Here is a 144,179-nt window from a genome sequence, read left to right on the forward strand (position 1 = left end):
TTAATTCTCCGACGGAGATAGCGTTTGGCGCGTACATCTGCGTATACCATGAAGTTCGTACACCTTCATACACCATCACCTTCATACACCGTCGTGACTATCATGACGTGTCGTGATTGTGTTTTGTTGGTATCCAGTGTTTCGAACTGCCTGCGTTTGCGACGAGAGTTAGAACTGTGGATCGAGGGTTTGGAGAATGACGTGTGGTGGGTGTGTTGTAAAGTTTGTGCCGGGTGTGGACAAACCATTGGGGCTAGCCCCACGAACCATTGGCGCGTGGATAGGTTAGTAGGGCCACGCAAAGGTTTCAATAGTGAAAAAGATAGCGCCACGAACCATTGGCGCGTGGATAGGTTAGTAGGGCCACGCAAAGGTTTCAATAGTGAAAAAGATAGCCCCACTAACCATTGGCACGTGGATAGGTTAGTAGGGCCACGCAAAGGTTTCAATAGTTAAAAAGATAGCCCCATGAACCATTGGCGCTAGCCCCACAAACCATTGGCGCTAGCCCCACGAACCATTGGCGCGTGGATAGGTTAGTAGGGCCACGCAAAGGTTTCAATAGTGAAAAAGATAGCCCCACGAACCATTGGCGCTAGCCCCACAAACCATTGGCGCGTGGATAGGTTAGTAGGGCCATGCAAGGGTTTCAATAGTGAAAAAGATAGCCCCACGAACCATTGGCACTAGCCCCACGAACCATTGGCGCGTGGATAGGTTAGTAGGGCCACGCAAAGGTTTCAATAGTTAAAAATTGGTTTCGAAAAACATATTCGTAACCCCACACACCATTCTCGGATAGTCCAACGAACCATTGGCGCTAGCCCCACGAACCATTGGTGCGTGGATAGGTTAGTTCAGTTAGGTTGGGATACATAGTTAAAATTTGGTGTCAGAACGCGAAAAATAAAGTTAAAAAGAAATAGATCTGATTAAGTTTGTCTACGGGCATTTCTTGGGTTCCGAAGGTTGAAACACTGCATAACAATTGAAAATCAAGAAAAAACAAGGCCGATGCGTCATTCCTACGCGTTATTATTTACGAAGGTGTCCGCGCCATGTTGTGTGTGAGGCAAATGGAAATGTAGGAGGAAGAAGTAGTCGTAAGGTGAAAAATTGCTCTTACTTTCATCAAAACAACGTCAATACACGTTCAGGAATGTTCCGCGAAGCAGATACGTAAGTTCGAATGTCAAAAATTTGGCAAAAGAGAAGCCGGACGCGCAATTATGTAGGAAGGTGTACTCGCGATATTGTGTCTCAGGCAAGGAAAAACACCTACCAGAAAGACGTTCTGGTAATGTGAAAAATTGCAATTAATTTCATCAAAACAACGTTAATACACCTTCAGGAATGTTCCGCGAAGCAGATACGTAAGTATCAATGTCAAAAATTGACGAAACCAAAAAAATAGAGGTGTCCGAAGGATAGTAAATTTTTACCAAGTCAGCATTATTTTCCTATAGCAAAAGACTACATCTGGGTACTGAACGAAAGACGTGTTGAAAAAGCTGGGGTACTCGTAAGCCTACTCTAAACAACGTCAATTTTTACCCTTATAAGTTAGTATGTATTAATTATTAAGTTAATACGCAATACGCTTTATGAGTTTAATAATTTAGACCACTAAAATGTTAACAGATAAAAGAAATAAAAACAAACTTACTATTTTACAGTACTTTAACTTTAACTAGCTGAACTGGCTGTTGCTGCTTGCTTGCTTGGTTTCTTTAATGGCCTTCACCTGTGAACTGGCTGTTTCAGTCTTATGGGAGATTGGTTGACCGTAGTTAGTATTCTGTGTTGCTTGCTTGCTTGCTTGGTTTCATTAATGGCCCTCACCTGTTTTGGTGACTTTTGGCCAAGTTCAGACTCTCACTTTTCTTATTATGTTTTTTTTTTTCTTTCTTTCTTTTTTTTTAGATCTAAATTGTGTGTTGGGTAGTTCTGTTAGTTTATTCTAGACGATCACACAGTTTGGGAATGTTAGTATAGTTAAACATTTACTATTCTTCACTCCTTCGAGGCACACCGAGGAGTCTTCTTACTGGGTATCTTGTGCCCTGTTAGGGATAAAAAAAAAATGTAGACAAATTATATACACAGGGTTACATTTTATTACCTAGATGTCCATGTTGTTTTTTTTTTTTGTTGTTTTTTTTTCCTTATTATATAGTGATTTGGGATTTCTTTATAAACTTACTAATGTTGTTTAGTATGTGTGGGTTTTGTGTAAAAATAAGTGTATTTAGTTCCGTGGGTGTTGGAATTTTCAGTTGAGTTAATCTTGCAATGAGTATGTCTCTTTCGTGTTGATGAAAGATGCATTCAAACATCATGTGTTCTATGGATCCAATTGCCTCTCCAGTATTCTGTGTTTCTACTGTTCCTCGCGAACCGGCTGAAGTCAAATTCGTGTCCATATTCACGAACCTTTTTTTCTACTAAATTTTATTTCGAGAATGTGAGTAGAATACGTGTAATATTTACAAATAGTACCAGCAATGTACGTATTCTACAACTCTTTCATTTACACAATATTTAGTTTCTAATTTGGATAAGTAGCTTCATCCGGCCGACCAATCTGCTTAATTCTTGTCATTAGAATATTATTTTGGGGATGCGGTAAGTGTTGCCTATTGTAGTTAATGAAATCGTAATTTAACATTGTATGAAATCACTGCGTAATACGTATCAAAGCTTTTTTTCAAATAGTGATAAAGAAGTATCGCCAAACGCGAACCAAATTCCGTTCATTTCATACATCAGTACAGGCTTGCATTCAGTATCAAAATCGAACTTCCTGATTGTAATTGCGTATCATTTGTTGTTTAAAATAAAATAAAAAAATCAGGAATTTTAATGAAATGGTAATAATATTATATACTGTTCTGTAAGGGCCAAGTTCCGTGTGTATAACTTAATCTGTGATGTTATGCTTCTACAATAACTTATTTTTTAATTCCTCTCGTATTTACTTGCTTGAGTGGTTTAGGTGGACCAGGTTTGGTTCTCTTACTTTTATAATTATACACACGCGCGGAAATAATCAGATAATTAAACCTAATGATCCTAACCTACTTATGTTATGATTCCGGTAATTATTTTGTTAGTGAAAATAGCTCTACATGCTATTCTCACCACCTGGTGAAAATAGTCACAGCCTCTTTTTATTTGTATGTAGCTAATGCTTAAGGATCATTTGAGGTAAATGCAACTTTGTATTGAAAGCAGCATATTTTCAGTTACTATTACCCTATTTTCACCAAGTGGTCAACCTCGTTGCCTATTTGTGCTAAACCTAAACTCATGATTCCTCACAATGTGGGAATTATTTTATTTTATAAAACATTTATGTTCTCTTGTAAGATTTTGTTTTGCATTGCTTGTTAGGTTCTATGTCTCAAAAAATAATCATCTATACCATGTGATATCACTGCTCTCTCTAAAAAGTGGTAATAATAATCAATAATCAGCATTTTTAATTTGTGTTAAGCTCTGTGGTTAGTTGAGTGATTTAACTTGCAAAAATTGACAATGTGTGAAATATAATAGCATCTGTACTTAATAATAAAGGTACCAGTGGTACCAGTTTCATAGATCGGAGACACATTAAAATCAGATATTTTGTGTTTTGCATGGTTCGTACTTACCAATTGTGTATTGCGGAACATAGTTCAAGGTGCCATTATGCTTTTTACATGAAAACAAACACTTTTCTACTGAAAAAACGCATTTGTCTAAGTGCTACTGAATGCACGTAACGGTGCGATATCGCTTCCTTTCTGAACGATATCGCTTCTTTTGTTTTCGAATATCCATGTTTTCCAACCTTCTTTACCGAAAAATACCTACTATCGTTTCGTCACGTGTGCAAATTGTGCATTATGCACGGGAAGCTGACGGACAGCCCCACGAACCATTCCGATAAGATTAGGTTTGGTTAGGTTAGGCAAGCATAGTTAAAAAAAGGGGGTTTGGAAACACTGACATGATTTCCTGGTCAAATAGATACCACGATGAAAGAAAATACCTCGACTAACGTTGGAAACCTTAGACAAACTCATTTCCGTAAGTAGTTTCTTCTGTAAAAATGAAGAAATGTGTCTCCGATGTATGAAACTGGTACCATAATAAAAAATAAAAAAACTGGTAAAAATAACTTGTTCTGCTAGTCTCAACACCTCATGAATGTAGTTGCACATTTTTTTTTATTTTGAGAATAATTACTGAAAATCATGGTTCCCATTGTGTGATTTTTTTTAGAAGCTATACAAGAGAATGAAATGGTGCTTTCAGTACTGCAAACAACTGTGGGAATAACTTTGCAGTTCGGAGAAACCTTTGTGTGGAAAAAAAAAACACTTCATTTCCACAATTTATCTATTTTAAGATGAACATTTTTGTGTTCAGTAACATGCATGTATCATGGTACACACAGTACAGTAGTTACTGATATAACAGATTAATCAAGTCCAGTGAAATGTATGAAAGTAAGTAGTCTCTGCTGCACACTGTTTATGCTGTACTTCATTAAATACTAGTTGCTCATGTTTTTAAAACTATGCGTAATAACTACAGAAAGGAGGCATGGAGTAGCAAGGTCCAATATGAATTTTTAATTTTTGTAATGGTGCTCGTATGTCCTTAGGATAAATCAGCCAAAGTTGATAATGAAGTCACTCATTTCTGAGTACATTAAGTACATTATTTTTGTTTGCCATAGCTTCGATCAACTTTATTTTTTCAAAGTGTACTCTCATTTACGTATGTGGTGATCACTCTAGCATGTTTCCTACTGAATAGTTAGTGTCACCAGGGAAACTATGTTACCCATTGGGCAGTTCCCACTACATTTTTTTTAATAGTATTTGAACATGAAAATGCAAGAAAATTAATCCCACTGTACATCACTGTAGAGCATTTATTTAATTTCTAGGAATTATCCACCTGTGTGCATGTTTTATGCACACATCAAGATAGAAGAGATACAGATGCAAAGTCCGGTATGGGACTTGGACGTGGGAAGTGTAATAAAAATAGCACTTCTCTGTTTAAGTCTCGTATCAGCTGGCACAAAGTTCATCGTGGAGGGAAATAAATCACCATTTATTTCTTCATTCATGTTCAGCTATTTAGTAAATGATGAGTATTTGGTTTTTAAATAAGCTGTTTTATGTAAGAGATATTGTAGATATTATTTTTGTTAATATTTTCTGTTTGTTTTTTTTAAATAGTATAGTAGGTGCTGCTGCACTTGCTACAATAAGGTATGAAATTTCACTTCAACTTAATGGTCAGTGTCATGACAGTAAATTTGTGTTAAAGGCTGAACCTTTTCATAGCATTCAACCTAGTACTTTTTATTTATTTGATTTTTGAGAAAACTTCCTAGCATTCTCTTGGTAATTATTATATTTTTTTCTGTGCAGACTAACCTATTTCTAATCAGTGCCATAAGCATGGGCGTCCGCAGGATTTTTTCCAGGGAGGGGCAAGTAAGGCAATTTTTTTCCAGGGGGCAAAGGAGGCATATTTTCCCCCATAATAGTGATGTCCCTTCAAAAAACACTGCTTCAGTCTGATATTATTATGTTCCTTCAACGCCCTTATAATAATTAACATAAATTACTGACTGAAATGAATTTATGTGCGACATATATATACCTTTTGTCGGACATTCATTTTCCCGGGGGGGGGGGGCGAGGCCCCCCCTTCCGAACGTCCATGGCCATAAGGTATGTGAACTGATCCCTGACAGTATTGAAATTTTTATTATCGAATGGAGCATAGTTGCTGTATGCAGTCATACAGCTGTTTCCGTTTTAATATGTGGCAAACAAAATATTTTTCATTGATTGGTGTAAAATCTTGCAATACAATATTGTATAGCCGAAGGATCAACCAGGATTTTTTTTTTTTTTTTTGCAAATATGGATTAGCATGACATAAATCGTTCTGAATTCTTGTATACTTATTTCATTCCATTTCTCCACCAAGAAAAAAAGTCACCTATTTTAAGACGGTCATTTTCGTATGATGAAGAATGTTTTTAAAAATTCCTTTAGAGGAAATTATATATTTCCGCTCAAAGTAATAGTGCAATTTCAGGAAGTTTTGGTAATAGAACGTTTTCCATATAATCTTCATATACTTTTATTTTTGTGATAGAAATCAATTTTAATGCGAAAAGTTTGCAATGAAACGAAAGCATTGCATATAATTAATTTCCGCCCCTTTCTAACTACGTTCAGTCAATTTGCACGTATAATTTATTATACACGCAAATCGCCTGAACGCAGTTAGAAACCATTCGGATAGCGAATAGTACGGCACACGATAATGTTTTGTCGTTTGGAGCAATCTGCGCGTGCTTGCGCATAGCGTTCGTCATCTGTTTTCCCCCGATGGTGCTGCCGTCGGTGGTCGCGAGGAAACGACCTTCCAGTGCTGCCATACTGTCAACCATTTTTAACCCGCAGCTGTAATATCTTGTAGTAGTATGTCTATGCTGAAAACAGCTGATCTGTGATGCCAACACACAAAAATATTAAATCCTAATCCTACCACTCTGTCACAAAATCTAAATTTTCACCTTTTGTATATTGTATTATGGTGTTAATAAGAACTTCCCTTATTTTTAAAAAACAGACGAATGTTACGGAAATAATTAAAAAATTTAAAAAGTAATAGCAACTAACATCAAAATTAACGAAACGGCAACATTGGATTTTAGCGTTGATGCAAGCGGCAAGCGCCATAATGAAATTATTCTTTATTGAAACAACGTTCTGAAGAAATATCGCTTTTTTCGATTTTCGTAATTTAAGTTTTATGTTATAATCGTTGTTATCGTTTTTACGTTATTTTCGTTTTACTCGATTTTCGTTATTTTTAGTTTTTTATCGTTTTGACAGTTGGCAACTATGCTTGGAGAAGATGGCTGCCTTTTTGTTTACGCTGTCAGAAATGATCGTGGTTGTTTTTAAGGTTACAAATAAATATTTAAGTAATGTACAGAATAGAATTTTATTTCACACGGTAAGGGAAGGTATAAATTATACAGTTTTATTCACGGGTTAGTTACATTTTCCTTGTTTATAAAAACATTTGCTCACAGAGGTGAGAGAGATTGAAGTTGTGTCGGCCTTATCTGCGTTTTGCCGTTTGCAAACACTTGAGCTGGGATAAAAATTTTCCTTGTGATTCATAACACAGTTACAAATCATATCACCATCAAGCCCAAAGTTCATGTGGCATATGTGTGCCACTTTTAACGAAAGTTCTGTTTTTGTTCTGGGAAAAGAACGAATGCATTAAATATAGATGGTAGTTTCGCATGTAAATCACTAAATGATAAGCCACACTGTAACAATTTTGGATAATATTGTACATCGTGAAAAAACTTTCTCAATTTTCTTACTTGTCTCAAACTTATTCCAATGTTTCTTAATTCAAACCACTGCTTCCAGCTGTGTTTCACTTTTCGTTCGCTCTTTAGAATTTTAAAGCGATTAAAAATATTATCGAGAATATATCCTAAATTAAACGCTTGATGGGCTGAGTTGCTGTTGGCCTTAATAAATGCATTTGAGGCTCTGCGACAATTTTCTATGGCTTCATTTAACAGTAGATTATCGGGTACTATATAGGTGTTTGAAACATCACTATGGTACTGCATCAATGCTTTGGTTAAATTTTCCAATAATTCCCGTAGGCTGTTGCTTAGGTCTCGTTCCTTCTGGTCTTCCGTTTTAAGTTTTTTGTAAATACTTTTCACTTTTTGTTTTGATAATTTCCACGAACTTTCTTCTACAGGTATCACTTGCCCCACTCTTACACATTCAGTAATATATGCCTCAATAGTTGCATTAAATGTAACAATCTCAGCAGCCATAATGTAAAATTGAGTGAAGTGCTGTATGGTATTGTCACAAATTGATCTAATCAGGCTTGTGATTCATGAGGAAAAGGCGTTGGGTGTTGATAAACTGGTGAATAATATACAGAGTGATCACAAAGTCCCATTACCCCCTATCGCGTGTTCACATCATCATAGATGGTTGCATTGTATTAATGTGAGATCATGGCAGAGGACAACTCGGAGGTAGTGTGACTATTCGTTATGATTTAGTCATTAGTGTCTGTGTGTACACCATCATTTTCATAACAGAGTATGATTCTCCGCCATGTACGATGGCAAATTCTCCTCTACTTGGACTCATCAGCCATGATTTAGATGTAGATCGTGCAACAATAAGAAACAACAATTCATTAACATCTATGTAATACATAGGGGGTAATGGGACTTTGTGCTCACTAACATGTATGTAATACATAGGGGGTAATGGGACTTTGTGATCACTCTGTAGATTTACAAGTATATTAAAGTTAGGTGTATTAAGTAAGAAAGATTCATGGAAATAGATTAAGATGCTCATTTGGGGAAGTAGCCCCAAATAATTAAATAAATCAATCTAAAGGGATGATTTTTTTATATTTTGACTAGTAAAAAGGGTAAAATTTATTAATTGTATAGGTACCTGTTTTTTTTTTGTTTGTTTTTTTAATTTAGCCCTAAATCAGAAAGTACCAATATATTTTAAGGAATTCACAAGGGTCTCTGTTTTATTATATTATTTCCTAACTTTTTGTATGGCTTGAAAATAGGTAGTTTTGGAAAGTTTACCCTAAAAATCATATCTTTTTTGTTATAAATGTGCCCTTAATTGAATTGCCCTAATGTTTTTTAGAAATTTAAAGCGATGCGGTAGGATTTGAAAGCATGTGTTAAATTTTGGGGGCGTGGTACTGTTTTTTGTTAGCTCTTAATTGGGGGTGCGCCAGGAATAAATTGACAGTTTAAGGGGATGTATTCTTTAGTAAAATGTGTTAAAATTTGGTGGATGGGTGGTTGTTTTTGATGGTTTTTGGGTGAGAAGGTGCTATTTAAATTTAGGTGAGCTCGTGTTTTTTTTATAAGGTTAAGGGTATTATTTTTAGTTAAATGTGCAAAAATTTGGTGGGTGGGTTATTGTTTTTGATGGTTTTTGGGATTAAATTGTCCCTTAATTTTAGGTGAGCTCGTAGTAACATTTACTATACTACTCCCAAATTAATACATCCGTATTTATGACTGTTTAGCTTACCCGTTTTTTTTATTGGACGTTAAATTATTAGTATATTTAAATGAAATACTACTAAAACGAGAGCGAGCGTGAGCAAATATTTGTTATTTAATCATTATATATTCCATATTTGAAAAAAAGATAAAAGAAACCATAACATTTTTGTCTGCACTTAATAGGAGCTATCCACCGGAAGGAAGTGCCTTCGCGCGGACGCCATATTTGTAGCACAACAACTTCCGGTTCGTAGGCTCACAACATGCCGCTAAAGGGAGCTGAGATTGTGTCATGTATGAAAGGAACGAATGAGTGTGTACAAGGAGGATGTAAACTACGATCAGGGCTAAATAATCTTTCATGGATCTCTCTTCATCCATTTCCTCGAGATCTAGGCGCCAAATTATTGCATTCAAGCTGTCAAGCGTGAAAATTGGAAGACCATCAGCAGGAGTAGACTGCGCAGCAGTGTTGCCACAATCTGTAAGCACAATTTCCCTTTCCAAGGGGTAAAATTTCCCTTTTTCGCCCATTTTTTCCCTTCATCTAAAGAAGTATTATTATTATTATTAATTATTATTATTATTATTATTAATAATAATAATAAAATATTATCGTTGACCCATGTTCATATGTATGTATAAAATGTTAATCAATTTAACTTGTAAATGCTTCGACGCCAGGAGTACCGGGTTCGAATCCCGGTCTGGGCATGGCTGTTTGTGAGTGTCCATTCATAAATTTCATCATATCAATACTCATCCCCATATTTGCAATCAGCCAAAAGTGGCAGAAAAGCGAAGTAAAATAAACCAAATCAATAAACAATAACTTGTAAATGTTTTTTGGAAGATTTAGATTTTATTTCTAAACCAAGCTAATTTTTTTGTTTTAAGATGAAACCTAAAACTATGTTATAGTTGGCAACTGAAGATTTTCATCAGTAAAAAGCAAGACAAACAAACAGAGATTGGATTTAGGGAAGAAGAAAATTAAAAATGTTCTACACAAAATGCTGTTCTAGTAAGGCGCACATATGAAGAGTTTGTGTGGAAAATCACTTTTTTGCCTCCCCATAAAAATGTTAAGTTCGGCGCATAGATATACGCGTTTTATCAAAAAAGATATATAGTATATACCTGATCAAATGTTCTATTCTGGTAAATTTCACATTTTAGGTGGAAACTTCTAAAAGACAGCAAGTTTTTTATTAAAATTTAATCCATTGTTGGTCACTTCTTGCCACTCTGCACGGAATTTTTAAACTTGTTTCCGTGGTGTTTTTTCATCTTCCGTTCTCCACAACGTTTTCTAATATATTCTGGAGTTGCAGATAGTTTGCTTTGCTTCCCTTGTTCTCCCGTCGTCCAAGACGGGCACAGTCTTCCACCAAACACTCGCACACGACGAATAACCCACACAGTGTCCATTTGAAGTAAAGATAGGTTTGCGACAAAGATTACTTTATGGTTTGCACGTGTAGTGTTTGAGGCAAAATTCAGAGAACCGGGGAAAGCTTAAATAAACAATACCCTCGGACTCCCACTCCCATAAGGGTGAATGGCCAAAGACCTCCGGCCCCAAACGGTAGCCAGATGTGTGTCAACCCAAATTCCACCCTTCCTCTCAGAACAAAGTATACGACAAAATAAAAAAAATAATAAGTTCTCATTTTCAAAACTGGAATCTTTTATAATGTTTAATATAATTAACGTTTAGTCTGTCTTAAAATTTCCCTGAAAATTCGCTATTTTTCATCGAATTTCCCTTTTCCCTTTTCACTTAAAATTAGCTCCAAATTTCCCTTCATGTGGCAACACTGCTGCGCAGTAATGACAACGGATGTGCAAAAACCCAACAAGTCGGGACCTAAAAAAAAAAAAAAAAAAAAAAAACATGACATTCCGATCCAGACTTCGGAAAAAATGATAGTTTAAAAGTAGTTTATTCCCTACATTTTTTTTGTACTAAATGTCCGAAATTTATTAGCAGTTTTTATTCCAGAAATGCAAAGTAATTCATCACCCGAGGGTAAAATTGTGTGTATAATTAACATTTTTTTTAGTATCGGGTAATGTTGAATATTTTCCGCTCCTATGATCTCCCAATTTAGTCGGGAAATAACATTATTTTTCCAGTTTTGAACGTCAGGACTTTAAAAATACCCCGCCCTGTTTCCTTCCCAACCAAAAATTTTTCGTCCCGCACCCCTTGCACTTCATTAAAGGTAGAAGAGAAATCATTCAAATCTCGATTTTCTCTCTGTTTTAGTGATATGAGCAAAAATATTACTTTTCATTTCAAAAGATGCTCGGTCATAGTCAGCTAGGTTACACGTTACGTTCTTGAAGTATACACGAACTGTATTAAATTTTTGTGTAACCAGATTTTTTTTGTGTGTTTGTAACCAGAGGAAATAAATTTTTGTGCAACCAGAGGAAATATTTTTTTGTGTAGCCAGAAAATTAAGTGCGGGTACTATTATTAATTTTCGTCTTTTGCAATGGGAATCTTTTCAACATTGATAGATAGAGTGTCTCCCCGATGGCGCAGTGGTAGCCTCGTCGCCTTGTAATCAAAGGGTTCCGGGTTCGATTCCCGGTGGAGGCATATAGTGGTTCGGATCCCAATTTAAACTGTAGGTCCAGTCCCGATTAGCCTTACTGTGCACAAAGTGGACTTAAAACACCAACTCAATCAATGAAATCAACATTGATGGAGAAGAGGTCCTAGGTTTGAACACCATGGTGAGGCAATGGTGTGTCATTGTGTTTGTCCCATCATTAATTTTTCCAGTTTATTATTCATCTTCATCGTCATGTTTAACACAAATAGCAGAAAATTGACTTAAAATAACAATGAGCGTTTTGTATTTCTGCGTTCAAACGAGAACGAAACCAGCAAGTGTGCATTATCGCATCCCTCTGACTAGTCCTGACTGAAGAAAGAAGAAAAGAAGCGCCTTTTTCCGCTAAATATAATAATTTAATTTAAGGAATAATTTAAGAGAATACTCACGATTCGGTATGTTAAAATTGGAATCGGAGAAACATGAGAGGTTGGAAACTGAACTCGCTCGTGGTCCACCTGGAGGAAATCTGTGGCCAGTTTGAACACAAAAGGGTATAATTACGAGAGTTTATACACTTAAAATATAACACCACCTTGCAAAGTACTGTCCAACGAATGAAAATAAATGTTTGTTGCATAGAAAAGTGGTAGCTTGTGCAATCAACACGTTTCAATGTAAGTTTAACAGCGACGTTGTCGAGTATAGGTAAAATACTCACGTCAGATTTAAATGACAAAAAACTTAGCATATTTGGCATCTCGTGTTTAATTATATTTCCCCTTGGAATGGTTTTTTTTTTGTACGACATTCAGATATGTTGAGTACGGAGTTTAGTAATTAAGTTGAAACATTTTATTTCAGAATTATTCTTGCGATTTTTTTTCTGGCAGTAAGGTATACAATTTAGAGATGAGATTTACTTCAAACATGTGATAAGTCTGCAATTATTTTGTAACTAATTCACACAACATATCCTTGATTATTATTACCATTTACTCCTAATTATTTTTATTATTTAAAAAGCAATAGGAACATTCATCAATTTGGATCGAAAAGTGTCAATTGTTGTCATATTCCAACAGAGTATTTGGTCAAACCATGAACATGCCGACTAGGGCTTGGAAGTTGAAGAAGAATAATCATCCTTTCTGAGCCTTCAAAACAATGCTAAACCTGATATCTGCCAGTTTTCCTTCAGATAGAACCAGAAACATTTTTTTGTGTTTGCCAACCCCTTTTTGGCTTTTAGATCATTTTCAGTATTTTTTGCCTTTGTTAATTTTCTTGAAAAGGTTTTTGCTGAAATGAAGGAGGCCTGAGCTGAACATGAAGGAACACTTTCTTGACCTTAACGCTAGGCTGGACCTTTGGCCCATACCAGGGCATCCTCCCTTCTTTTCGCAAAAACCTGTATGATATTCGAAAATCTGAAAAATTTTATCTGTGTAGAATTCCTTCTAGAGCATTCATGATAATTTTCGTATGGTTTGCTTTCTCTGTTGTCTAGATATTATCAATGCTTTAATAGACTTACATAATCACGACACTACTGATAATATCTAGGCAACAGCGAAAGAAAACCACCTGAAAATTCTCGTGAATGCTCTAGAAGGAATTCTAAACATGTATTTTTCTTTTATCCTAGCAGTTTTTCGAAAAGAGGAAGAAGCTGGCCTGGCACAGGCCAAAAATACAGCTAAGCCTTAATGTTGAAACAGCTGTTCCCAACATGCTCCCTGCTTCTGCTACACTACACTACAATCCAATGCTCTCTACTTCTATCATGGCTAGGATATATATTGTTTGATCTGAAAAAAAAAATACACAAAATATTTAATATTTTTTTTTATTATGTGACAAGATACTACACAAAATGTTTACAGTAAAATATGTCCTTACATTGTCTGTGTGAATAGTCACGTTTCAGCCCATTCCCTACCCCCCCACCCTTGTCTCCTTTGCCTGATTAGTGTCACTTTTCACCATCCTGGTAGGGTTTTTGGAATGTAGTGATTACTGCACAACACTAGTTTTTTCTTTCTTTTTTCTGTATTACGGATGCACTCAACTCAGGCCACTGAGGTGGTGGGCGCTGAGATTAGATACATGAACATCTGTGGACGACACGTCAAAGAGACCGTCTCCTCAAAGTATCCTTACATGACCCAATTCTCCGCTGCTGCCACCTTCCTGGTGTTCCACTTCTTGCATTCTGGGCCCACGTCCCTCCCCTATTTTGTAACTTTTCGCCCTGGAATGACATTCAGCAGCACAAACACATCCAATATTCAAACGTAACAGCCCTTGACATATGCAATAAGGTATGACATAGCAAGAATACAAGTAGGACAAAAAAAGAAGGCTAATTTTTAGGCAAAAAACTAAACAACTCACCTGTTAAGAAAAATTACTAACGTAACAGAACAATGAAAAATTTGTAAGAGCCAAAGAGGTATCCAATCTTCACTGTATCGAGTGAGAAACGAACCATGACTGGCAATCCATTTTAAATGCAGTTTCTGCTGAAACAAACATGTTGCAATAGAAATTTAAATCATTCTATGACAATTTAAATAAAACAAAACAAGTCACTGAAGTAGTAATGGGGTTGTATTAATTCTCTGCATCAAAACATTTGCAAATGCGAAAATCGATATATGCACACAAGGATATTTTTATATTAAAAAAGAACATTGCAAATATAAAAAAGAACATGAAATTTTGCCGTGTACCAGTCGCCTCCACAACTAGTCGCTCTCCCCCTTCGATAGATGCCTGAAAAAATAAAACTAGGAGAAACTGTTTTTTGGCATACGGATTGATTTAACGCGTAGCACATGGCATGCAATGGAAACATTGCTAGAGCATTAAGTTAGTCTAGTGAAGATTCATTATACATATATTTAAAGAAACAGTTGCATATCAGTATTTAATAACACGGACATGATGCAAACAGGATAATAAACATGTATCAGTCAAATCACTACAAAACATTTAAAAATTGGAGAGAGAAAGAGAGACAGAACAAAGCAGAAAAAAATTTTATTCATCAAATATTGAATCAGAAAATGGGTTGTTCCTCTCTAGTTTGGAGCTGGCTGTTTTTTATGAACTGGAAATATGAGGATCAGAACAGTAAAACAACCAACTTTGAAATAAATATAAATAATCACTTTATGAAAAACTTCAATGCACAGAATTATGCTAAATGGTATATCAAAGGAATGTTTATGTCGAAAACACATTATAAAACATCTCAAAACTACTGTCAGCACAAGTAATATTAAACATACAACAAAACAGAAATCTCTAACCAAAACACACAGATGAAAAATTAAAGAGGCATTCTATTTTATCTAGGTAAATAGTTTATGCTAAGGCTATAAAAATTGGTGCCAGTCATGGATTTTCTCTGTAAGATAACAGCGAAATGACCTTCCAAAAAAACAAGAATATATACACACACATATATATCCCAGTGCCTTTCAAGGGCTATCAAGATAAGATTCCCCAACCCGACCACCCCAATCATAGTTTCTTCCCCTTGGGTTGCATTCTTTTGATTTGTACTAAGGTTATATTTCTATACAATTGTTCAATAGAAGGAAAAAAAAATTATATGCACAGAGCCAAGACATCACCTGCCTTCGAATGCTCTAAAAGTGTAGTACAGACCTCCCTATGAAGTGCAAGAACAGACAATTCGTGAACAAAAAAATAACCACTGCTGGCAAAAATGCATCGTCACAGTTCAATGACAAAATTCTTAATTTACACAAGCACAATATAGATTAGGTATGCCTTCATATCTGCCGATACACTAGTACTAGTATCACTGTTCCCTTGAAATGATCAGTGGCATTCCATCTTAATCTAACAAATGGGAACATCAACTTGCAAACAATACATTCTGTTTGGGGGCACACGCCATAATGCAGAATCACATATGATGGAGGATCTGGGATCAACCGTGGGGAAATATCTGAAAAGAACATAAAAACACAGCATTTATGCATATTCAATTGCAAGTAAAAAGTGGGATATCCTGAAATAAGAAGAATGAGCATTTTATATACAGGGAGATACATTTGAGCATAACATTTCAAACAAGGTACTCACACTTACCTCATTCTATACTCACCAAGAGGCCATCCTAATACAGATTAGGTAGCCATCTTGTTTGTTGCCCTGTGAACAACAGGATCAGTTGATATTTTGGCAACAGGAAGTTGTATTGCTTTCCATTTCCAAGATACCCACCTAGCTAGTAAATAAGGGCACAGCAAGAACCACAACAGAACACAAGCAATTGCAAAACTCCAAATATAAGACAGACCTCATGTTACACTTGGAATACAGGCACCATAAACATCCCATCAGAAACTTACACATGTACATATATACACACATCTTTCTAATGAAACATGTAAGCTTACAAATATCAGTCTTTAAAGATGAAGTACTGTAGAAAAAAGGGTGTTATAAAACAAGCGCAATTATTATTTCTTAAAGTTGGATACGTAGATATTGATATATTAGACTACTTGTTACTAATTCAAGTATAAAATCTAGTACATGTGCATTAATTAATGTACTGCAAATAATCTTCCACTAAACAATCATTCAAATTACTCTGTAAAAGGTGACATGTAGTCCAGGAAATGGCAATGAATTTCATATTTTGTTCAATGTATTCTTTGTCACGCTGCAGATGTAAGTTTGGGCTTACGAAAAACTATGTTGTTGACATATTGGTACCACAGAAGCATCAAACATTTCTTTTCCATGTTTCCAATTTACTTTCACAAATTCCACATACATAATGGATGATCTCATGTTTACAAGAGAAGTTTAATCCATTAAAAGCATGTTTTACAAAAGGTTTATCCACTTTCATTTCTGTGCTGATATTTGGGACACACACGGATGCAAAATATTACATCTTTCTAAGCTGAGAGTGTGGTTGGGGTAACTGAGTTATGGATGAATAATGATTCACTTGGCATTCAAAGCTAGGATTCTTAGTTTTGCAACTTTCAACACTAGCACTAGAGAAAAAGTTGCAACAACTGAATACAAGAAATGCAAACAATTTACATCATTTTTCCTTAATATCTAAAATTTAAGTGGTAGAATGCCATACATGAACTATAATAGGGAACTTGATTGTGGATTAGTACTAATTAATGTAGTCCTTCAGTAATAATGGAATATGTTCTCAGGTTGCATATGTATAATATATAAATTATTCATGCTCCCATGCAAGTCAGTAAATATGTGACTTACCAGAATGGCTTCAAAACACTTTGTATTTACATACAACAGCTGGTGAAATTTAAATTTGACATTAAACAGCGGCAATTACAAATTTAAAAAGGAACCACGTCTTAATTCAATTTCGCACGATGTACAAATTTAACATATGCAGAAAATTGAACCAAAACAACGACAAAAAAACAAAATGAAATTATATACAGATGCTGGGTATTGAGCGCAAACTTCCAAGTTTCAGATTTCCCCCCTTCATTGCATACATATTTATTTGATGGCTTTATCCTTAATATATTACTTCTTTCTTCATGACAGAAAAATAAGAACTTATTTACTAATGTTTTCCTGTAATTTATTTCGTACAAGGAGTGCCCCTTTTTCCAGCCACACTGCTTCATATCTGAATATGCATGTGACGTTATCTCATTATTATAAATACGTGAATGTAAGAACGCATTAGTTAAAAGAACTAGAACTTTAAACATTCGAAAAATAACAGGTTACTTCCCCTAAGCTTCCAAAATAAACAAATCCATGAATGTATATAGAATTCATGCCAAATTAGTGGTCAGACTCAAAAGTGTATTACTGCATTACTATTCATTAAATTTACATTACTGTAAATCAGCTTGAAATTCCTTCTTACATGATCACTATACATCCTCTATTGGGTGAGCAAGATAAAAGTATAAATATATACACATATGTATATACAAACAAATATGGAAAAGCCTACATATTTCTGGTGCTCCTCATATCACATTAGCACAGAAAAATTCACACTGGATAGGACTCACCCGCATGATGCTTATTTTTTGCGATACCAACGGAAGATTCCACTAAGATGGGAACTATCGATGCAGTTTGATCTCCGCTTAAATAGATTCCTACAAATGCCAGCCATCAATGACCCCTGGTCGTTTAGGGCTAATAACAGTTGCTCTCGCTACCAACGTGAAGTCATCGTTTAGCAGCTGTTACGTGAGTTGCCCTGGATGGAGTGTCTGGTTGCTGAGAAAAAAGGCCCAGGCATCTACAGTCAATTGCACTAGTGTTATCTATATACACAAGGCACACATCGACATGTAGGTTCGGTGAATTATGTATAGTGAGACATAAGCAGAAGCCAGCATGGATTATGAAAAAATGTCACAGGAAAGAAATCACACCATGAAACCCATATACAAGTTCCATTTAGAAATGCACAGAACAATATAGAAAATGGCAAAGTATACCAGCATGCAGAATCTCCCAATTTCTTTGAACAGACCCCAGGAGATTCAGTTTCTACGTCTAATGAGAAGGCAAAAGAAATTAATGAAAATAACCTAGGACATGAGGAAAACACCATATTAAAAAAAAAATAAGACAGAACAGGGTATATGCTACATGAATAGTCATTAAAATCTCAAGCATAAATATATATATATTTAATAAAATATGAACCTAATGTACAAAAGAAATGAATATACTCTACAATTAAGGCATACAACAGTGTCAGCAAGCACAAAGTAACATAGAAGCATTAACTTGAGTTATGGGGGGCAAGAAGAATAAAAAGACCAACCTCTTGACAGGGCATTTCTTGGTGTGGAAACCAGCTACCAAACTTTTCAGGATGACCCCAATAATGGTACACAATTGAAGAAACCCAGGAATAACGTCATAAAATATATCTTCAATCTCCAAAATGTTATATAAATTCCATGCTTAACCCGGTGGCTTAACCTTTTGCTGCCCAAGTGTCTCAAACGAGATACCCAAAAGTAACCCTCACGGAACCAAGCATCTCGATTGAGATCCTGTGTCAAGGTCGTAGCTTTTACGTTATAACTTTTCTACTTTTGGCTAGAATTTCGATTTTATTTTTTTATATTGTTCCTAACACATGTATTTAACAGAAATGGTTTTTTGCATTTTTTTTTGTCTTCATGAAAATGGAGTTGAAAAGGTACTTCTCTTTTGCAGCTCTTTTCAACCTCAAATTTTTCCGACAAAAGGAAGACCAGCTTTGTTGTTCTAAAGCAATGCTTTTCACGTCCTCCTGCTAAGTGCATTCGAAGGAAGCTTGTTTATAAGTATCCGATGTCAAAATGAAAGTTTTCCGTGAGGGCGGAAGCAGGGGGAAAACTGGTTGTTGAATCTGCGTTGTGAGAATGGGAAATCGAAACGCGCTGAAGGAAACCTTTGTTTTTTTGAGCACAAGTGTTCCACAATGTTGAACAAAGGTCACCAAGCATGGTCTAAAAATAGAATGTCAAGCAGCTGCAAGAATTGGCGTTCATTTTTCACTACGTTCTAGCTTTTTGTCCGTGAATGTTGTGCGTAGGTGTCGTTTTGTGCCCAAGTGAGAGGACATTTTTTTAGGTGAAGTCAATTTTTTAAAATAATTTTTTGGGGTTTCCTCCCTTCCCCCTCCATATATACACACCAAATTTGCATAAATTTTGCATTTTGTGCATTGACATTTTTTTTCGGGGCAAGGGGGGCGGGGGAAACATTTTTTTTATTAAGAAAAGTATTTTTGAGGGGATTTCCTCCCTTTCCCCCTCCATATGTACGCCGAATGTGCATAAATTATATATCGTCTGAATCTGCGATTCATTCTGCGTACAACGGTATATCTTTCATATCTCTAGGGCATTTAGTTTCTGAGCTATAGTCATTTCAATGTACCGCTGCATTTTGAAGCTTGAATCAGTGGCGTGCCGACCATTCCTTTTGGGGATACAACAAGTTACATTGGTCATACGACAAGGATGCAAATATTTTGTGTTTCTTACATGCCAGCGATAATTTCTATGTTAATTTTGAACTTTTCATATCCCTTTTTTCGGGGGGGGGGACCCCATTTTTTTAAAAAAAAAACAGTATTTTCAGGGGATTTCCCCCCTTTCCCCCTCCATATATACGCCGAATGTGCATAAATTATACATCGTCTAAATCTGTGATTCATTCTGCGTACAACGGTATATCTTTCATATCTCTAGGGCATTTAGTTTCTGAGCTATGGTCATTTCAAGGTACCGCTACATTTTGAAGCTTGAATCAGTGGCATGCCGACCATTCCTTTTGGGGTACAACTCAAGTTACATTGGTCATATGATGATAATGCAAATATTTTTGTGTTCCTTACATGTCAGCGATCATTTCCATATGCATGTCGACACTGTCATGTACTTTTTTTCTTGGGGGGGTGGGTGGGGGAACCAATTTTTTTCCCCCGAAATTTTGGAATTTTGAGAGTTAGCCCCCTCCCCCACCACATATATGCCGAATTTGCAAAAAATTCATATAGTATGAATCTCTGGTTCATTCCGCATACAACGGTATATCACTCATCTCTCTAGGGCAATTAGCCTCCGATCTACACTCATTTAATTGAAACTCTGCATTTTACTCAAAATCGACTCTGGCAATATAGAGGCTTACATGTGAAAAACGCTTTGGGCTGCAAAAGGTTAAAACCACTACAATGTGTAAGTGTCAGCAATAACTGTGTGGTCCTTACGTTTTTGATATGAGTAGATGCTAATCTCTCTCTCCTTAAGTTTTTGATGTGTAGATGATAATCTCTCCTCTAAGTGTGCAAATTCATTTTATACTCATTAGAACAACCTACAGTTTCACTGTGCAATGTGTTTCCAGAGAGACCCATGATTACCAAAGGGAATCTCTGTAAGCAATATTTTTCTTTTAAAGTAAAAATACATAATTTTTATCAGCTTTTATATAACGTAAATCTAATGAACACCCATATAAGGAATCTCCAGGTACATAAATTAATTTCTTTCAATTGGCAAACCTGCAATAAAAAAAAGTTGCTTGAAACTGAATGAGCTTTACATCCCAAAAGAAAGTTTTAATTAAATTTAATTATTTAAAGGTATATGCATACATGCCATGAAGACATGGGGAAATGTGGAGGTACAGCTCCACATATTCTTGATCTTAGCCATAATTCGGATGATGTGATCAACATAATGCCCAGCCACCTTTAACCCCCAAGGAACACATTTCTACAAAGCTGGGTGGGCCTCAGAGCTGTGCAGAAACAGAGAAATTACTTGGAAATTTCCTGGTCCAGATCACCTGTCACGGGATTCACACCCAGGTCTTCCACTGGTAGTCAAGAAGCTCTACCAATTGAGCTACCGTGGCTCATACTAGCTGACAAAAAAATTCTGAATAAAAAAATTCCAGTTCCCTTTCACTTGTGACCAATTGTTACGTTTATCTATGACAGCTATTTAAGACATGATAATTTCAGGCAGTCCCAAGCTTGATCCCCAGTGGAAGCTTGATGCACTGACCAGGCTTTGAATTTCAGAGTGATGTCACGTCAAAGTTTAAGCTGTGCATTCCAAACAGTTTCTTTTGTTTTTTCAAGGAGCAAGTAATATCAAAATTATTAAGTTTTAAATAGAAGTAAACAGTTTCAAAAGGTTCATACCAACATTATCATGGACTCATTTGTCAATTAGCATGTTTTTTGTCAGCTCATGTGAACTTTTCTGCAAAAGCTTGTGCATTTTACAGAAAAAAACAAACTATTAACCTTTTTTCTTTCTTTAAATTCAGGTTATTCATTCCTTGAAAATTACAGAAATATTTCCAACATATAAGTGTAATTCTAAACCCTTTTTGTTTGTTTCCATCTGAGAATATTTAATCTTGTTTCAGCATCATGATCAGATTACATGATGTACCCCCATGTGTAAGAACGAATAATTATGAATTAATATATAGTTCACATAATCCCTACCCCCGCAACCTTTACTGTACTTATTAGAACATAATGGAAAAACCTATGTACATATCTGCAAATAGTTCACCCCTCGCACCACTACCACAGAAACAGTGCAGAAAACAGTTCACAAATATTGTATAATAAAATTCCTGGTTAAAGGGCTAAGTAACTATTCCAACAGAAACATACCTTCAATATTCATATTTCAAACAAAATAGTAATCAGTTTACATCATTTCGCCACTACCTCAATTGTTCTGTAAGCATCGTGATGTGAAAAGAACTTGTCTATGAGCAGGTATGAATTTCTTCCCTGTCCACAAAATGACATACAATTTTGTATAACAAAAAATTCACAGAATATATCTATTTTCAAGAATAAATGAAAGAATAAAGTCAAATGTCACAATGCCACACAGACATATAAATATCACCATGTTCCATATTGCAGTGTAATATTTCCAGGACATCAATATTTAAGATCCTACGGATAAACTGATACTGGACTTTGCAAAGCATTTTATTTTACCTGTGGGAGCCTTTATATCATCTTGTTTTAGTGTACATAGGTTGCACTCGGGAACTTAAACAATGAGATCTGTTATACACATTTTATATTATTTATTTACTACACTTGCTAATACCCTTAACTAACATGTATATTAATTTATTCAAATAATTTATGAAACTGTTCTGCTTGCTATTTGAGTAGAGTAAAGGGTTTGTCAGATTCAATAGGGAGTATGCACATACAAATTTGGTTTCATGTCTCTTGCTGAAGTATGTTGAGTTAGTAAAACTGAGCAATACATATAACTAATGCTGAAATTTTATGAGGAACAACAATCAATTCAAAATTTGACAGAAGAACCTTTTGTCTTAGTAAATTTATGGGACATTTGATCATCAAGTATGCACTAATATTACATAACCAAGAGTCCATTGCACACCTGTTTACAAAATTAAGTAGAAAAGGAAATTTATAGAATCATTTTTTGAGGTAGCTACTATTTTGTTCTGAAAATTGTTGCTAGATCACACAGAGAACCAGGGATCAAAGTCATACATGTGCTCTTATCAACAGAGCCACAAATCATGGGAGTTAGCTTAGTAGAGCACTCCAAGTCAAGGCACAATTTTCAATACTTATTCAGTTATTTCACAACTGTGTGCTCATATTAACTTAATGTGTTTGAAGTGGAGGCAATGAAAGTACACAGTTCCAGCCTGTGCAAAGTTCACTATTAGAACTACGGTAAGATAAACTAGTCACAAAAAATGAAAGAAAATAACCAATTTAGAGCATCAATATTACACTACACATTACAATTGTTTAGATGAATGCAGTTTTTCTTGAGCAGGAGTGACAACTTTTATTTGTGCAGGGTGAATAGCTACTTGAGGAATTGGTCTCTGGACACATTAAATTAATTTACACTACATATATTACTTAAAAAAAATAGATTACAAAGTACTGTTAATGTATTAAACTTGATACAAGAGTTAAATGTGAAAACTTTAGGTGCCAAGTAACAACTTCATGTTCTAATCTTTCATGATTGTTACTTTGTTCCAATTCTCTTTTGCAAAATTCAGTGTATCTTCACTATCATCTTAATGCAGTTTTCAAAACATTCAGAACTTGACAACAGAATCTGGCACCTTTTGGTTTCGCAGTGTGAACTTTTCCTCTGATTTTCGAGTCATATTGTTACTAGACATCAAATTCTACAATTGCCTCTAACGTAAGTTTTCGTTAAGTACTAAGAAAGAAGAAGAAAAGGTTGGCCTGAGGGAGTATGCCAGCAATAGCCACTAAATTTTACAAAACAATGTGGTAAGTCTCTTCATGCTCAAAGAATCTCTTTGGACAAATAAACTATGAAAAACGGGTGACTTCCTTACTTATAAATAGTGCTAGGATTTTTATGACCTAAAATTTTACAAAATATGCACTAGAATTTGAAAAATATGACTGTTTCAAACATCAACATCTAATAGGCTATATGCTGAAATATTTTCACATACGAAAAAATTTTAGTTCAATTTAAAATATGCTGAATATGACCGAAAATCCATCAAAATATGCTCCATCACATATAAATAGCCAAATATGCCAAATTTTGGCCTTAAAAAGCACCTTAATTGAATTAGTTTCTTCACAATATGAAGTTCTATATATTTAGGGAACACATCACCCTTACCAAAAAGAAAAAAAATATGCTGTCATGAAAATCCTAGCCTTACTCATAAACTCAGCATGAATGCAGACACCTACTGCAACCTAACGCAAGAGCTCACCACAAGCACTACATTATATATATATATATATTGATAGAACATAATGGACATTATGGATGAATATTTCATCTCTAACTCACAATATTCACGTTTACAGTGTGTTACAATGTAGCCTCTCTGCGACAATCTACTTTGGTTGAATTAGTTCTCTCAATTGCAGGGAGATGGCACTTTTATTCACATGGGTCAAGGATTTTTAAAAATGCAATGAAAACCCATGGATTACAGTCACAGACACTTCTGGGTTCTAACCACCCCATTATTACTACCCAGACATGATAGTGATAGCACATATGAACAATAATTATCAACCTAGTAAAAACGGACCCAGGATTTGTGTTGACAAGCTATAGAGAAAAATTGGGAAACCCTAGTTTCCAATGTCAGAAAAACAGCAGCAATGAAACTATTCAGTGTCCACGTATCACCAAATGAAAAAGAACTCTGAAGCCTTGGCTCTTTAAGGACAGTAGTGCAATGGAGTATAGTTTATATCAATGTTTCAAATCACAAAAATGACAAAGATCTACAAATCTGAAATGTTGCACAATGTATTCCATTAGCTTCTTCTCCTCCTTACCATGTGCAATTACTGAACATACCATTTCCAATGTCATATTAAAAAAACGAGATCCCGACAGCAAATGAGGACCCACGATCCATGAAATTTCAAACCTACCGTCAAGAGAGTATGCATCAATACGAATAAACCAGGTTCCAAATTTACCTAAGATGTGAGTAACATGAATGACACTAGATCTCCGCAACTGCCAAGTTGCCCACAAAATCTTTACCAATTCTCACCTGCTGCACAACTGTTTAGAAGCAACCACTTTAAGCATTATGCAAGATGTGAAAAAAAATTCCATAGCAGCATTTCAGAGTTGTTTTTATCCATGTCTACACAAATGCTGTGGCTGTAGCATTAAATTAACGAAACACCAACTAACAATCCCACAATGCAAAGACTTGCAACCAGACTAGCATTATCACAGTAAGAAAACCTTCTTCTAATTGATCCATGCCAAAATTATCTACACAAACTCATTTTGGACATTTGGCAATATACACCAAGTTAAGAAAACTCTATTAGAAAGCTAAGGCAAATGCATTCTTTTGTTGATAATGCAAATATGAAAATTTAAATTGTAAACAGTTCATTCTCTCGAGTTATACTTAATGCCAGCTGAACAACTTTTCCTGCAATAATCATAGTTACCAACTCTGAAGCATCCATTATTTTAATCTTCTGGTAATTACGTTCATTTGCACATTCCAAATGGAACAGCTGTGAGCACAATGTGAATTATCTAAACTCACTCACACCCTCCTACATCTATACACAATGGCAATATTTGTACAAATACACTTAATTTCAGTTTCAAGAGCGTAAGAATGTGGAAAGCAATAATACATAAGCACGAGCATACACGCATGAACAAAATACAGTATAGTTGTTACACAATCTCACATTTTACGTAGCCCCATGTTAACCTACTGCCAATAATTTTACGTAGCCCCATGTTAACCTCCTACTGCCAATAAAGCTACAAGTTCAGACAATCCTCCTGAAATTTTCATTTCCCACAAAATTTTTAGCCACAGACCCATGAAAAATGTATAATAAAGGTGTTCCTGCTTGTAAGACATGTGTATATATACACACCACAAGCTGGCACACCTGTATTTTCATATACATTCTGATAATATATGAATACTGAAGTAAAAATATGCTATCAAAATGCATGCTTAGCATGGGGTCAAATTTGATACATTGAAAAGTAAATAGGAAAAAAAATTCCTTAGACTGGCGAGTGTTTCCTTACTTCAAAATATCACCAAACATATTACCACATCTGCAGATCAATGGCTTTCGAGTTACGAAGTGAAAAAGATCCATCCGGGGGTCAAGAATGTCAGAGCATTATCGTGCAAATGTTAACAGTTCTAATGAACGAAACACACTTTTTACCTCTGATAGTGCTTATATGTTTCTCATTTCCTTATATATAGATGCAGTAATGCAGTGAACTATTAAATTGATTGATTGGTTTGCTTTCTTTTACTACGCTTTTGTGCCACTTTTGGCTAATTTGCAAAGATGGGAATGAGTGTTGATATGATGGACACTCACAAACATCCAGGCCCTGGCCAAGATTCGAACCTGGGACCCCTGGCATCATAGCAGGATGTGCTAACCACAGGGGCCGGCAAACTATTAATTGTCTTTGTAACTGGCATTTCCTATTACGACAAAAGCATTTCTCTGTTCTAAATGGTTATGTTATATTTGCAGGGATTTTTCAACAAGCTGCACTTTGATAGTTGGGAAAAATCTTCAGGAACTTTCCAATAAAATTAATGTCTTTCAAATGCATGGTTTACACAAAACAAGGTTTTCGGAAGAATATCAAGCATTTTTACAGGGCAATTTTTAGGGCTGATTCTATGCCACTTTGAAGCAATGCAGTTTTAAAATTTCCTACAGATAACTGTATCAGTGCTTGAATAACGTAATTAAAAGTTTTGTTGACAGTATTTAAAAAAAACAACTTATTTTTAAGTATTCCATTGTAACCACATCACATCAAACCACCTGATTTTTGCGTTAATATGTTCAAAGAAATTAGAGATGGAACCGATTAATTGGCACTCTATCGGTATCAACAGATATAGGTATATCGGTGTATTGGTATAAATATCTGATATATTAGTGCAAAATTCTGCCATTTTGTTGTAATTATGGATAATCTCCATGCTCTACTTTCTAAAAAAGTAAATGTCTAAATATGCAACTTCTTTTGCACTGCAGTCACCTTGAAACAATTTATTAAGGAGGTCAATGAACCTTTCAGGTTCTTCAAGGACCATTTATAATTTTATATCGGATCGGTAGAATATCGGTATCGGCCAAAATTTCATACTGGACCATCCCTCAAAGAAATACATTAAAAGAATAATTGAAACAATTTTTTAATTGTGAAATTCACCATTGTGATAATGTTGGCTGAGGGCGGAGGGTGCATTTTGCATAACAGACAGGTTACACTCCGCGAAAAGTGTCATGTGGCATTCTTTGAGGGTTCTACGATGACTGGATTCCATGTCTGTATCTGCTCAGCACACTTGATATTTTGTAAATGACATTTCCTTTCACTGCAAGGAACCAAGTTTTGTGGCTTTCTGAAAATCTGTGATGGAGAAATTTTTCTAGATCCCATTGACAGAATTACCTACTTGCTTCAGAACAAATGATGAATAATTTCCCCAGGGGATTCTTGAAAAGTCTTGCAGAGTTTCAGTTTCATAGCATGGTCGAAAGGGGCAAACCAATAGTGTTTTGACAGAACACATTGCAAAGCACCATAAGCTAAACACCCAATCTCAACATATATATTCTTGAAGCCCATCATGCATGTTGCCCAGAGTTTTTCCTGTGTGTAGTGAAAATAGATTTATTGAACAGTAAACATATTCTATTTAAGCAAGTGGCTTTAAAATTGCCAAGGGATAGTCACAAATTTTCCAAAAGCCATAAAACAGGTATTGAGTGTCGAGAACAAATGGTCCTGAATAAGAAAATTACAAGCTTCACTATATTGAGAGACTTTTGCCCCACGGTTCTTTCCCTTGTGGTCCCTCTATAAAAAAGTTGTGAAAACAATGCTATTTTGTCATCTATGAGGGATAATCATTTGTATTACCTAAATGAGCCAACAGACAGACCTCTTCTTCCATCAACTAACGAACTAAGTTTTATTTTATATATGAAAATAAACCACAAACTGATTTTTAAGGGGGAGGGGGTTGATTCGTAGCTGCTATGCATGTGATGACATTTCAAAAAATGTCTGCTTTGTTGATTCCAAAATTCTTACTATTAATGGTGCCTATTTTCCAAAGTAATACATAACACCTCCATTCCAGCAATCTAGTGTTATACTAGCAAAACTCAATAAGATATTTTATATTTACTTACAATACAAATGTCGATCTTTGAGCGACGAGTTCATTGATTCTCCGGACCCTGTGGAGGCTGAGCATAGCCACCGTAACCAGGATAATTGTATGGTTGATTCTGAGGTGGTTGTCCACCATAGTAACCACCATAACCATATGGCTGGTAGGGTTGAGCAGGCATCTGACCTTGATGTTGTCCAGCGGCTGGAGCAACAGGTTGCTGTGGAGCTTGACCAGCCGCAGGCTGCTGACCGCTCTACAGAAAATAATTATTTCAAATTAAGTATGGCGCGTACATTTGGAATATCAGTGAATGAATGGTTCTATCGGCTGATCCGATACTACTCTCAACTAATGTCAATACTCTTAGAGATTCCTGCTGATACAGTTGAACCTTAATTTACATTTTCCCGCATTATACATTGAATCTTGATGGTCCCAACATAACAAAATGTTACAAAATTGTCATCGATTTTACATTTTCCCACCTTTTTTTCAGTAAATGTAAAAAAATATATAAAATGTAAAAATCGAGGTTTTACTGTACTTAGAAATTGTAAAACTTAAAAAGTTGTTTAAATATTGATTGATATTAGTGTGCAAGTATTCCAATCCAATTATGTGTCTCAATTTACAGGGAGGTTTGTTTTAAAATATTCAAGAATTACATCAGAATAGGAAAATACATGCTATGTAATCACAAAATTCAGTGTTTACACACACAAAAAAAGCAACGATTTCCAGAATAATTAGGCACCATGGAAGTGTTACAGAGCTCATTTGCGATCGTGAAAGCTCAGAATGCCTGAAAGTTCTTCTGTAATAAGATCAGTTCAATCCTATTCTATATTATTGTTAAAACTGTCATTGCATTAGACTTCACTATGGAAGTATAAACTGTGTAAAGTATTTGACATGTACCTTAGGATGTGACAAATTGATTTCCAATGCATGAATGAATATTGGCTGAATATCAAATATTTAAAGAGACTTCAATGCCTTTCAAAATTTCGATGACAAGAGGATCCTATTGATAGTTCTCGTAAAAGAAAACCTAACAATGGTGTTGTTTTGAAATTAACTGATAAAAGGACACAAACACACGGCCAACCTAGGATCCCTGGCATAATATTATGACAACACTGGCAATATTCTACTGTTGTTAAGACATGGAAAACTTGCTCAAAAGAAAATATCACCCCCTTCTGACGAGCGTGGATGCACTTTAAAAAAAAGAGGCAACGAATTTCTATTTCAATACTGTTCATACCTTGACAGAGACTAAACTTAAACCACACTTAAAAAACCACAGCACTCTCCCCCCCTTTAATTAAAATTAATTAAAACTAACAATTCACCACTTCCATGTGCTGTGGTTTTTAAAGTGTGGTGAAACTTCAGTCTCTGTCGTGGTAAGAGTTAGCACATGCTTCTTTTTGTAAACACACAATATATCATTGCGGTTTCACAAGATGGGATTCCACCTGAGACATGTACTTACCTTTCCAGCCTTCATCTGCGCTTCGATTGCTTCTGCCTCTTTTATTTTGCCAATTGACCTGTAATACTCGGCCCACTGAGCACTGTAATCTGGTTGGCCGTTCTGGGTGGCAGCTGGCTGAGGGCCTGGTTGTGGCATTTGTTGCTGAGGCTGCTGTGGTTGCATACTCTGAAGGAGAACAATGCAACAGAACTCAACTATGAATAATGTACTTTTCAATTCAAGTGAATTACTTTAAAAGCACATTATTTCCAAATGCAAATGTACTTCAAAGCACAATTTTCTACCATATAGACTACAAATGTAGTCATACATTGCTTCAAATATGAGAATATACTCACAGTGGTTCGGATCACACTTTAAACAAAACCCCAAAAGTGAGAAGATTCCTCATGTAGAATATTATGAGTTAAACAAGAAAAAGGGTGAAAAATAAAAAGCCACAATGCTATCAACATTTGGAAAGATTCCCTCCCCATCATCAGGGTAACAAAATAAAGAGAGGTTAAAACACATGCACATCTGGACTGATGATCACAGAAATGTTCTTTTTTTTATTTTAAAAAGCAGGAAGTACATGCTTCTACCATACTCGTGAAACTACCATCGGATTAAAAATTAAACTCTAGTTTGAGCTCAAATTAAAAACTAACCAGTAGGCCTATGTAAGAACAAGTTACATCAAAATTTAGCTTATTCAATTCTGCATCCACAGTTTAAAGGACATCATCACATCATATTTGTAGGACTACCCCAGGAAAAAGTTGTTTCACAAAATTGTTAAGAAGAACCTTTTGATAATCTGAAAATTAAGAATTGTATTTAAAAAGACCACAAGTATTTTATTTGTAGAATTTCAAAGAGAGTGGCCATTTGGAAAATAAAAATACCTGCACTTTCTTTTCTTATAATAAAAAATTGAAATCTCACATGAAAAAAATTGAATAAACTAAATTTTGATTAATTTTTGTGCTGTTTACTGGTTTATTTTTAAATTGGAAGTCCAAGTTCTAGAATCCAGAATTGTTAATCCGATAGGTGTTTCTGTTTAACATGAAATATGAATGTGACCCTATCAGATCAGAATCTAATTTTATCACCCATGTAAATCATGATTAAATACTGGAAAACATTCTTAAAAAGGAATTCTTGTGCATGCTACAAATCACACTTGTTAAAACTGAAAAGTTTCAACAAGGCTCGGCTAGACCTTTGGCCACCACCAGGGCAGATGTTTTAAAATTTTCATCTTATGAAAAACCACCATCACATTCCAAAATCTGAAAAGTTACATCAGCTTACAATTTCTTCCGAACCATTGATATGAATTTTTGGATGTTTTGCTTTCGCTATTATCAAAATATTCTCATAGATTAATAGACTTATGTAATCACAAAACTATTGATAATATCTAGATAACAGCAAAAGCAAACCACACGGAACTTCATGTTAATGCTCTAGAAGAAATTCTAAGCTTACGTAATTTTTCAAATTTTGGAATGTGATAAGTGGTTTTTCGAAAGGAGAAAAATTTTGAAAAATTGCCCTGGCGGTGATCAAAGGTCCCGCAGAGCCTTAACCTACAGACTTTACTGAACTGGTGTCTTACCTTGTTAGCTTTTGCTTGCTGTTCTATCATTTCAGCCTCTTTATGCATTCCTAATGACCGGTAATACTCAGCCCACTGCGAACTGTAATCAGGCTGTCCTGTTTGTGGGTTGATCTGAACCTGTCCACCAGCATCTATTAAGAAAAAAGTTCCTTACATATTACATTTACAGGACACATTAAACTGTAAATCTTTACAACTACCAAGAAACAATGTGATATATAGGCATTATATATCATTACAAAAATATTTGGTTTTATCCACATACAATGAAAGTCTATATCTCCCTACTTTGTCCCCCCCCCCAAGAAAAAAACAGCAGATTCCCACATTTTGCCCCTCTTCTAAGGTAGCTTTCAGACCCAAGTGACAAGTGGCAAACAACAAGCAATACTTGCCACTTTCAAAACGAATATTCATAAATAAATGCAACCCTTCATACCAGAGTAATAAGCTCCTGCTGTCTCTTCCTGCTTGCCTGTCACTAAAACTGGACCATTCTCAGTGAATGCTTTATACATACTGCAGGGGAAAATACATATTCCATTTGTAAGCGGTTTGTGGTAGGTAGTGTCGTTTGTCATTTTAGTGTGAACCTCCCCATGCCATATGAAACTTCAGTCTGATAGCTACTTAAGAAAGTTATATGGAAAAAAAAACCTTGGATTCTTTCCGCCAGTTGTAACTGAAGGAAGAAGCTTGGCTGCTTCAAATTAGCCCTTCTTTAATCGCAGTACTCTACCACCAGCAAGAGGCAGGAAACTGCGAAGGATGATGATAATGACCTTTAATCCAAAGTGTTTCCCATTCCCCACCCCATAAGATAGGATTTTTAATGTATTTGGGTATAGATAAATCAAAATACGGATAATTTTTAATAAGTTGTTTACAAGAAGACACTTTGGAAAAACTGGTTTCGCTTAATTCGAAGTAGACACCTGCATAAGTCAACAAGAGAAGATTGAATGTGGAGAGAGCTTGGATGTTTTTTAACTTGACCTTGACATGTTTCCTTGTCCTAAGAGCTTCTGACTACTTGGGGGAAGCAGCCTAAAATGTCCGCTGGATGTGTATGGCAGGTTGCCACCTTGGAAATATTCACCAGTGCCAGATGAGAAATGAGCGATAAGATCGCAGAATTGTTCCAAAAGAAAGACTCGTGGCACCTGAAAGTCTTGCCCACCTATCTAGCTCCGAGCTTGAGATTCAGCAGTTTCCCATGAGCGAGAAACTCTTGACCTGTTCGCAGACAACTTCCAGTAACCACTTTCATTCGAAACTTGTTTCTTGTGACCTGTAGGACTTCATAAAAAAGGGAAACTGTACAGATAATCAATGTCACATAGGCCAACTAAAGATCGTCAACCTGCTTAATGCTTTGTCATATAGGTTTATGCAAAAATTTAATCTCGTTCTTACAAATGTCGTAACTCCCATTTCCCGCTTCATATGTTTCCCACCCGTGCAGATGCAATAAAATTTGCCAAAAAAGTGTTTTGTTGGCCGAGTGCCTTCTCTACCTGTTTCGGCCAAGAAATGAAAGGTTCCCGAAGTAAAATTTCAGACACTTTTCTAAAATATCCATGCTTAGTTGCACACAATAACTGAACTTGGTGAAGCATTAACTTCAAGTTCAACATTTTCAATACGGCAGTGATACGCTTCTTTGTTTGCATATATTTTTACTTGTTCACTTATTTACCTGTTCATCAAAAATAAATCTTAAGGGTAAAAAGATTCTTACTTGGATCATTAGGATGTCCTTGATTCTGCCAATGCTGGTATGCATTTCCCCAACCTTGAGGTGCATAATGCTGTGGAGGTGGCTGCTGGCTACAAAACAAAATAAATACATATTTTTAATGATGAAAACTGATTGTATAGTACAGGAAATCCAGAATATTATCTATACAAATTGAGTTTCACATGACAAGTTTCTTTTATTACGGATGCAATGTAGTTGAAAATTTGTTTCATTTAACCCATTAATGCATGGTGTCCGATTAATCGGACACTGACATATTTGCATTTTCTGTAACACTGTTTCACTTTAATTGGTTATATTTATCAAATCTAGTTCTTTGGTACCTCTGTGATGCATATGTCACCCCACGGGTTTGGCAACATTGAAAATTTCCCGCCAAATTGTAGGGGATTGAAGCATGGAGAGTGAGCTGTAATACGTTTCTGCGTAACGGGAAAGCTAATTTCAATTCATATGTAGTAGTTGACATTTATCCGAGATGTGTTTTGACAAATATGCGTAAGAGACATTAGTAATAAAAAATGTTAACACTAATTTGTGCATTAGTTTTATCCCTGAGCTGCTATTGCGAGAGAAAATATAGTGTCCGATATATCGGACTCTGTGCTCATTGAGCACTTTATGCAGATTTTCCATTTCCTGTAAAATTTTCGATACCTTTGATGTTTAGACATTGTCAATGTTTATATGTGTGTATGTGTGTGTGTGTGTGTGTGTTTGTGCATTAGTGTGTGTATGTTTATGTGTGTGTGTGTGTGCATTAGTGTGTGTATGTATATATGCATGTATGTGTGCATGTTTATGCATTAGTGTGTGAATGTGTGCGTGTTTATGCATTAGTTTGTGAATGTGTGTGTGTTTGTGCATTAGTGTGCGTGTTTGTGCTTTAGTGGTGTGTGTTATCAAATTTTGACTACTATGGAGAATGAAGATATGGAGGAGGAGGAGGAACAACTCATTTATGTTACACCACCAGTGGATGGCAAGGATACAGACGAAGACAGTGATAAATCTGATGATGAGCATGCGGCCAAACTAAACAATTTTTGGCGAAATATGCTAATGAGTGTTTGTGAGGTGCAAACTAAGATATGAAGTTGTGTTTATTGTGAAGGTTCATCCAGTAATGTAGCATCTACATCTACCACTACACATAACACTGGTGCTTCAAAAAAAAGTAGAATACGTCTTCAGACAAAATCAAGACCCTTGTGGAAGAAAAGTCTACCTTCAATCTAATTACAAACTGAGTGCTGCTCTATTGAACCATCTGAAGAAGCACGAAACTGTGAATCACCATTTGACTTTTATAATTTATTTTTTGATGAGGACATGCTAAATCTTATAACAAATCAATCCAAATTGTATGCTTCGCAGAAAAATATTGTCTTGATTTGACGAAAGAAGAACTTCTTGTTGTTCTTGGTGGTCTCTTGTTGTCAGGTTTTACAACATATTCAAACAGACGTATGTTTTGGTCAAAAGAAAAATATACTCCTTCGATACTTTCTGAAATCATTCCTTGTGGTCGGCTTGAGACTATTCTGCATAATATTAATTTGAATGACAATTCACAAATAGATGAGTCCGATCGTCTGTACAAGATACGGCCATATTTCGAGAAACTTTTCTTCCTCATCTTTCGAACAGCATTGGGGTGTGGACGAAATACTTTCCATCGACGAGAGTATGATTCCTTACTACGGGAGGCACTACGCAAAACAGTTCATTAGAGGAAAGTTGATCCAGTTTGGGTTCAAGAACTGGGCAGAAAAGCTCTAGTAGTGGTTACATGATAGATTTCCAGTTGTGCACAGATACAATCTGATATCGGACCACTGTGTTCTATACTGTAATAATAACAATTCTGTGTATATTTGTTGATTTCTATTGCAAATGTTTCCATTTGTATTGTTTCTTCGAAATATGTGTATGTATTTATGCAAACATACACATGACCAGTGGTGACGAATAGGGGGGTAGTTGCCCCCCATTTTTCGTCACTTTTGCACCTGCACTATTATAAACCTAATCTGCAAAGGGAAATATACTGTCTTTGCCCCCCTACATTTGGCACCTTGCCCCCTCTGCCCCCCCGGTTTTGGAACCCAATATCCGCCACTGCACATGACTGATCTTAAGTGTTTTATTTTCTTTTGGTTACATATTTTGCACAGCAATACTTTTTCCTTGGGACAGCTATTTATAGACAAAACATGAAAGTGGTCATTGTGCACAGTGTCCGATTTAATGGACACACGGAAGTGATTGTAGTGCACAGTGTCCGATTTACCGGACGCACTGTATCTCTTACATACAGTGTAAAAATGAAAATGTATCGTATATTGTGTCTTATTTGAATTGTACTGATACCAAAACCATGAAAAAAATTTCATGAAAGGGGTTTGTAAACTTTATGCATTAGGCCTAATGGGAACACAATAAATGATATTTTCTATCCCAAAAATAATATCATGCCAGTAAAAGGTTCCACACACTGAATGAAATCAATTGCATAATTATCTATTAGGGTGGCTACAAACAAGCAGAAATGAAATTCCCAGACTCTTCCAGGACAAAAATTAAATTTTCCCCTGAGAATTATAAACTAAATCAACTAAGTAAAATAAATAACTACTGATATTCTTGTTTTATTTATGCCTAATCGGTAGGGATCTTTATTTTTTCTAAATTTGTGCCATTCTCCCCCCCCGTTTCCCATTTACATTTTCAATTTAGTGCATTTCTGGCATATACCTAAATTCATACTTTCATGGTGTTTTCAAAGTACTGTTTCAAATTGTAGGTCACATAACCTATGCCTCTTTGTGAGAGTTTGATACCTTGGGTTATTTTGGGAAAGTTATTTTCCATACCCCTTTTAAATTTTAAGCTAAGGGTTTTAGATAAGCGGATTTTCCTCGATATATAATGAAGGGTGCAAAATGACCATATGTAGCAACACACCCACAATTTTAAAGAAATCAATCTTACATGACATACCGATATATTACGGCACCAAAAATTAGCATTATCTTCGTTTTTTTTTTAGTTTTATATTTACCAAAATTTGTGTTTATTTTAAAACATTTTCCTGCAAACATAGCAAAACGTACACTTCCATTGTGCTTTTAAACAATCATTTTATTTTGTAGGTCACATTGTCTACATATCTTCGCGACAGTTTTTAACAAAGATATTTACCATTATTTCTCGCTCTACACATGCCGGTGTTACGACTCCCCTGTGACTGTAGATACGCACTTGATCTCCTGTCAGAACCCCGATACTTTGCTCTGTGGAGCAAATTGTTCTGATAGAAGTTAAAAAAATCGTGGGAAATATGAGATTTAATGTGTATATAGGTATTCTTCAATGTATAACATGAATTATGGTATTTTATTGGATAAAAATGTTGGAAATCTTGCACGTTCTCTACACACAAATATGGCACATTTTGTTTCTATAAGCCTAAAATAATAAAAGAACGTTACATTTCAAGATATTTTTTCGTTAAGTAGTTTTTAAAATTGGTGAAGAATGCCAACAATTCACATTTTATGCCATATTCACATTATTTCACTATTTTGAATGGGTGGAAAATGTGTCCAGACATCTCTGCACATTCATAAACACTACTTCGCAGCAATTAACATTTTACACTTTTATCACGTTTGCAAAAAATCAAGCAATGTACCTGCTAATTGGAACTTACTTTATGCATGTCCCTTGTATAAATCAGTAGATGAAATGTGACAATTTAGCAGGGCTGGCAGAGAAATTTCAATTACTGAAGAAAGTGATATGCAGTTAACACTGATTTGTGTAATTATAATATTAAAATTTTACATATTTATTGTTAGTATTTTATTTCATAACATTGCACATTACCTTGACTCAGTGACAGATTAATATCCATCTCTCATGAGTTTAAACAGACAGGACAGAGGGGGGGGGGGGGTGTTAATTTTAATATGAATGTTGCAGAAAACATGCACTTGTCAAATTTTTATAACGTTTACCAATGCAGATTTTTGTTTCACCTATTTGTGATACTATTCAACATATATATATCTTGATTTGTTGGATTCATCTTGATATCAAAGAATAGTTCAATGTCGTTGTAAACGCATTGTAACTTGTGCAAAACCAGTATTAAGACAAGGGGAAAAAAACCTTTGTAGGGATTGCTACATTAAATTAGGTTAAATTAGCCAGAAGAGTAATAAAATTCCAGCAGCAGACTAAGGCTCAGTTTATGCATGTGATTTTTGTTGGATGTTCCATCTGACAACGTCGTAAACGATAACAAAAGCAATACTGGAACATCCAAGAAACATCTGTTTCGTAAGAGCGCAATGCATGCAATTCTTGTTGGATGTCGCAGAATGACAAATATCAAACTGCTACGTTCGACAAAAATTGCATGCTTAAACAGAGCCAAAACGTTTGTTCAATGAAATGTGGTAGAACAGCAGACAAACTGATGTACAAGGCTCATTTTCGTCAGATGTTGAAGTCTGAAGACATCCAAAAACAATCAATTTCATAAGAGTGTCATGCATGTGATTTTTGTCGATGTTGTAGTGAGACATTTTGTCGAAGTTCAATGTTAGTCGGATGGCGATATCCAACAAAAACCATCATCATTTGAGCTTAAAATGCTAATCTGACAAATGCTGTATCACGACATTCGACAAATTACAGAGTTGCGTAGTGCCCTTATTTGTTTTCATGTTCCTTCAGAATGTCAGACAAAATGCCATACTACGACATCCCCCATCCCCTCTATTTGTTGACAGTCCTGTGCCCTTACTACTCCCATGCAGACAAGAAAAAAATGATAATTCAATGCATTTCCCACGTAATATTTAGAGGTTTATTTTTTCTGCCCCTCCGGAAATCTCTTCTCCCCCACCTCCCATCACTAGTTTCTGGCACTGTAATTGTGTTGTGTATAAAAGAGACCTAAAAGTTGATGCTCAGACTTAGCAATAAGATTTCCTGTTCCCATGTAATGCTTCATAACATCTTTCAAAGCAAATGCCTGGTACATTCATTCAATCACATAAAAAAAATTCAAAACAAAATTCCCTGAATTTTCCCGGTTTCCCAGGTCTGCCGCCACCCTGATTATATGAACCTACATGATACCACTACACCTTTACCAAATTATACATGTAAATTTCAAAGTAACAACATTGACTGTCTTGATACTTACCCAACAGGTCCAGGACCCTGACCAATAGGATACTGCGTCGGAGGTGGGGCAGGCCCCGGCTGGGACTGAAAATACACATTCTGCTTCAATTTAGCAGCCTGTTCATGCTCCCATAGGAACTGGTAACAAATACATAATCGGCATACCTCTGGACTCTTTAGTATTGCTGAAGGCTATTTTACCTTCTTATAATGAGTAAAATTTAAGTAATTTTTACACATTACACATGTTATTAAAGTAGTGACAAAATTCATCTTCACTATGTTTTGACATAGTATCTTGTGAAACAAAAATATGTGTAATAAAAAAAAGGTTACAAAATCAGTTCTCTTCTTACAATAAGCACAAAACATTATGGAGAACATATGAATAGAAGTTTATGCCTTTACAAGAATTAGCAGTTGGGGATGAGCCAATATCAATGCCAGTGCATAGGTAAGGAGGAGGAAAGTATCCGTTGCAACTTATATACTGATGCCTGGCATTTGTGTCTTTTCCAATGTCTGCACAGCATTTTCAGTCTTATTATCCTTGAAATTGTGCAAAATTTGAAGCTTTCATTTATTTTGCACCAACATTGAGGAGAAAAATGCATTTTTTTTGTTTACATACTGGGTATTTTAATATTTTGATGCTACTTCTTGAATATTTTAAAGCAAGTTGATGCATATAATTGGAATGCAATATATACACAATAATATCTGTTACATTTTCAAGACTCAGTATCAGAAGGAATCTAAGAGTTTTGGCATTTTTATGGATATAGGCTCAGCCATAATTAAAATATAATGCAAAACATTTCAAAATTGTTACACTAGGAATAAAACAATAAATAATATAAAATAATAACTATTAGGAAACTGCTCTAGAGGAAGGAAAAAAAAAACTGTTATCATGTAATAGTCTGTGCAAAGAAACTGGAATATGGATCGTAATATGTAAAGCTTTATGTTGGTGTGTTTGGAAAGTTATCCAAACAACTGCTACAATATGATTAAGAAATTGTTATTCCAGAATTGTAACTATACTTACTACTCATAAACAACTACTCCGGCTACATTTGACTATATATTTTAATACAAATATTGTTCTTACTCTTGCAACATTAATTTAGATTTGGTGCCTTCCTCAACATGGATTAGACCATAATTTATGTTAACAAAAGCAGAGATTGAAATTTATATCACAAGAATAAGAAAAAACATTCAAAACCAAAGCAATTTTTAATATAATATCCTGAAAGATATTACTGCACCACACCATGAACTTATAATTTATCTCGCTTTACAAATACCAAGGCATTTTCTCAGCCAATAGTGTGCTAGTTTCAAGATTGGGGGAATGTTGTGTGTGCATGCAACAGATTTCAATAGTTACCATTCCTATCTTCTCTGTAATGAGCCTCTTTGCATGTTCTATCTGGTCTGGAGCACCTCGAATGACAAACACTTTCTCGTTAGGATTGGGTGGTGGCCTTCGGTCCAGCTCACAGTGTGCACCTGTTTGTTGGTTGATTTGCTTAATTGTTTCACCACCTAATGGAGGAATAGTAAACAGAATATAATATACACACCAAAATACAATCCACAATTATTAGTTAACTCAAATGTGTAATTACTTACTCTGGTGGAAGTTTGTCCTACAAATGAGATCCATTATTTAGAAAATCATAAAATGTAGGCCAATTTTAGTTTTATACCGGAGAAATAAAACCACATTTATGTGAGAAAGTTTCAGATTACAGAAATTTTTGATAAAGACTGATCAATATTGTCCTGATTAATCTGCTTCAGTCTTACTGTGGATATAATGTAGTGACATTTCAGTGAAACTGAAAAGTTATTAAATTTAGTTGACTAACTTTAGAAGTTCAGTACCCTGATATAGCCTTCCTGCAGGCAAGACACTTACTAGTGTCCTACTAGATGACTAAGTCACAGGTGGAAATGCTTGATACTTTCTTCATACAGATTATAGATCTCTCCACTATTGACTGATCTAACTATGATTCTGCATCAATATTTATTCAACAATTTCATCTAAACACTTAAACTAAACTAAAATGAAACTCCATGCAGTAGTAGCCTCCTAAAGGCCAGGGCTTCCCAAGTGCCCTTTTCTTTTTTAATTTGGAGCCTGCTACTTCTTTCCAAGTATTTCTCTAATTGTCTACATGATGCTGCACAAAGACCAATAACATTGTTGGTAACAATCCATAATCCCCTAATGTGGGCATATTATTTATTTATCCCATTTTCACATTGGGCTTCAACCCAACACCCCTATTGGCATGTGGGCATATTTATTTATCCCATTTTCACATTGGGCTTCAACCCAACACCCCTATTGGCATGATCCTAATACATTTTTTAATAATTATTTTCCTGTAGTTTATGGTCATTACAAGCGTAAGAAAACAATTTTTAGTTGCTCAGGAGAACACACGCTCCCTTAATCATTTATTTTAATATTGACTAAAGATACAGTTATAACAATGGTTAGCAATTTTTTCAACAAAAAGAATCCATTATATAATGGATGTTGTCAATGTTACATTGTTGTAATATAGCAACCTAACTGTGAAAAGAAGCAGTCTGTTTTATTTTTATTTCAGATAAAAAAAATATTTTGATCACATCTGAAATGTCACAACGAAAAACTGTTTTCTTATGCTTGTAATAACCGTAAACTACAGGAAAATAATTCTACAATCCAAGCAATGCATACATACAAGAAAAACTATTTTTTAATAATTTTCAATATCTCATGATGCACATTAAGAACAACAATTTTGGTGAAATTTGGCCAAAAAAACAAAATCAGAAATATGTGGATCACTGTAAGGGTACTATATTTTAGTCTCTGAACAACTTTTTTTTTTCAGTATTAACCGTGTTTGTGCATGTACAATGTGAACTTTTCTGGAATTGCATGTAATTAACTTATAAATACGGTACTTACAAGAACAGGTATATTAAATATACTTTTATTCATAAAAATAATTAAATGGCAAATTTGTGCTACATTATAGCCTATTTATAGATATATTACAGCAATGGGTTTACCAATACATTACAGACTTACCAATCAATAACCAAATTGTAGCATAAGTGATGCCCAATATTCCTATGCATTTCATTCATGGAGGATGGCTGGAATTGTTAGTAAAGAACTAATGCCGCACGAACCCCCCCTCCTTCCTTTCAATGGGACCAGAAATGATAACAGTACAATTTTTTCAGTTCCATACATTGGCATTAATGCACAAAAATGGTCAAAGGTTCAGAACCAATCATAAGAATGCACAAAAATGGCCAAAGGTTCAGAACCAATCATAAGCCTCTCTGAAATACTGTATTTTTTGATGTTTTGCAAACATGTATGAAATAGGCAACAGCATATTTTAAATATTTGTATCTACACACCTCTACCAATTATTATTCCACACTTGGCTGCAGGTTCAGTGAAAGTAACTTCTTGCTTGTCACCCATTTGGTTGGGTGGCTGCATTCCTCCTGGTCTTCTGTCCCAACCACCGGGCCCTCCTGGTCCGGGACCATACTCGCCCCCTGGTCCTCCGCGACCCATTCTATCAAAAGGTGGTGGAGGGCCACCTCGACCTCGTCCTCTTCCCATCTCATTGTCCCTGCGCTGGAAAGAATATCGTTAACAGTTATTAGTGAACATAATTCGCAAATATTGTACATGTCTCTGGGAAAATTTTACAAAAACATCCAATTTGTGATAACAGCCAGACAACTTTACATGTGTTTTTGACCCCATGCCGAAGCAAGAAAATGGCACCAACATAGAGGACCATGGAGTGATTTCTATTTAGGTTCAGGGTTACATTCAAACAAATTTAACCATTTCAGGATGGCTGGTTTGGAACAAAACAAGAACCACATGGCAAATATACAAATAGTTTTCTCTTTTTTGTTTATTTATATTAGGGATGGGTCGATATGAAATTTTGGCAGATACCGGTAAAGTACAGATATAAAATTTACCGATACCGATATTCTACCGATCCGATATAAAATTAGAAATTGTCCCTGAAGAACCTGAAAGGTTCACTGACCTCTTTGATAAGTGTGTGTTTCAAGGTGACTGCAGTGCAAGATAAATTGCATATTTAGACATTTACTTTTTTGGAAAGTAGGGCATGGATATTATCCATAAAAATTACAACAAAATGGCAAAATTTTGCACTAAATTATCAGATAATAATCGATATATCGGATCGGTAAAATAATCGGTAATTTATCGATAAATTGATACACCGATATGCCTATATCGGCCCATACCGATTAATCCGTCCAATCCCTAATTTATATGCATATAAAGATATGACATACTGGAATGTCAAATATTGTTACTACATTCAACAAACTCATTTCGGAAATGTCCTTCGAAGCAACAACGCAAGATTTTAATTGTTTTTTTTTCTCTAAGAAGTATCTAAAGATTATCAAAGTAACTTTGCAGTTCTAGGACTCCTGTCATCCTGCAAAAACAAAAAACCGATAATCTATGAATGTCAATTACAGTCAAGTCTCGATTCTACGTCCCCAAATATAACGACCCTCTCCAAGTAATGACCCTTTTCCCAGGAAAATCGGCCGAAAAATACGTTCATATACGTATTGCTGTTGCTTGTATTGTAGAATTATTTCTCCTGTAGTTTATGGTTCGTACAAGGTTATAAACCCAAAATTTTACAACCTTTCGGAAGAACACATACTTCCTCCATCAGACATTTATTCTTAGTTTCATGAATGTTGCAGTTATAATATTGTAAAAATGTCTGATGAAGGTGCATGAACAGAAATAAGCTGTCACGTGTTGACTCACGGCATGTCAAGTGGTTGGTCACAGTGTTTTTAGGCTTGGTGTGTAGTGGGCAGAAAACCATTGCTGGTACAATAGATGCTCCCGCGAGGTTAATGATGTAATATGATTTTGCAGGTGCAAGCCCATAGCGCAGCTGGAAGCTTGAAATCATTTGTAGAATGAGTGTCATGCATGGAGAGAAAGTCATGAGTGAAGGTTGTGTCAGGAAATGGTGCCGGAAATTTCAAGAGGGAAGAACTCATGTGTGTGATTAAGGACAAGGAAGACAGTCTGTTGTGCTGGATGACCTTGAATGAGTGGATAACATGGTTTACGAATACTGCCACTTCACAATATACAGTACACAAAGAGTCAAGAATTTCCTGAAATTGGGCAACCCCCTCTATGAGACAGCCTGTGAGGCTGGGTTATCAAGTTTTGTGCAAGATGGGTACCAAAATTAGGAGCTGATGGATGGTGTTTGAGAATGGCAGATTCCCTGGTGGCAACGAGGGTATACAGAAGAAAGTGCGTTCACTGACAAATGCCTGATGAATTTAGATGGCAATTATGTTGTAAAATAGTTCACATGTGCAACTTTCATGTATAACAAATATATGTTTTCCTTATTTCATGCCTCTCGGGAAGTTTGATTTCCGAATAGCACTCTTGTAATTTACCCAGTATTACAGTGCACACCAGACTAGACAAGTTTAGTACAGCATCTCACAAGGTGCAGAGGATGTTTTTGTACAAACATTAACAGAAGGATAATGGAAGCCATGAATAAGCCAGGGGAGAAGATAAGTGTCATGTGAATTCTAGAGCTTTGTGCACAACTGGACTGTGGTCTCAATGAGATGTAGAAGGTGACAGAAGATTGTAAAGTGTTTGCAAAGTTGGTACCAGTCGACACCCAAAATAAAGTGGATAAGAGTGAATATCTGCTCTAATCTGTTGGACGAGCTTGTAGCCAATCATGAAAAGTTCTCTCCTGATCTGGTGACCTTATGAAATTTGGGCATATCTTTATGATCCGGAGATGAAGAAATTAGTCCTTCCACACCGCTTCTCTCCAAGGCCTAAGAAGGTTGTGAAGAAATACATATACAACAAACAATGCCCACCTGAATTTTTTCCAAGATAATTTAAAAGTTGTGTTCAATGTTTGTGCAAATGCATTTATTGCGATAAAGACAATGTTGCAATCATGATCTTATGTCACATTATCTCTTAAGAAAGCTAGAACTGCATACATCATTACTCATTTTTTACCAAGAGGCTTTCACAGGTTAGGCATTCTTGCCTAAATCACATTTTTCACATGTATAAAGATAAAAAAGAGGAAATCAGTTTAGTGCATACTTTTTTTAAATTGTTTCATTTTATATTTTCAACCTGTATATTAATGATAAAGCTCTACTTTTGCAACCATTGTTAAAAAAACAGCTTTGTGGTACAGCACACAACAGAAAAACTTTGTAATTGTTACAACAATAATGAAGAAAACAAAAATCCCTGATTTATACAGTTTGCTTCAATTGTAATCTCCTTAAGTTAATAAATTATTATTTTAATACTGAAAGCTGGCATGCATCAGTTTCAAGAAGTCTTTAATACAACCAAGCTGATCAAATAATCACATAGTGGTAATGATGTATTTACCATGTGATTACTTTTGCTGCAACACTGTATTTCACTGCAAAATTATTTACTAGATATAAATCACAGGTACATTAGTAGCCTACATTATTTTAACTTAAGGACTAAAAAAAAAATCTATAACATGTATACTAAGATACATCATAATGTGTATATCTATTTACTCAATTTACTCCCAACATATTATATCGCACCCCTCTGTGCCATACACATGCATGTGCATGCGCCCACACACTACTAGAGCTTCAGTTTCTATAACTAGAGTTTATTATATATAATATCACAGACTTATGCCACTATTCCATTACCTGGATCTTCAGAATAAGCATTTATATGATATTTTACGACCTCTCTATCATGTGCTATTTCAATAATAACGAACGACATGCTTGCTTGCTTTAGTAATTGTCTATTACTTAACGTATGTTGTTATAGGAGAATATAACTATAGTGCTAATTCTAGCTTTAACACTATAAGATAATGATCAAAAACAGTTTTGCACGCTTACAGGAATGAAGTAGTAGCCACTGTCTTACCTTCCATTCTCAGAAGCACTTTACCAGAAGCATGATCCAAAATCCATTCTTCACTTTGTTTCTGGCTACACATTTCAGACTGAAATATCAGCACCACTTAAACTGTGGAGTTGAAGACAACCATCTTTGTGCAAGGAGGGAGAAAGACGAAAAGAAACTGGTAACGCGGCAAACTAAAAGTTTACCCCCTTCCCCCAGGTACGTCCACATCAAATTTCAGGGACTGCCTCACCACATTCCCATAATCATTGGCAGACATTCTGGATTCCAGATGACAATACCGAAACAAAATGAAAAAGCTCTGAAACATTCCACTGACTTTTGGGCATGAAGCAAAATTTCGAGGCCATCGTGTCATCCGAGGCAACAAGCATGTCTCACTTTATTTCCTTTTCTTTTTTGTCATGCGAATTCTGAATTTGTGGCACACACAATAAGGTCTCCCCGACACTACTGTTGCCCTCCCAAGAATGAAGACCATCTGCTTTCATTCGCAATGGTTACAGGAGGTGTGTAACTGCTTACCAACACACTGTCGATGAGGTCTTCAATCCGTCTCCTAGCCTGTTCTATTTGGTCTGGCTGCCCTGTTAAGAGACACCTCCTGTCCCCAGGGCCATCGTCACAATATTGCTGGAACTGCACCCACGCCCCAGGCTCAGTCTGTATCTTCTTAATCATGTCACCACCCTTTCCAATGACAACACCCACTGCTGCCCGTGGGACAGGAACCTTATCACACAAAAGCAACACATTATTAATACAGATAACATCTTTTCATGTTATTTAACAAAGCATGTTCATTTATGGGTAAGGTGGGGCAAACTAGTTAGGGAATAGCCAATTGTTACTGAATGCTTTTTTTTTAGTTATTCCCTTTCCACAATCCAAATATTAAGGGATGATGAAAGGGGCAAGGTGTAGGGTAAAAAAGGAAATTTATTTACCATATTTACTCATGTATAATGCGCACTTATTTCCAAAATGTTTGCGCCCAAAAACTGTGAATTTGGACAGCCCCATGGAATTACACATGTTTTCACTATGTCACTGCATATAACATGTATATATTAACAGGTGCAAATACAAATTACCAGGTTTGGTTTCTTGAGCAATTAATTATAATTTTAAAAACCATACAAGTCTGGCCATTTCCCATGATTTTTCACATTGTAACGACCATGTTTTGTAACACCGAGAAAAGCGGTGCAATTTTGGCGGATTTTGTGCACGCACCTCGCGTCATGCAGGATGTGTATCACAATGGTATTTATTGGATGACAAATAGAAAATAACTTCCTGACCGTTGCAAATCCATAACATAATTTTGATCTTTCTTTCTTCTACTACCCAATAAGCAATGTGGTTCCAGAAGTGAGTCTTGGGGTGCTAAACACAGTGGAGGGACAGATGGGGGAGCATGAGTTGGCGGCTGATTGTATGCACAAGAGTATATTCTCCTCTTGGTCCACATAGAAACAGGTGACTCCTTGAATAGGTATGATGTCTATTGCTCTTCATCGGTATAGCAACAGATTTACAACCTAAAACTAAGGAAGCCATTCTTGAATACTGCGCATTATATATGGGATAATTGTTGCTTTTCCCTATCCAAAAGCAGGGTCCCTATCCAAAAGCAGGGTGCGCATTATACACACGTAAGTATGGTGCTGTATAAATATATATAAAAGGAGTTTAGTATGAGTGGTTCTTTTGATCCATAGGTGGTTACTTGTGTCCGATTTGGGTTTCTGTAAGCCCCTCTTTTTCTCTTTTTGCCCAACTACAGTCACAAGGCAGAGAAATAATGCTGATGGGCAATTCCAGTGGTGTTAAAAGAGTTTGTTTCGGATTACAATGCACTCGGGAGATATGAGTTTCAGATCAGTGGCATGAAAGCAGTGGTCCAGTCTCCTACAGATCATGCAGTGTTACAAGATGCCAATGATGCCTGTGTTTTGAAAAGCACTACAGAAGCAGTCAGTGGAATGTTAGTAACAGACCTTTGTGAACGAACTTTGTAGGAGATCCAAACATTTCACCTCAAAAAAAGAACTAATTAGAAAATGTGCTATCAATAGACTATGACAAATGAAATGCTACACCACCTATTTTAAGTGCTCTACACACAAAAGCCCAGCAAAACACCACTATAATAATAATTTTTGAAGTTTTGATGAAACTGGTTTTTTGTTGTCCATCACCAGAGCAAATAGCAGACATGTTATAGTAAAAAAAAAATCTTTCTGCACATAAGCACTTTGTTTGGCATGGGTATGCATTAGTTGACATTTAAAAATTGCATAACAAGAAAATATAATAATCTGGTAGAGTACTCTACCACATATTATTTGGAAGAATAGCAATACCTAATAGAGTGGAACATCGATTTTACATTTTTCAGGGGACCAGGGTGGAAAAACTTGAAATGCATAAAAATTATATAACATTTTGCATGTTGGGACCATGAAGGTTGAATGTATAATGCATGAAAATGTAAAATCTGGGAACATAAATTCAAAGTTCCAATGTGTATATATATATAGTGGAACCCCAATTTTACGTTTCCGGTTTCACACTCCCCAACATAACAAAATGTTTTAAAACTTTCCTTGATTTTACATTTCTCTGCATTTTGATTTTCCAGCTTGGTCCCTTGAAAAACTTAAAAATTGAGGTTCCACTGTATATCACATTTTAACATGCTACTGCTAACAAGACAAACATGTAAATCTGAAAATAGTAATCTTAATCTTTAAATGAAAAAAAAAAAAATCTTACATGTACAAGTACAAATTGCTATCCTACTACAGGGCAACCTTGTGTTTTTCAGGGGACACACTAAAGAACTTAGCATGTAGGAACATGTAATATATAAGGAAGTTTTTTTAAAATGTCACCTTTTTTTGGGACCTTGAAAGTAAAACAATGTGGAGAAATTTAAAATCTGGAAAAATCAGTCTTCCACTGTAATTGCAAATCATTGAGATTTGTTTGTAAAATTTTAAAAAAATACAAACAAAATATTTTAAATGGTGCATGTCTTTCAAAGACAAAGATGGCATGATTTCTCCATTTTAAAGGTATCATTATGAAATATTGCTTACTTTAGGGACATAACACCTTCAGGAGTCCTACTTTGAAGTCCACTTATGCTCAGGCTAATTGGTACCCAAGCTACCATGGTATCCCAATCTCTGGTATGAATGAGCCTCTTTCAGTTCTTCAGGAGTAAACTCACAGATGTACATCGAGATGTGCACATACACGAAAACATTCTGGGGACACACATTTGTTTTTGACAAACACAATGTGAGAATACACCCAAACGTTTATTATTGGAGAGTTCAAAGGGTACAAGGTGCATTCCTGCCATGTTTAGCATTGCTTTTAAGCAACTTTTGGCTAACTAGAATAACGAGAATGAATGATTAAGATGAAATTTACGGAGGGCACTCGCATACTCAGATCAGAACTGCCCCAGAGGCAGCTCCATATGAATACATAAAACAATGCAAAATGACAAAACTACTCTTACGTACATTCAACTTTTATTCACCGTTAACGTGTTTACATATACAGCATGTTAAGTGTGTGTGTGTGTACAAACGTACATCTCACAATCACATTCTAAATGAACTATTGCACTCGGACCATGTGACTGACAAAAAAAAAGTCCAAAATGAAAATGGGAACTAATAAAACTGCAGTTATGACATGCATGTATTTACTGTATTTTCATGTTGAGGGAAGGGTTACTTTTATGCAAAGTAGCATTCCACTTAAAATAAAACATCTTACACTATTTCTTAAAATAAACTGATATCACTAATATAACAAGTAAAAAGGAGGAAGTTGTGAAATAGCTTATTTGTTGCATTCAATAAATATTCACATGGATTCTCCATTTTACATTCCCCTTACTCCCTAATGGTGTCAATACAACAAAACCTTCCATATGTTAAGGTCTTAACAGGGTTTCCTACTTATTTTGACAAAACTAAATTCCTGGGTTTCTACAGGTAATTTAGACAATTTTAGACTTGCAGATCTTTTGGTGGCATTTCAACCACGTTTTAACATTTTTGTGTAGAATATCTTCCATTAAGAAGCTGGTTCAAGAAAAAGTGCAAATTTCTTTCCATTTCTTAATCTTGGCCAAAAAAAACAAAAACAACTGGATTTTTAAGTTTCCAGGCATCTGGGTATATTTTCAATATATCCGGACTTGGCTGTTACGCCCATAGGTTGATTTCCTCAAAAGTTTTGAAGGTTTTCTAGGTGATTTAAAAATATATGATCAAGAATCTACTGTATTTGAAAATTGTTGAGCTTAAGAAATTATCCAAGAGGATTCTTGTTTATAGAAAATCCAGATTTCAAAATATCTGATATCCATTTCGGATGCAACAGATAATTTGGATAATACAGCTATCTGGATATCAGATATCCTGATATCAAAGTATTGAGATAACCTGTGTCTGCAAATGGCTATTTACTTTTTCAAGTTCAGCAAGTTATTCTGGGAAGAATGGTCTGGAATTAAGAAAATAATTACCATGTAAAGGATCGGGACATCAAACAATGTTACATTCTTAACTGTAACCCTTTTACATTTTTGTTACGGTGGAAAACTGCATTTACACTGACCTTAGTAATGTAGATATAGATCTGTTTTAGTTTAAAAAAAAAAGGTAAACATTTAAAAAATCTGCTGAGAATCCATAAAATGAATAAACAGATAGATTAGAAGAGGACTTTGAGAGAATCTATACAGTAGAATTAATATGACAATATGCGAAGAGCCCCAAAACAGATAAATAACAAACTGTCCAGAGAATCAATACATTCAGGTATTTCAGATAATTGTATAATCTGAATATGAAAATATCAAATTTCGGGATAGAAAATTATCACAAAATTTTGTGTTTGGTCATCTCTACATGCTATACATACATATGTAAAAAAAACCTCTGTCAGGGTTTACGGGCAATCAATTGAATGTTGCATTGCATCCTTAACTTCATGCACGCACCTATCAATAGTCACATAATAATCCTAAGTCAAAAACTTCTGAATGTACATGCACGGGTTTCCTTAGATAATAAATAAATTATACAATTAGAGAATATAAACATGCAGAATGGAGTGTTGCACAAAATGAATGCCAGAACATTAAACTGCACCACAGACAACACTCCTTCAGATGCCTGAACATGCTAATACACAATTTCAATGGGAAGGAAATCAATTTTCAAAACAAAAACAAACTTCCTTCAGCATCAGAAAACTTGTGCGAATCTCTGGCATGTAAGGAGATTTGCATTACCGAGAAACAATGTAAAACATGAAACGGCTGCAATTACTGAACAATACTTATAACCCCTACCTCTGCTGAATCGGGACCACCTCCGTATTCACTGAATCCTTGGTTTGGCCCACGTTGACCACGGGTAAAGGCCTGATGAGAAACGAAACTATCAAAGGACAAAAGCAAACCATGCTCCCAACATCCAATGCAGGTATTGGAGAAGGGATAGTTGGGAACCATAACTACAGTTCCCACTACGTAACACACTTGGGGACAACACCCTAATTTTTTTAAAAAATTATGCAAGTTGCTCCTACTTATGCAGCTAACCAAATAGACAAAGCAAGCATGTTATTCATCATTCTTAAAAATAGCACATGATACAAGTATTAAGCAATAAAGCTACATTCTTCAGAGCAACAATTTAACCACAAATTTCCTTAGCATACAAGTAACCTTTATACCTATTCAAATTATAACAATCTGGATGTGAAAATAAGTGTACTTCAACTACCCTACAAGAATAACTGCATAGCACCCAAAATACACGTCCTCCAGGCACACCTTTCAACAATATGAACTAATCCATTTATTGACAAATAGGCCTGGATCTACTATACAAGTGATTTTTTATGCTCTTTCAATAACATTAAAATACATTCTTAATGTCACATCATAAGTATGTTTCATAAAAATGCCAAAGGCAAGCAGTGCACAAAAAATGACTAAAAAAATAGGTGACGAACTTCTATAATCTGTAAAATTCCTAGCTGGTAAATCAAGCAATACATAAAACTTTTAACAGAAGTCATACCTTTTTCATCAGGCATTACAAGGCGAAATAAATAGTGCTGAAGTGAATATTTACCTGCATTTCTTTCTCTGCTATCAGGTCATACACAAGCTGTTTTGCATACTGGAAGAGGAAAAAATAAAAACAAAAATTATTCATGAATTCTGGTAATTCAAGGCAAGGCCAGGTTTAGCATTAAATGCAGGAAAAAACACTAAACTAAGCCCATTCTGCAAACACTACATGTATGTTACACCCACAAATGCACAGAAGAAATATGTAAATTAGCAAAGCTCAGTCAGGATTAGTTGACCATCTAGTAATACTCTTATTTTAATATTTCATGTTCTTCATGTTAAGTATACAGTGAGTCACATAATTATTCGGACACACAGTAAATTTCTAACATTTATGAGCAGGAAGGGAGTGAAATCTGTGTACAGCGTTGAAGTTGATTTTCGTTTAAAAAATGTCATGTTGGTCGATAAAAGGTTAAAAAACGAACATCAGCAACAATATAACGAAGGATGAATCCCTACCGTTGCAAAAATAGTGCCACAAAATTATTCGGACACATAGTAAATGTTAACGTAAGTTTGCGATACAATGACAATTTCGATTTACGAATTGATTCATACTCTGTTCATATATATTAACTCTGGTTTCCTGTAGGTTTCTGTAGCAATTACGATCGCGTTTTGTTTAACAAAGTTGTGATATAAGAACATTTTCTATGTAGAAATGGGGCGAAGAGGAAAGGAAAGTTCATTTGAACAACATCAGTTAGTGATATGGCACCACGCTAAGGGTAAAACTTACCGTACAATTGCCTCAATGTTGAAAATGAAAAAAAGTACAGTTGCAGATATTATTAAGCGATTTAAAGATGAAGACAGGATCGAGTCCCACGGTCATACAGGGAGACCAAGAATATTTTCCCCCAGAGAAGAGACAGTAATCTTGAGGAAAATTTAAAAAAAAACAAAGATGAGTGCTCCATTGGTGTGTGCTGAGATAGCTGAGGAGTGTGGAAAGCATAGTCATCCTGAAACTATACGAAGAGTGCTCAGAAGGGCAAACTATCATGGCCGTGTAGCCAGGAGAAAGCCATTTGTAAGTAAGCCAAACAGGACAAAAAGACTGGTGTTCGCAAAGGAACACTTAGGAAAGGATCAGACATGGTGGAATCGGGTAATTTTCACTGATGAGAGTAAATTCAATATTTGTGAGTCAGATGGGAGGGTAACAGTGTGGCGTAAACCAAATGAGGAGCTCCGAGGGAAAAATTTGCAAGCAACAGTGAAGCACGGGGGTGGTCACGTAATGGTTTGGGGCTGCATGTCGGCCCAAGGCGTTGGTAAATTGGCTTTCATCGAACAGACAATGGACAGGTACCTTTACCTTGACATTCTGAAGTCAAATCTAAAGACTAGTGCTGGAATGATGGGCATTCTTTGTAACTTTATGTTTTATCAAGATAATGACCCGAAGCACACTTCCCGCGTAGTATGGTTATTGTACAACTGCCCAAAAGTGCTCCATCCTCCACCGCAGTCTCCAGACTTGAACGTCATTGAGCACCTCTGGTGTAAGTTGGAAAAAGAAGTGAGGAAAACACCTATAACCTCGAAGGCAGACCTCAAGGAGAGACTTCAACATGAATGGGCCAACATATCGCCAGTGTACACCAGAAAATTGGTAGATAGTATGCCAAATCGTTTATCCGAGGTATTAAAATTGAAAGGGATGCCTACCAGATACTGACATTTCTGTTCGTTGCTTTTCAAGCGTGTTTTCCTGTCTCTCCTTCCATGTGTCCGAATAATTTTGTTTAACCCACAAACAATGTTTGTTTTGTTTAATGAAAATATTTTACTAATATATTATATTAAACATAATTGAAGATAATTAAGAGTGTGCTCATATTGTGTTTTGTTTGTTAAATAAATATTAAACATTTATCATCGTATTATATCACGACTACGTCAGTAAATATTCAGAAATCTTATCTGTCCGAATAATTATGTGACTCACCGTTTATTTCTATAATACTGAAGTGTTGGCATAAGCAACATCTGCAAGAGTACGGCCATAAGTAGGGCCCGGAACGTTATGTTCTATAAAACTGTAAAATATATATGTAATTATGTCAAAAATTGAAAAATATGTCAGAAAAAGGTAGAAATATTCCTAGTAAATCCAAAAATATGCACTACAGTACTTTTGAATTTCTCATAACATGGGATTCAGTATCTTCCAGGGAAGATAGACTAGGCTGGGGGTGGAGTATTAAATGAAGCCAGAATCCTGCACAACAATGAGTAGAGGCACATATTTTTGGTAAATAAAAAAGCAAAATAACGGTACAAAAACGGAGTCAATTTCGGGTTCAAAAGCAGTAAATAAAATAAAATATCGGTGTTATAGCGGTGAAAAAATGGATGAAAAGTGGTATATAAAAAGACATATTGGTTTTAAAATTGTGAATATAATCCTAAATTTGATTTAAAAACTACACTTATTCCACAGAATTAACATTTCACTTCTAATATCACATTTATGTAGTTACCAGAGTATTAAGTTTATTTCAGACTTCAGAAGGTGTCGCGTCGGTGAATAAACCCTGAATTTCGTGTTTAAGAGTTAATTTCGCTTCTTGCAGTTCATTTCGCATTATTTCGTGACAAAATATGGTCACAAAATGCATCTCACACCTTTCAAAAACATGAAAAATTAACACTACAATGTTTTTTTTTTAAATTTAGTTTTTTCATTAAAAACGAAATATGCATGCCCCTAACAATGAGATAACATCTTCCCTCAATAATGTTTCAATGAATATTAATTGTCAGCGGGATAAAAAAGGGGGCATTTTTGTTCTATTTTCAGTTGGTAAAAGAAGACTGCAACTGCTTTTAAATTCTTCATTCGTCATTTCCTTATCCTAGCATCAATAATATGAACTATCAGTTGCGCTAAATATATGAAGAAAAATTAAATTATAAAACAACAGTATATGCAAGATAATTACGAAATTATACAGAAATATGTCTTATTACGAGAAAATTGAAGAAATTTGTAAAGAAGCAAAATTGGTAAAATATGTTAAAATATGCTTTATCAAGTTGGTCTACTTCAGATGATTTTCATCAGATATGTAAAGATCTCGTCCCAGTACACAATCTGATGCCAAATAAAAAATATGTTATAACCAAGTCCCGGGCCCTAGTCATAAGCATTGATTAGAATTTGCATTGGTTCAGACCTCAAGAACTGATAAACAAAATGCGCTATTATAAGTAGACCTGCAGCTTTATTGGTACAAGTTATAATACTTATCTAACACATCCTATCAGTTTAACAACTATAACAGAGTTCCTGCTTTTTATGTAAAAACATTTTCTTAGATATATCAAATTTCCAGATAATTCTGTAGTGTTTTCACTTACCCCAACTCTGTTTACACCTTAATTTTACGTTTCTCAAGGGACCGGGGTGAAGAAATTTAAAATTAAGTCTGAGCCAATGGTGATGTATTACTTAAAATTTAACCACTGATACCTGTAAACACTTTTCCAAGTTAAAAAAAAATGCCACACAATACTTCATAGAATTAATTCCGAAAAACGATGTAGAATTTAATTTAATTTTAGAAGGCCGAGTATTAGGATCTGAAAGTGACACCAACATAGGCTAATACTTTCCCCAAATCTGAGAATCTTGGTCCAGAGAAATGTCCTGCAACACTTCCATAGTGTGTCAATGTTATGGAAACTGCAAATTTCATATTTTTCATTATTTTTCTAACATCGTTGTGGGAAGACATGGAACTTGTAATACATTGGAAGTATGTGAAACTAGGACTATTCCCAACCAAAGCTGGTAGATTTCTATCATGTAATTCCAACAGTTTCACAGGTAAGCGTGTACTTCATTTCAGTATAATAATTTGCTATCTCAAGTTTCTTTCCTCAGAAAATGATAATTTATTAAATTTTTAAGTATTTTGAATTGTTACAATTTACAGGCTGAAGACAATGTATCCTACCCCCTTCCCCCACATATAATTCTGTGATAAGCTTTAACTTTTAGGTGCCCAAGCGTCTCGATCGAGACGCTGTGTCCAGGTCGTTTTGAGAGTTAGCCCCCTCCCCCCGCCACATATACGCCGAATTTGCAAAAATTTCATATAGTCTGAATCTCTGGTTCATTGCGCGTACAACGGTATATCACTCATCTCTCTAGGGCAATTAGCTTCCGAACTACACTCATTTAATTGAAACTCTGCATTTTGCTCAAAATCGGCTTGGGCAACCGAGGCTTACTATTGAAAAAGGGCTTGGGCGTCAAAAGGTTAAGTGGAAATATGACATTAGCCCTAGTTACTACATAAAGCATATTTTTAACACTTTAGTCGCAAATCACTGTTCAACTTGTAAAAAGTTCCATATCCATAAGTGTACAGCCTTTAATTGACATTGCAGGTTAGTGGGAAAACCGGCTTACGCACAGTTGAACAACGAGACTAAAATATGATGTCAACCATACTAGACCGATCATTAAAGAATCACATGGTGTATCCTTACCTCTACTTTTTGAAGATCTCCACTAATTCTCAGAGGTTTCTCTTGTTCTTGCTGTGGACCATCCTGGATCACGACCATTTTTGCACCAGACTTCTCTTGAAGAGTCTTTATTGTTTCACCTCCTTTGCCAATTATCAGTCCAACTTTGGGTCCTGGTACCATAATTTCAACCTGGGTGAGGACAAAACAATTAAAATCCTTTTTGATTCATGGCTAAATAAAAAAAAAATGATGTTCTTTGGAAGATGGTGACTTCATAATTGTTCCTGTTCTCTGTTGCGAGAGTGTAATGAACTGTGCCTAATGTAATCTGTCCATCAGAATTCTAAACCTAATCTAAGGATGTACATACATACTTATTTGGACCTATTTCCAGGTTCCAGGAATTAAAGTAGCCCAATAACACCCGGGGCTCCTGAGGAAGAATGTGGAAAACAAGTTCAAAACATTGGACAGAAGAGGACGTTAAACGACAAAAGACTTTGAAGCACAAACGTTTTTCATACTTTTCAAATTATCTTATGCTGTTATGTGGACATTCATATTAAAAAGTGTTGATATACATGAAGTGTAAAAGAAAATTTTGAGCAAGAAATGAGGTGAAATAAAACACCCTCTCATATTTTTAGAGGTTACATGTGTACGTTCAGCTCATGAAACTGTACTTACAGGTTTGAAGACACTATTAGGCACTACCTGCTATTCGGTCTACCAGGAAACAGAAAACAAGATAATGAAAAATTCAGCATTCGGAGAGTGTGTCCTCTAGCATGTACACACGTGAATAAGTATTAGCTTCATTATGTTGAAAGGTAGTACAAAGTTGCCTGTCCATATTGTACTGTGCCATGAAGGAACATTTAGCGGATGTGGCAATAGGGCCCCACACATTGACCTCTTGCGATTTTGGAGGTGATCAGCACAGTGCTCCAACCACCTTTACGTCCCCCGGGGTACCCATTTATTGAGGCTGGGTGAGCCACAGAGCTACTTTCTGCTGGGACAAGGCCAGAGAAATTCCAACTGACTAGACTACTGTGGCTCCATGTTGAAAGGCATGTGATAATTCTTATTGATGGCAAAATTTGTTCATAATATCACTAATTCTCAATTCCAACAAAACAAGTAAAAAATGTTTTAATTAAATGTATTACTGTTTCAATTATGCTTATGAACAAGGTTCCCCCTCATTTTGCCAAGACTTTCAGGTTTTTGGATATCTTTTCAAAATTGCCCAGACCTTTCGGTGCAACTTGATCCAATGGCGGACAGCAAATTTCGTGCAGCTCAAATGGGACACACTAGGAGTAGCCTTTTCGAAAATAATTTGATCCTGGTTAGATGTGTACTTTCCATGTCATATCAATTATAGATGAAAACTAAAGATTGCTGGTAAACCTGAGAAAACTTTTTTCTGGTCTTATTTGTACTGAATTAAGGATAAATGTAATATTTTTTTAATGTGCTAACTATAATCTATAAAGGCTTGCCAAAGTTTGTCCCTTTTACTTTCAAAAACCTTTATATCCATAATAATTTTAAAATTAGAATTTCGCAGTTATAGGCGATGTACAAGATATATCTGGCAGATAAAATTATTAGCAATGTTACCGATGACAGAAGAGAGATAAAGTGCCAATCCATCCCATCTCTATTTTCAAGAAATATCCGAGTAATGATAGTATTAATGATTATCACCAAAAACATATGCATAAATTATTGGTCATACAGCAGCAAGAAATCATAAAAGGGACGCCCTTTGACAAACACTTATCTTACGTACTAAAATTAAATTACATACAGCAGACATCTTATCCCAGAGGAATGCTACAACTTACCAGTGTGCTTACCTGAGCATGATTGCCCATTCCTCCCATATCAGACATTCCTCCTCCTCCTCCTCCGCCACCGCCGCCACCTCCTCCTGGACCTTCCGTTCTACTCCGTTGATGTACAATATTCATTATAAGCTCCCGAGCACGACTGAAATATTAGTATTTATGAGTGAGTTAACATTCTTAGCACTATGAGAAGTAGAAAAAGCCACATTAAGATCGACAGTTTGAGGAAATACCAAAATTTACCTTTTGTTCGACGAGCTTATGGTATATGAATGGAACATCTGCTCTGTATATTCACAAGAAATTCAACAGGGAATTTCTTAAGTGTGCTGGAAGTTATAATATTTTGGTCTTCATATGCTCATCCAGAGTTAAAGAAAAACAGCCTGTGCAGCTAATTAAACAGCAGTAATACTTTTCATATTCAAAAGTAACAAAAATAAGAGGAAAACTACTAACAGATCTGTCAAGCATGTAAATCAAACCAATCTTATGTATAGAACAGCATATATTCCTTTTATGAAGCCACGATTTGAGCTAACAAATTTGGACAACAAACAACGGTGCTCAAATTATCAGGTACTAATCACTTGTCCTTTTCTTTGCAAAAAAAAAAAAAAAACAATGCAGAAATTGCAAAGCTACCCTGAAATTGGAGAGGATTAAAAAAAAATTCATTTGCATACTCACTCAAGCCAACCATCTTGTCCGGGACCCGAATGTCTTCTGACTGGACACCACCAAGGCCGGCATGTGGGACTGCTGCACCCGGTACACGAGGTTGGGCAGCCTGCACAGCCTGTGGTGGTGTCTGTTGGTTTTGCGTTGGTTGCGGCGTTGTTGCACCTTGTGACTGTGACTGTTGTTGTTGCTGCTGCTGTTGCTGTTGTTGCTGCTGCCTTAACACAGCCAATTGAGCACCACAAGGGTCATTCACTGCTGCTACCTTCTTGGCTTCAGGTTCTTAAAGGAAAACAGCAAATAAGCAATTAAGCTGCTGCCCTAAGTTCCTACTAAATTCAGAATTAATAGTATTGAAAATTGAATTAAAAAATTTTGAGCGATCGATTTAAAGAATCAGATCTTCTAAAGTACTTTTCTTTTACGTAGCAGGTTGCTTACTTTCGTCCGAGAACTTATATGCTTGTGTTCCTTTAAATCTGAGTGCCCACACTGTTGACAACACACACATACATCAACACAATTTTGGAAGGGGGTGAAAATTTACATAAAAAATCACATCCTAAATGAATGAGGATGGTTGCAATTGCTTCACTTCCTGCCGAAATAAATGGGTTCTCCTTATAAAGGAGGGCTAATTTGGAGTTTCAATAGACACTTTTTAAAAAATTCAAAGATTGCTATATAGATAGCATCAGTAATGTAAAAAGGAAAAGAACTGCAGTAGTTTGGCAAAGAATGATAATTGCTGATGAATGAACCACATGGACATGTTTGGTACAAACAAGATGTTATTCATGTGGATTTTTTTTGGAGTAAGGGTCAGAATTAATGCCCAGTACTACTGCACATTGATCAAGGATGACATATGGAATTCAATTCACAAAAATACTGAGAATGTTATCTGAAAATGTCATTCTTCATCATGACAATGCCCAGCCCCACACAGTCAATTTGAATGCAACAACTCTCACTGAAATGCACTGGGAGGTTTTGATGTTATGTTCGTACACTCCGGACTTAGCCCTCAGTGATTAGATTATCAGTTTTCCTTGAGCTCCTTGGAAAGGCAAACAAGAGGGTAGAAATTGAAGAACGATGAGGCACTGACACAAAAGATGTCCTGCAGTGGTTAAGACAGCAGTCAACTTCCTTCTACGCCCAAGGATTCAGGGAACGACAACTGTGGTTGGATGCTCTGTGGAAATACTTGAAAAACCAGCTTAGTATGGTGCTTGTAGGACTTTCCATTATTTCCCCTCGCAATAGAAATCTGGTCAACCTTGAACGAACCTAGTACATCAGAAATCAAGGGAATAGAGAAGGAACTAGGTATTGTCTGAAGTAGACTGATGCCACTCCCTCCACGAGGTTGTCTGCAAAATTTTAAATTGACACACGGAAGGATGTAATTTGGCATTTTGAAATGGTATTGCCACGCATTAGCAGCTCGTTCAGCTACAGATCAAGAAGGAACATTTCATAGGACAGTAACTAATTTCTGTTGGTATACTTGAATTTAAAAGTAAATTTGTCAGTTTTGGCTCACCGAAACAATAGGGATATTAGACAAAACTGATGAAAGGATACAATGCAGAAAACAAATCCCATGTACTGGCTGTGTTTTCATGTTCCAGAGCCTCCTTTCTTAGTGTGCTGTGGCATTACATAGAACTACCGGAATTTCATCTCTGTATAATGTGCTTGTTATGGAAAGAGGTCCAGCCTATACAGTCTGTTGTCATGGAAAGGACGTAAGGGTGATGGGGGTGTGGGGTGGCAATGTTTTATTGAGAAATAAGATTTAAAAATGCTATAATTGTGGTACAAAACAGTGGTGGGAAAAATGTTTCAGACTGTTCTGTGTGATAAATGAGAACAGAAGAATGTGTGTGTACATAGATTGCATGAATTTCTTTAAAGCAAGGATGCAACAGACAACAGTGATACGCAAAAATGCAAGGCAAACACACAACCTCAATTGCCATGTTATGTGCATGTGAGATGTGGCAAATATTTTGCAAAAAGATGTGCACTTCATGGAAAACACAGGCATTTCATATTGTTTTGTGAATATAATTGCATATTTTATCAATGGGGATGTCATTAGGAGCATGATCCTAAAAGTTACATCATATTTTGTACAATGCAAAAATTCAATCTAGGGCAATGCTGTAACGTTGTGGGTACAAAGAAATTTTGCGTTGAATGATAATTTCAATAAATTAAACCATGGGTGTGACCAAGATAAAGCTAATTTCATGTAATATGAGCTTTAGTTAGATTCCCGAAATAACAAATAAAAATATATAATTTGTGAAGGTAAATTGAGTATTAATCCATGGGAATATTATAGTTCACATGACCAAAGGAAATAAACTGTTCCATTAAGCATGTTCACAACATGAAATGGCCAACTTTAAGTTCTATTGGAACTTTCATTATTCCATATCAAATGAGCCCAATTTCCAAGACGAAATGCAGCAACTTGAGATAATATTGTTTTAAAGCTTGCCATTAAATAGGAATCAAAATGTAGCACAGCAGATTCACTTTTCCGTAAACAAAAGAATGTTGTGATCACATATACAGACGTAGAAACAAGGCAAGCAAGAAGAAAATTTGAATTCTTGCACAACCTAGTTTCTATTACAGATAAACAAAGAAAAGCTATGCTCTGACAATAGGAATGACCCAGACCCATGTCAACTATATGTTAACCAAATTTTCTTTAAACCGTTGTTGGCTTGCAAATGCTGAACACTGGTCAGAGTAAAAATCACAGTGTTTTGCTAGATTTGAGTCACCACCTACTTGGGCAAACAAGGCTAAATCCAAAAAAGACAAAACAAGGTAGCATAAACTACAAGAAGACTTTTTACTCATTTCCAGCCATCCCTAGCTATAGGAGGGCAAAACAATAGATGAAACTGTTTACTAACAGCAGTGATGCAAGTGGTATATCAACTTATGCCCCCCTTCCCTATACCCTTATAGGTCTCCAAAAAATATTGTTGCAGACATGTCAATTGAAATGCTTGCATTGTGCACCTGAAAGTAAATATGCTGTGCACACACTATTCTTCGACACAAAAATTGAAATTTCAGACAATTCACAAAATTTCTCAGTGAGTCTTCCATATATCACTAGAATGATCTGAATAAAATCCACATTCTAGCTGGTTTACTGATAATTTCCTAAATATGAATGTTTCATGCTTGTAAAGCTGCACTTCCTTACACTATCATGAGTACAAATTTCTTTTAAAACAATTCAAGGATTATTCTCAGCAACACTAATCAACAAATATTCTAAATATACATTAGTACAACAGTATGTTATAACTTTCCTGTCAGTTAAGTGAAAATTCTTTCTAAACAATTGTATCTGTTATTCACCTTGCACACAACATTTAAACTTTCAAGTAATATATACATAAGAAAGAATATAAAGAAGGCTGGCATAGTGGTGCCACATCAATCACCTTCATTCTTTCCTTTAACTAAAATATTTTTAACTGCACTTTTGTACCCTAAGGACTTATGCATGGAAAATTGAAACATTAGATAAAAACATGTACCTACACAACCTATAATACCAATGTGGATAATTAGAATTGTGGCAGTACACGTGATCTGCTTTCAACATATGGAGACTTAAAGCGACATTTTTTGGAAAGCATATTCTAATTTTCCTCAATTTAAAATGAGCTTTCTGCTAAAACCCAAGTGATGCTTCCATGGCCTCTTTCACATGATAACACCACTCCCGAAGTGGGAAACAACTTTAATGCATAACTCAAATGAGACTATAACATTTTAAACGTCCATGACATGGGTATTTACGAATAAGAAATGGGGACATTTGGTAATTACAGGTCATAATATGCAAGTAATCACAAACATTAGAATTTTAATGGAGAATTCTATCGTAATATATTTGAGAGAAGAGCTTTTGCAGGTTTTTCGATACACAATGTACAGGGTCTCTCTAAATTAGTTATACAAAAGTAACCGTTAATTGTGAAGAAATTTATGTGCAACAGAAATGGTTTATACATCAATGAATACAATATACCTTCAAGTTTATTGTCGCACGTCATTTGCTTCCAGTTGCTAGTTTCAGACGCTGCCACTGGAGGTGTGAGCCTTTGCTTATCTGTCAGAGGCATATCATACCTGGACATGCTTGAGAATTATCTAATGTCACAATTGCGTGAAGATGTGGGTGCTGATTTGCATTTTTTAAAGAAGTAACCGCCTACCTCAATCGTGAAGTACAGACTTGGATTGGTCGAGGAACGATTCCGTGGCCACCTTGTTCGCCTGATTTGACCCCATGGATTCATCTATCTGGGGTTACATAAAGAAAGTGTATTTGTTCCCACCATCTTCCCAGCAACGTCGATGAGCTATGGGTCCGAATAACACAGGCAGCTGCGACCATCGACACAGACATGCTTCAAAAGGTTTGGCAGGAAATCTAATACCGCTGGGACATTTGCAGTGTGATGAAAGGATCACATATTGAACACTTGTAGAGAAAATATGAAGATATGCTGTATTCATTGATGTATAAAACATTCCCGTTACAAATACACTTTCTTCACAATTAACTGTTACTTTTGTGTAAGTAATTTATAGAAACCCTGTATGAAAGAATAATTAATTTTGAACTATGTTCGTATCTATTTCATTGTGGAAAATATTTCTTGGAATCTATATTTCACTAAACCTAGGTAACTGTCAAGAAACAAACATCCTGTATGGAGGTACAAATGACATCTTCAACCTAATCCTCATAACTAGCCAAGCAGCTTACTTCAAACATTATGGATTAGCCCAACTCTATATCAGAAATTCTGGACTAGTTCTAGTTATTTCAGCAAAATTAGCAGCTAGTAAATATATTTTTGAATAAATGAAAATCGTCAGCATAGAAAACTGGATGGATATACAGCATAAGAGAAATTAGTAAATTAACAGGGAAAATTAAGCCTCAATTACAAAAATAAGCATCCTTGTTCACAGCGAAAAATAATAAAGATGTATGCACATTATCATGAATCCACAAAATTGGTATGAATAATGACAAAATTCCAAATAATATACAATATTCAAGCAAATAAACTTGAAATCAATGCACATTAACAATGCCCTTTAAACCTTATTTATTCCTAACTTCATTTCACAGATATTGGTATTTCTCATCAATGCCTCAATCTTCAACATGCTATTAAGTTTTCAAATTGGGTAAATAAACTTACAGGATTACCCCATACAACTAGATAACTTTAAAAACTACATACATAGCTTTCATATTATAAGTACAACAGTGTTACACATGTAAAACTAGAAGGGGGCAACAACATGCAATTACACAGCTTGCTTCAATAGAACATATTAGCAAAATACAAAGTTAAGACTTATTTAGTGTATTTTTAGAATTTAGAATTTAGAATTTCTTTATTCATGGGCGAAGTTCAGCCTGTGGCTGCTCTACCACTTAACCCGCAAAATCTACTACAATAAAACAAACAAAATACAATTACTACTATAACATACGAATTCCATTACATTTTCACTTTTCAGTAATTAACACACTAAAAAGATAAAAAACAATTTTTCTCATTCACACACATCAAAATGTTCATCTTGGGTTCGAATCTGATCATTTTTTGTTTTGATTTCAACGTAAGCATGCTGAATCTAATCATGTGTACTGAGGATTTGTCCTTGCTCATGTAGAAGTACTTTTGTTACTGCCCTTTTAAAGCTGTTATATGTCGCACATGAGGTAACATCTGGTGGCAGCGCATTCCAACAATATGCAGAAGCAGCTTTGAAGGATGACAGGAATATGGATTTTGAGAATCTGTCCAGATTAAGTTTCTTAGAGTGTCGAGTCGTGTAGTTGTGTATGTCGTGTCTAAATTGGAGTCTGTCGTATAAGTATGTGGGTGTTTTTGTTTGCAGAATTTTGAATATTGTGCAGGCCAGATGTAGTTTTCTGCGTCGTGTCATATTCAGCCAATTAACATCATTTAAATAAGGCAGTATGTGATCCCTTCGTTTCAAGCTAAATGCAAAACGTATACAAGAATTCTGTACTTTTTGTGCAATTTTAGCATTCTTTTTTGTTAAATTAACACCGTAAACAACGTCACAGTAATCGAAAATTGGAAGAACTAGAGCTTGCATAAGGCGCAATTTAACATCAGTCGAAAGTAAGTGCGATGATTTATATAGTGATCTAAGTATACCATAAGCTTTTGAACTCTGAGACGTTACGTGGTTTTGCCAGTCAAGTTTCTCATTAAATATCACACCTAAGTTCTTAACAGTTGTGCAGTGTGGGTCCCTCTCATCATTAATATTAATTGATAACCCATTTATTTGAATTTTATTTAAGGCAGCGCTAGAACCAATTAATGTAAAGCAGCATTTAGAGGGGTTGATTACAAGACCATTAAGTTTACAACATTTGTAAATAGCATGAAGGTCACGGTTCAGGAGACCAATTGCTGGTTTTGCATTTTTGGGGTCTACTGGCATCATCAGCTGCGTGTCATCTGCATAACAATGAGGTACACTGTGTCGTACATTTAGGGGTAGGTCGGCGGTGAAGAGGGAATATAGAAAAGGGCCTAGAATACTTCCTTGCGCAACCCCTGAGGGTATCGTAAGGGGAGTCGATGTAGCTCCTGAGGGAAGCGTCACCGATTGCACTCGCCCAGTAAGGTAAGACTGGAACAATTTTATTGCTCCCGGCGATAAACCGTAGTAACTCATTTTTGAAAGGAGTAGCTGATGAGATACAAGATTAAACGCCTTGGACAAGTCAAGCAACACCAAGACTGCAGCCTTACATTCGTTTAGTGTTTGTAAAATGTCGTCTGTTACTTTCATGAGCGCCGTTGCGGTGCTGTGGGAAGGTCGGAAACCAGACTGTACTGCAGGCAATATTTGATTTTTGGTAACAAAACTTTCTATCTGCTTGTACACTGCTTTCTCGATAACTTTTGATAAGACAGGTAATATACTAATTGGTCGTAAGTCGTTCATGTCGGTCACGTGTCGTTTCTTCGGTAAGGGCAGGATTCTAGCCTCCTTCCATGCAAGGGGAAAGGTGTTCTTATCTAACGAGAAATTTATCAAGTGAGTCAGAGGTGAAAGAATGTGTGGAAGAATTAGCTTTATCATTTTTAGGTTTATGCCGTCTGTGCCACAGGAATTGGAACGGATTTTGGACACGAGTTGTGCAATTTCTACTTCTTTGACGGGTCGAAAGAAGAAGGTGTCGCCGTTTTCAGTAAATGTAGTTGTAAGGAAGCGTTCGCACTCTTCGAGGATGAGATCGGTTTCTTGGTTAGAGGGACTGGCGCTGTCAATAAAGTGGGTGTTTAACAGATGCGGATCATTTAAAAAGTGTGGGACACTCGGCTCCACCTTTCCGTAAATGCCACATTTCTTTATCTCTTTCCACATTAATTTCGAATCATGAACGTTTCTATTGATGTGGAACGAGAGGTAGGCTTTCTTCTCCTGTCTTATAACCGACGTGGTGAAATTCCGCAGTTCTTTATAATAATCCCAATGTGACGGATTGTTCGTCAGTTTATATTTTCTGAGAGCATTATCTCTAAGTTTCATTAATAGTTTGGTATTGTCGGTTACCCACGGTACTTTTTTCATGGCTATTCGTGCAGTACGTGTAGGGGCACGCTTATGGAAAATAGTCTTAATACCATTATTAAGAAAGTTTACTTTTTTGTCAATACTCTCCAAGTGCTTAATATTGTCCCAGTGAAAATGTTTAGCGTCCGTTTCAAAACTCTCAATATCGAACGATGAGTAGTTTCTGTACGAAATTATTTTGAAACGTTTGTCGGGTTTCTCAAGAAGGATCGTGATGTAAGTCAAACACCTATATAGTACCCGATAATCTACTGTTAAATGAAGCCATAGAAAATTGTCGCAGAGCCTCAAATGCATTTATTAAGGCCAACAGCAACTCAGCCCATCAAGCGTTTAATTTAGGATATATTCTCGATAATATTTTTAATCGCTTTAAAATTCTAAAGAGCGAACGAAAAGTGAAACACAGCTGGAAGCAGTGGTTTGAATTAAGAAACATTGGAATAAGTTTGAGACAAGTAAGAAAATTGAGAAAGTTTTTTCACGATGTACAATATTATCCAAAATTGTTACAGTGTGGCTTATCATTTAGTGATTTACCTGCAAAACTACCATCTATATTTAATGCATTCGTTCTTTTCCCAGAACAAAAACAGAACTTTCGTTAAAAGTGGCACACATATGCCACATGAACTTTGGGCTTGATGGTGATATGATTTGTAACTGTGTTATGAATCACAAAGAAAATTTTTATCCCAGCTCAAGTGTTTGCAAACGGCAAAACGCAGATAAGGCCGACACAACTTCAATCTCTCTCACCTCTGTGAGCAAATGTTTTTATAAACAAGGAAAATGTAACTAACCCGTGAATAAAACTGTATAATTGATACCTTCCCTTACCTTGTGAAATAAAATTCTATTCTGCACATTACTTAAATATTTATTTGTAACCTAAAAAACAACCACGATCACTTCTGACAGCGTAAACAAAAAGGCAGCCATCTTCTCCAAGCATAGTTGCCAACTGTCAAAACGATAAAAAACTAAAAATAACGAAAATCGAGTAAAACGAAAATAACGTAAAAACGATAACAACGATTATAACGTAAAACTTAAATTACGAAAATCGAAAAAAGCGATATTTCTTCAGAACGTTGTTTCAATAAAGATTAATTTCATTATGGCGCTTGCCGCTTGCATCAATGCTAAAATCAAGTGTTGCCGTCAAGTAGGCGCGTTAGCTCAGTTTGTTAGAGCCATGCTGAATGCTGATAACGCGGAGGTCGTGGGTTCGACCCCCATGCTGGCCAGGATATTTTTTTCTCACCCTTCGTCTCGACTTTCTCTAAATCGCAATTATATACTTTGCTTATCGCAATATTCTTATAATGGACATGAAAAGAGCTGAATTTTCAGAATTACTATGAATTGAATTGAATTGAATTGACTTTATTGCTGGGCGAGGTTCAGCTGTTGCTGGTCTACCACCTGTACATCCAGAATCCATTTACAAATTCGTCAGGTACAAAAATGAATAAACAGACTAACTTAGCTCAACAATATTATATTTAGAATCATCAAGAAAGTAGACATCAAAACAACAACAAAAAATGCTCCGGATATACCATGCATTGGAAATGTGTTTTTGGAATATCTTATACATCCATATCTTTCACTTCCATAGTTCATAATTATTTTCAAATAGCTTCTTCCAACTCAAATGTTCTGTTTACTCTACCAAATCATTTGAAGATATATTACATGAGTTTCAAAATGATATAATGTACTGAAACATGGTGCAATGGTCCTTCATTCAACGTAACACAACATACAAGAAAACCAAAAAAATTGTAGGGTTTGCCACCCCTATCTTTCAAGACAAATCCCAATCAGGAATTTATGCACACACAAACCCGGTTACAAAAAATATTAATTATGTAAGTGCAGAAGTCTTTTTCAAGGATCACACAAATCCCACACAAGGAGTTTCATAATTTTGTACATATAGTATTGTATTCCAGAACCCATAGAGATATTTCATTTATACCTAATGTACACATACTCATTATTTGCAAACCGTTAATCAAACTGCTTGGCGATTTGCAACGCTTGTTGAATGCTTTCGTTTCAAACAATATTAAAGTCTCCTACAGGATCTGTGTTGTCCCACTTAACAATAAAACTAGCAAAAGTAGTCTTTGTCTTCAATATCGATTCCAAATGGTGGAGAAGCAGGCGTACGGATTCTTAAGCCTAGTGTCTTCCGCTCAGTTGACCTAATAATTGGATAGGTTGTATAGGTATGCAAACGGGTGTTAAATATTGTAGCGACTTCTTCTGTGGATGCATCCCAGTTTGGTTGGACCCCTTCAAATAAAAGTAGCTCTGTATGCCGTCCCATTTCTAAGGATGTATCTGGAAGAACTTGATCAAGTCGTTTTTGACAATCATCACTCAAACATTTGCTTGGGCTTGAAAAGTTAAAATCATTGAACATAAGACGTCCTAAAAAATGGGTACATTCATGCGCGGAAAGTGTTATCATGTCAGCCTTATTAATAGCAGTTCCTTCATATCCCGCCAAATTGTTGATGCAAAGCAGGATCCCATCTACTAAGGAGGCTCCACGCAAGTTCCTCAAGGGAGCAAACTTCTTAACACCGTATATCTTCAGATTAGCAATTTCTTTGCCAAAATCTGGAATGGGTGTGCTGCCCAGCTTTTTCATGGCTTCCTCAAATGCACTTATCATTGCTTTGCTACAGAGAGCATTCTGAATGTCCTTCTTTGTATATTCGGGCAATAACCACACTACTCCATCAACTCCGCAATCCATACTTGCATGAGTCACAAATGACTCTATACACTCATCAAAAAAGTTGGCCTTTGTTAATCTTTCAGCTTCTGGTAACTTATCCATGTCACCGCGAATAAGATATTTACGATATTGGAGTTCTACATCCATCTTAGTGTAGTGTATCATCACTTGAAGCGTGATTCGTTTGGTGATGTCATTGAAGTCCCCTCTCAAAAATTCAATCAACTTTTGTGTAGTGCTAGGCTCTAGCTCCAGGCGTTGCTCTAAAATATTGTGAATGACACAGTCACGGAAAAGAACCACATTAAAGTCCTTCATGGGGGCCACAGCCTCTTGTGGAGTACTCGGTGGTCTAGACTGTAGAAACTCTAGAATCCTGAAGTTGTCTTTCTTGTAGTTGGCAACTACGTCATCAAAAAAACCCATCTTGCCTAGGTTGGACCTGAGAAAGAAAAAATTATAAACTACCTCAGGAAAAACAGGCAGTATAATATGGAGATATCAATTTCACTGGTAGAAGGGGATTTATCTCTAAAACTAAAGTCTTACGATCTAAAATATGATACCTAAAAGTTATTGCAATGACAAAAACCATAGCACCATGTCTAAAATTTAGAATCTTAAATTTTAACAAAATGTCACTACACCACATCTAAATCACAGCCTTTCCTTTTTTCTGGCTAGTATAAGAAATTCAAAAATTACACAAATGAGAAATTGTAATTATGAAATTGAATATTTAAACTAATTAAAGATTATTCAAGTCTTTTACTGATCGACATTTTTTCAATGGTTCTTGAAATCTAACTTCCTTGCATTTTACATTATTTAACCCAGCTTCATTATTTGTATTAGATTTAGGTTTTACTATAATTTGTGATTTAACCTTTAAATTTAACATAAAACGCCCATAATTATCTCGGGGTGGTAAATTAACAACTCCTTTTTGATTATAGGATATATTATTGGCTTTTAAATATTTTACTACAGTTTTAGAATTAACTTTATATTTGTTGCAAAAAGAATTAATTGAATTATTTAAGAAATTATAAGATTTTAAAAGTTTAACAAATTCATCTGGAGTAATCGGTCTTGACATCTTTTATTTATGTATATTATTTTTTATATTTGTTAAAGTATGGTATTATTGTAAAGTAGTGTAATTCAGTATCGTATTGTAGTATTATAGTATAGTAATACTGTAAGGTATGGTATTGCAAAATAGTAAGGTAATACAGTAATATAGTAAGGTAAAGAAATCCCATAATATAGTAAGGTAAAGAAATGTGGTAAGGTAAATATTCTAAAATAAAATATATATATAAATGGAAAAACAAATCAAATTATTTACCCCCAGTGAGAGTGAATTAATAGGTTTAGATAATTTAATAACCAATGTACCTGAATTACGAGAATTAATTGAAGAATCGGGTTATAATATTCAAACTATCAATAATGGTGTTAAAAACCTAAAACGTCTTCCAGATTCATATAAAGAAATGATAAGAAAATTTTTTAAAGCATTGAACATATTATTACTAAAGAAATATATAAATACTCCAATTTTAGAAATCAAGAAATAATTGATAAATTATTAGCCTGAGAACAGGAATATAAAAAAATTATAACAAAACAAGCATCTAAACACAATGACGAAAGTGGTATAGACGAAATGAACAAAATGTTTAGTACGATGATAATAGAAACAAAAGACAATAAGAAGATAAGTAGATATATGAATAAAACTTTAAAAGATATAAAGTTTCAAGATGATTTTAAACCTATATTTGAGAAGAAAGGTATTAATGAATATTCTAAAAAAGAATTATTAGAAATGAAAACTAGTAAAAAAGGTCCAACATTTAAAGATATTGAAAAAATCCAAATAGTTAATATTCCTGAAGGGAAAAATATAATTAACGGTAAAGTTAAATGATTTTTATAAAAAAATCTTATCAATGGGAAAATAAAATAAGAGATATTTCTAAGATTTACATATATTACTTATTATCTAAGTTTATTTTATAGCATACATAAATAATTGTACAACAAAATGTCAAGGTATTTAATACAATTTTATTTGTAAACCTAATTTGCAATAAATTTCTAAATTGAAAAAATATTGGGTATAAATAAATGAATCAAGTTGACACAACACAGATCGCTGAATTTCAAAGAAGAGTGAAAGGTTTATACAGATCAGAAGATTCTGCAACCAATGAGTTTGAAAGAATTATGATTAGAAATATGAACGCACAATTTAAAGAACACGAGAATAAAATAATAACTTTAGCTACATTAGGCGCGGTCAAGCTGCGGCTGCCCGCATAGCACCTTCGGTGCGTTTTATTGAAAATATCTTTTCCGAAATAAATGGACAACCTTGATCCTTCAAGTAGTCTCGCTGCGCTTCGTTGTTCTGTTTGTTTACTATTTAAACATCCAGATGAATTTTACAACGGTAAATATGTTGATAGAAGATGTAAACAATGCAAAATACTTTCAAATTGTGAACGTTTGTTATGTGAATGTGGAAGATATTATACCAAAACACACTATCAAAGACACTTAAAAACTAAATTGCATAATAAGGGGGTAGGTGTTTATTGAATAATTTTTTTTATAATAAATTGGTTGTCTTAAAATGGAAGAACGTTTAAATAAACTTAAACTACCAGAATTATATAACATTGCAAAACTTTTAAAAATACAATATATTACAAGATATAAAAAAGCTGATCTGATTATACAGATAATCAGGCAATATGAAAGAAGGAAAAGAGAAAAAGAAAACAAAAAAAATTAATGATTTATTTCCATTTGATCAAGACATAATAGCACCTCCAAAGAAAAAAGAATAAAACAAATAAAATGTGATGTTTGTGGTAAGTATATTAAAGAAACTAGGCTACAGCTTCATAAAGCTAAACATAATCCTGAACCTGATTTTATTTTAGTTGAAGTTGCTTTTAAAGGTAGGTTATTAACTTATCAACATAACAATAAAGAAGGAGATTCTGATTTGTTTTACTATATGGACTCAATTAAGAATAAAGCGAATAATCTTATTAAAAATGCTTTAGAAATTCATAAAAATATTAAAATTAATTTAGAGTTAGAATGTGATTTAAAAATTTAGAACATGAAATGGTTCATAAGTTTCAACTACCTAATGTAATAATCAGATCGTTGGAAGAACTTAATAATTTCTGGGATACACAAAGAGATTTATTTATAGCCAGATGTGATGAATTAGAAGCGAAAGGCTCAGGCTGGGTTATAAGCAGAATAAACAATTTAAGAATTAATATTAATAAATATAAACCATTAAGTGGAAGTTCATATATAAAATTACCTGAATTGATAGAAGCTAAGCAAGCTTGTATTAATGTTAAAAATGTTGATAATGAGTGCTTTAAATATAGTGTGTTATCTTGTTTATAGGAACCAGTAAAAAATAAAGAAAGGCCATCGAAATATAAAAACATTAATCATAACTTAGATTTTGATTGTGTAAAATATCCGGTTACTATTGATCAGATACCTAAATTTGAAGCAAAGAATAAAATTAATGTAACTGTATTTGGGTATGAAAATGGTAGCATATACCCATTATATCATAATAAAAAACAAGAGTTTGAAAATAATATTGACCTGCTTTATTTTGGTAACAGCACCAAAAACCATTACTGTTGGATAAAAAGTTTAAGTCGTTTATTAAATAACCAATTAAAAATTAATAATAATAAAAAATATTTCTGCAGAAGATGTTTAAATTATAGTGCTAGAACTGAAGAAGCTGTTAAGAAACATCAAGTAATATGTAATAACAATGAAACCTGCTTGCCTGTTATGCCAAAATCTAAAATTATAGAAAATGGAACAGAAAATAAACCTACAATATCATTTAAAAATTTTCAAAGAATGCTTAGACACCCATATGTAATTTACTGTGATTTTGAATCAATCTTAAAGCCAATTCAGACATGTGAACCAAACCCTAGTGAATCATATACCAATAAGATACAACTTCATATTCCTTGTAGTTATGGACTTTATGTAAAAAGCGTTTACGGAAACATAGAAAATCCTTTACACATACATAAGTGTGAAACTGCTGATAAATGCTTTATAAATAAGATAACTGAAAATGCAATAACAATACAAAATTTATTAAAGAAAAATGAAGATATGAAATTCACAAACAAAATAAAAATTAAACATTTAACAGCTACAGTATGTTATTTGTGTAATAATGAATTTACCAAAGATAATCCAAAAGTAAGAGATCATGATCATTATACTGGAAAATACAGAGGGGCTGATTGTAATAATTGTAATTTAAAATACAAACAACCACTTTTTATTCCAATTTTATTTCATAACTTGTCCTCATATGATTGCCATCTGTTTATAAAAAATCTGGGAGAGGAGGCCCCCGGATGGCTAAGTCCAAAGGACGCTGGGTGGTCGTCTAAATCAAAACTAAAACTAATTCCAAATAATGAAGAAAAATATATCTCGTTTAGTAAAGTATTGAGGACAAATGAAGGTTTAACTGAACTAAGATTTATTGATTCTTTTATATTTTTTAGCCAGCAGTTTAGATAATCTCTCATCGAATTTAGTACCGGAACAGCTAAGAGAAATAATAAAATACTTTTCAAATGAAGAATTAAATATGATATTTAGGAAGCAAGATAATCGAACTATAAGAAAAGGAATTTATGCTTACGAATATATGGACAGCTTCGCTAAGTTTAATGATACAAAATTACCAGCAATTGAAAAATTTTATTCTAATTTAACCAAAGAAAATATTTCTTGGAGTGACTATGACCATGCTCAAAAAGTATGGAATAAATTAAAAATTAAAGATTTAGGTGAATGGCATGATTTATATTTAAAATTAGACGTTTTATTATTAGCAGATGTATTTGAAAATTTTAGAGACTTAGGATTAAATAGTTCATATGAGTTAGATCCTGTTTGGTACTATACAACACCAGCTTTAGCTTGGGATTGTATGCTTAAATATACCAAGGTTCAATTAGAACAATTAACTGATTATGAAATGTATCTGTTTTTCGAAAAAGGAATAAGAGGTGGAATAAGTCAGTGCTCCAATAGATATTCTAAAGCAGACACAAACACACAAATTCACTATAATGATATGAATAATTTATATGGTCACTCATTATCACAGAAATTACCACAAAACAATTTTAAATGGAGGACTGAAGAAGAATTAAATAGTTTAGAAAAGTCACTAACAAGCAGCGCACGAAGTGCTAGCCCTACTGGGCGCTCTGCTGCGCATATTTTAAATTCTGATGATAAAACTGGTTATCTATTAGAAGTAGATTTATCTTTTCCAAAAGATCTTCAAAATAAGTTCAATGACCTTCCACTTGCACCCGAGAATGCAATACCCCCAGGTGGTAAAGTACCAAAGTTGCTATGTCACTTCTATGATAAAAAGAATTATGTTGTTCACTATAAAATATTAAAACTATATACAGAATTGGGAATGAAAATAACAAAAATTCACAGAGGAATTAAATTTACTCAATCTGATTTTATTGCCCCATATATTAAATTTAATACTGAACAGCGACAGAAAGCAAAAAATGACTTTGAAAAAGATTTTTGGAAATTAATGTCTAATAGTGTATTTGGTAAATCTATGCAGTCAGTTAGAAAACAACAAAATATTAAATTATACTGTGATGACAATAAAGTCCAGAAAGCAATAAATAAACCTAATTTTAAGTCTAGAACCATTTTTAGTAAATACTTGGTTGCAGTTCATAATTATAAAACATCAGTTAAATTTGATAAACCTATTTATATTGGGCAGGCTGTGCTAGATTTATCTAAAGCTCTAATGTATGATTTTTACTATAATATATTAAAGAATGAATTTGATACTGATATAAAATTATTATACGTAGACACCGACGCATACATATTTGAACTCAAAAATCACGATTATTATACTTTTATGAAAAATAATTCTGATTTATTTGATACGAGTGATTATCCTAAGGATAGCGAATTATATAGTGAAAAAAATAAAAAAGTAATTGGAAAAATGAAAGACGAATTAAATGGCAAACCAATGTTAGAATTTATTGGGTTAAGGAGTAAAATGTATGCATATAGAACTGACGATAAGGTAGACAAACGATTGAAAGGAATTAAAAAAGCTGTATTAAAGAAAGAAATCCAATTTGAGGACTATAAAAATTGCTTATTCAATCAAAAAGAGTGCTTGCATAAACAGCATGTTATTAGGAGTCATAAACATGAAATTTATACAGAAGAGTTAAATAAGAAGTCACTCAGTTGGAAAGATGATAAAAGATATCTAATTCCTGGTAGTACAGATACGCTGGCGCATGGACATGTGCTAGTACCACAGTAAGTCAATGACAATGCTAATGGTACATGATTATGAAGCGCTGGTACTTAGAGCGAATCACAATAATTAACATAATAGCTATAATACAGTATAATGTTGGACACGAGCTCACTAAAATGTTTTGTGATTTGAGAAAGGACCTAAATACATGGCTGTTCACTGTTTCAATAACCTTCCAAGTGACATAAAAATAATACAATCAGCTACCTCATATAAAAAGCATGTAAAAAAAATACCTATTAGATCATTGTTTTTATTCTGTTAAAGAGTACCTGACAATAAATTGCAAATTGTAACATCCTAAATGAACTCCTAGGACATGTATATGTATGTATTGATTTCTTATCTATTATATGTATGTAAATTACTGTAAACCTTGAAGCTAACAGCAAGAACAAGGAGAATCAATTATAATGTAATCAATGTTTTTTAAATGTTATGTATAATATCTTCACACTTGTACCTATTTGAAAATAATTATTAACTGTAATGTGCTGACATGTTCCATACCATGTGTGGAAAACAACCACTGTACAATGGTCAAAGGAATAAAATAAATCATATCATATCATATGATGTACTGTATGGTACCTATATTGTTGACAGTAATTTGTTCATTTTGTGTTGCTTGCTTTGTAGGGGGAGAGCCAAACAATGGCTAAGCATCAGTGTCATTTTTTTTCTATATTTAAATGCTGGGCTAGGCTACTGTTTACTTAAACGCTCTTTTTGCTTGCTCTGTAACCCTCTGTAAGGTACCTTTTAATTTATTTCAATGGACCGTCAACAAAGACCCGAATATGTTGGCTTTGGTATTGGAAGACTACACAAAAGCAGAAGTTATAGAAGAAAGGGTGGTTCTCTCTCCTTCTATATAGACCTATTTGGTACTAGTTGACTATCCTTCGGACACATTTATTTATTTGTACAGAAGAGACTACTTACCGTAATAAGTTCCTGTAGCATTGTCGAACATCGGGAAGGTGTTTTGTGTGATGTTGCAATGTTTCATAGCTGAAATTCATGTTGTTCGTTGAAAATTAATTCTCCGACGGAGATAGCGTTTGGCACGTACATCTGCGTATACCATGAAGTTCGTACACCTTCATACACCATCACCTTCATACACCATCGTGACTATCATGACGTGTCGTGATTGTGTTTTGTTGGTATCCAGTGTTTCGAACTGCCTGCGTTTGCGACGAGAGTTAGAACTGTGGATCGAGGGTTTGGAGAATGACGTGTGGTGGGTGTGTTGTAAAGTTTGTGCCGGGTGTGGACAAACCATTGGGGCTAGCCCCACGAACCATTGGCGCGTGGATAGGTTAGTAGGGCCACGCAAAGGTTTCAATAGTGAAAAAGATAGCGCCACGAACCATTGGCGCGTGGATAGGTTAGTAGGGCCACGCAAAGGTTTCAATAGTGAAAAAGATAGCCCCACTAACCATTGGCACGTGGATAGGTTAGTAGGGCCACGCAAAGGTTTCAATAGTTAAAAAGATAGCCCCATGAACCATTGGCGCTAGCCCCACGAACCATTGGCGCTAGCCCCACGAACCATTGGCGCGTGGATAGGTTAGTAGGGCCACGCAAAGGTTTCAATAGTGAAAAAGATAGCCCCACGAACCATTGGCGCTAGCCCCACAAACCATTGGCGCGTGGATAGGTTAGTAGGGCCACGCAAGGGTTTCAATAGTGAAAAAGATAGCCCCACGAACCATTGGCACTAGCCCCACGAACCATTGGCGCGTGGATAGGTTAGTAGGGCCACGCAAAGGTTTCAATAGTTAAAAATTGGTTTCGAAAAACATATTCGTAACCCCACACACCATTCTCGGATAGTCCAACGAACCATTGGCGCTAGCCCCACGAACCATTGGTGCGTGGATAGGTTAGTTCAGTTAGGTTGGGATACATAGTTAAAATTTGGTGTCAGAACGCGAAAAATAAAGTTAAAAAGAAATAGATCTGATTAAGTTTGTCGACGGGCATTTCTTGGGTTCCGAAGGTTGAAACACTGCATAACAATTGAAAATCAAGAAAAAACAAGGCCGATGCGTCATTCCTACGCGTTATTATTTACGAAGGTGTCCGCGCCATGTTGTGTGTGAGGCAAATGGAAATGTAGGAGGAAGAAGTAGTCGTAAGGTGAAAAATTGCTCTTACTTTCATCAAAACAACGTCAATACACGTTCAGGAATGTTCCGCGAAGCAGATACGTAAGTTCGAATGTCAAAAATTTGGCAAAAGAGAAGCCGGACGCGCAATTATGTAGGAAGGTGTACTCGCGATATTGTGTCTCAGGCAAGGAAAAACACCTACCAGAAAGACGTTCTCGTAATGTGAAAAATTGCAATTAATTTCATCAAAACAACGTTAATACACCTTCAGGAATGTTCCGCGAAGCAGATACGTAAGTATCAATGTCAAAAATTGACGAAACCAAAAAAATAGAGGTGTCCGAAGGATAGTAAATTTTTACCAAGTCAGCATTATTTTCCTATAGCAAAAGACTACATCTGGGTACTGAACGAAAGACGTGTTGAAAAAGCTGGGGTACTCGTAAGCCTACTCTAAACAACGTCAATTTTTACCCTTATAAGTTAGTATGTATTAATTATTAAGTTAATACGCAATACGCTTTATGAGTTTAATAATTTAGACCACTAAAATGTTAACAGATAAAAGAAATATAAACAAACTTACTATTTTACAGTACTTTAAGCTCAACAACAGTGAAGCAAAAAGCAGACTAGCTGAACTGGCTGTTGCTGCTTGCTTGCTTGGTTTCTTTAATGGCCTTCACCTGTGAACTGGCTGTTTCAGTCTTATGGGAGATTGGTTGACCGTAGTTAGTATTCTGTGTTGCTTGCTTGCTTGCTTGGTTTCATTAATGGCCCTCACCTGTTTTGGTGACTTTTGGCCAAGTTCAGACTCTCACTTTTCTTATTACGTTTTCTTTCTTTCTTTCTTTTTTTTTAGATCTAAATTGTGTGTTGGGTAGTTCTGTTAGTTGATTCTAGACGATCACACAGTTTGGGTATGTTAGTATAGTTAAACATTTACTATTCTTCACTCCTTCGAGGCACACCGAGGAGTCTTCTTACTGGGTATCTTGTGCCCTGGTAGGGATAAAAAAACAAAAAATGTAGACAAATTATATACACAGGGTTACATTTTATTACCTAGATGTCCATGTTGTTGTGTTTTTTTTTTTGGGTTTTTTTTCCTTATTATATAGTGATTTGGGATTTCTTTATAAACTTACTAATGCTGTTTAGTATGTGTGGGTTTTGTGTAAAAATAAGTGTATTTAGTTCCGTGGGTGTTGGAATTTTCAGTTGAGTTAATCTTGCAATGAGTATGTCTCTTTCGTGTTGATGAAAGATGCATTCAAACATCATGTGTTCTATGGATCCAATTGCCTCTCCAGTATTCTGTGTTTCTACTGTTCCTCGCGAACCGGCTGAAGTCAAATTCGTGTCCATATTCACGAACCTTTTTTTCTACTAAATTTTATTTCGAGAATGTGAGTAGAATACGTGTAATATTTACAAATAGTACCAGCAATGTACGTATTCTACAACTCTTTCATTTACACAATATTTAGTTTCTAATTTGGATAAGTAGCTTCATCCGGCCGACCAATCTGCTTAATTCTTGTCATTAGAATATTATTTTGGGGATGCGGTAAGTGTTGCCTATTGTAGTTAATGAAATCGTAATTTAACATTGTATGAAATCACTGCGTAATACGTATCAAAGCTTTTTTTCAAATAGTGATAAAGAAGTATCGCCAAACGCGAACCAAATTCCGTTCATTTCATACATCAGTACAGGCTTGCATTCAGTATCAAAATCGAACTTCCTGATTGTAATTGCGTATCATTTGTTGTTTAAAATAAAATAAAAAAAATCAGGAATTTTAATGAAATGGTAATAATATTATATACTGTTCTGTAAGGGCCAAGTTCCGTGTGTATAACTTAATCTGTGATGTTATGCTTCTACAATAACTTATTTTTTAATTCCTCTCGTATTTACTTGCTTGAGTGGTTTAGGTGGACCAGGTTTGGTTCTCTTACTTTTATAATTATACACGCGCGCGGAAATAATCAGATAATTAAACCTAATGATCCTAACCTACTTATGTTATGATTCCGGTAATTATTTTGTTAGTGAAAATAGCTCTACATGCTATTCTCACCACCTGGTGAAAATAGTCACAGCCTCTTTTTATTTGTATGTAGCTAATGCTTAAGGATCATTTGAGGTAAATGCAACTTTGTATTGAAAGCAGCATATTTTCAGTTACTATTACCCTATTTTCACCAAGTGGTCAACCTCGTTGCCTATTTGTGCTAAACCTAAACTCATGATTCCTCACAATGTGGGAATTATTTTATTTTATAAAACATTTATGTTCTCTTGTAAGATTTTGTTTTGCATTGCTTGTTAGGTTCTATGTCTCAAAAAATAATCATCTATACCATGTGATATCACTGCTCTCTCTAAAAAGTGGTAATAATAATCAATAATCAGCATTTTTAATTTGTGTTAAGCTCTGTGGTTAGTTGAGTGATTTAACTTGCAAAAATTGACAATGTGTGAAATATAATAGCATCTGTACTTAATAATAAAGGTACCAGTGGTACCAGTTTCATAGATCGGAGACACATTAAAATCAGATATTTTGTGTTTTGCATGGTTCGTACTTACCAATTGTGTATTGCGGAACATAGTTCAAGGTGCCATTATGCTTTTTACATGAAAACAAACACTTTTCTACTGAAAAAACGCATTTGTCTAAGTGCTACTGAATGCACGTAACGGTGCGATATCGCTTCCTTTCTGAACGATATCGCTTCTTTTGTTTTCGAATATCCATGTTTTCCAACCTTCTTTACCGAAAAATACCTACTATCGTTTCGTCACGTGTGCAAATTGTGCATTATGCACGGGAAGCTGACGGACAGCCCCACGAACCATTCCGATAAGATTAGGTTTGGTTAGGTTAGGCAAGCATAGTTAAAAAAAGGGGGTTTGGAAACACTGACATGATTTCCTGGTCAAATAGATACCACGATGAAAGAAAATACCTCGACTAACGTTGGAAACCTTAGACAAACTCATTTCCGTAAGTAGTTTCTTCTGTAAAAATGAAGAAATGTGTCTCCGATGTATGAAACTGGTACCATAATAAAAAATAAAAAAACTGGTAAAAATAACTTGTTCTGCTAGTCTCAACACCTCATGAATGTAGTTGCACATTTTTTTTTATTTTGAGAATAATTACTGAAAATCATGGTTCCCATTGTGTGATTTTTTTTAGAAGCTATACAAGAGAATGAAATGGTGCTTTCAGTACTGCAACAACTGTGGGAATAACTTTGCAGTTCGGAGAAACCTTTGTGTGGAAAAAAAAAAACACTTCATTTCCACAATTTATCTATTTTAAGATGAACATTTTTGTGTTCAGTAACATGCATGTATCATGGTACACACAGTACAGTAGTTACTGATATAACAGATTAATCAAGTCCAGTGAAATGTATGAAAGTAAGTAGTCTCTGCTGCACACTGTTTATGCTGTACTTCATTAAATACTAGTTGCTCATGTTTTTAAAACTATGCGTAATAACTACAGAAAGGAGGCATGGAGTAGCAAGGTCCAATATGAATTTTTAATTTTTGTAATGGTGCTCGTATGTCCTTAGGATAAATCAGCCAAAGTTGATAATGAAGTCACTCATTTCTGAGTACATTAAGTACATTATTTTTGTTTGCCATAGCTTCGATCAACTTTATTTTTTCAAAGTGTACTCTCATTTACGTATGTGGTGATCACTCTAGCATGTTTCCTACTGAATAGTTAGTGTCACCAGGGAAACTATGTTACCCATTGGGCAGTTCCCACTACATTTTTTTAATAGTATTTGAACATGAAAATGCAAGAAAATGAATCCCACTGTACATCACTGTAGAGCATTTATTTAATTTCTAGGAATTATCCACCTGTGTGCATGTTTTATGCACACATCAAGATAGAAGAGATACAGATGCAAAGTCCGGTATGGGACTTGGACGTGGGAAGTGTAATAAAAATAGCACTTCTCTGTTTAAGTCTCGTATCAGCTGGCACAAAGTTCATCGTGGAGGGAAATAAATCACCATTTATTTCTTCATTCATGTTCAGCTATTTAGTAAATGATGAGTATTTGGTTTTTAAATAAGCTGTTTTATGTAAGAGATATTGTAGATATTATTTTTGTTAATATTTTCTGTTTGTTTTTTTTAAATAGTATAGTAGGTGCTGCTGCACTTGCTACAATAAGGTATGAAATTTCACTTCAACTTAATGGTCAGTGTCATGACAGTAAATTTGTGTTAAAGGCTGAACCTTTTCATAGCATTCAACCTAGTACTTTTTATTTATTTGATTTTTGAGAAAACTTCCTAGCATTCTCTTGGTAATTATTATATTTTTTTCTGTGCAGACTAACCTATTTCTAATCAGTGCCATAAGCATGGGCGTCCGCAGGATTTTTTCCAGGGAGGGGCAAGTAAGGCAATTTTTTTCCAGGGGGCAAAGGAGGCATATTTTCCCCCATAATAGTGATGTCCCTTCAAAAAACACTGCTTCAGTCTGATATTATTATGTTCCTTCAACGCCCTTATAATAATTAACATAAATTACTGACTGAAATGAATTTATGTGCGACATATATATACCTTTTGTCGGACATTCATTTTCCCGGGGGGGGGGGGCTAGGCCCCCCCTTCCGAACGTCCATGGCCATAAGGTATGTGAACTGATCCCTGACAGTATTGAAATTTTTATTATCGAATGGAGCATAGTTGCTGTATGCAGTCATACAGCCGTTTCCGTTTTAATATGTGGCAAACAAAATATTTTTCATTGATTGGTGTAAAATCTTGCAATACAATATTGTATAGCCGAAAGATCAACCAGGATTTTTTTTTTTTTTTGCAAATATGGATTAGCATGACATAAATCGTTCTGAATTCTTGTATACTTATTTCATTCCATTTCTCCACCAAGAAAAAAAGTCGCCTATTTTAAGACGGTCATTTTCGTATGATGAAGAATGTTTTTAAAAATTCCTTTAGAGGAAATTATATATTTCCGCTGAAAGTAATAGTGCAATTTCAGGAAGTTTTGGTAATAGAACGTTTTCCATATAATCTTCATATACTTTTATTTTTGTGATAGAAATCAATTTTAATGCGAAAAGTTTGCAATGAAACGAAAGCATTGCATATAATTAATTTCCGCCCCTTTCTAACTACGTTCAGTCAATTTGCACGTATAATTTATTATACACGCAAATCGCCTGAACGCAGTTAGAAACCATTCGGATAGCGAATGGTACGGCACACGATAATGTTTTGTCGTTTGGAGCAATCTGCGCGTGCTTGCGCATAGCGTTCGTCATCTGTTTTCCCCCGATGGTGCTGCCGTCGGTGGTCGCGAGGAAACGACCTTCCAGTGCTGCCATACTGTCAACCATTTTTAACCCGCAGCTGTAATATCTTGTAGTAGTATGTCTATGCTGAAAACAGCTGATCTGTGTTGCCAACACACAAAAATATTAAATCCTAATCCTACCACTCTGTCACAAAATCTAAATTTTCACCTTTTGTATATTGTATTATGGTGTTAATAAGAACTTCCCTTATTTTTAAAAAACAGACGAATGTTACGGAAATAATTAAAAAATTTAAAAAGTAATAGCAACTAACATCAAAATTAACGAAACGGCAACATTGGATTTTAGCGTTGATGCAAGCGGCAAGCGCCATAATGAAATTATTCTTTATTGAAACAACGTTCTGAAGAAATATCGCTTTTTTCGATTTTCGTAATTTAGGCCCGTATTCATAGTCGTTTCTCAAGAAAGGAAAGTGTCTTGAGACCTCTCTTAAGACGCCATGCTGTTTCATAAACGTATCTCAAGATACTAGCCAAGAGACGGTTTGCTTCACCATCTTGGATAAGAACAGTCTGTGCCAAGAGACACTTTTGGCGTTTCATAGTTCTCTCTCAAGATCCATCTTAAGATTCGCTGTTTCATAGACACTTCTTGGCAGCGTAAGAGGGATATTCGGTCTCTTAAGATCCTGTATTCGCCAAGAGAACGAAACAGGTCTCTTGAGATAACGAATGTTCTCTTGAGAAAATAAAAATGGACGTTGCAGTTAGAAACTATGATAAAGAGGATGCATATTTTGAAGATTTTCTCATTGCAACAGCTGTTTTGTCCAGTTTTTATGCCTCAGTTTTGCATCAGGTATGTAAATTGAACTACTCTCTACGTAATTATCTTAGTTTGAGGAAACATAAACCTTGTTAATTGGTTGTACTGCCTCTCTTTCTTCGGTTTATTGATTCATAAAGAAAAGTGTAATCCTGTATTATAATAATATTGCTTCTGCATGAACATTATTTGATTCTGAAGTAGTGCATCGATTTGTTACTCAGTTGTGTAGCAAAATAATGGAATACAATAGGATTTCGGTGCCGTTAATCCAATGTACTCCCTCGAGAATTGTTTTGTTTTCTTTTTAATGGACAGATTTCGATGTTTTACGTAATATTAAATTGGTTCCAACTCGCGGAAAACACAAATAACGGATGTATTTGATTCCAAAGTATGACCGGCGTAAGTTAAAACCTTCCATCTACGGTTACTTTCGCCGCCTTTTATTAGTAAAAAAAACCGTTTATGTGCACACAAAAAGAGCGAAAGAACACGTCAACTCCAAACCTAACACTCCTAACTTAACGACGAAAAATTTTAGCTCCTGTTGTGGAATGTCGTGCTGGGTGCTATATTCACTTGCAAGAAGCCCTCAGGCTGTTTCACAGTAAGGTAACAGACGTACTTTATTTCACAATGACACATCTGTGCGAGCTAAAAATAGTGAAAAACCTCAACATTTAACATAAACCATGCAAGGCATTTACTTTCTTGAGGGAGTACAGATTGTTAGGGGTACCTAGTATTTCTATTTTGGGCAACTACTGGCACAATGTGGTGAGACCAGATATATCTTTCACACATTTTCAATGTATGTATGTCAAATTACTCACACTAACTTGGGAAAATAAACAAGACAATAACAGTTAATCAAACTACCTAACCTGTGCACTATAGAAGTTTCTGATTAGTTTTAGACACACAAATGGAATACCTAACTGCCCTCCCTAACATGCAGTGCAAAAGATAGAATATAAGAAAATATTTGTGTCTTAAAAATAAATTTCCACAGTGACACACGAGACCTGGTGAAAATAGCCCCAAAGCTTGGTTCATCACCTGGTGAATGAAGGTAGTCGCTGATTTTATTTTATTACTACAGTATATATGATTACACAAAAATATATGATTTAACATGAACATATTTGAACAAGCATAATTGTGAAATCATGAATATTTCTCTTCTATTTTCCATTCCAAAGGTGTACACAGAAGAGGCTGTATCCCTTCAGATAATTTTTATTTGACATAAATTAATATAGGTCCAAACTCTGCTTTTGTAATTTCGATATTCTCATAGTACACACATGCATTTACATAAATCATATTCTACATGTGCCTATAAGCAAATACTGAACAGGTTTTCTGATGAGAATAATTTTACCATCCTGCTCGTGTGCACTTATGCAAGTAGTTGTTTAGGCAGGTATGTAGAAATTGTTTTGATTTGAATAATACTTAAAAACTTTTACAAACACAGTTATTTTCATGTTATTAACTTCAGAAATGAGTATTTTCTGCATTTCAAAATGCACAAGATATGGACATTTTAATAATCAGGTATGTGTATTGGGTTAATTTGTGGTCAGGCATTAATTTATGTGGAATGAATTTTCGTTACAACTTTCCATGTTCTTATTTTAAATTGTGAGATCAGTCTTAAGGATATTTTGTTGTTATTTTTTCAGGTAGTGCAGGTCCAAAAAGTGAGTTCTTGACTTCGTGGCTAGATGGGCAGGAAGTATTTATGATAATTCGATATTCCAAAGGACAAGATGCAATTCTTCATGGCAAGGGATATTCAGCTCAGCTCGACCATACCTCTACAGTCCATTCCAAGACCCACCAACTGATCCTGAAAGAGGTACAACTATGCCCATGCTCAGCAGAGGAATGTTGTGGAGAGTACCTTTGGGATATGGAAGCGACGTTTTCCATGTTTGTCCAGAAGACTTGGAAACAGTTCGAGACATTGTTATCGCGTGTGCAGTTTTCCACAATATGGGTATCATATACAGTGGCGATGTTGAAATTTTCAAGGAACCTCAGATATCATGTCTGTAGAAATAGAGCCTACACGTGTGCATCGTAACAATGGTGAGCTGCAAAGGAGCTTCTTGTGAATAGACTGTTCATATGAATATAACAATGTGGTCACCTTATACTTTGTCAAAGACTATTCACTCAGTTTCAATGGTTCTCTTTTTCTCGCACACAATTTTCTGCATCAGCATGTGTGTGTGACTGTGAATTATAGTGGTAGGAATCCTAGTTTTATGAGATTCGTTTGATTTTTATTGTGAACGCTGTTTTAGCATTTTCCATGACGTTAAATTCGTATTCATCTAAGTGCTGTGTGCATTGATACTATTGATTGATACTAAGAATATCAAAAAGTTATGCTGCAAAACTGTATTTTCCTTAAAACCATGCATTTTACTACATGGTTTTAATGTCACCAAAAACATGTGTATTTTGTATATGTGGACAACATAATTTCATTTAACTTATGTTCTTTCCCCTTTTTTTTTAGAGTCAAAGAAAATAATGAAATGTGACCTTCCTTTATGTATGACCAGTGAACAAGATTATTCTCAAAATAAATTAGTGCTTTACCTGTAAATTAGTTTTGATTTTTATTTATTACACAGTTTAATGTTTCTCAGTGATGTCCATGTGTCTAGTAAAATTAACTTCTCAGTGATGTCCATGTGTCTAGGAAAATTAACTATCTTAATTCCTTTGGTTCTTTTATGAATTTGTGCCGGACCCTGTGGCTGAGTGGTTAGCACATTGCACTGCGACGCCAAGGGTCCCGGGTTCGAATCCCGCTCGGGCTCGGTTGTTTGTGAATGTCCATTCATCAATTTCATCACTCATCCCCATCTTCGCAAATTAGCCAAGAGGCATAAAACGCGAAGTAAAGTAAACTAAATCAATCAATCAATTTTATGAATTTGTATCATGTGGATATTCTTGGAAGCCATGGGAGGGAGTATTTATGCAGCATGTGCACACATGCACAGACAATCTATAAAAAAGTAACATAAAAATCTGTGGTATCACACCAAAAATTATTTACAACAGGAATTATATGCTTTCAACTATTCAGTATAGCCTGGTACAGTTGAGAGTTACTGAGGTAAGTAAGTGCATCAAATTATCTTGATATCATTCATTAATGGGAAAAGGCCTGATGATAGTGTACCATCAAGCTAATGTTACTCTAATTGACTGGGTAAAAAAATATATACTCCTTATATGATTTAAAAAATAATGAGTAACTTATGCAAGAGAAATGTTCATAGGAAGCAATTGAAGGTCTCTGTGTGTAAAACATGCTAAGTGACACCTTGGTCATTTCCGAGTTCATTATGAAAAAATATTATTAGAAGCTATACTGTAGATAAATTGTTTTTGTGTTGTGTTTACCAATTTCAGAAGGCTTCACCGAGTCCAATGCAAATTGTATGACATGGCAATTTCACTCTAAAATTGAAGGATGGCACATTTTACTTTGTAACTCAAAAATACCAAAATGTCACTTACCATGTTTTTCACCCAAGCCCTTCAATTGATCATAGCTCGCTGGAACATTTTATTGTGACCATGGACTCTCACTTTGTTTCTATAGCCTATGGTACAGCGTAAATGAGCAAAGGCAGAGAGGCTGTGATTAGGGAGTGGGATAAATTAGTTTGGTAATGTTTGTGCATCTCCTCATATGTGAGCATCCCATAATCTTGTACCTTCTGTTTTATGATGGAATAAAAAACACACCCAGTGTATTGTTATACACTTTTGCATTAAACTTTGATACATCTCAGATATTCATTAAATGACAGTAGATTTATTTTGTCTTCTGTCAAAAGTTTAGCACTTAACATATTCTGAATATTTGATGTCCTTTGCTATACACTCATTTTGTGCATAAATGCCAGGCTATAATCGCTCCGCATATCTTGTTCACGTGTATTGTAACCACCCATTTGAAATTCCAACTTCTCAATGTTACGCTTTCTTCGTTGATGAATTTTACTTGTACTTGTGTCGAATTATGTCATTGCATTTCGCTTATACTCTTGAGAGGAGTGAACAATTTATATGCACATTGTGGAAATTCATTATGAGTATTCCGCTTGGGATTTCGAATCCATAGAAGTAGTTTTGGTACTAATCTGATATTCCCCGGACAGATTTTTTCATTTTTACAGAAGAAACTACTTAATGGTAATAAGTTCCTGTAGCATTGTTTAACATCTGGAAGGTGTTTTGTGTGATGTGGGAATGTTTCATAGCGGAAATTCAACCATTGACACATAGCCCCATGAACGATTCCCGGTAAGGTTAGGTTAGGTAGGGTCACGTTTAGGTTAAAATAGTTAAAAATTGGTTTCGAAAGAAATATGCGTAGCCCCACACACCATTCTCGCATAGCCCCACGAACCATCGACACATAGCCCCACAAACCATTTGCGGAAACGTACGTTCTTCAGTTACAAAAACACTTTTATTAAAAAAAATTACAATTACTTTGATAAAAAAAACGTGAATGAATTAAAGAATGTTCCGAAAGTGAACAACATCTGTTCTATGGTTTTCTGAAAAGAACATGACAATGTGCAGGTAAGTTTGGACTAGATAGCCCTTTCTCATTTGTTGCAAATTGATACTTGGGTAGAAAATGGAGAAGCATCCCAGTATTAGACTGATGTAAGGAAATTATGTTCAAACATATTGATGCTACAGTGAAAGAGTGGTAAGGTTGGTAACCTTCAAGTTCATAAGATTCCTCAAATGCATGCCTGCAGCTGTAAATGCCCATTTTGCTCAACTAAAACTTTTTTTTTATCTTATGCTTATGGATATATATTCACAAATGAATTGATTTTTCTAATATATAATGTATCAAATTTGTGTCCCAAAAAAGTTGAATTGAAGTGGTTCTCACACATATCAATTCAGCGATGTCCGTTGAACCATAGAAACTGCAGGCTCTTAGTGCTAACAGTGTTGGACACGTTCCATGTACATATTTACTCCAGGCTGTCTACCAGTCAAGATAGTCAAGAAATCATGCTTGTGGTCAAGAATGTTTGCTATTTTTTTTTTGCAGTGTAGCGAGGTAAATTGTTATATACCTGTCCTGGGATTTAATAATATTGAATATTTGAAAATTTAAATTATATTGAGTTTTGTTTAAAATTTGTTTACTTTGGTTCTTAAGAATTACATTTTTGTATGCATAAAGTTTTGTAAAAATATTACATAACGTAATGTGGCCATTCCCCATCTAAGATGATATCTGGAGCATTAATTTTTACATGCATTAATAATTAAAGCAAGTCAAGCACAGCTTCAGTTTTCATCTTCACTGGCCTTCTGGTAAGGGTTTTTCATTGAATAAAAATATCTAAATTTGCAACTATGCCTAAGTAGTGAACGATTAAATAAGGTTAAGAAAAAGGGAAGAAAGATCAAGAATTTTGGATTTGTTATTTTGGTAGACACCCTGTACTCCGTTGATTAAAAATCTGTTTTGCAACGTGAATTGACAATAATAATGGATTTGAAAAACAGATGCAAAGACCTTCAAAGCAAGACCAAAATTGTATTTGTAGGACTACAATACTATAAGAGAAGTAGTTTCGCAAAAATTGATAACAATAGTTTTTTGACAAATTTTAAAAATCTGAAAATTAAGAATTGTTTAAAACCTTCCTGGTTGCACCGTAATAAAATTTCATTAGAATCGGACCACCCATTTCTTTTTTATAGAATTTCAAAGAGAGCGATCGTATGCAAAAAAAAAAGGGTGGGGACACTTTTTTCTCAAGACAAAAAAAATTGCGTAGCATAGATTAACGCAGAATTGAGTACGCTCAGTTTTGATGTAACTCGTTTCTATGTAGACTAATTACTGGTTAATTTTTAATTTGAATCCAAACTCTAGTATCTATAAGTTTTAATCCGTGAGTAGATAATTATTTTGTTCTTCTTGTTTCTCTTTCATCCACGTATATGAACAACAAAACATGAAGCTACAGCACAGCCTGTAGTGAATTTACGTCTTGACTGCACACCGCTGCGTGATTTTCTTTTGTTTTACTACCAACATACAACCCTATCGCTAACCCAAGAAAAACATACAAAGCCAGGAAAGTAATTCAACTTCTGTAACAAAATCATCACTTATCGAAATAAATGTACTTTTACGACTCTGTTCATAACTTCACGTAATTTATTAATGTATTTCAAAATGTGTTTTGTTGTTTCTTTTGACAATTTCTCTTGCAGTTCTTTTAAGTTGGTATCACTTCAGGCAATCGTATCTCAGGATCGTCGTCTTGGCGAAGAGAAAGTTTCTTTCCTTGGGAAGAGCGGCTCTTAGCCAAGAGTTTCTCAAGATACGACTATGAAACGACACTGTCTCAAGACGAGATTACCTTCCCAAGATCGTCTTGGCTAAGAATCTCTTACACAGTGTCTTGAGATTTAACTATGAATACGGCCCTTAAGTTTTATGTTATAATCGTTGTTATCGTTTTTACGTTATTTTCGTTTTACTCGATTTTCGTTATTTTTAGTTTTTTATCGTTTTGACAGTTGGCAACTATGCTTGGAGAAGATGGCTGCCTTTTTGTTTACGCTGTCAGAAATGATCGTGGTTGTTTTTTAGGTTACAAATAAATATTTAAGTAATGTACAGAATAGAATTTTATTTCACACGGTAAGGGAAGGTATAAATTATACAGTTTTATTCACGGGTTAGTTACATTTTTCTTGTTTATAAAAACATTTGCTCACAGAGGTGAGAGAGATTGAAGTTGTGTCGGCCTTATCTGCGTTTTGCCGTTTGCAAACACTTGAGCTGGGATAAAAATTTTCCTTGTGATTCATAACACAGTTACAAATCATATCACCATCAAGCCCAAAGTTCATGTGGCATATCTGTGCCACTTTTAACGAAAGTTCTGTTTTTGTTCTGGGAAAAGAACGAATGCATTAAATATAGATGGTAGTTTCGCATGTAAATCACTAAATGATAAGCCACACTGTAACAATTTTGGATAATATTGTACATCGTGAAAAAACTTTCTCAATTTTCTTACTTGTCTCAAACTTATTCCAATGTTTCTTAATTCAAACCACTGCTTCCAGCTGTGTTTCACTTTTCGTTCGCTCTTTAGAATTTTAAAGCGATTAAAAATATTATCGAGAATATATCCTAAATTAAACGCTTGATGGGCTGAGTTGCTGTTGGCCTTAATAAATGCATTTGAGGCTCTGCGACAATTTTCTATGGCTTCATTTAACAGTAGATTATCGGGTACTATATAGGTGTTTGAAACATCACTATGGTACTGCATCAATCCTTTGGTTAAATTTTCCAATAATTCCCGTAGGCTGTTGCTTAGGTCTCGTTCCTTCTGGTCTTCCGTTTTAAGTTTTTTGTAAATACTTTTCACTTTTTGTTTTGATAATTTCCACGAACTTTCTTCTACAGGTATCACTTGCCCCACTCTTACACATTCAGTAATATATGCCTCAATAGTTGCATTAAATGTAACAATCTCAGCAGCCATAATGTAAAATTGAGTGAAGTGCTGTATGGTATTGTCACAAATTGATCTAATCAGGCTTGTGATTCATGAGGAAAAGGCGTTGGGTGTTGATAAACTGGTGAATAATATACAGAGTGATCACAAAGTCCCATTACCCCCTATCGCGTGTCCACATCATCATAGATGGTTGCATTGTATTAATGTGAGATCATGGCAGAGGACAACTCGGAGGTAGTGTGACTATTCGTTATGATTTAGTCATTAGTGTCTGTGTGTACACCATCATTTTCATAACAGAGTATGATTCTCCGCCATGTACGATGGCAAATTCTCCTCTACTTGGACTCATCAGCCATGATTTAGATGTAGATCGTGCAACAATAAGAAACGACAATTCATTAACATCTATGTAATACATAGGGGGTAATGGGACTTTGTGCTCCCTAACATGTATGTAATACATAGGGGGTAATGGGACTTTGTGATCACTCTGTAGATTTACAAGTATATTAAAGTTAGGTGTATTAAGTAAGAAAGATTCATGGAAATAGATTAAGATGCTCATTTGGGGAAGTAGCCCCAAATAATTAAATCAATCTAAAGGGATGATTTTTTTATATTTTGACTAGTAAAAAGGGTAAAATTTATTAATTGTATAGGTACCTGTTTTTTTTTTGTTTTTTTTTTAATTTAGCCCTAAATCAGAAAGTACCAATATATTTTAAGGAATTCACAAGGGTCTCTGTTTTATTATATTATTTCCTAACTTTTTGTATGGCTTGAAAATAGGTAGTTTTGGAAAGTTTACCCTAAAAATCATATCTTTTTTGTTATAAATGTGCCCTTAATTGAATTGCCCTAATGTTTTTTAGAAATTTAAAGCGATGCGGTAGGATTTGAAAGCATGTGTTAAATTTTGGGGGCGTGGTACTGTTTTTTGTTAGCTCTTAATTGGGGGTGCGCCAGGAATAAATTGACAGTTTAAGGGGATGTATTCTTTAGTAAAATGTGTTAAAATTTGGTGGATGGGTGGTTGTTTTTGATGGTTTTTGGGTGAGAAGGTGCTATTTAAATTTAGGTGAGCTCGTGTTTTTTTTATAAGGTTAAGGGTATTATTTTTAGTTAAATGTGCAAAAATTTGGTGGGTGGGTTATTGTTTTTGATGGTTTTTGGGATTAAATTGTCCCTTAATTTTAGGTGAGCTCGTAGTAACATTTACTATACTACTCCCAAATTAATACATCCGTATTTATGACTGTTTAGCTTACCCGTTTTTTTATTGGACGTTAAATTATTAGTATATTTAAATGAAATACTACTAAAACGAGAGCGAGCGTGAGCAAATATTTGTTATTTAATCATTATATATTCCATATTTGAAAAAAAGATAAAAGAAACCATAACATTTTTGTCTGCACTTAATAGGGGCTATCCATCGGAAGGAAGTGCCTTCGCGCGGACGCCATATTTGTAGCACAACAACTTCCGGTTCGTAGGCTCACAACATGCCGCTAAAGGGAGCTGAGATTGTGTCATGTATGAAAGGAACGAATGAGTGTGTACAAGGAGGATGTAAACTACGATCAGGGCTAAATAATCTTTCATGGATCTCTCTTCATCCATTTCCTCGAGATCTAGGCGCCAAATTATTGCATTCAAGCTGTCAAGCGTGAAAATTGGAAGACCATCAGCAGGAGTAGACTGCGCAGCAGTGTTGCCACAATCTGTAAGCACAATTTCCCTTTCCAAGGGGTAAAATTTCCCTTTTTCGCCCATTTTTTCCCTTCATCTAAAGAAGTATTATTATTATTATTAATTATTATTATTATTATTATTAATAATAATAATAAAATATTATCGTTGACCCATGTTCATATGTATGTATAAAATGTTAATCAATTTAACTTGTAAATGCTTCGACGCCAGGAGTACCGGGTTCGAATCCCGGTCTGGGCATGGCTGTTTGTGAGTGTCCATTCATAAATTTCATCATATCAATACTCATCCCCATATTTGCAATCAGCCAAAAGTGGCAGAAAAGCGAAGTAAAATAAACCAAATCAATAAACAATAACTTGTAAATGTTTTTTGGAAGATTTAGATTTTATTTCTAAACCAAGCTAATTTTTTTGTTTTAAGATGAAACCTAAAACTATGTTATAGTTGGCAACTGAAGATTTTCATCAGTAAAAAGCAAAACAAACAAACAGAGATTGGATTTAGGGAAGAAGAAAATTAAAAATGTTCTACACAAAATGCTGTTCTAGTAAGGCGCACATATGAAGAGTGTGGAAAATCACTTTTTTGCCTCCCCATAAAAATGTTAAGTTCGGCGCATAGATATACGCGTTTTATCAAAAAAGATATATAGTACATACCTGATCAAATGTTCTATTCTGGTAAATTTCACATTTTAGGTGGAAACTTCTAAAAGACAGCAAGTTTTTTATTAAAATTTAATCCATTGTTGGTCACTTCTTGCCACTCTGCACGGAATTTTTAAACTTGTTTCCATGGTGTTTTTTCATCTTCCGTTCTCCACAACGTTTTCTAATATATTCTGGAGTTGCAGATAGTTTGCTTTGCTTCCCTTGTTCTCCTGTCGTCCAAGACGGGCACAGTCTTCCACCAAACACTCGCACACGACGAATAACCCACACAGTGTCCATTTGAAGTAAAGATAGGTTTGCGACAAAGATTACTTTATGGTTTGCACGTGTAGTGTTTGAGGCAAAATTCAGAGAACCGGGGAAAGCTTAAATAAACAATACCCTCGGACTCCCACTCCCATAAGGGTGAATGGCCAAAGACCTCCGGCCCCAAACGGTAGCCAGATGTGTGTCAACCCAAATTCCACCCTTCCTCTCAGAACAAAGTATACGACAAAATTAAAAAAAATAATAAGTTCTCATTTTCAAAACTGGAATCTTTTATAATGTTTAATATAATTAACGTTTAGTCTGTCTTAAAATTTCCCTGAAAATTCGCTATTTTTCATCGAATTTCCCTTTTCCCTTTTCACTTAAAATTAGCTCCAAATTTCCCTTCATGTGGCAACACTGCTGCGCAGTAATGACAACGGATGTGCAAAAACCCAACAAGTCGGGACCTAAAAAAAAAAAAAAAAAAAAAAAGACATTCCGATCCAGACTTCGGAAAAAATGATAGTTTAAAAGTAGTTTATTCCCTACATTTTTTTTGTACTAAATGTCCGAAATTTATTAGCAGTTTTTATTCCAGAAATGCAAAGTAATTCATCACCCGAGGGTAAAATTGTGTGTATAATTAACATTTTTTTTAGTATCGGGTAATGTTGAATATTTTCCGCTCCTATGATCTCCCAATTTAGTCGGGAAATAACATTATTTTTCCCGTTTTGAACGTCAGGACTTTAAAAATACCCCGCCCTGTTTCCTTCCCAACCAAAAATTTTTCGTCCCGCACCCCTTGCACTTCATTAAAGGTAGAAGAGAAATCATTCAAATCTCGATTTTCTCTCTGTTTTAGTGATATGAGCAAAAATATTACTTTTCATTTCAAAAGATGCTCGGTCATAGTCAGCTAGGTTACACGTTACGTTCTTGAAGTATACACGAACTGTATTAAATTTTTGTGTAACCAGATTTTTTTTGTGTGTTTGTAACCAGAGGAAATAAATTTTTGTGCAACCAGAGGAAATATTTTTTTGTGTAGCCAGAAAATTAAGTGCGGGTACTATTATTAATTTTCGTCTTTTGCAATGGGAATCTTTTCAACATTGATAGATAGAGTGTCTCCCCGATGGCGCAGTGGTAGCCTCGTCGCCTTGTAATCAAAGGGTTCCGGGTTCGATTCCCCGTGGAGGCATATAGTGGTTCGGATCCCAATTTAAACTGTAGGTCCATTCCCGATTAGCCTTACTGTGCACAAAGTGGACTTAAAACACCAACTCAATCAATCAAATCAACATTGATGGAGAAGAGGTCCTAGGTTTGAACACCATGGTGAGGCAATGGTGTGTCATTGTGTTTGTCCCATCATTAATTTTTCCAGTTTATTATTCATCTTCATCGTCATGTTTAACACAAATAGCAGAAAATTGACTTAAAATAACAATGAGCGTTTTGTATTTCTGCGTTCAAACGAGAACGAAACCAGCAAGTGTGCATTATCGCATCCCTCTGACTAGTCCTGACTGATAAAAAGAAGAAAAGAAGCGCCTTTTTCCGCTAAATATAATAATTTAATTTAAGGAATAATTTAAGAGAATACTCACGATTCGGTATGTTAAAATTGGAATCGGAGAAACATGAGAGGTTGGAAACTGAACTCGCTCGTGGTCCACCTGGAGGAAATCTGTGGCCAGTTTGAACACAAAAGGGTATAATTACGAGAGTTTATACACTTAAAATATAACACCACCTTGCAAAGTACTGTCCAACGAATGAAAATAAATGTTTGTTGCATAGAAAAGTGGTAGCTTGTGCAATCAACACATTTCAATGTAAGTTTAACAGCGACGTTGTCGAGTATAGGTAAAATACTCACGTCAGATTTAAATGACAAAAAACTTAGCATATTTGGCATCTCGTGTTTATTTATTTTTTCCCCTTGGAATGGTTTTTTTTTTGTACGACATTCAGATATGTTGAGTACGGAGTTTAGTAATTAAGTTGAAACATTTTATTTCAGAATTATTCTTGCGATTTTTTTTTCTGGCAGTAAGGTATACAATTTAGAGATGAGATTTACTTCAAACATGTGATAAGTCTGCAATTATTTTGTAACTAATTCACACAACATATCCTTGATTATTATTACCATTTACTCCTAATTATTTTTATTATTTAAAAAGCAATAGGAACATTCATCAATTTGGATCGAAAAGTGTCAATTGTTGTCATATTCCAACAGAGTATTTGGTCAAACCATGAACATGCCGACTAGGGCTTGGAAGTTGAAGAAGAATAATCATCCTTTCTGAGCCTTCAAAACAATGCTAAACCTGATATCTGCCAGTTTTCCTTCAGATAGAACCAGAAACATTTTTTTGTGTTTGCCAACCCCTTTTTGGCTTTTAGATCATTTTCAGTATTTTTTGCCTTTGTTAATTTTCTTGAAAAGGTTTTTGCTGAAATGAAGGAGGCCTGAGCTGAACATGAAGGAACACTTTCTTGACCTTAATGCTAGGCTGGACCTTTGGCCCATACCAGGGCATCCTCCCTTCTTTTCGCAAAAACCTGTATGATATTCGAAAATCTGAAAAATTTTATCTGTGTAGAATTCCTTCTAGAGCATTCATGATAATTTTCGTATGGTTTGCTTTCTCGGTTGTCTAGATATTATCAATGCTTTAATAGACTTACATAATCACGACACTACTGATAATATCTAGGCAACAGCGAAAGAAAACCACCTGAAAATTCTCGTGAATGCTCTAGAAGGAATTCTAAACATGTATTTTTCTTTTATCCTAGCAGTTTTTCGAAAAGAGGAAGAAGCTGGCCTGGCACAGGCCAAAAATACAGCTAAGCCTTAATGTTGAAACAGCTGTTCCCAACATGCTCCCTGCTTCTGCTACACTACACTACAATCCAATGCTCTCTACTTCTATCATGGCTAGGATATATATTGTTTGATCTGAAAAAAAAAATACACAAAATATTTAATATTTTTTTTTATTATGTGACAAGATACTACACAAAATGTTTACAGTAAAATATGTCCTTACATTGTCTGTGTGAATAGTCACGTTTCAGCCCATTCCCTACCCCCCCCTTACCCTTGTCTCCTTTGCCTGATTAGTGTCACTTTTCACCATCCTGGTAGGGTTTTTGGAATGTAGTGATTACTGCACAACACTAGTTTTTTCTTTCTTTTTTCTGTATTACGGATGCACTCAACTCAGGCCACTGAGGTGGTGGGCGCTGAGATTAGATACATGAACATCTGTGGACGACACGTCAAAGAGACCGTCTCCTCAAAGTATCCTTACATGACCCAATTCTCCGCTGCTGCCACCTTCCTGGTGTTCCTCTTCTTGCATTCTGGGCCCACGTCCCTCCCCTATTTTGTAACTTTTCGCCCTGGAATGACATTCAGCAGCACAAACACATCCAATATTCAAACGTAACAGCCCTTGACATATGCAATAAGGTATGACATAGCAAGAATACAAGTAGGACAAAAAAAGAAGGCTAATTTTTAGGCAAAAAACTAAACAACTCACCTGTTAAGAAAAATTACTAACGTAACAGAACAATGAAAAATTTGTAAGAGCCAAAGAGGTATCCAATCTTCACTGTATCGAGTGAGAAACGAACCATGACTGGCAATCAATTTTAAATGCAGTTTCTGCTGAAACAAACATGTTGCAATAGAAATTTAAATCATTCTATGACAATTTAAATAAAACAAAACAAGTCACTGAAGTAGTAATGGGGTTGTATTAATTCTCTGCATCAAAACATTTGCAAATGCGAAAATCGATATATGCACACAAGGATATTTTTATATTAAAAAAGAACATTGCAAATATAAAAAAGAACATGAAATTTTGCCGTGTACCAGTCGCCTCCACAACTAGTCGCTCTCCCCCTTCGATAGATGCCTGAAAAAATAAAACTAAGAGAAACTGTTTTTTGGCATACGGATTGATTTAACGCGTAGCACATGGCATGCAATGGAAACATTGCTAGAGCATTAAGTTAGTCTAGTGAAGATTCATTATACATATATTTAAAGAAACAATTGCATATCAGTATTTAATAACACGGACATGATGCAAACAGGATAATAAACATGTATCAGTCAAATCACTACAAAACATTTAAAAATTGGAGAGAGAAAGAGAGACAGAACAAAGCAGAAAAAAATTTTGTTCATCAAATATTGAATCAGAAAATGGGTTGTTCCTCTCTAGTTTGGAGCTGGCTGTTTTTTATGAACTGGAAATATGAGGATCAGAACAGTAAAACAACCAACTTTGAAATAAATATAAATAATCACTTTATGAAAAACTTCAATGCACAGAATTATGCTAAATGGTATATCAAAGGAATGTTTATGTCGAAAACACATTATAAAACATCTCAAAACTACTGTCAGCACAAGTAATATTAAACATACAACAAAACAGAAATCTCTAACCAAAACACACAGATGAAAAATTAAAGAGGCATTCTATTTTATCTAGGTAAATAGTTTATGCTAAGGCTATAAAAATTGGTGCCAGTCATGGATTTTCTCTGTAAGATAACAGCGAAATGACCTTCCAAAAAAACAAGAATATATACACACACATATATATCCCAGTGCCTTTCAAGGGCTATCAAGATAAGATTCCCCAACCCGACCACCCCAATCATAGTTTCTTCCCCTTGGGTTGCATTCTTTTGTTTTGTACTAAGGTTATATTTCTATACAATTGTTCAATAGAAGGAAAAAAAAATTATATGCACAGAGCCAAGACATCACCTGCCTTCGAATGCTCTAAAAGTGTAGTACAGACCTCCCTATGAAGTGCAAGAACAGACAATTCGTGAACAAAAAAAATAACCACTGCTGGCAAAAATGCATCGTCACAGTTCAATGACAAAATTCTTAATTTACACAAGCACAATATAGATTAGGTATGCCTTCATATCTGCCGATACACTAGTACTAGTATCACTGTTCCCTTGAAATGATCAGTGGCATTCCATCTTAATCTAACAAATGGGAACATCAACTTGCAAACAATACATTCTGTTTGGGGGCACACGCCATAATGCAGAATCACATATGATGGAGGATCTGGGATCAACCGTGGGGAAATATCTGAAAAGAACATAAAAACACAGCATTTATGCATATTCAATTGCAAGTAAAAAGTGGGATATCCTGAAATAAGAAGAATGAGCATTTTATATACAGGGAGATACATTTGAGCATAACATTTCAAACAAGGTACTCACACTTACCTCATTCTATACTCACCAAGAGGCCATCCTAATACAGATTAGGTAGCCATCTTGTTTGTTGCCCTGTGAACAACAGGATCAGTTGATATTTTGGCAACAGGAAGTTGTATTGCTTTCCATTTCCAAGATACCCACCTAGCTAGTAAATAAGGGCACAGCAAGAACCACAACAGAACACAAGCAATTGCAAAACTCCAAATATAAGACAGACCTCATGTTACACTTGGAATACAGGCACCATAAACATCCCATCAGAAACTTACACATGTACATATATACACACATCTTTCTAATGAAACATGTAAGCTTACAAATATCAGTCTTTAAAGATGAAGTACTGTAGAAAAAAGGGTGTTATAAAACAAGCGCAATTATTATTTCTTAAAGTTGGATACGTAGATATTGATATATTAGACTACTTGTTACTAATTCAAGTATAAAATCTAGTACATGTGCATTAATTAATGTACTGCAAATAATCTTCCACTAAACAATCATTCAAATTACTCTGTAAAAGGTGACATGTAGTCCAGGAAATGGCAATGAATTTCATATTTTGTTCAATGTATTCTTTGTCACGCTGCAGATGTAAGTTTGGGCTTACGAAAAACTATGTTGTTGACATATTGGTACCACAGAAGCATCAAACATTTCTTTTCCATGTTTCCAATTTACTTTCACAAATTCCACATACATAATGGATGATCTCATGTTTACAAGAGAAGTTTAATCCATTAAAAGCATGTTTTACAAAAGGTTTATCCACTTTCATTTCTGTGCTGATATTTGGGACACACACGGATGCAAAATATTACATCTTTCTAAGCTGAGAGTGTGGTTGGGGTAACTGAGTTATGGATGAATAATGATTCACTTGGCATTCAAAGCTAGGATTCTTAGTTTTGCAACTTTCAACACTAGCACTAGAGAAAAAGTTGCAACAACTGAATACAAGAAATGCAAACAATTTACATCATTTTTCCTTAATATCTAAAATTTAAGTGGTAGAATGCCATACATGAACTATAATAGGGAACTTGATTGTGGATTAGTACTAATTAATGTAGTCCTTCAGTAATAATGGAATATGTTCTCAGGTTGCATATGTATAATATATAAATTATTCATGCTCCCATGCAAGTCAGTAAATATGTGACTTACCAGAATGGCTTCAAAACACTTTGTATTTACATACAACAGCTGGTGAAATTTAAATTTGACATTAAACAGCGGCAATTACAAATTTAAAAAGGAACCACGTCTTAATTCAATTTCGCACGATGTACAAATTTAACATATGCAGAAAATTGAACCAAAACAACGACAAAAAAACAAAATGAAATTATATACAGATGCTGGGCATTGAGCGCAAACTTCCAAGTTTCAGATTTCCCCCCTTCATTGCATACATATTTATTTGATGGCTTTATCCTTAATTTATTACTTCTTTCTTCATGACAGAAAAATAAGAACTTATTTACTAATGTTTTCCTGTAATTTATTTCGTACAAGGAGTGCCCCTTTTTCCAGCCACACTGCTTCATATCTGAATATGCATGTGACGTTATCTCATTATTATAAATACGTGAATGTAAGAACGCATTAGTTAAAAGAACTAGAACTTTAAACATTCGAAAAATAACAGGTTACTTCCCCTAAGCTTCCAAAATAAACAAATCCATGAACGTATATAGAATTCATGCCAAATTAGTGGTCAGACTCAAAAGTGTATTACTGCATTACTATTCATTAAATTTACATTACTGTAAATCAGCTTGAAATTCCTTCTTACATGATCACTATACATCCTCTATTGGGTGAGCAAGATAAAAGTATAAATACATACACATATGTATATACAAACAAATATGGAAAAGCCTACATATTTCTGGTGCTCCTCATATCACATTAGCACAGAAAAATTCACACTGGATAGGACTCACCCGCATGATGCTTCTTTCTTGCGATACCAATGGAAGATTCCACTAAGATGGGAACTATCGATGCAGTTTGATCTCCGCTTAAATAGATTCCTACAAATGCCAGCCATCAATGACCCCTGGTCGTTTAGGGCTAATAACAGTTGCTCTCGCTACCAACGTGAAGTCATCGTTTAGCAGCTGTTACGTGAGTTGCCCTGGATGGAGTGTCTGGTTGCTGAGAAAAAAGGCCCAGGCATCTACAGTCAATTGCACTAGTGTTATCTATATACACAAGGCACACATCGGCATGTAGGTTCGGTGAATTATGTATAGTGAGACATAAGCAGAAGCCAGCATGGATTATGAAAAAATGTCACAGGAAAGAAATCACACCATGAAACCCATATACAAGTTCCATTTAGAAATGCACAGAACAATATAGAAAATGGCAAAGTATACCAGCATGCAGAATCTCCCAATTTCTTTGAACAGACCCCAGGAGATTCAGTTTCTACGTCTAATGAGAAGGCAAAAGAAATTAATGAAAATAACCTAGGACATGAGGAAAACACCATATTAAAAAAAAAATAAGACAGAACAGGGTATATGCTACATGAATAGTCATTAAAATCTCAAGCATAAATATATATATATTTAATAAAATATGAACCTAATGTACAAAAGAAATGAATATACTCTACAATTAAGGCATACAACAGTGTCAGCAAGCACAAAGTAACATAGAAGCATTAACTTGAGTTATGGGGGGCAAGAAGAATAAAAAGACCAACCTCTTGACAGGGCATTTCTTGGTGTGGAAACCAGCTACCAAACTTTTCAGGATGACCCCAATAATGGTACACAATTGAAGAAACCCAGGAATAACGTCATAAAATATATCTTCAATCTCCAAAATGTTATATAAATTCCATGCTAAACCCGGTGGCTTAACCTTTTGCTGCCCAAGTGTCTCAAACGAGATACCCAAAAGTAACCCTCACGGAACCAAGCATCTCGATTGAGATGCTGTGTCAAGGTCGTAGCTTTTACGTTATAACTTTTCTACTTTTGGCTAGAATTTCGATTTTATTTTTTTATATTGTTCCTAACACATGTATTTAATAGAAATGGTTTTTTGCATTTTTTTTTGTCTTCATGAAAATGGAGTTGAAAAGGTACTTCTCTTTTGCAGCTCTTTTCAACCTCAAATTTTGCCGACAAAAGGAAGACCAGCTTTGTTGTTCTAAAGCAATGCTTTTCACGTCCTCCTGCTAAGTGCATTCGAAGGAAGCTTGTTTATAAGTATCCGATGTCAAAATGAAAGTTTTCCGTGAGGGCGGAAGCAGGGGGAAAACTGGTTGTTGAATCTGCGTTGTGAGAATGGGAAATCGAAACGCGCTGAAGGAAACCTTTGTTTTTTTGAGCACAAGTGTTCCACAATGTTGAACAAAGGTCACCAAGCATGGTCTAAAAATAGAATGTCAAGCAGCTGCAAGAATTGGCGTTCATTTTTCACTACGTTCTAGCTTTTTGTCCGTGAATGTTGTGCGTAGGTGTCGTTTTGTGCCCAAGTGAGAGGACATTTTTTTAGGTGAAGTCAATTTTTTAAAATAATTTTTTGGGGTTTCCTCCCTTCCCCCTCCATATATACACACCAAATTTGCATAAATTTTGCATTTTGTGCATTGACATTTTTTTTCGGGGCAAGGGGGGCGGGGGAAACATTTTTTTTTTTTAAGAAAAGTATTTTTGAGGGATTTCCTCCCTTTCCCCCTCCATATGTACGCCGAATGTGCATAAATTATATATCGTCTGAATCTGCGATTCATTCTGCGTACAACGGTATATCTTTCATATCTCTAGGGCATTTAGTTTCTGAGCTATAGTCATTTCAATGTACCGCTGCATTTTGAAGCTTGAATCAGTGGCGTGCCGACCATTCCTTTTGGGGATACAACAAGTTACATTGGTCATACGACAAGGATGCAAATATTTTGTGTTTCTTACATGCCAGCGATAATTTCTATGTTAATTTTGAACTTTTCATATCCCTTTTTTCGGGGGGGGGGCCCCATTTTTTTTAAAAAAAAAACAGTATTTTCAGGGGATTTCCCCCCTTTCCCCCTCCATATATACGCCGAATGTGCATAAATTATACATCGTCTAAATCTGTGATTCATTCTGCGTACAACGGTATATCTTTCATATCTCTAGGGCATTTAGTTTCTGAGCTATGGTCATTTCAAGGTACCGCTACATTTTGAAGCTTGAATCAGTGGCATGCCGACCATTCCTTTTGGGGTACAACTCAAGTTACATTGGTCATATGATGATAATGCAAATATTTTTGTGTTCCTTACATGTCAGCGATCATTTCCATGTGCATGTCGACACTGTCATGTACTTTTTTTCTTGGGGGGGTGGGTGGGGGAACCAATTTTTTCCCCCCGAAATTTTGGAATTTTGAGAGTTAGCCCCCTCCCCCCACCACATATATGCCGAATTTGCAAAAAATTCATATAGTATGAATCTCTGGTTCATTCCGCATACAACGGTATATCACTCATCTCTCTAGGGCAATTAGCCTCCGATCTACACTCATTTAATTGAAACTCTGCATTTTACTCAAAATCGACTCTGGCAATATAGAGGCTTACATGTGAAAAACGCTTTGGGCTGCAAAAGGTTAAAACCACTACAATGTGTAAGTGTCAGCAATAACTGTGTGGTCCTTACGTTTTTGATATGAGTAGATGCTAATCTCTCTCTCCTTAAGTTTTTGATGTGTAGATGATAATCTCTCCTCTAAGTGTGCAAATTCATTTTATACTCATTAGAAAAACCTACAGTTTCACTGTGCAATGTGTTTCCACAGAGACCCATGATTACCAAAGGGAATCTCTGTAAGCAATATTTTTCTTTTAAAGTAAAAATACATAATTTTTATCAGCTTTTATATAACGTAAATCTAATGAACACCCATATAAGGAATCTCCAGGTACATAAATTAATTTCTTTCAATTGGCAAACCTGCAATAAAAAAAAGTTGCTTGAAACTGAATGAGCTTTACATCCCAAAAGAAAGTTTTAATTAAATTTAATTATTTAAAGGTATATGCATACATGCCATGAAGACATGGGGAAATGTGGAGGTACAGCTCCACATATTCTTGATCTTAGCCATAATTCGGATGATGTGATCAGCATAATGCCCAGCCACCTTTAACCCCCAAGGAACACATTTCTACAAAGCTGGGTGGGCCTCAGAGCTGTGCAGAAACAGAGAAATTACTTGGAAATTTCCTGGTCCAGATCACCTGTCACGGGATTCACACCCAGGTCTTCCACTGGTAGTCAAGAAGCTCTACCAATTGAGCTACCGTGGCTCATACTAGCTGACAAAAAAATTCTGAATAAAAAAATTCCAGTTCCCTTTCACTTGTGACCAATTGTTACGTTTATCTATGACAGCTATTTAAGACATGATAATTTCAGGCAGTCCCAAGCTTGATCCCCAGTGGAAGCTTGATGCACTGACCAGGCTTTGAATTTCAGAGTGATGTCACGTCAAAGTTTAAGCTGTGCATTCCAAACAGTTTCTTTTGTTTTTTCAAGGAGCAAGTAATATCAAAATTATTAAGTTTTAAATAGAAGTAAACAGTTTCAAAAGGTTCATACCAACATTATCATGGACTCATTTGTCAATTAGCATGTTTTTTGTCAGCTCATGTGAACTTTTCTGCAAAAGCTTGTGCATTTTACAGAAAAAAACAAACTATTAACCTTTTTTCTTTCTTTAAATTCAGGTTATTCATTCCTTGAAAATTACAGAAATATTTCCAACATATAAGTGTAATTCTAAACCCTTTTTGTTTGTTTCCATCTGAGAATATTTAATCTTGTTTCAGCATCATGATCAGATTACATGATGTACCCCCATGTGTAAGAACGAATAATTATGAATTAATATATAGTTCACATAATCCCTACCCCCGCAACCTTTACTGTACTTATTAGAACATAATGGAAAAACCTATGTACATATCTGCAAATAGTTCACCCCTCGCACCACTACCACAGAAACAGTGCAGAAAACAGTTCACAAATATTGTATAATAAAATTCCTGGTTAAAGGGCTAAGTAACTATTCCAACAGAAACATACCTTCAATATTCATATTTCAAACAAAATAGTAATCAGTTTACATCATTTCGCCACTACCTCAATTGTTCTGTAAGCATCGTGATGTGAAAAGAACTTGTCTATGAGCAGGTATGAATTTCTTCCCTGTCCACAAAATGACATACAATTTTGTATAACAAAACATTCACAGAATATATCTATTTTCAAGAATAAATGAAAGAATAAAGTCAAATGTCACAATGCCACACAGACATATAAATATCACCATGTTCCATATTGCAGTGTAATATTTCCAGGACATCAATATTTAAGATCCTACGGATAAACTGATACTGGACTTTGCAAAGCATTTTATTTTACCTGTGGGAGCCTTTATATCATCTTGTTTTAGTGTACATAGGTTGCACTCGGGAACTTAAACAATGAGATCTGTTATACACATTTTATATTATTTATTTACTACACTTGCTAATACCCTTAACTAACATGTATATTAATTTATTCAAATAATTTATGAAACTGTTCTGCTTGCTATTTGAGTAGAGTAAAGGGTTTGTCAGATTCAATAGGGAGTATGCACATACAAATTTGGTTTCATGTCTCTTGCTGAAGTATGTTGAGTTAGTAAAACTGAGCAATACATATAACTAATGCTGAAATTTTATGAGGAACAACAATCAATTCAAAATTTGACAGAAGAACCTTTTGTCTTAGTAAATTTATGGGACATTTGATCATCAAGTATGCACTAATATTACATAACCAAGAGTCCATTGCACACCTGTTTACAAAATTAAGTAGAAAAGGAAATTTATAGAATCATTTTTTGAGGTAGCTACTATTTTGTTCTGAAAATTGTTGCTAGATCACACAGAGAACCAGGGATCAAAGTCATACATGTGCTCTTATCAACAGAGCCACAAATCATGGGAGTTAGCTTAGTAGAGCACTCCAAGTCAAGGCACAATTTTCAATACTTATTCAGTTATTTCACAACTGTGTGCTCATATTAACTTAATGTGTTTGAAGTGGAGGCAATGAAAGTACACAGTTCCAGCCTGTGCAAAGTTCACTATTAGAACTACGGTAAGATAAACTAGTCACAAAAAATGAAAGAAAATAACCAATTTAGAGCATCAATATTACACTACACATTACAATTGTTTAGATGAATGCAGTTTTTCTTGAGCAGGAGTGACAACTTTTATTTGTGCAGGGTGAATAGCTACTTGAGGAATTGGTCTCTGGACACATTAAATTAATTTACACTACATATATTACTTAAAAAAATAGATTACAAAGTACTGTTAATGTATTAAACTTGATACAAGAGTTAAATGTGAAAACTTTAGGTGCCAAGTAACAACTTCATGTTCTAATCTTTCATGATTGTTACTTTGTTCCAATTCTCTTTTGCAAAATTCAGTGTATCTTCACTATCATCTTAATGCAGTTTTCAAAACATTCAGAACTTGACAACAGAATCTGGCACCTTTTGGTTTCGCAGTGTGAACTTTTCCTCTGATTTTCGAGTCATATTGTTACTAGACATCAAATTCTACAATTGCCTCTAACGTAAGTTTTCGTTAAGTACTAAGAAAGAAGAAGAAAAGGTTGGCCTGAGGGAGTATGCCAGCAATAGCCACTAAATTTTACAAAACAATGTGGTAAGTCTCTTCATGCTCAAAGAATCTCTTTGGACAAATAAACTATGAAAAACGGGTGACTTCCTTACTTATAAATAGTGCTAGGATTTTTATGACCTAAAATTTTACAAAATATGCACTAGAATTTGAAAAATATGACTGTTTCAAACATCAACATCTAATAGGCTATATGCTGAAATATTTTCACATACGAAAAAATTTTAGTTCAATTTAAAATATGCTGAATATGACCGAAAATCCATCAAAATATGCTCCATCACATATAAATAGCCAAATATGCCAAATTTTGGCCTTAAAAAGCACCTTAATTGAAATAGTTTCTTCACAATATGAAGTTCTATATATTTAGGGAACACATCACCCTTACCAAAAAGAAAAAAAATATGCTGTCATGAAAATCCTAGCCTTACTCATAAACTCAGCATGAATGCAGACACCTACTGCAACCTAACGCAAGAGCTCACCACAAGCACTACATTATATATATATATATATATTGATAGAACATAATGGACATTATGGATGAATATTTCATCTCTAACTCACAATATTCACGTTTACAGTGTGTTACAATGTAGCCTCTCTGCGACAATCTACTTTGGTTGAATTAGTTCTCTCAATTGCAGGGAGATGGCACTTTTATTCACATGGGTCAAGGATTTTTAAAAATGCAATGAAAACCCATGGATTACAGTCACAGACACTTCTGGGTTCTAACCACCCCATTATTACTACCCAGACATGATAGTGATAGCACATATGAACAATAATTATCAACCTAGTAAAAACGGACCCAGGATTTGTGTTGACAAGCTATAGAGAAAAATTGGGAAACCCTAGTTTCCAATGTCAGAAAAACAGCAGCAATGAAACTATTCAGTGTCCACGTATCACCAAATGAAAAAGAACTCTGAAGCCTTGGCTCTTTAAGGACAGTAGTGCAATGGAGTATAGTTTATATCAATGTTTCAAATCACAAAAATGACAAAGATCTACAAATCTGAAATGTTGCACAATGTATTCCATTAGCTTCTTCTCCTCCTTACCATGTGCAATTACTGAACATACCATTTCCAATGTCATATTAAAAAAACGAGATCCCGACAGCAAATGAGGACCCACGATCCATGAAATTTCAAACCTACCGTCAAGAGAGTATGCATCAATACGAATAAACCAGGTTCCAAATTTACCTAAGATGTGAGTAACATGAATGACACTAGATCTCCGCAACTGCCAAGTTGCCCACAAAATCTTTACCAATTCTCACCTGCTGCACAACTGTTTAGAAGCAACCACATTAAGCATTATGCAAGATGTGAAAAAAAATTCCATAGCAGCATTTCAGAGTTGTTTTTATCCATGTCTACACAAATGCTGTGGCTGTAGCATTAAATTAACGAAACACCAACTAACACTCCCACAATACAAAGACTTGCAACCAGACTAGCATTATCACAGTAAGAAAACCTTCTTCTAATTGATCCATGCCAAAATTATCTACACAAACTCATTTTGGACATTTGGCAATATACACCAAGTTAAGAAAACTCTATTAGAAAGCTAAGGCAAATGCATTCTTTTGTTGATAATGCAAATATGAAAATTTAAATTGTAAACAGTTCATTCTCTCGAGTTATACTTAATGCCAGCTGAACAACTTTTCCTGCAATAATCATAGTTACCAACTCTGAAGCATCCATTATTTTAATCTTCTGGTAATTACGTTCATTTGCACATTCCAAATGGAACAGCTGTGAGCACAATGTGAATTATCTAAACTCACTCACACCCTCCTACATCTATACACAATGGCAATATTTGTACAAATACACTTAATTTCAGTTTCAAGAGAGTAAGAATGTGGAAAGCAATAATACATAAGCACGAGCATACACGCATGAACAAAATACAGTATAGTTGTTACACAATCTCACATTTTACGTAGCCCCATGTTAACCTACTGCCAATAATTTTACGTAGCCCCATGTTAACCTCCTACTGCCAATAAAGCTACAAGTTCAGACAATCCTCCTGAAATTTTCATTTCCCACAAAATTTTTAGCCACAGACCCATGAAAAATGTATAATAAAGGTGTTCCTGCTTGTAAGACATGTGTATATATACACACCACAAGCTGGCACACCTGTATTTTCATATACATTCTGATAATGTATGAATACTGAAGTAAAAATATGCTATCAAAATGCATGCTTAGCATGGGGTCAAATTTGATACATTGAAAAGTAAATAGGAAAAAAAATTCCTTAGACTGGCGAGTGTTTCCTTACTTCAAAATATCACCAAACATATTACCACATCTGCAGATCAATGGCTTTCGAGTTACGAAGTGAAAAAGATCCATCCGGGGGTCAAGAATGTCAGAGCATTATCGTGCAAATGTTAACAGTTCTAATGAACGAAACACACTTTTTACCTCTGATAGTGCTTATATGTTTCTCATTTCCTTATATATAGATGCAGTAATGCAGTGAACTATTAAATTGATTGATTGGTTTGCTTTCTTTTACTACGCTTTTGTGCCACTTTTGGCTAATTTGCAAAGATGGGAATGAGTGTTGATATGATGGACACTCACAAACTTCCAGGCCCTGGCCAAGATTCGAACCTGGGACCCCTGGCATCATAGCAGGATGTGCTAACCACAGGGGCCGGCAAACTATTAATTGTCTTTGTAACTGGCATTTCCTATTACGACAAAAGCATTTCTCTGTTCTAAATGGTTATGTTATATTTGCAGGGATTTTTCAACAAGCTGCACTTTGATAGTTGGGAAAAATCTTCAGGAACTTTCCAATAAAATTAATGTCTTTCAAATGCATGGTTTACACAAAACAAGGTTTTCGGAAGAATATCAAGCATTTTTACAGGGCAATTTTTAGGGCTGATTCTATGCCACTTTGAAGCAATGCAGTTTTAAAATTTCCTACAGATAACTGTATCAGTGCTTGAATAACGTAATTAAAAGTTTTGTTGACAGTATTTAAAAAAAACAACTTATTTTTAAGTATTCCATTGTAACCACATCACATCAAACCACCTGATTTTTGCGTTAATATGTTCAAAGAAATTAGAGATGGAACCGATTAATTGGCACTCTATCGGTATCAACAGATATAGGTATATCGGTGTATTGGTATAAATATCTGATATATTAATGCAAAATTCTGCCATTTTGTTGTAATTATGGATAATCTCCATGCTCTACTTTCTAAAAAAGTAAATGTCTAAATATGAAACTTCTTTTGCACTGCAGTCACCTTGAAACAATTTATTAAGGAGGTCAATGAACCTTTCAGGTTCTTCAAGGACCATTTCTAATTTTATATCGGATCGGTAGAATATCGGTATCAGCCAAAATTTCATACTGGCCCATCCCTCAAAGAAATACATTAAAAGAATAATTGAAACAATTTTTAATTGTGAAATTCACCATTGTGACAATGTTGTCTGAGGGGGAGGGTACATTTTGCATAACAGACAGGTTACACTCCGCGAAAAGTGTCATGTGGCATTCTTTGAGGGTTCTACGATGACTGGATTCCATGTCTGTATCTGCTCAGCACACTTGATATTTTGTAAATGACATTTTCTTTCACTGCAAGGAACCAAGTTTTGTGGCTTTCTGAAAATCTGTGATGGAGAAATTTTTCTAGATCCCATTGACAGAATTACCTACTTGCTTCAGAACAAATGATGAATAATTTCCCCAGGGGATTTTCTTGAAAAGTTTTGCAGAGTTTCAGTTTCATAGCATGGTCGAAAGGGGCAAACCAATAGTGTTTTGACAGAACACATTGCAAAGCACCATAAGCTAAACACCCAATCTCAACATATATATTCTTGAAGCCCATCATGCATGTTGCCCAGAGTTTTTCCTGTGTGTAGTGAAAATAGATTTATTGAACAGTAAACATATTCTATTTAAGCAAGTGGCTTTAAAATTGCCAAGGGATAGTCACAAATTTTCCAAAAGCCATAAAACAGGTATTGAGTGTCGAGAACAAATGGTCCTGAATAAGAAAATTACAAGCTTCACTATATTGAGAGACTTTTGCCCCACGGTTCTTTCCCTTGTGGTCCCTCTATAAAAAAGTTGTGAAAACAATGCTATTTTGTCATCAATGAGGGATAATCATTTGTATTACCTAAATGAGCCAACAGACAGACCTCTTCTTCCATCAACTAACGAACTAAGTTTTATTTTATATATGAAAATAAACCACAAACTGATTTTTAAGGGGGAGGGGGTTGATTCGTAGCTGCTATGCATGTGATGACATTTCAAAAAATGTCTGCTTTGTTGATTCCAAAATTCTTACTATTAATGGTGCCTATTTTCCAAAGTAATACATAACACCTCCATTCCAGCAATCTAGTGTTATACTAGCAAAACTCAATAAGATATTTTATATTTACTTACAATACAAATGTCGATCTTTGAGCGACGAGTTCATTGATTCTCCGGACCCTGTGGAGGCTGAGCGTAGCCACCGTAACCAGGATAATTGTATGGTTGATTCTGAGGTGGTTGTCCACCATAGTAACCACCATAACCATATGGCTGGTAGGGTTGAGCAGGCATCTGACCTTGATGTTGTCCAGCGGCTGGAGCAACAGGTTGCTGTGGAGCTTGACCAGCCGCAGGCTGCTGACCGCTCTACAGAAAATAATTATTTCAAATTAAGTATGGCGCGTACATTTGGAATATCAGTGAATCAATGGTTCTATCGGCTGATCCGATACTACTCTCAACTAATGTCAATACTCTTAGAGATTCCTGCTGATACAGTTGAACCTTAATTTACATTTTCCCGCATTATACATTGAATCTTGATGGTCCCAACATAACAAAATGTTACAAAATTGTCATCAATTTTACATTTTCCCACCTTTTTTTCAGTAAATGTAAAAAAAAATATAAAATGTAAAAATCGAGGTTTTACTGTACTTAGAAATTGTAAAACTTAAAAAGTTGTTTAAATATTGATTGATATTAGTGTGCAAGTATTCCAATCCAATTATGTGTCTCAATTTACAGGGAGGTTTGTTTTAAAATATTCAAGAATTACATCAGAATAGGAAAATACATGCTATGTAATCACAAAATTCAGTGTTTACACACACAAAAAAAGCAACGATTTCCAGAATAATTAGGCACCATGGAAGTGTTACAGAGCTCATTTGCGATCGTGAAAGCTCAGAATGCCTGAAAGTTCTTCTGTAATAAGATCAGTTCAATCCTATTCTATATTATTGTTAAAACTGTCATTGCATTAGACTTCACTATGGAAGTATAAACTGTGTAAAGTATTTGACATGTACCTTAGGATGTGACAAATTGATTTCCAATGCATGAATGAATATTGGCTGAATATCAAATATTTAAAGAGACTTCAATGCCTTTCAAAATTTCGATGACAAGAGGATCCTATTGATAGTTCTCGTAAAAGAAAACCTAACAATGGTGTTGTTTTGAAATTAACTGATAAAAGGACACAAACACACGGCCAACCTAGGATCCCTGGCATAATATTATGACAACACTGGCAATATTCTACTGTTGTTAAGACATGGAAAACTTGCTCAAAAGAAAATATCACCCCCTTCTGACGAGCGTGGATGCACTTTAAAAAAAAGAGGCAACAAATTTCTATTTCAATACTGTTCATACCTTGACAGAGACTAAACTTACACCACACTTAAAAAACCACAGCACTCTCCCCCCCCCCCTTTAATTAAAATTAATTAAAACTAACAATTCACCACTTCCATGTGCTGTGGTTTTTAAAGTGTGGTGAAACTTCAGTCTCTGTCGTAAATTTCAAAGTAACAACATTGACTGTCTTGATACTTACCCACCAGGTCCAGGACCCTGACCAATAGGATACTGCGTCGGAGGTGGGGCAGGCCCCGGCTGGGACTGAAAATACACATTCTGCTTCAATTTAGCAGCCTGTTCATGCTCCCATAGGAACTGGTAACAAATACATAATTGGCATACCTCTGGACTCTTTAGTATTGCTGAAGGCTATTTTACCTTCTTATAATGAGTAAAATTTAAGTAATTTTTACACGTTACACATGTTATTAAAGTAGTGACAAAATTCATCTTCACTATGTTTTGACATAGTATCTTGTGAAACAAAAATATGTGTAATAAAAAAAAGGTTACAAAATCAGTTCTCTTCTTACAATAAGCACAAAACATTATGGAGAACATATGAATAGATGTTTATGCCTTTACAAGAATTAGCAGTTGGGGATGAGCCAATATCAATGCCAGTGCATAGGTAAGGAGGAGGAAAGTATCCGTTGCAACTTATATACTGATGCCTGGCATTTGTGTCTTTTCCAATGTCTGCACAGCATTTTCAGTCTTATTATCCTTGAAATTGTGCAAAATTTGAAGCTTTCATTTATTTTGCACCAACATTGAGGAGAAAAATGCATTTTTTTTGTTTACATACTGGGTATTTTAATATTTTGATGCTACTTCTTGAATATTTTAAAGCAAGTTGATGCATATAATTGGAATGCAATATATACACAATAATATCTGTTACATTTTCAAGACTCAGTATCAGAAGGAATCTAAGAGTTTTGGCATTTTTATGGATATAGGCTCAGCCAAAATTAAAATATAATGCAAAACATTTCAAAATTGTTACACTAGGAATAAAACAATAAATAATATAAAATAATAACTATTAGGAAACTGCTCTAGAGGAAGGAAAAAAAAACTGTTATCATGTAATAGTCTGTGCAAAGAAACTGGAATATGGATCGTAATATGTAAAGCTTTATGTTGGTGTGTTTGGAAAGTTATCCAAACAACTGCTACAATATGATTAAGAAATTGTTATTTTAGAATTGTAACTATACTTACTACTCATAAACAACTACTCCAGCTACATTTGACTATATATTTTAATACAAATATTGTTCTTACTCTTGCAACATTAATTTAGATTTGGTGCCTTCCTCAACATGGATTAGACCATAATTTATGTTAACAAAAGCAGAGATTGAAATTTATATCACAAGAATAAGAAAAAACATTCAAAACCAAAGCAATTTTTAATATAATATCCTGAAAGATATTACTGCACCACACCATGAACTTATAATTTATCTCGCTTTACAAATACCAAGGCATTTTCTCAGCCAATAGTGTGCTAGTTTCAAGATTGGGGGAATGTTGTGTGTGCATGCAACAGATTTCAATAGTTACCATTCCTATCTTCTCTGTAATGAGCCTCTTTGCATGTTCTATCTGGTCTGGAGCACCTCGAATGACAAACACTTTCTCGTTAGGATTGGGTGGTGGCCTTCGGTCCAGCTCACAGTGTGCACCTGTTTGTGGGTTGATTTGCTTAATTGTTTCACCACCTAATGGAGGAATAGTAAGCAGAATATAATATACACACCAAAATACAATCCACAATTATTAGTTAACTCAAATGTGTAATTACTTACTCTGGTGGAAGTTTGTCCTACAAATGAGATCCATTATTTAGAAAATCATAAAATGTAGGCCAATTTTAGTTTTATACCGGAGAAATAAAACCACATTTATGTGAGAAAGTTTCAGATTACAGAAATTTTTGATAAAGACTGATCAATATTGTCCTGATTAATCTGCTTCAGTCTTACTGTGGATATAATGTAGTGACATTTCAGTGAAACTGAAAAGTTCTTAAATTTAGTTGACTAACTTTAGAAGTTCAGTACCCTGATATAGCCTTCCTGCAGGCAAGACACTTACTAGTGTCCTACTAGATGACTAAGTCACAGGTGGAAATGCTTGATACTTTCTTCATACAGATTATAGATCTCTCCACTATTGACTGATCTAACTATGATTCTGCATCAATATTTGTTCAACAATTTCATCTAAACACTTAAACTAAACTAAAATGAAACTCCATGCAGTAGTAGCCTCCTAAAGGCCAGGGCTTCCCAAGTGCCCTTTTCATTTTTAATTTGGAGCCTGCTACTTCTTTCCAAGTATTTCTCTAATTGTCTACATGATGCTGCACAAAGACCAATAACATTGTTGGTAACAATCCATAATCCCCTAATGTGGGCATATTATTTATTTATCTCATTTTCACATTGGCTTCAACCCAACACCCCTATTGGCATGATCCTAATACATTTTTTAATAATTATTTTCCTGTAGTTTATGGTCATTACAAGCGTAAGAAAACAATTTTTAGTTGCTCAGGAGAACACACGCTCCCTTAATCATTTATTTTAATATTGACTAAAGATACAGTTATAACAATGGTTAGCAATTTTTTCAACAAAAAGAATCCGTTATATAATGGATGTTGTCAATGTTACATTGTTGTAATATAGCAACCTAACTGTGAAAAGAAGCAGTCTGTTTTATTTTTATTTCAGATAAAAAAAATATTTTGATCACATCTGAAATGTCACAACGAAAAACTGTTTTCTTATGCTTGTAATAACCGTAAACTACAGGAAAATAATTCTACAATCCAAGCAATGCATACATACAAGAAAAACTATTTTTTAATAATTTTCAATATCTCATGATGCACATTAAGAACAACAATTTTGGTGAAATTTGGCCAAAAAAACAAAATCAGAAATATGTGGATCACTGTAAGGGTACTATATTTTAGTCTCTGAACAACTTTTTTTTTTCAGTATTAACCGTGTTTGTGCATGTACAATGTGAACTTTTCTGGAATTGCATGTAATTAACTTATAAATACGGTACTTACAAGAACAGGTATATTAAATATACTTTTATTCATAAAAATAATTAAATGGCAAATTTGTGCTACATTATAGCCTATTTATAGATATATTACAGCAATGGGTTTACCAATACATTACAGACTTACCAATCAATAACCAAATTGTAGCATAAGTGATGCCCAATATTCCTATGCATTTCATTCATGGAGGATGGCTGGAATTGTTAGTAAAGAACTAATGCCGCACGAACCCCCCCTCCTTCCTTTCAATGGGACCAGAAATGATAACAGTACAATTTTTTCAGTTCTATACATTGGCATTAATGCACAAAAATGGTCAAAGGTTCAGAACCAATCATAAGAATGCACAAAAATGGCCAAAGGTTCAGAACCAATCATAAGCCTTTCTGAAATACTGTATTTTTTGATGTTTTGCAAACATGTATGAAATAGGCAACAGCATATTTTAAATATTTGTATCTACACACCTCTACCAATTATTATTCCACACTTGGCTGCAGGTTCAGTGAAAGTAACTTCTTGCTTGTCACCCATTTGGTTGGGTGGCTGCATTCCTCCTGGTCTTCTGTCCCAACCACCGGGCCCTCCTGGTCCGGGACCATACTCGCCCCCTGGTCCTCCGCGACCCATTCTATCAAAAGGTGGTGGAGGGCCACCTCAACCTCGTCCTCTTCCCATCTCATTGTCCCTGCGCTGGAAAGAATATCGTTAACAGTTATTAGTGAACATAATTCGCAAATATTGTACATGTCTCTGGGAAAATTTTACAAAAACATCCAATTTGTGATAACAGCCAGACAACTTTACATGTGTTTTTGACCCCATGCCGAAGCAAGAAAATGGCACCAACATAGAGGACCATGGAGTGATTTCTATTTAGGTTCAGGGTTACATTCAAACAAATTTAACCATTTCAGGATGGCTGGTTTGGAACAAAACAAGAACCACATGGCAAATATACAAATAGTTTTCTCTTTTTTGTTTATTTATATTAGGGATGGGTCGATATGAAATTTTGGCAGATACCGGTAAAGTACAGATATAAAATTTACCGATACCGATATTCTACCGATCCGATATAAAATTAGAAATTGTCCCTGAAGAACCTGAAAGGTTCACTGACCTCTTTGATAAGTGTGTGTTTCAAGGTGACTGCAGTGCAAGATAAATTGCATATTTAGACATTTACTTTTTTGGAAAGTAGGGCATGGATATTATCCATAAAAATTACAACAAAATGGCAAAATTTTGCACTAAATTATCAGATAATAATCGATATATCGGATCGGTAAAATAATCGGTAATTTATCGATAAATTGATACACCGATATGCCTATATCGGCCCATACCGATTAATCCGTCCAATCCCTAATTTATATGCATATAAAGATATGACATACTGGAATGTCAAATATTGTTACTACATTCAACAAACTCATTTCGGAAATGTCCTTCGAAGCAACAACGCAAGATTTTAATTGTTTTTTTTTCTCTAAGAAGTATCTAAAGATTATCAAAGTAACTTTGCAGTTCTAGGACTCCTGTCATCCTGCAAAAACAAAAAACCGATAATCTATGAATGTCAATTACAGTCAAGTCTCGATTCTACGTCCCCAAATATAACGACCCTCTCCAAGTAATGACCCTTTTCCCAGGAAAATCGGCCGAAAAATACGTTCATATACGTATTGCTGTTGCTTGTATTGTAGAATTATTTCTCCTGTAGTTTATGGTTCGTACAAGGTTATAAACCCAAAATTTTACAACCTTTCGGAAGAACACATACTTCCTCCATCAGACATTTATTCTTAGTTTCATGAATGTTGCAGTTATAATATTGTAAAAATGTCTGATGAAGGTGCATGAACAGAAATAAGCTGTCACGTGTTGACTCACGGCATGTCAAGTGGTTGGTCACAGTGTTTTTAGGCTTGGTGTGTAGTGGGCAGAAAACCATTGCTGGTACAATAGATGCTCCCGCGAGGTTAATGATGTAATATGGTTTTGCAGGTGCAAGCCCATAGCGCAGCTGGAAGCTTGAAATCATTTGTAGAATGAGTGTCATGCATGGAGAGAAAGTCATGAGTGAAGGTTGTGTCAGGAAATGGTGCCGGAAATTTCAAGAGGGAAGAACTCATGTGTGTGATTAAGGAGGACAAGGAAGACAGTCTGTTGTGCTGGATGACCTTGAATGAGTGGATAACATGGTTTACGAATACTGCCACTTCACAATATACAGTACACAAAGAGTCAAGAATTTCCTGAAATTGGGCAACCCCCTCTATGAGACAGCCTGTGAGGCTGGGTTATCAAGTTTTGTGCAAGATGGGTACCAAAATTAGGAGCTGATGGATGGTGTTTGAGAATGGCAGATTCCCTGGTGGCAACGAGGGTATACAGAAGAAAGTGCGTTCACTGACAAATGCCTGATGAATTTAGATGGCAATTATGTTGTAAAATAGTTCACATGTGCAACTTTCATGTATAACAAATATATGTTTTCCTTATTTCATGCCTCTCGGGAAGTTTGATTTCCGAATAGCACTCTTGTAATTTACCCAGTATTACAGTGCACACCAGACTAGACAAGTTTAGTACAGCATCTCACAAGGTGCAGAGGATGTTTTTGTACAAACATTAACAGAAGGATAATGGAAGCCATGAATAAGCCAGGGGAGAAGATAAGTGTCATGTGAATTCTAGAGCTTTGTGCACAACTCGACTGTGGTCTCAATGAGATGCAGAAGGTGACAGAAGATTGTAAAGTGTTTGCAAAGTTGGTACCAGTCGACACCCAAAATAAAGTGGATAAGAGTGAATATCTGCTCTAATCTGTTGGACGAGCTTGTAGCCAATCATGAAAAGTTCTCTCCTGATCTGGTGACCTTATGAAATTTGGGCATATCTTTATGATCCGGAGATGAAGAAATTAGTCCTTCCACACCGCTTCTCTCCAAGGCCTAAGAAGGTTGTGAAGAAATACATATACAACAAACAATGCCCACCTGAATTTTTTCCAAGATAATTTAAAAGTTGTGTTCAATGTTTGTGCAAATGCATTTATTGCGATAAAGACAATGTTGCAATCATGATCTTATGTCACATTATCTCTTAAGAAAGCTAGAACTGCATACATCATTACTCATTTTTTACCAAGAGGCTTTCACAGGTTAGGCATTCTTGCCTAAATCACATTTTTCACATGTATAAAGATAAAAAAGAGGAAATCAGTTTAGTGCATACTTTTTTTAAATTGTTTCATTTTATATTTTCAACCGGTATATTAATGATAAAGCTCTACTTTTGCAACCATTGTTAAAAAAACAGCTTTGTGGTACAGCACACAACAGAAAAACTTTGTAATTGTTAAAACAATAATGAAGAAAACAAAAATCCCTGATTTATACAGTTTGCTTCAATTGTAATCTCCTTAAGTTAATAAATTATTATTTTAATACTGAAAGCTGGCATGCATCAGTTTCAAGAAGTCTTTAATACAACCAAGCTGATCAAATAATCACATAGTGGTAATGATGTATTTACCATGTGATTACTTTTGCTTCAACACTGTATTTCACTGCAAAATTATTTACTAGATATAAATCACAGGTACATTAGTAGCCTACATTATTTTAACTTAAGGACTAAAAAAAAAATCTATAACATGTATACTAAGATACATCATAATGTGTATATCTATTTACTCAATTTACTCCCAACATATTATATCGCACCCCTCTGTGCCATACACATGCATGTGCATGCGCCCACACACTACTTGAGCTTCAGTTTATTATATATAATATCCAGACTTATGCCACTATTCCATTACCTGGATCTTCAGAATAAGCATTTATATGATATTTTACGACCTCTCTATCATGTGCTATTTCAATAATAACGAACGACATGCTTGCTTGCTTTAGTAATTGTCTATTACTTAACGTATGTTGTTATAGGAGAATATAACTATAGTGCTAATTCTAGCTTTAACACTATAAGATAATGATCAAAAACAGTTTTGCACGCTTACAGGAATGAAGTAGTAGCCACTGTCTTACCTTCCATTCTCAGAAGCACTTTACCAGAAGCATGATCCAAAATCCATTCTTCACTTAGTTTCTGGCTACACATTTCAGACTGAAATATCAGCACCACTTAAACTGTGGAGTTGAAGACAACCATCTTTGTGCAAGGAGGGAGAAAGACGAAAAGAAACTGGTAATGCGGCAAACTAAAAGTTTACCCCCTTCCCCCAGGTACGTCCACATCAAATTTCAGGGACTGCCTCACCACATTCCCAAAATCATTGGCAGACATTCTGGATTCCAGATGACAATACCGAAACAAAATGAAAAAGCTCTGAAACATTCCACTGACTTTTGGGCATGAAGCAAAATTTCGAAGCCATCGTGTCATCCGAGGCAACAAGCATGTCTCACTTTATTTCCTTTTCTTTTTTGTCATGTGAATTCTGAATTTGTGGCACACACAATAAGGTCTCCCCGACACTACTGTTGCCCTCCCAAGAATGAAGACCATCTGCTTTCATTCGCAATGGTTGCAGGAGGTGTGTAACTGCTTACCAACACACTGTCGATGAGGTCTTCAATCCGTCTCCTAGCCTGTTCTATTTGGTCTGGCTGCCCTGTTAAGAGACACCTCCTGTCCCCAGGGCCATTGTCACAATCTTGCTGGAACTGCACCCACGCTCCTGTCTCAGTCTGTATCTTCTTAATCATGTCACCACCCTTTCCAATGACAACACCCACCGCTGCCCGTGGGACAGGAACCTTATCACACAAAAGCAACACATTATTAATACAGATAACATCTTTTCATGTTATTTAACAAAGCATGTTCATTTATGGGTAAGGTGGGGCAAACTAGTTAGGGAATAGCCAATTGTTACTGAATGCTTTTTTTTTTAGTTATTCCCTTTCCACAATCCAAATATTAAGGGATGATGAAAGGGGCAAGGGGTAGGGTAAAAAAGGAAATTTATTTACCATATTTACTCATGTATAATGCGCACTTATTTCCAAAATGTTTGCGCCCAAAAACTGTGAATTTGGACAGCCCCATGGAATTACACATGTTTTCACTATGTCACTGCATATAACATGTATATATTAACAGGTGCAAATACAAATTACCAGGTTTGGTTTCTTGAGCAATTAATTATAATTTTAAAAACCATACAAGTCTGGCCATTTCCCATGATTTTTCACATTGTAACGACCATGTTTTGTAACACCGAGAAAAGCGGTGCAATTTTGGCGGATTTTGTGCACGCACCTCGCGTCATGCAGGATGTGTATCACAATGGTATTTATTGAATGACAAATAGAAAATAACTTCCTGACCATTGCAAATCCATAACATAATTTTGATCTTTCTTTCTTCTACTACCCAATAAACAATGTGGTTCCAGAAGTGAGTCTTGGGGTGCTAAACACAGTGGAGGGAGAGGGGGGGAGCATGAGTTGGCGGCTCATTGTATGCACAAGAGTATATTCTCCTCTTGGTCCACATAGAAACAGGTGACTCCTTGAATAGGTATGATGTCCATTGCTCTTCATCGGTATAGCAACAGATTTACAACCTAAAACTAAGGAAGCCATTCTTGAACCTGAATTGTACTGCGCATTATATATGGGATAATTGTTGCTTTTCCCTATCCAAAAGCAGGGTCCCTATCCAAAAGCAGGGTGCGCATTATACACACGTAAGTATGGTGCTGTATAAATATATATAAAAGGAGTTTAGTATGAGTGGTTCTTTTGATCCATAGGTGGTTATTTGTGTCCGATTTGGGTTTCTGTAAGCCCCTCTTTTTCTCTTTTTGCCCAACTACAGTCACAAGGCAGAGAAATAATGCTGATGGGCAATTCCAGTGGTGTTAAAAGAGTTTGTTTCGGATTACCATGCACTCGGGAGATATGATGAGTTTCAGATCAGTGGCATGAAAGCAGTGGTCCAGTCTCCTACAGATCATGCAGTGTTACAAGATGCCAATGATGCCTGTGTTTTGAAAAGCACTACAGAAGCAGTCAGTGGAATGTTAGTAACAGACCTTTGTGAACGAACTTTGTAGGAGATCCAAACATTTCACCTCAAAAAAAGAACTAATTAGAAAATGTGCTATCAATAGACTATGACAAATGAAATGCTACACCACCTATTTTAAGTGCTCTACACACAAAAGCCCAGCAAAACACCACTATAATAATAATTTTTAAAGTTTTGATGAAACTGGTTTTTTGTTGTCCATCACCAGAGCAAATAGCAGACATGTTATAGTAAAAAAAAAAATCTTTCTGCACATAAGCACTTTGTTTGGCATGGGTATGCATTAGTTGACATTTAAAACTACCTTCTGGACCGGTGTAATTTGTGGTGTACGGTCACGTGGTGCGTGCTAACTAATGAAATGCACGTTAAAGTAGCAGACAGGTATTAGGCAATCTTCTTAACTTCAACACCGGTATTCGTATACTTGGTTTAATCACGGATAAATCGCAATAGCTGTTTTCTTTAATTGGCGTAACAGCCATGTTTTGGGTGGATCACAGTCCCATGAAGTGCTTTCCGTAGTTTTCATTTCACAGTACATTATCAATCTTAGGGGCATCGCGAGGGATAATATGATAACCCTTGACCTAACTCCTCTCAGCCCATCGCTAGGTGTTGCAACGTAAGTATATCCTTTCCTTCCTACTGTGCACATCCGCAGTGCATTATCTGCAATCCCCTAAAATGCTTTACTCACAGTATGCGCTGGGAAGATTTCTAAACCACATTAGTGTATGTTTATTTGTAGGTAGTCGTATGCGGAAAGGATTGTACGAGTGGCATTAATTCTAATTTGCAATGGTTCATTTGCGCACATGCATGAAAATGCTTTGTGTTAAGCAAACAAACGTTAGTGAAGAGATTGGTCACTTGTAAACAGCCAAATATTAAAACGTGCATGCGATTTTTTTATCGTTTGTGTCGCGATGAGCCTAAAAATATGGAAAGGGAAGTAAAATTAAAAAATATACAAAATTCTGTTATTTGCACATTGGTGTAATAAAACCTGAAACGGAGAGACAAAATTATATTCGAAATAATTTTTCGGGAAGACCCCCCCCCCCCTAGTACTCGTATGTGTAACATATTGTATTGGAAACACTGATTTCTGTCGTGATGACTGAATTTAATCCTGGAATTTAGAACTGTTTTTAGACCATATTCTCTAACTAATGCATATTGGTAACAAAAGCATAAGTGCCCAACACCATGTAAGCCTCTCCGATGGCGGAATGGTAGCGTCTTCGCCTTGTAATCAAGGGTTCCCGGATTCGATACCCGGTAGAGGCATAAGTGGTTCGGATCCCACTTTATACTGTAGGTCCAGTCCCGAATAGCCTTACTGTACATAAAGTGGACTTAAAAAACAAAATCAAATCAAACCAACACCATATAACCAAAAATGTCAAACAATTTTATTTTTTCGTTAGGGTAATGAATAGATTTGCAATCTTAGTATCTACGTTTCTAGATTATTTCATGTTTTGTGTAGAACATGTAAAATTTACACTTTGTAAATGTAAATCCCAAAAAGAATTTTCTGTATTTGTACGTACTACCTCATTGTCACCTTTTGTGGAACGTTGCCATACAATTATGGTGCTTTTATATTTTGGTCCACAAATTCTACATTTTTAGTAACAATGCTTTAATAGAATATCTCTCTTCTGGTGGTCCTGTGGATCTAAAATCATTACCTGCAACAACACTTTTCAAAGAAGGGGCTGATACCAAAACAGCAAACGGAACCTAATTTTTCAAAATTTAACGAAGGCGAGCATGGAATAAGCCGTTGATGTCCACATAGAGAAGCTCGCCTCCACAAAATGTCGCAATTCAAACCGATATGAATTTAATGCATATTTTCGGCTGAATTCTTCGCAGTTGTTTCGTCAGAATAGGGAGGGAGTAAGAAATTGACTTTATACTTTGCTAGCTTATTTGTGACTATGATTGTAAGTGAATTTTATGAGTGAAAACCCACAAATGATGTCTTAGCCTGGACCAATCAATTTGTGTTCCTCATATACAAACATTGAAACGTAATCCATAGGTTTTCAAAATGTTATGTTGACTGAAAGGCACAAGAATTTGCTTTAAAATTACGTTTTGGAGACTAAGTTGTCAGCCGTAACACCTAAATGTTTTGCATTACTCTCGTAATGACACTAAAGTATAAAACTTTGCTAATAACAAAACTTGAACAAGAACAACATTGGAATAAAATCACAGCATGGTCAACTTGTAGAAATGCTAATGTCACCTTCTGCATTCTCAATTCTACCCTGTAGTCAGGCTTGGATTTAGGAAGGAGGTACAGCCTTGTGTCTCCACTGGGGAAGTACTGCCTGAAAAAGGCCACAAAAATTTTAAAAAATAAATCTAAAAATGTGATAAATGCAGGTCTGTGGCGCTGTCACAGAAACACCCTGTATAAGTTCAGAAGTCCAACAGCTCTCAATACCAATTAGTAATACCTACTCTGAGTTTGAAATAGGAATCAGGCCCGTAGCCAGGATTTGTTTATTGGGGGGGGGGGGGCAGATACTCTATATATATATACGTACAGTGTCGGCTATTTGAGAGGACCTGAGTGCGGTTCCAGCGACCATTTTGTTTCACTTTTGCCCCCGTACAATAGTGTCTTAATGTTTGTCTACAATGACAAAATAACTGTCATTGCCCCCTCCCATTTCCCATTTTTGGCACCAAACCACCGATGTTGTTAAGAAGTATTCGGATAGTTCTGAGTATCGCAAATTATAAATATTTTTCAAATTTCCTTTATTTCCTTATACCAGAACCATTGAACAGCCACGATATTTATATGTTTAGAAAAAATATATTTATGAATTAAATTATACGCATTAGCAAATTATTATTACAATAATGAATTCAAAATGTGAGTTAACCAAAATTCCGGTACTGTCGGATGTCCGGTACTTTAAGACCTTTCTCTATCCCATTCTATATCTTTCTATCTCTCTCTCTCTCTCTCTTTTCTGTCTGTTCCTTTCTATCTCTTTTCCTCTGTCTTTCTCCCTCTATTTTTCTATCTCTATCTCTCTCCCTCCGTATTCGTTTGTCCTGGTCGCTTTCTCTCTCTCTCTATCTCTTTCTTTCCCATCTATCCCTTTCTATATCTTTCTGTCTGCCTGTTTCTGTCTCTCTCTCCTCTTTTCTGTTCTGCCAATTTCTATATCTGTCCTCTCTCTAGTAACTCCAGTGACTCTTGAAGTGGCACTTTGGTGAAGAGTGACACTACGTCAAAGCTGACTAAGATGTCACCTGATGATGTTCTGATCTGCTGCAGCATCTTGATGAATTCAGTGGAGTTTGTCACATGATGTGACAAACTCCACTGAGTTTATGATGAATGTTGTATGTAGGGGAACAACGTTGTGATAACGTTGCATCAACGTTACAAAAAACATTCCACTGAATATGCTTTAGTTTGGATGATCACCATCATCTATATCATCCTTACACGTATGTGTGTATGTGTGTGTGTGTGTGTGTGTGTTTGTGTATGTTTTGTGTATTAGTTGTGCTGTCTAATGTGTTTGTGTTCATCTTGTGTAGTAATTGTGCTGTCTAATATGTTTGTATTTGTCTTGTGTAGTAGTTCCTCCATTCATATTGGGGGTTAGGCGTAGAGCTGACAACTCTGCACTGTAAAAAGCCATGTCAAGAATCAGCATTATAAGGCCATGGATGTTCCCAAGGTAAAATATTCCGGAGGTAAAATAGTCCCCCGTTCGGATCTCCGGGTGGGGACTACTTTGGGAGGTCCCTGGACTAAGAATAAGATCTACGTTAGGAATAAGGATATTAAATTAGGCACCTGGAATGTTCTGAGCCTTTACCGGCCTGGGGCATTTCAGTGTACAGTTAATGAGATAGTTAGGTATAAATTAGATGTAGTAGCTGTCCAGGAAGTTAGGTGGCCAGGAGAAGGGAATTGTAAAACTAAAAATTATACTTTTTTTTATGGTGGTACTGAAAATCATAATTTTGGAACAGGCTTTTTCATAAATAATAGAATTATCTCGGCTCTTAAAACAGTAGAATTTATTAATGATAGGATATCATATGCAGTTTTACAGGGTAGGTGGTGTAAAATTATTTTAATAAACATACATGCACCAACGGAAGATAAAGATGATAATACTAAAGATGATTTTTATACAGAGTTAGAACAGGTCTTTGATAAATCTTCTCAGTATGATATGAAAATTCTGTTAGGTGACTGTAATGCACAGATTGGCAAAGAAGATACATTTAAACCCACGATTGGTAAAGAAAGTCTTCATGAATTAAGTAATGATAATGGTATAAGATTGATTACTTTTGCAACCTCAAAGAATTTAATTGTGAAAAGTACCACTTTTAAACATAAAGATATCCATAAATATACCTGGTCTTCTCCAGATGGTAAAACTCATAATCAGATAGATCATATTCTCATTGATAAGAGAAGGCATACTAGTATAATTGACGTTCGTACACATAGAGGTGCTGACTGTGCCAGTGACCATTATTTAGTAATTGCTAAATTAAGAGAAAGACTCTCAGTGATAAATCATAAGCAACAAAATCTAAAAGTTCTAAAATTTGACACAGAAAAGTTTACTGATGAAAGAATTAAGAAAGATTACCAAATTAAACTGTCAAATAGATTTGATGTTTTGCAGGATTTAAATGATGATGAAAATATAAATGAAACAGACGTAAATAAGAATTGGGAGCACATACGTAATGCAATAGAATCAGCAGCTAAAGAAAGTATAGGATACCATAAACCGAGAAAAAGTAAGAAATGGTTTGATAGTGAATGTCATAATCTAATAGAAATAAGAAATCAGGCTAGACTTAGGTGGTTAAATAACTCTGATGATACAAATCTAAACAATTATAATAGAATAAAGCGAGAAGTTAACCGCACGTTTAGAAGTAAAAAAAGAGATTACTTGAAAAGCAAAATTAACGAAATTGAAACAAACAGCAAAAATAAAAATATCAGAGATTTATATAAAGGTGTAAATGAGTTTAGAAAGGGGTGGCAACCTAAAGTAAACTTGATAAAAGATAAAGACGGTGATTTTCTAGCTGACCCAAGCGATATTCTAAATAGATGGAAGAACTACTTTAATGATCTTTTAAATGTCCATGTAGGAGATAAATCAGAAGTAAATGAAGTCCACACAGCAGAACCTTTAGTTCCAGAACCTAACTTGACTGAAGTTAAAGATGCAATTAAAAGGCTAAAGAATAACAAAGCACCTGGCATTGATTTAATACCAGCTGAGTTAATTAAATATGGTGGAAATTCATTAATATGTCAAATTCATAAATTAATTTGTTTAATATGGAATAAAGAAGAAATCCCTCAACAGTGGAAAGAATCCATAATTGTTCCTGTGTTTAAAAAAGGTGATAAAATGAACTGCAATAATTACCGTGGAATTTCTCTACTCTCAACAACATATAAAATATTATCTAACATTCTTTTAGCAAGACTTACCCCATATGCTAATGAAATTATAGGTGATTATCAATGTGGATTTAAACGTAACAGATCAACTACAGATCAAATTTTTCACATCAGACAGACACTTGAAAAAAAGTGGGAATATAATCAAAATGTCCATCAGCTATTCATTGATTTCAAAAAAGCATATGATTCGGTCAAGAGAGATAAATTATATAATATATTAGTAGAGTTTGGAATACCTAAGAAGCTTGTTAGTATGATAAAAATATGCACCAGTGAAACAGAAAGTAAAATTCGTGTGGGTATTAATATGTCTGACAAATTTACAATTCATGATGGGTTAAAACAAGGAGATGCATTATCTCCATTGCTCTTTAATTTTGCCTTAGAATATGCTGTTAGGAAGGTAAAAGAAACTAACGAAGGACTAAAATTAAATGGTGTGACTCAGTTGTTAGCATATGCAGATGATGTAGACTTACTGGGGGATGATGTGAATACAATTAAAAATAATGCTAAAATATTTTTCAAAACTGCTAAAGAGATAGGTTTGGAAGTTAACAAAGAGAAAACTAAATATATGCTTACAGGCCGAAACCAAGTGTTAGGTAATAATCAAAATCTAATTATTGATAACAACTCGTTTGAACCAGTTTCCAAATTTAAATACTTAGGAGTAATATTAACAAATGAAAATTATATTAATGAGGAAATAAAAAGTAGGCTCAATTCAGGCAATGCATGTTACTTCTCTCTTCATAAACTTTTGTCTTCTCGTTTAATATCTAAGAAATTAAAAGTTAAAATATACAAAACCGTAATTTTGCCTGTAGTATTATATGGGTGTGAAACTTGGTCCCTTACATTGAAAGAAGAACATAAATTGAGAGTATTTGAAAATAAGATCCTTAGGAAAATCTTTGGACCTAAAAGGGATGAGGAGACAGGTGAGTGGAGAAGGTTACATAATTTAGAACTACACAATTTGTATTCATGTCCAGATATTATCAGAATAATTAAATCAAGAAGACTTAGGTGGGCAGGTCATGTGGCACGAATGGGAGAGGAAAGAGGAGTTTACAGGATTCTTGTTGGGAAACCTGATGGTAAGAGACCTGTAGGAAGGCCAAGACGAAGATGGAGGGACAACGTTGAGATGGACCTAAGGGAAATCGGTAGGGATGGAAAAGAATATATAGAACTTGCTCAAGATAGGGAAAGATGGAAGGCCTGTGTTGCTGCAGCCATGAACCTTCGGGTTTAAGAAGGCTAGAGAGTTAGTTAGTTAGTTAGTTAAAAATTGCATAACAAGAAAATATAATAATCTGGTAGAGTACTCTACCACATATTATTTGGAAGAATAGCAATACCTAATAGAGTGGAACATCGATTTTACATTTTTCAGGGGACCAGGGTGGAAAAACTTGAAATGCAGAAAAATTATATAACATTTTGCATGTTGGGACCATCAAGGTTGAATGTATAATGCATGAAAATGTAAAATCTGGGAACATAAATTCAAAGTTCCAATGTGTATATATATATAGTGGAACCCCAATTTTACGTTTCCGGTTTCACACTCCCCAACATAACAAAATGTTTTAAAACTTTCCTTGATTTTACATTTCCCTGCATTTTGATTTCCCAGCTTGGTCCCTTGAAAAACTTAAAAATTGAGGTTCCACTGTATATCACATTTTAACATGCTACTGCTAACAAGACAAACATGTAAATCTGAAAATAGTAATCTTAATCTTTAAATGAAAAGAAAAAAATCTTACATGTACAAGTACAAATTGCTATCCTACTACAGGGCAACCTTGTGTTTTTCAGGGGACACACTAAAGAACTTAGCATGTAGGAACATGTAATATATAAGGAAGTTTTTTTTAAAATGTCACCTTTTTTTGGGACCTTGAAAGTAAAACAATGTGGAGAAATTTAAAATCTGGAAAAATCAGTCTTCCACTGTAATTGCAAATCATTGAGATTTGTTTGTAAAATTTAAAAAAAATACAAACAAAATATTTTAAATGGTGCATGTCTTTCAAAGACAAAGATGGCATGATTTCTCCATTTTAAAGGTATCATTATGAAATATTGCTTACTTTAGGGACATAACACCTTCAGGAGTCCTACTTTGAAGTCCACTTATGCTCAGGCTAATTGGTACCCAAGCTACCATGGTATCCCAATCTCTGGTATGAATGAGCCTCTTTCAGTTCTTCAGGAGTAAACTCACAGATGTACATCGAGATGTGCACATACACGAAAACATTCTGGGGACACACATTTGTTTTTGACAAACACAATGTGAGAATACACCCAAACGTTTATTATTGGAGAGTTCAAAGGGTACAAGGTGCATTCCTGCCATGTTTAGCATTGCTTTTAAGCAACTTTGGCTAACTAGAATAACGAGAATGAATGATTAAGATGAAATTTACGGAGGGCACTCGCATACTCAGATCAGAACTGCCCCAGAGGCAGCTCCATATGAATACATAAAACAATGCAAAATGACAAAACTACTCTTACGTACATTCAACTTTTTTTCACCGTTAACGTGTTTACATATACAGCATGTTAAGTGTGTGTGTGTACAAACATACATCTCACAATCACATTCTAAATGAACTATTGCACTCGGACCATGTGACTGACAAAAAAAAAGTCCAAAATGAAAATGGGAACTAATAAAACTGCAGTTATGACATGCATGTATTTACTGTATTTTCATGTTGAGGGAAGGGTTACTTTTATGCAAAGTAGCATTCCACTTAAAATAAAACATCTTACACTATTTCTTAAAATAAACTGATATCACTAATATAACAAGTAAAAAGGAGGAAGTTGTGAAATAGCTTATTTGTTGCATTCAATAAATATTCACATGGATTCTCCATTTTACATTCCCCTTACTCCCTAATGGTGTCAATACAACAAAACCTTCCATATGTTAAGGTCTTAACAGGGTTTCCTACTTATTTTGACAAAACTAAATTCCTGGGTTTCTACAGGTAATTTAGACAATTTTAGACTTGCAGATCTTTTGGTGGCATTTCAACCACGTTTTAACATTTTTGTGTAGAATATCTTCCATTTAGAAGCTGGTTCAAGAAAAAGTGCAAATTTCTTTCCATTTCTTAATCTTGGCCAAAAAAACAAAAACAACTGGATTTTTAAGTTTCCAGGCATCTGGGTATATTTTCAATATATCCGGACTTGGCTGTTACGCCCGTAGGTTGATTTCCTCAAAAGTTTTGAAGGTTTTCTAGGTGATTTAAAAATATATGATCAAGAATCTACTGTATTTGAAAATTGTTGAGCTTAAGAAATTATCCAAGAGGATTCTTGTTTATAGAAAATCCAGATTTCAAAATATCTGATATCCATTTCGGATGCAACAGATAATTTGGATAATACAGCTATCTGGATATCAGATATCCCGATATCAAAGTATTGAGATAACCTGTGTCTGCAAATGGCTATTTACTTTTTCAAGTTCAGCAAGTTATTCTGGGAAGAATGGTCTGGAATTAAGAAAATAATTACCATGTAAAGGATCGGGACATCAAACAATGTTACATTCTTAACTGTAACCCTTTTACATTTTTGTTACGGTGGAAAACTGCATTTACACTGACCTTAGTAATGTAGATATAGATCTGTTTTAGTATAAAAAAAAGGTAAACATTTAAAAAATCTGCTGAGAATCCATAAAATGAATAAACAGATAGATTAGAAGAGGACTTTGAGAGAATCTATACAGTAGAATTAATATGACAATATGCGAAGAGCCCCAAAACAGATAAATAACAAACTGTCCAGAGAATCAATACATTCAGGTATTTCAGATAATTGTATAATCTGAATATGAAAATATCAAATTTCGGGATAGAAAATTATCACAAAATTTTGTGTTTGGTCATCTCTACATGCTATACATACATATGTAAAAAAAACCTCTGTCAGGGTTTATGGGCAAACAATTGAATGTTGCATTGCATCCTTAACTTCATGCACGCACCTATCAATAGTCACATAATAATCCTAAGTCAAAAACTTCTGAATGTACATGCACGGGTTTCCTTAGATAATAAATAAATTATACAATTAGAGAATATAAACATGCAGAATGGAGTGTTGCACAAAATGAATGCCAGAACATTAAACTGCACCACAGACAACACTCCTTCAGATGCCTGAACATGCTAATACACAATTTCAATGGGAAGGAAATCAATTTTCAAAACAAAAACAAACTTCCTTCAGCATCAGAAAACTTGTGGGAAACTCTGGCATGTAAGGAGATTTGCATTACCGAGAAACAATGTAAAACATGAAACGGCTGCAATTACTGAACAATACTTATAACCCCTACCTCTGCTGAATCGGGACCACCTCCGTATTCACTGAATCCTTGGTTTGGCCCACGTTGACCACGGGTAAAGGCCTGATGAGAAACGAAACTATCAAAGGACAAAAGCAAACCATGCTCCCAACATCCAATGCAGGTATTGGAGAAGGGATAGTTGGGAACCATAACTACAGTTCCCACTATGTAACACACTTGGGGACAACACCTTAATTTTTTTAAAAAATTATGCAAGTTGCTCCTACTTATGCAGCTAACGAAATAGACAAAGTAAGCATGTTATTCATCATTCTTAAAAATAGCACATGATACAAGTATTAAGCAATAAAGCTACATTCTTCAGAGCAAAAATTTAACCACAAATTTCCTTAACATACAAGTAACCTTTATACCTATTCAAATTATAACAATCTGGATGTGAAAATAAGTGTACTTCAACTACCCTACAAGAATAACTGCATAGCACCCAAAATACACGTCCTCCAGGCACACCTTTCAACAATATGAACTAATCCATTTATTGACAAATAGGCCTGGATCTACTATACAAGTGATTTTTTATGCTCTTTCAATAACATTAAAATACATTCTTAATGTCACATCATAAGTATGTTTCATAAAAATGCCAAAGGCAAGCAGTGCACAAAAAATGACTAAAAAAATAGGTGACGAACTTCTATAATCTGTAAAATTCCTAGCTGGTAAATCAAGCAATACATAAAACTTTTAACAGAAGTCATACCTTTTTCATCAGACATTACAAGGCGAAATAAATAGTGCTGAAGTGAATATTTACCTGCATTTCTTTCTCTGCTATCAGGTCATACACAAGCTGTTTTGCATACTGGAAGAGGAAAAAATAAAAACAAAAATTATTCATGAATTCTTGTAATTCAAGGCAAGGCCAGGTTTAGCATTAAATGCAGGAAAAAACACTAAACTAAGCCCATTCTGCAAACACTACATGTATGTTACACCCACAAATGCACAGAAGAAATATGTAAATTAGCAAAGCTCAGTCAGGATTAGTTGACCATCTAGTAATACTCTTATTTTAATATTTCATGTTCTTCATGTTAAGTATACAGTGAGTCACATAATTATTCAGACACACAGTAAATTTCTAACGTTTATGAGCGGGAAGGGAGTGAAATCTGTGTACAGCGTTGAAGTTGATTTTCGTTTAAAAAATGTCATGTTTAGCACAAAATTGGTCGATAAAAGGTTAAAAAACGAACATCAGCAACAATATAACGAAGGATGAATCCCTACCATTGCAAAAATAGTGCCACAAAGTTATTCGGACACATAGTAAATGTTTCCCCCAGAGAAGAGACAGTAATCTTGAGGAAAATTAAAAAAAAAAACAAAGATGAGTGCTCCATTGGTGTGTGCTGAGATAGCTGAGGAGTGTGGAAAGCATAGTCATCCTGAAACTATACGAAGAGTGCTCAGAAGGGCAAACTATCATGGCCGTGTAGCCAGGAGAAAGCCATTTGTAAGTAAGCCAAACAGGACAAAAAGACTGGTGTTCGCAAAGGAACACTTAGGAAAGGATCAGACATGGTGGAATCGGGTAATTTTCACTGACGAGAGTAAATTCAATATTTGTGAGTCAGATGGGAGGGTAACAGTGTGGCGTAAACCAAATGAGGAGCTCCGAGGGAAAAATTTGCAAGCAACAGTGAAGCACGGGGGTGGTCACGTAATGGTTTGGGGCTGCATGTCGGCCCAAGGCGTTGGTAAATTGGCTTTCATCGAACAGACCTTTACCTTGACATTCTGAAGTCAAATCTAAAGACTAGTGCTGAAATGATGGGCATTCTTTGTAACTTTATGTTTTATCAAGATAATGACCCGAAGCACACTTCCCGCGTAGTACAAGAATGGTTATTGTACAACTGCCCAAAAGTGCTCCATCCTCCACCGCAGTCTCCAGACTTGAACGTCATTGAGCACCTCTGGTGTAAGTTGGAAAAAGAAGTGAGGAAAACACCTATAACCTCGAAGGCAGACCTCAAGGAGAGACTTCAACATGAATGGGCCAACATATCGCCAGTGTACACCAGAAAATTGGTAGAAAGTATGCCAAATCGTTTATCCGAGGTATTAAAATTGAAAGGGATGCCTACCAGATACTGACATTTCTGTTCGTTGCTTTTCAAGCGTGTTTTCCTGTCTCTCCTTCCATGTGTCCGAATAATTTTGTTTAACCCACAAACAATGTTTGTTTTGTTTAATGAAAATATTTTACTAATATATTATATTAAACATAATTGAAGATAATTAACAGTGTGCTCATATTGTGTTTTGTTTGTTAAATAAATATTAAACATTTATCATCGTATTATATCACGACTACGTCAGTAAATATTCAGAAATCTTATCTGTCCGAATAATTATGTGACTCACCGTTTATTTCTATAATACTGAAGTGTTGGCATAAGCAACATTTGCAAGAGTACGGCCATAAGTAGGGCCCGGAACGTTATGTTCTATAAAACTGTAAAATATATATGTAATTATGTCAAAAATTGAAAAATATGTCAGAAAAAGGTAGAAATATTCCTAGTAAATCCAAAAATATGCACTACAGTACTTTTGAATTTCTCATAACATGGGATTCAGTATCTTCCAGGGAAGATAGACTAGGCTGGGGGTGGAGTATTAAATGAAGCCAGAATCCTGCACAACAATGAGTAGAGGCACATATTTTTGGTAAATAAAAAAGCAAAATATCGGTACAAAAACGGAGTCAATTTCGGGTTCAAAAGCAGTAAATAAAATAAAATATCGGTGTTATAACGGTGAAAAAATGGATGAAAAGTGGTATATAAAAAGACATATTGGTTTTAAAATTGTGAATATAATCCTAAATTTGATTTAAAAACTACACTTATTCCACAGAATTAACATTTCACTTCTAATATCACATTTATGTAGTTACCAGAGTATTAAGTTTATTTCAGATTTCAGAAGGTGTCGCGTCGGTGAATAAACCCTGAATTTCGTGTTTAAGAGTTAATTTCGCTTTTTGCAGTTCATTTCGCATTATTTCGTGACAAAATATGGTCACAAAATGCATCTCACACCTTTCAAAAACATGAAAAATTAACACTACAATGTTTTTTTCAAATTTAGTTTTTTCATTAAAAACGAAATATGCATGCCCCTAACAATGAGATAACATCTTCCCTCAATAATGTTTCAATGAATATTAATTGTCAGCGGGATAAAAAAGGGGGTATTATTGTTCTATTTTCAGTTGGTAAAAGAAGACTGCAACTGCTTTTAAATTCTTCATTCGTCATTTCCTTATCCTAGCATCAATAATATGAACTATCAGTTGCGCTAAATATATGAAGAAAAATTAAATTATAAAACAACAGTATATGCAAGATAATTACGAAATTATACAGAAATATGTCTTATTACGAGAAAATTGAAGAAATTTGTAAAGAAGCAAAATTGGTAAAATATGTTAAAATATGCTTTATCAAGTTGGTCTACTTCAGATGATTTTCATCAGATATGTAAAGATCTCGTCCCAGTACACGATCTGATGCCAAATAAAAAAATATGTTATAACCAAGTCCCGGGCCCTAGTCATAAGCATTGATTAGAATTTTCATTGGTTCAGACCTCAAGAACTGATAAACAAAATGCGCTATTATAAGTAGACCTGCAGCTTTATTGGTACAAGTTATAATACTTATCTAACACATCCTATCAGTTTAACAACTATAACAGAGTTCCTGCTTTTTATGTAAAAACATTTTCTTAGATATATCAAATTTCCAGATAATTCTGTAGTGTTTTCACTTACCCCAACTCTGTTTACACCTTAATTTTACGTTTCTCAAGGGACCGGGGTGAAGAAATTTAAAATTAAGTCTGAGCCAATGGTGATGTATTACTTAAAATTTAACCACTGATACCTGTAAACACTTTTCCAAGTTAAAAAAAAAATGGCACACAATACTTCATAGAATTAATTCCGAAAAACGATGTAGAATTTAATTTAATTTTAGAAGGCCGAGTATTAGGATCTGAAAGTGACACCAACATAGGCTAATACTTTCCCCAAATCTGAGAATCTTGGTCCAGAGAAATGTCCTGCAACACTTCCATAGTGTGTCAATGTTATGGAAACTGCAAATTTCATATTTTTCATTATTTTTCTAACATCGTTGTGGGAAGACATGGAACTTGTAATACATTGGAAGTATGTGAAACTAGGACTATTCCCAACCAAAGCTGGTAGATTTCTATCATGTAATTCCAACAGTTTCACAGGTAAGCGTGTACTTCATTTCAGTATAATAATTTGCTATCTCAAGTTTCTTTCCCCAGAAAATGATAATTTATTAAATTTTTAAGTATTTTGAATTGTTACAATTTACAGGCTGAAGACAATGTATCCTACCCCCTTCCCCCACATATAATTCTGTGATAAGCTTTAACTTTTAGGTGCCCAAGCGTCTCGATCGAGACGCTGTGTCCAGGTCGTTTTGAGAGTTAGCAACCTCCCCCCCGCCACATATACGCCCAATTTGCAAAAATTTCATATAGTCTGAATCTCTGGTTCATTGCGCGTACAACGGTATATCACTCATCTCTCTAGGGCAATTAGCTTCCGAACTACACTCATTTAATTGAAACTCTGCATTTTGCTCAAAATCGGCTTGGGCAACCGAGGCTTACTATTGAAAAAGGGCTTGGGCGTCAAAAGGTTAAGTGGAAATATGACATTAGCCCTAGTTACTACATAAAGCATATTTTTAACACTTTAGTCGCAAATCACTGTTCAACTTGTAAAAAGTTCCATATCCATAAGTGTACAGCCTTTAATTGACATTGCAGGTTCCAGGAATTAAAGTAGCCCAATAACACCCGGGGCTCCTGAGGAAGAATGTGGAAAACAAGTTCAAAACATTGGACAGAAGAGGACGTTAAACGACAAAAGACTTTGAAGCACAAACGTTTTTCATACTCTTCAAATTATCTTATGCTGTTATGTGGACATTCACATTAAAAAGTGTTGATATACATGAAGTGTAAAAGAAAATTTTGAGCAAGAAATGAGGTGAAATAAAACACCCTCTCATATTTTTAGAGGTTACATGTGTACGTTCAGCTCATGAAACTGTACTTACAGGTTTGAAGACACTATTAGGCACTACCTGCTATTCGGTCTACCAGGAAACAGAAAACAAGATAATGAAAAATTCAGCATTCGGAGAGTGTGTCCTCTAGCATGTACACACGTGAATAAGTATTAGCTTCATTATGTTGAAAGGTAGTACAAAGTTGCCTGTGCATATTGTACTGTGCCATGAAGGAACATTTAGCGGATGTGGCAATAGGGCCCCACACATTGACCTCTTGCGATTTTGGAGGTGATCAGCACAGTGCTCCAACCACCTTTACATCCCCCGGGGTACCCATTTATTGAGGCTGGGTGAGCCACAGAGCTACTTTCTGCTGGGACAAGGCCAGAGAAATTCCAACTGACTAGACTACTGTGGCTCCATGTTGAAAGGCATGTGATAATTCTTATTGATGGCAAAATTTGTTCATAATATCACTAATTCTCAATTCCAACAAAACAAGTAAAAAATGTTTTAATTAAATGTATTACTGTTTCAATTATGCTTATGAACAAGGTTCCCCCTCATTTTGCCAAGACTTTCAGGTTTTTGGATATCTTTTCAAAATTGCCCAGACCTTTCAATTCAACTTGATCCAATGGCGGACAGCAAATTTCGTGCAGCTCAAATGGGACACACTAGGAGTAGCCTTTTCGAAAATAATTTGATCCTGGTTAGATGTGTACTTTCCATGTCATATCAATTATAGATGAAAACTGAAGATTGCTGGTAAACCTGAGAAAACTTTTTTCTGGTCTTATTTGTACTGAATTAAGGATAAATGTAATATTTTTTTAATGTGCTAAATATAATCTATAAAGGCTTGCCAAAGTTTGTCCCTTTTACTTTCAAAAACCTTTATATCCATAATAATTTTAAAATTAGAATTTCGCAGTTATAGGCGATGTACAAGATATATCTGGCAGATAAAATTATTAGCAATGTTACCGATGACAGAAGAGAGATAAAGTGCCAATCCATCCCATCTCTATTTTCAAGAAATATCCGAGTAATGATAGTATTAATGATTATCACCAAAAACATATGCATAAATTATTGGTCATACAGCAGCAAGAAATCATAAAAGGGACGCCCTTTGACAAACACTTATCTTACGTACTAAAATTAAATTACATACAGCAGACATCTTATCCCAGAGGAATGCTACAACTTACCAGTGTGCTTACCTGAGCATGATTGCCCATTCCTCCCATATCAGACATTCTTCCTCCTCCTCCGCCACCGCCACCACCTCCTCCTGGACCTTCCGTTCTACTCCGTTGATGTACAATATTCATTATAAGCTCCCGAGCACGACTGAAATATTAGTATTTATGAGTGAGTTAACATTCTTAGCACTATGAGAAGTAGAAAAAGCCACATTAAGATCGACAGTTTGAGGAAATACCAAAATTTACCTCTTGTTTGACGAGCTTATGGTATATGAATGGAACATCTGCTCTGTATATTCACAAGAAATTCAACAGGGAATTTCTTAAGTTTGCTGGAAGTTATAATATTTTGGTCTTCATATGCTCATCCAGAGTTAAAGAAAAACAGCCTGTGCAGCTAATTAAACAGCAGTAATACTTTTCATATTCAAAAGTAACAAAAATAAGAGGAAAACTACTAACAGATCTGTCAAGCATGTAAATCAAACCAATCTTATGTATAGAACAGCATATATTCCATTTATGAAGCCACGATTTGAGCTAACAAATTTGGACAACAAACAACGGTGCTCAAATTATCAGGTACTAATCACTTGTCCTTTTCTTTGCAAAAAAAAAAAAAAATCAAGGCAGAAATTGCAAAGCTACCCTGAAATTGGAGAGGATTAAAAAAAAATTCATTTGCATACTCACTCAAGCCAACCATCTTGTCCGGGACCCGAATGTCTTCTGACTGGACACCACCAAGGCCGGCATGTGGGACTGCTGCACCCGGTACACGAGGTTGGGCAGCCTGCACAGCCTGTGGTGGTGTCTGTTGGTTTTGCGTTGGTTGCGGCGTTGTTGCACCTTGTGACTGTGACTGTTGTTGTTGCTGCTGCTGTTGCTGTTGTTGCTGCTGCCTTAACACAGCCAATTGAGCACCACAAGGGTCATTCACTGCTGCTACCTTCTTGGCTTCAGGTTCTTAAAGGAAAACAGCAAATAAGCAATTAAGCTGCTGCCCTAAGTTCCTACTAAATTCAGAATTAATAGTATTGAAAATTGAATTAAAAAATTTTGAGCGATCGATTTAAAGAATCAGATCTTCTAAAGTACTTTTCTTTTACGTAGCAGGTTGCTTACTTTCGTCCGAGAACTTATATGCTTGTGTTCCTTTAAATCTGAGTGCCCACACTGTTGACAACACACACATACATCAACACAATTTTGGAAGGGGGTGAAAATTTACATAAAAAATCACATCCTAAATGAATGAGGATGGTTGCAATTGCTTCACTTCCTGCCGAAATAAATGGGTTCTCCTTATAAAGGAGGGCTAATTTGGAGTTTCAATAGACACTTTTTAAAAAATTCAAAGATTGCTATATAGATAGCATCAGTAATGTAAAAAGGAAAAGAACTGCAGTAGTTTGGCAAAGAATGATAATTGCTGATGAATGAACCACATGGACATGTTTGGTACAAACAAGATGTTATTCATGTGGATTTTTTTTGGAGTAAGGGTCAGAATTAATGCCCAGTACTACTGCACATTGATCAAGGATGACATATGGAATTCAATTCACAAAAATACTGAGAATGTTATCTGAAAATGTCATTCTTCATCATGACAATGCCCAGCCCCACACAGTCAATTTGAATGCAACAACTCTCACTGAAATGCACTGGGAGGTTTTGATGTTATGTTCGTACACTCCGGACTTAGCCCTCAGTGATTAGATTATCAGTTTTCCTTGAGCTCCTTGGAAAGGCAAACAAGAGGGTAGAAATTGAAGAACGATGAGGCACTGACACAAAAGATGTCCTGCAGTGGTTAAGACAGCAGTCAACTTCCTTCTACGTCCAAGGATTCAGGGAACGACAACTGTGGTTGGATGCTCTGTGGAAATACTTGAAAAACCAGCTTAGTATGGTGCTTGTAGGACTTTCCATTATTTCCCCTCGCAATAGAAATCTGGTCAACCTTGAACGAACCTAGTACATCAGAAATCAAGGGAATAGAGAAGGAACTAGGTATTGTCTGAAGTAGACTGATGCCACTCCCTCCACGAGGTTGTCTGCAAAATTTTAAATTGACACACGGAAGGATGTAATTTGGCATTTTGAAATGGTATTGCCACGCATTAGCAGCTCGTTCAGCTACAGATCAAGAAGGAACATTTCATAGGACAGTAACTAATTTCTGTTGGTATACTTGAATTTAAAAGTAAATTTGTCAGTTTTGGCTCACCGAAACAATAGGGATATTAGACAAAACTGATGAAAGGATACAATGCAGAAAACAAATCCCATGTACTGGCTGTGTTTTCATGTTCCAGAGCCTCCTTTCTTAGTGTGCTGTGGCATTACATAGAACTACCGGAATTTCATCTCTGTATAATGTGCTTGTTATGGAAAGAGGTCCAGCCTATACAGTCTGTTGTCATGGAAAGGACGTAAGGGTGATGGGGGTGTGGGGTGGCAATGTTTTATTGAGAAATAAGATTTAAAAATGCTATAATTGTGGTACAAAACAGTGGTGGGAAAAATGTTTCAGACTGTTCTGTGTGATAAATGAGAACAGAAGAATGTGTGTGTACATAGATTGCATGAATTTCTTTAAAGCAAGGATGCAACAGACAACAGTGATACGCAAAAATGCAAGGCAAACACACAACCTCAATTGCCATGTTATGTGCATGTGAGATGTGGCAAATATTTTGCAAAAAGATGTGCACTTCATGGAAAACACAGGCATTTCATATTGTTTTGTGAATCTAATTGCATATTTTATCAATGGGGATGTCATTAGGAGCATGATCCTAAAAGTTACATCATATTTTGTACAATGCAAAAATTCAATCTAGGGCAATGCTGTAACGTTGTGGGTACATAGAAATTTTGCGTTGAATGATAATTTCAATAAATTAAACCATGGGTGTGACCAAGATAAAGCTAATTTCATGTAATATGAGCTTTAGTTAGATTCCCGAAATAACAAATCAAAATATATAATTTGTGAAGGTAAATTGAGTATTAATCCATGGGAATATTATAGTTCACATGACCAAAGGAAATAAACTGTTTCATTAAGCATGTTCACAACATGAAATGGCCAACTTTAAGTTCTATTGGAACTTTCATTATTCCATATCAAATGAGCCCAATTTCCAAGACGAAATGCAGCAACTTGAGATAATATTGTCTTAAAGCTTGCCATTAAATAGGAATCAAAATGTAGCACAGCAGATTCACTTTTCCGTAAACAAAAGAATGTTGTGATCACATATACAGACGTAGAAACAAGGCAAGCAAGAAGAAAATTTGAATTCTTGCACAACCTAGTTTCTATTACAGATAAACAAAGAAAAGCTATGCTCTGACAATAGGAATGACCCAGACCCATGTCAACTATATGTTAACCAAATTTTCTTTAAACCGTTGTTTGCTTGCAAATGCTGAACACTGGTCAGAGTAAAAATCACAGTGTTTTGCTAGATTTGAGTCACCACCTACTTGGGCAAACAAGGCTAAATCCAAAAAAGACAAAACAAGGTAGCATAAACTACAAGAAGACTTTTTTACTCATTTCCAGCCATCCCTATCTATAGGAGGGCAAAACAATAGATGAAACTGTTTACTAACAGCAGTGATACAAGTGGTATATCAACTTATGCCCCCCTTCCCTATACCCTTATAGGTCTCCAAAAAATATTGTTGCAGACATGTCAATTGAAATGCTTGCATTGTGCACCTGAAAGTAAATATGCTGTGCACACACTATTCTTCGACACAAAAATTGAAATTTCAGACAATTCACAAAATTTCTCAGTGAGTCTTCCATATATCACTAGAATGATCTGAATAAAATCCACATTCTAGCTGGTTTACTGATAATTTCCTAAATATGAATGTTTCATGCTTGTAAAGCTGCACTTCCTTACACTATCATGAGTACAAATTTCTTTTAAAACAATTCAAGGATTATTCTCAGCAACACTAATCAACAAATATTCTAAATATACATTAGTACAACAGTATGTTATAACTTTCCTGTCAGTTAAGTGAAAATTCTTTCTAAACAATTGTATCTGTTATTCACCTTGCACACAACATTTAAACTTTCAAGTAATATATACATAAGAAAGAATATAAAGAAGGCTGGCATAGTGGTGCCACATCAATCACCTTCATTCTTTCCTTTAACTAAAATATTTTTAACTGCACTTTTGTACCCTAAGGACTTATGCATGGAAAATTGAAACATTAGATAAAAACATGTACCTACACAACCTATAATACCAATGTGGATAATTAGAATTGTGGCAGTACACGTGATCTGCTTTCAACATATGGAGACTTAAAGCGACATTTTTTGGAAAGCATATTCTAATTTTCCTCAATTTAAAATGAGCTTTCTGCTAAAACCCAAGTGATGCTTCCATGGCCTCTTTCACATGATAACACCACTCCCAGCTTTTTCATGGCTTCCTCAAATGCACTTATCATTGCTTTGCTACAGAGAGCATTCTGAATGTCCTTCTTTGTATATTCGGGCAATAACCACACTACTCCATCAACTCCGCAATCCATATTTGCATGAGTCACAAATGACTCTATACACTCATCAAAAAAGTTGGCCTTTGTTAATCTTTCAGCTTCTGGTAACTTATCCATGTCACCGCGAATAAGATATTTACGATATTGGAGTTCTACATCCATCTTAGTGTAGTGTATCATCACTTGAAGCGTGATTCGTTTGGTGATGTCATTGAAGTCCCCTCTCAAAAATTCAATCAACTTTTGTGTAGTGCTAGGCTCTAGCTCCAGGCGTTGCTCTAAAATATTGTGAATGACACAGTCACGGAAAAGAACCACATTAAAGTCCTTCATGGGGGCCACAGCCTCTTGTGGAGTACTCGGTGGTCTAGACTGTAGAAACTCTAGAATCCTGAAGTTGTCTTTCTTGTAGTTGGCAACTACGTCATCAAAAAAACCCATCTTGCCTAGGTTGGACCTGAGAAAGAAAAAATTATAAACTACTTCAGGAAAAACAGGCAGTATAATATGGAGATATCAATTTCTCTGGTAGAAGGGGATTTATCTCCAAAACTAAAGTCTTACGATCTAAAATATGATACCTAAAAGTTATTGCAATGACAAAAACCATAGCACCATGTCTAAAATTTAGAATCTTAAATTTTAACAAAATGTCACTACACCACATCTAAATCACAGCCTTTCCCTTTTTCTGGCTAGTATAAGAAATTCAAAAATTACACAAATGAGAAATTGTAATTATGAAACTGAATATTTAAACTAATTAAAGATTATTCAAGACTTTTACTGATCGACATTTTTTCAATGGTTCTTGAAATCTAACTTCCTTGCATTTTACATTATTTAACCCAGCTTCATTATTTGTATTAGATTTAGGTTTTACTATAATTTGTGATTTAACCTTTAAATTTAACATAAAACGCCCATAATTATCTCGGGGTGGTAAATTAACAACTCCTTTTTGATTATAGGATATATTATTGGCTTTTAAATATTTTACTACAGTTTTAGAATTAACTTTATATTTGTTGCAAAAAGAATTAATTGAATTATTTAAGAAATTATAAGATTTTAAAAGTTTAACAAATTCATCTGGAGTAATCGGTCTTGACATCTTTTATTTATGTATATTATTTTTTATATTTGTTAAAGTATGGTATTATTGTAAAGTAGTGTAATTCAGTATCGTATTGTAGTATTATAGTATAGTAATACTGTAAGGTATGGTATTGCAAAATAGTAAGGTAATACAGTAATATAGTAAGGTAAAGAAATCCCGTAATATAGTAAGGTAAAGAAATGTGGTAAGGTAAATATTCTAAAATAAAATATATATATAAATGGAAAAACAAATCAAATTATTTACCCCCAGTGAGAGTGAATTAATAGGTTTAGATAATTTAATAACCAATGTACCTGAATTACAAGAATTAATTGAAGAATCGGGTTATAATATTCAAACTATCAATAATGGTGTTAAAAACCTAAAAGGTCTTCCAGATTCATATAAAGAAATGATAATAAATTTTTTTAAAGCATTGAGTAACACACATATTACTAAAGAAATATATAAATACTCCAATTTTAGAAATCAAGAAATAATTGATAAATTATTAGCCCGAGAACAGGAATATAAAAAAATTATAACAAAACAAGCATCTAAACACAATGACGAAAGTGGTATAGACGAAATGAACAAAATGTTTAGTACGATGATAATAGAAACAAAAGACAATAAGAAGATAAGTAGATATATGAATAAAACTTTAAAAGATATAAAGTTTCAAGATGATTTTAAACCTATATTTGAGAAGAAAGGTATTAATGAATATTCTAAAAAAGAATTATTAGAAATGAAAACTAGTAAAAAAGGTCC

The 144,179-nt window shown here is 35.1% G+C and overlaps 5 protein-coding genes across 7 annotated transcripts in view; all 5 read right to left on the reverse strand.

The window, feature by feature from the left end:
* Positions 1-1,757, reverse strand: part of LOC145989944 (uncharacterized) — a 10,318-nt gene extending 8,561 nt beyond the window's left edge. The window contains exon 1 of one of the 2 annotated variants that reach the window (XM_083125482.1): positions 1-68. This exon is cut by the window's left edge and continues 95 nt beyond it. The gene's annotated coding sequence lies outside the window, so the exon portion shown is untranslated. Of the gene's footprint in view, positions 69-1,666 lie in introns of those variants that run through there. The other variant, XM_083125487.1, reaches the window with a different exon arrangement.
* An 11,889-nt stretch (positions 1,758-13,646) lies between these two features.
* On the reverse strand, positions 13,647-62,505 carry LOC145986981 (far upstream element-binding protein 1-like). Its single transcript, XM_083121447.1, has 15 exons — positions 62,397-62,505; positions 58,324-58,600; positions 57,635-57,779; positions 55,797-55,967; positions 51,286-51,333; positions 50,496-50,567; positions 45,632-45,838; positions 41,500-41,725; positions 39,452-39,609; positions 38,075-38,154; positions 32,833-32,921; positions 31,089-31,222; positions 29,480-29,647; positions 27,998-28,234; positions 13,647-15,679 (listed from the first exon to the last, which is right to left on the reverse strand). Exons 1-14 carry the CDS (start codon positions 62,503-62,505, stop codon positions 28,028-28,030), a joined length of 2,091 nt encoding a protein of 696 aa, XP_082977573.1. The 3' UTR covers positions 13,647-15,679; positions 27,998-28,027.
* Positions 62,506-67,305: 4,800 nt separating this feature from the next.
* On the reverse strand, positions 67,306-76,217 carry LOC146003800 (uncharacterized). The gene is made up of 2 exons (XM_083142221.1): positions 76,144-76,217; positions 67,306-69,216 (listed from the first exon to the last, which is right to left on the reverse strand). Exon 2 carries the CDS (start codon positions 69,198-69,200, stop codon positions 68,139-68,141), a length of 1,062 nt encoding a protein of 353 aa, XP_082998347.1. The 5' UTR covers positions 69,201-69,216; positions 76,144-76,217; the 3' UTR covers positions 67,306-68,138.
* A 21,441-nt stretch (positions 76,218-97,658) lies between these two features.
* Positions 97,659-116,122, reverse strand: LOC145986988 (uncharacterized). The gene is made up of 5 exons (XM_083121453.1): positions 115,960-116,122; positions 113,974-114,131; positions 112,598-112,677; positions 111,163-111,399; positions 97,659-98,842 (listed from the first exon to the last, which is right to left on the reverse strand). Exons 1-5 carry the CDS (start codon positions 116,120-116,122, stop codon positions 98,734-98,736), a joined length of 747 nt encoding a protein of 248 aa, XP_082977579.1. The 3' UTR covers positions 97,659-98,733.
* A 25,255-nt stretch (positions 116,123-141,377) lies between these two features.
* LOC145989954 (uncharacterized) overlaps positions 141,378-144,179 on the reverse strand; it is a 9,761-nt gene continuing 6,959 nt past the window's right edge. Inside the window, exon 2 of one of the 2 annotated variants that reach the window (XM_083125501.1) lies at positions 141,378-142,760. In XM_083125501.1, the coding sequence (XP_082981627.1) occupies positions 142,148-142,760 (613 nt within the window). In that variant the 3' untranslated portion in view covers positions 141,378-142,147. The remainder of the gene's footprint in view (positions 142,761-144,179) is intronic. The other variant, XM_083125510.1, reaches the window with a different exon arrangement.

Source organism: Lepisma saccharinum, chromosome 1 (assembly GCF_977018435.1).
Source record: "Lepisma saccharinum chromosome 1, izLepSacc3.1, whole genome shotgun sequence".
Taxonomy (NCBI): Eukaryota; Metazoa; Arthropoda; class Insecta; order Zygentoma; family Lepismatidae; genus Lepisma; species Lepisma saccharinum.

Excerpts from the sequence above, each read along its gene's own strand:
- LOC145986981 (XM_083121447.1), bottom strand. The coding sequence starts at position 62,505 with ATGTCCAGGTATGATATGCCTCTGACAGATAAGCAAAGGCTCACACCT. Across the intron at positions 51,334-55,796 it reads GAGATCTTCAAAAAGTAGAG|TATGCAAAACAGCTTGTGTA; the intron begins GTAAGGATACAC and ends TTCCTCTTCCAG. Across the intron at positions 31,223-32,832 it reads AGGACATCCTAATGATCCAA|ATGCTGGTGGACAGGTTCAG; the intron begins GTAAGAATCTTT and ends TTTTCTTAATAG.
- LOC146003800 (XM_083142221.1), bottom strand. The coding sequence starts at position 69,200 with ATGGGTTTTTTTGATGACGTAGTTGCCAACTACAAGAAAGACAACTTC.
- LOC145986988 (XM_083121453.1), bottom strand. The coding sequence starts at position 116,122 with ATGGGTCGCGGAGGACCAGGGGGCGAGTATGGTCCCGGACCAGGAGGG. Across the intron at positions 114,132-115,959 it reads TGGAATAATAATTGGTAGAG|GTGGTGAAACAATTAAGCAA; the intron begins GTGTGTAGATAC and ends TTCCTCCATTAG. Across the intron at positions 98,843-111,162 it reads CAAAGATCGACATTTGTATT|ATATTTCCCCACGGTTGATC; the intron begins GTAAGTAAATAT and ends TGTTCTTTTCAG.